General features: G+C 44.1%; 103 non-coding genes across 103 annotated transcripts; all 103 read left to right on the plus strand.

Moving 5' to 3' along the window:
* The first annotated feature begins 19,656 nt into the window (after positions 1 to 19,656).
* trnag-gcc (transfer RNA glycine (anticodon GCC)) lies at positions 19,657 to 19,727 on the plus strand. Its single transcript has one exon. It is a non-coding gene; the product is annotated as a tRNA-Gly (tRNA).
* Positions 19,728 to 20,446: 719 nt separating this feature from the next.
* Positions 20,447 to 20,517, plus strand: trnag-gcc (transfer RNA glycine (anticodon GCC)). The gene has a single exon. It is a non-coding gene; the product is annotated as a tRNA-Gly (tRNA).
* Positions 20,518 to 21,236: 719 nt separating this feature from the next.
* trnag-gcc (transfer RNA glycine (anticodon GCC)) lies at positions 21,237 to 21,307 on the plus strand. Its single transcript has one exon. It is a non-coding gene; the product is annotated as a tRNA-Gly (tRNA).
* A 724-nt stretch (positions 21,308 to 22,031) lies between these two features.
* Positions 22,032 to 22,102, plus strand: trnag-gcc (transfer RNA glycine (anticodon GCC)). Its single transcript has one exon. It is a non-coding gene; the product is annotated as a tRNA-Gly (tRNA).
* Positions 22,103 to 22,821: 719 nt separating this feature from the next.
* trnag-acc (transfer RNA glycine (anticodon ACC)) lies at positions 22,822 to 22,892 on the plus strand. Its single transcript has one exon. It is a non-coding gene; the product is annotated as a tRNA-Gly (tRNA).
* A 2,309-nt stretch (positions 22,893 to 25,201) lies between these two features.
* trnag-gcc (transfer RNA glycine (anticodon GCC)) lies at positions 25,202 to 25,272 on the plus strand. The gene has a single exon. It is a non-coding gene; the product is annotated as a tRNA-Gly (tRNA).
* Positions 25,273 to 25,991: 719 nt separating this feature from the next.
* On the plus strand, positions 25,992 to 26,062 carry trnag-gcc (transfer RNA glycine (anticodon GCC)). The gene has a single exon. It is a non-coding gene; the product is annotated as a tRNA-Gly (tRNA).
* A 1,514-nt stretch (positions 26,063 to 27,576) lies between these two features.
* trnag-gcc (transfer RNA glycine (anticodon GCC)) lies at positions 27,577 to 27,647 on the plus strand. The gene has a single exon. It is a non-coding gene; the product is annotated as a tRNA-Gly (tRNA).
* A 719-nt stretch (positions 27,648 to 28,366) lies between these two features.
* Positions 28,367 to 28,437, plus strand: trnag-gcc (transfer RNA glycine (anticodon GCC)). Its single transcript has one exon. It is a non-coding gene; the product is annotated as a tRNA-Gly (tRNA).
* A 719-nt stretch (positions 28,438 to 29,156) lies between these two features.
* trnag-gcc (transfer RNA glycine (anticodon GCC)) lies at positions 29,157 to 29,227 on the plus strand. Its single transcript has one exon. It is a non-coding gene; the product is annotated as a tRNA-Gly (tRNA).
* A 1,323-nt stretch (positions 29,228 to 30,550) lies between these two features.
* On the plus strand, positions 30,551 to 30,621 carry trnag-gcc (transfer RNA glycine (anticodon GCC)). The gene has a single exon. It is a non-coding gene; the product is annotated as a tRNA-Gly (tRNA).
* Positions 30,622 to 32,135: 1,514 nt separating this feature from the next.
* On the plus strand, positions 32,136 to 32,206 carry trnag-gcc (transfer RNA glycine (anticodon GCC)). The gene has a single exon. It is a non-coding gene; the product is annotated as a tRNA-Gly (tRNA).
* A 719-nt stretch (positions 32,207 to 32,925) lies between these two features.
* On the plus strand, positions 32,926 to 32,996 carry trnag-gcc (transfer RNA glycine (anticodon GCC)). Its single transcript has one exon. It is a non-coding gene; the product is annotated as a tRNA-Gly (tRNA).
* Positions 32,997 to 33,720: 724 nt separating this feature from the next.
* On the plus strand, positions 33,721 to 33,791 carry trnag-gcc (transfer RNA glycine (anticodon GCC)). The gene has a single exon. It is a non-coding gene; the product is annotated as a tRNA-Gly (tRNA).
* A 719-nt stretch (positions 33,792 to 34,510) lies between these two features.
* On the plus strand, positions 34,511 to 34,581 carry trnag-gcc (transfer RNA glycine (anticodon GCC)). Its single transcript has one exon. It is a non-coding gene; the product is annotated as a tRNA-Gly (tRNA).
* A 719-nt stretch (positions 34,582 to 35,300) lies between these two features.
* trnag-gcc (transfer RNA glycine (anticodon GCC)) lies at positions 35,301 to 35,371 on the plus strand. The gene has a single exon. It is a non-coding gene; the product is annotated as a tRNA-Gly (tRNA).
* Positions 35,372 to 36,090: 719 nt separating this feature from the next.
* trnag-gcc (transfer RNA glycine (anticodon GCC)) lies at positions 36,091 to 36,161 on the plus strand. The gene has a single exon. It is a non-coding gene; the product is annotated as a tRNA-Gly (tRNA).
* A 2,309-nt stretch (positions 36,162 to 38,470) lies between these two features.
* trnag-gcc (transfer RNA glycine (anticodon GCC)) lies at positions 38,471 to 38,541 on the plus strand. Its single transcript has one exon. It is a non-coding gene; the product is annotated as a tRNA-Gly (tRNA).
* A 719-nt stretch (positions 38,542 to 39,260) lies between these two features.
* trnag-gcc (transfer RNA glycine (anticodon GCC)) lies at positions 39,261 to 39,331 on the plus strand. The gene has a single exon. It is a non-coding gene; the product is annotated as a tRNA-Gly (tRNA).
* Positions 39,332 to 40,050: 719 nt separating this feature from the next.
* On the plus strand, positions 40,051 to 40,121 carry trnag-gcc (transfer RNA glycine (anticodon GCC)). Its single transcript has one exon. It is a non-coding gene; the product is annotated as a tRNA-Gly (tRNA).
* A 719-nt stretch (positions 40,122 to 40,840) lies between these two features.
* On the plus strand, positions 40,841 to 40,911 carry trnag-gcc (transfer RNA glycine (anticodon GCC)). The gene has a single exon. It is a non-coding gene; the product is annotated as a tRNA-Gly (tRNA).
* A 719-nt stretch (positions 40,912 to 41,630) lies between these two features.
* On the plus strand, positions 41,631 to 41,701 carry trnag-gcc (transfer RNA glycine (anticodon GCC)). The gene has a single exon. It is a non-coding gene; the product is annotated as a tRNA-Gly (tRNA).
* Positions 41,702 to 43,215: 1,514 nt separating this feature from the next.
* On the plus strand, positions 43,216 to 43,286 carry trnag-gcc (transfer RNA glycine (anticodon GCC)). Its single transcript has one exon. It is a non-coding gene; the product is annotated as a tRNA-Gly (tRNA).
* Positions 43,287 to 44,010: 724 nt separating this feature from the next.
* On the plus strand, positions 44,011 to 44,081 carry trnag-gcc (transfer RNA glycine (anticodon GCC)). Its single transcript has one exon. It is a non-coding gene; the product is annotated as a tRNA-Gly (tRNA).
* A 724-nt stretch (positions 44,082 to 44,805) lies between these two features.
* Positions 44,806 to 44,876, plus strand: trnag-gcc (transfer RNA glycine (anticodon GCC)). Its single transcript has one exon. It is a non-coding gene; the product is annotated as a tRNA-Gly (tRNA).
* Positions 44,877 to 46,390: 1,514 nt separating this feature from the next.
* trnag-gcc (transfer RNA glycine (anticodon GCC)) lies at positions 46,391 to 46,461 on the plus strand. The gene has a single exon. It is a non-coding gene; the product is annotated as a tRNA-Gly (tRNA).
* A 1,519-nt stretch (positions 46,462 to 47,980) lies between these two features.
* trnag-gcc (transfer RNA glycine (anticodon GCC)) lies at positions 47,981 to 48,051 on the plus strand. Its single transcript has one exon. It is a non-coding gene; the product is annotated as a tRNA-Gly (tRNA).
* Positions 48,052 to 49,570: 1,519 nt separating this feature from the next.
* trnag-gcc (transfer RNA glycine (anticodon GCC)) lies at positions 49,571 to 49,641 on the plus strand. The gene has a single exon. It is a non-coding gene; the product is annotated as a tRNA-Gly (tRNA).
* Positions 49,642 to 50,365: 724 nt separating this feature from the next.
* Positions 50,366 to 50,436, plus strand: trnag-gcc (transfer RNA glycine (anticodon GCC)). Its single transcript has one exon. It is a non-coding gene; the product is annotated as a tRNA-Gly (tRNA).
* A 3,111-nt stretch (positions 50,437 to 53,547) lies between these two features.
* Positions 53,548 to 53,618, plus strand: trnag-gcc (transfer RNA glycine (anticodon GCC)). The gene has a single exon. It is a non-coding gene; the product is annotated as a tRNA-Gly (tRNA).
* A 1,521-nt stretch (positions 53,619 to 55,139) lies between these two features.
* On the plus strand, positions 55,140 to 55,210 carry trnag-gcc (transfer RNA glycine (anticodon GCC)). The gene has a single exon. It is a non-coding gene; the product is annotated as a tRNA-Gly (tRNA).
* Positions 55,211 to 56,731: 1,521 nt separating this feature from the next.
* Positions 56,732 to 56,802, plus strand: trnag-gcc (transfer RNA glycine (anticodon GCC)). The gene has a single exon. It is a non-coding gene; the product is annotated as a tRNA-Gly (tRNA).
* A 1,521-nt stretch (positions 56,803 to 58,323) lies between these two features.
* trnag-gcc (transfer RNA glycine (anticodon GCC)) lies at positions 58,324 to 58,394 on the plus strand. Its single transcript has one exon. It is a non-coding gene; the product is annotated as a tRNA-Gly (tRNA).
* A 724-nt stretch (positions 58,395 to 59,118) lies between these two features.
* Positions 59,119 to 59,189, plus strand: trnag-gcc (transfer RNA glycine (anticodon GCC)). The gene has a single exon. It is a non-coding gene; the product is annotated as a tRNA-Gly (tRNA).
* Positions 59,190 to 59,915: 726 nt separating this feature from the next.
* Positions 59,916 to 59,986, plus strand: trnag-gcc (transfer RNA glycine (anticodon GCC)). The gene has a single exon. It is a non-coding gene; the product is annotated as a tRNA-Gly (tRNA).
* Positions 59,987 to 60,710: 724 nt separating this feature from the next.
* Positions 60,711 to 60,781, plus strand: trnag-gcc (transfer RNA glycine (anticodon GCC)). Its single transcript has one exon. It is a non-coding gene; the product is annotated as a tRNA-Gly (tRNA).
* A 724-nt stretch (positions 60,782 to 61,505) lies between these two features.
* Positions 61,506 to 61,576, plus strand: trnag-gcc (transfer RNA glycine (anticodon GCC)). Its single transcript has one exon. It is a non-coding gene; the product is annotated as a tRNA-Gly (tRNA).
* A 711-nt stretch (positions 61,577 to 62,287) lies between these two features.
* Positions 62,288 to 62,358, plus strand: trnag-gcc (transfer RNA glycine (anticodon GCC)). Its single transcript has one exon. It is a non-coding gene; the product is annotated as a tRNA-Gly (tRNA).
* Positions 62,359 to 63,082: 724 nt separating this feature from the next.
* trnag-gcc (transfer RNA glycine (anticodon GCC)) lies at positions 63,083 to 63,153 on the plus strand. Its single transcript has one exon. It is a non-coding gene; the product is annotated as a tRNA-Gly (tRNA).
* A 712-nt stretch (positions 63,154 to 63,865) lies between these two features.
* On the plus strand, positions 63,866 to 63,936 carry trnag-gcc (transfer RNA glycine (anticodon GCC)). Its single transcript has one exon. It is a non-coding gene; the product is annotated as a tRNA-Gly (tRNA).
* Positions 63,937 to 64,660: 724 nt separating this feature from the next.
* trnag-gcc (transfer RNA glycine (anticodon GCC)) lies at positions 64,661 to 64,731 on the plus strand. Its single transcript has one exon. It is a non-coding gene; the product is annotated as a tRNA-Gly (tRNA).
* Positions 64,732 to 65,442: 711 nt separating this feature from the next.
* On the plus strand, positions 65,443 to 65,513 carry trnag-gcc (transfer RNA glycine (anticodon GCC)). The gene has a single exon. It is a non-coding gene; the product is annotated as a tRNA-Gly (tRNA).
* A 724-nt stretch (positions 65,514 to 66,237) lies between these two features.
* On the plus strand, positions 66,238 to 66,308 carry trnag-gcc (transfer RNA glycine (anticodon GCC)). The gene has a single exon. It is a non-coding gene; the product is annotated as a tRNA-Gly (tRNA).
* A 712-nt stretch (positions 66,309 to 67,020) lies between these two features.
* On the plus strand, positions 67,021 to 67,091 carry trnag-gcc (transfer RNA glycine (anticodon GCC)). Its single transcript has one exon. It is a non-coding gene; the product is annotated as a tRNA-Gly (tRNA).
* Positions 67,092 to 67,815: 724 nt separating this feature from the next.
* Positions 67,816 to 67,886, plus strand: trnag-gcc (transfer RNA glycine (anticodon GCC)). Its single transcript has one exon. It is a non-coding gene; the product is annotated as a tRNA-Gly (tRNA).
* A 711-nt stretch (positions 67,887 to 68,597) lies between these two features.
* trnag-gcc (transfer RNA glycine (anticodon GCC)) lies at positions 68,598 to 68,668 on the plus strand. Its single transcript has one exon. It is a non-coding gene; the product is annotated as a tRNA-Gly (tRNA).
* A 711-nt stretch (positions 68,669 to 69,379) lies between these two features.
* trnag-gcc (transfer RNA glycine (anticodon GCC)) lies at positions 69,380 to 69,450 on the plus strand. The gene has a single exon. It is a non-coding gene; the product is annotated as a tRNA-Gly (tRNA).
* Positions 69,451 to 70,225: 775 nt separating this feature from the next.
* Positions 70,226 to 70,297, plus strand: trnad-guc (transfer RNA aspartic acid (anticodon GUC)). The gene has a single exon. It is a non-coding gene; the product is annotated as a tRNA-Asp (tRNA).
* A 120-nt stretch (positions 70,298 to 70,417) lies between these two features.
* Positions 70,418 to 70,488, plus strand: trnag-gcc (transfer RNA glycine (anticodon GCC)). Its single transcript has one exon. It is a non-coding gene; the product is annotated as a tRNA-Gly (tRNA).
* Positions 70,489 to 71,205: 717 nt separating this feature from the next.
* trnag-gcc (transfer RNA glycine (anticodon GCC)) lies at positions 71,206 to 71,276 on the plus strand. Its single transcript has one exon. It is a non-coding gene; the product is annotated as a tRNA-Gly (tRNA).
* Positions 71,277 to 72,000: 724 nt separating this feature from the next.
* trnag-gcc (transfer RNA glycine (anticodon GCC)) lies at positions 72,001 to 72,071 on the plus strand. Its single transcript has one exon. It is a non-coding gene; the product is annotated as a tRNA-Gly (tRNA).
* Positions 72,072 to 72,795: 724 nt separating this feature from the next.
* On the plus strand, positions 72,796 to 72,866 carry trnag-gcc (transfer RNA glycine (anticodon GCC)). Its single transcript has one exon. It is a non-coding gene; the product is annotated as a tRNA-Gly (tRNA).
* A 1,519-nt stretch (positions 72,867 to 74,385) lies between these two features.
* trnag-gcc (transfer RNA glycine (anticodon GCC)) lies at positions 74,386 to 74,456 on the plus strand. The gene has a single exon. It is a non-coding gene; the product is annotated as a tRNA-Gly (tRNA).
* Positions 74,457 to 75,167: 711 nt separating this feature from the next.
* Positions 75,168 to 75,238, plus strand: trnag-gcc (transfer RNA glycine (anticodon GCC)). The gene has a single exon. It is a non-coding gene; the product is annotated as a tRNA-Gly (tRNA).
* A 724-nt stretch (positions 75,239 to 75,962) lies between these two features.
* On the plus strand, positions 75,963 to 76,033 carry trnag-gcc (transfer RNA glycine (anticodon GCC)). Its single transcript has one exon. It is a non-coding gene; the product is annotated as a tRNA-Gly (tRNA).
* A 724-nt stretch (positions 76,034 to 76,757) lies between these two features.
* On the plus strand, positions 76,758 to 76,828 carry trnag-gcc (transfer RNA glycine (anticodon GCC)). The gene has a single exon. It is a non-coding gene; the product is annotated as a tRNA-Gly (tRNA).
* A 980-nt stretch (positions 76,829 to 77,808) lies between these two features.
* On the plus strand, positions 77,809 to 77,879 carry trnag-gcc (transfer RNA glycine (anticodon GCC)). Its single transcript has one exon. It is a non-coding gene; the product is annotated as a tRNA-Gly (tRNA).
* A 724-nt stretch (positions 77,880 to 78,603) lies between these two features.
* trnag-gcc (transfer RNA glycine (anticodon GCC)) lies at positions 78,604 to 78,674 on the plus strand. The gene has a single exon. It is a non-coding gene; the product is annotated as a tRNA-Gly (tRNA).
* Positions 78,675 to 79,398: 724 nt separating this feature from the next.
* trnag-gcc (transfer RNA glycine (anticodon GCC)) lies at positions 79,399 to 79,469 on the plus strand. The gene has a single exon. It is a non-coding gene; the product is annotated as a tRNA-Gly (tRNA).
* A 724-nt stretch (positions 79,470 to 80,193) lies between these two features.
* Positions 80,194 to 80,264, plus strand: trnag-gcc (transfer RNA glycine (anticodon GCC)). The gene has a single exon. It is a non-coding gene; the product is annotated as a tRNA-Gly (tRNA).
* Positions 80,265 to 80,988: 724 nt separating this feature from the next.
* trnag-gcc (transfer RNA glycine (anticodon GCC)) lies at positions 80,989 to 81,059 on the plus strand. Its single transcript has one exon. It is a non-coding gene; the product is annotated as a tRNA-Gly (tRNA).
* A 724-nt stretch (positions 81,060 to 81,783) lies between these two features.
* trnag-gcc (transfer RNA glycine (anticodon GCC)) lies at positions 81,784 to 81,854 on the plus strand. The gene has a single exon. It is a non-coding gene; the product is annotated as a tRNA-Gly (tRNA).
* A 724-nt stretch (positions 81,855 to 82,578) lies between these two features.
* Positions 82,579 to 82,649, plus strand: trnag-gcc (transfer RNA glycine (anticodon GCC)). Its single transcript has one exon. It is a non-coding gene; the product is annotated as a tRNA-Gly (tRNA).
* A 724-nt stretch (positions 82,650 to 83,373) lies between these two features.
* Positions 83,374 to 83,444, plus strand: trnag-gcc (transfer RNA glycine (anticodon GCC)). Its single transcript has one exon. It is a non-coding gene; the product is annotated as a tRNA-Gly (tRNA).
* Positions 83,445 to 84,168: 724 nt separating this feature from the next.
* On the plus strand, positions 84,169 to 84,239 carry trnag-gcc (transfer RNA glycine (anticodon GCC)). Its single transcript has one exon. It is a non-coding gene; the product is annotated as a tRNA-Gly (tRNA).
* A 724-nt stretch (positions 84,240 to 84,963) lies between these two features.
* Positions 84,964 to 85,034, plus strand: trnag-gcc (transfer RNA glycine (anticodon GCC)). The gene has a single exon. It is a non-coding gene; the product is annotated as a tRNA-Gly (tRNA).
* Positions 85,035 to 85,758: 724 nt separating this feature from the next.
* On the plus strand, positions 85,759 to 85,829 carry trnag-gcc (transfer RNA glycine (anticodon GCC)). Its single transcript has one exon. It is a non-coding gene; the product is annotated as a tRNA-Gly (tRNA).
* Positions 85,830 to 86,553: 724 nt separating this feature from the next.
* Positions 86,554 to 86,624, plus strand: trnag-gcc (transfer RNA glycine (anticodon GCC)). Its single transcript has one exon. It is a non-coding gene; the product is annotated as a tRNA-Gly (tRNA).
* A 724-nt stretch (positions 86,625 to 87,348) lies between these two features.
* Positions 87,349 to 87,419, plus strand: trnag-gcc (transfer RNA glycine (anticodon GCC)). Its single transcript has one exon. It is a non-coding gene; the product is annotated as a tRNA-Gly (tRNA).
* A 724-nt stretch (positions 87,420 to 88,143) lies between these two features.
* On the plus strand, positions 88,144 to 88,214 carry trnag-gcc (transfer RNA glycine (anticodon GCC)). The gene has a single exon. It is a non-coding gene; the product is annotated as a tRNA-Gly (tRNA).
* A 724-nt stretch (positions 88,215 to 88,938) lies between these two features.
* Positions 88,939 to 89,009, plus strand: trnag-gcc (transfer RNA glycine (anticodon GCC)). Its single transcript has one exon. It is a non-coding gene; the product is annotated as a tRNA-Gly (tRNA).
* A 724-nt stretch (positions 89,010 to 89,733) lies between these two features.
* On the plus strand, positions 89,734 to 89,804 carry trnag-gcc (transfer RNA glycine (anticodon GCC)). The gene has a single exon. It is a non-coding gene; the product is annotated as a tRNA-Gly (tRNA).
* A 724-nt stretch (positions 89,805 to 90,528) lies between these two features.
* Positions 90,529 to 90,599, plus strand: trnag-gcc (transfer RNA glycine (anticodon GCC)). The gene has a single exon. It is a non-coding gene; the product is annotated as a tRNA-Gly (tRNA).
* Positions 90,600 to 91,323: 724 nt separating this feature from the next.
* On the plus strand, positions 91,324 to 91,394 carry trnag-gcc (transfer RNA glycine (anticodon GCC)). The gene has a single exon. It is a non-coding gene; the product is annotated as a tRNA-Gly (tRNA).
* A 724-nt stretch (positions 91,395 to 92,118) lies between these two features.
* Positions 92,119 to 92,189, plus strand: trnag-gcc (transfer RNA glycine (anticodon GCC)). Its single transcript has one exon. It is a non-coding gene; the product is annotated as a tRNA-Gly (tRNA).
* Positions 92,190 to 92,913: 724 nt separating this feature from the next.
* On the plus strand, positions 92,914 to 92,984 carry trnag-gcc (transfer RNA glycine (anticodon GCC)). The gene has a single exon. It is a non-coding gene; the product is annotated as a tRNA-Gly (tRNA).
* Positions 92,985 to 93,708: 724 nt separating this feature from the next.
* On the plus strand, positions 93,709 to 93,779 carry trnag-gcc (transfer RNA glycine (anticodon GCC)). The gene has a single exon. It is a non-coding gene; the product is annotated as a tRNA-Gly (tRNA).
* A 724-nt stretch (positions 93,780 to 94,503) lies between these two features.
* On the plus strand, positions 94,504 to 94,574 carry trnag-gcc (transfer RNA glycine (anticodon GCC)). The gene has a single exon. It is a non-coding gene; the product is annotated as a tRNA-Gly (tRNA).
* Positions 94,575 to 95,298: 724 nt separating this feature from the next.
* On the plus strand, positions 95,299 to 95,369 carry trnag-gcc (transfer RNA glycine (anticodon GCC)). The gene has a single exon. It is a non-coding gene; the product is annotated as a tRNA-Gly (tRNA).
* A 724-nt stretch (positions 95,370 to 96,093) lies between these two features.
* Positions 96,094 to 96,164, plus strand: trnag-gcc (transfer RNA glycine (anticodon GCC)). Its single transcript has one exon. It is a non-coding gene; the product is annotated as a tRNA-Gly (tRNA).
* A 724-nt stretch (positions 96,165 to 96,888) lies between these two features.
* trnag-gcc (transfer RNA glycine (anticodon GCC)) lies at positions 96,889 to 96,959 on the plus strand. Its single transcript has one exon. It is a non-coding gene; the product is annotated as a tRNA-Gly (tRNA).
* Positions 96,960 to 97,683: 724 nt separating this feature from the next.
* On the plus strand, positions 97,684 to 97,754 carry trnag-gcc (transfer RNA glycine (anticodon GCC)). Its single transcript has one exon. It is a non-coding gene; the product is annotated as a tRNA-Gly (tRNA).
* A 724-nt stretch (positions 97,755 to 98,478) lies between these two features.
* Positions 98,479 to 98,549, plus strand: trnag-gcc (transfer RNA glycine (anticodon GCC)). Its single transcript has one exon. It is a non-coding gene; the product is annotated as a tRNA-Gly (tRNA).
* Positions 98,550 to 99,273: 724 nt separating this feature from the next.
* Positions 99,274 to 99,344, plus strand: trnag-gcc (transfer RNA glycine (anticodon GCC)). The gene has a single exon. It is a non-coding gene; the product is annotated as a tRNA-Gly (tRNA).
* A 724-nt stretch (positions 99,345 to 100,068) lies between these two features.
* On the plus strand, positions 100,069 to 100,139 carry trnag-gcc (transfer RNA glycine (anticodon GCC)). The gene has a single exon. It is a non-coding gene; the product is annotated as a tRNA-Gly (tRNA).
* Positions 100,140 to 100,863: 724 nt separating this feature from the next.
* On the plus strand, positions 100,864 to 100,934 carry trnag-gcc (transfer RNA glycine (anticodon GCC)). The gene has a single exon. It is a non-coding gene; the product is annotated as a tRNA-Gly (tRNA).
* A 724-nt stretch (positions 100,935 to 101,658) lies between these two features.
* trnag-gcc (transfer RNA glycine (anticodon GCC)) lies at positions 101,659 to 101,729 on the plus strand. Its single transcript has one exon. It is a non-coding gene; the product is annotated as a tRNA-Gly (tRNA).
* A 724-nt stretch (positions 101,730 to 102,453) lies between these two features.
* trnag-gcc (transfer RNA glycine (anticodon GCC)) lies at positions 102,454 to 102,524 on the plus strand. Its single transcript has one exon. It is a non-coding gene; the product is annotated as a tRNA-Gly (tRNA).
* Positions 102,525 to 103,248: 724 nt separating this feature from the next.
* On the plus strand, positions 103,249 to 103,319 carry trnag-gcc (transfer RNA glycine (anticodon GCC)). The gene has a single exon. It is a non-coding gene; the product is annotated as a tRNA-Gly (tRNA).
* A 724-nt stretch (positions 103,320 to 104,043) lies between these two features.
* trnag-gcc (transfer RNA glycine (anticodon GCC)) lies at positions 104,044 to 104,114 on the plus strand. Its single transcript has one exon. It is a non-coding gene; the product is annotated as a tRNA-Gly (tRNA).
* A 726-nt stretch (positions 104,115 to 104,840) lies between these two features.
* On the plus strand, positions 104,841 to 104,911 carry trnag-gcc (transfer RNA glycine (anticodon GCC)). Its single transcript has one exon. It is a non-coding gene; the product is annotated as a tRNA-Gly (tRNA).
* Positions 104,912 to 105,635: 724 nt separating this feature from the next.
* trnag-gcc (transfer RNA glycine (anticodon GCC)) lies at positions 105,636 to 105,706 on the plus strand. Its single transcript has one exon. It is a non-coding gene; the product is annotated as a tRNA-Gly (tRNA).
* Positions 105,707 to 107,149: 1,443 nt separating this feature from the next.
* On the plus strand, positions 107,150 to 107,220 carry trnag-gcc (transfer RNA glycine (anticodon GCC)). The gene has a single exon. It is a non-coding gene; the product is annotated as a tRNA-Gly (tRNA).
* A 711-nt stretch (positions 107,221 to 107,931) lies between these two features.
* On the plus strand, positions 107,932 to 108,002 carry trnag-gcc (transfer RNA glycine (anticodon GCC)). The gene has a single exon. It is a non-coding gene; the product is annotated as a tRNA-Gly (tRNA).
* Positions 108,003 to 108,726: 724 nt separating this feature from the next.
* trnag-gcc (transfer RNA glycine (anticodon GCC)) lies at positions 108,727 to 108,797 on the plus strand. The gene has a single exon. It is a non-coding gene; the product is annotated as a tRNA-Gly (tRNA).
* A 1,519-nt stretch (positions 108,798 to 110,316) lies between these two features.
* On the plus strand, positions 110,317 to 110,387 carry trnag-gcc (transfer RNA glycine (anticodon GCC)). The gene has a single exon. It is a non-coding gene; the product is annotated as a tRNA-Gly (tRNA).
* A 1,519-nt stretch (positions 110,388 to 111,906) lies between these two features.
* trnag-gcc (transfer RNA glycine (anticodon GCC)) lies at positions 111,907 to 111,977 on the plus strand. The gene has a single exon. It is a non-coding gene; the product is annotated as a tRNA-Gly (tRNA).
* Positions 111,978 to 112,701: 724 nt separating this feature from the next.
* trnag-gcc (transfer RNA glycine (anticodon GCC)) lies at positions 112,702 to 112,772 on the plus strand. Its single transcript has one exon. It is a non-coding gene; the product is annotated as a tRNA-Gly (tRNA).
* Positions 112,773 to 113,496: 724 nt separating this feature from the next.
* Positions 113,497 to 113,567, plus strand: trnag-gcc (transfer RNA glycine (anticodon GCC)). The gene has a single exon. It is a non-coding gene; the product is annotated as a tRNA-Gly (tRNA).
* A 2,314-nt stretch (positions 113,568 to 115,881) lies between these two features.
* trnag-gcc (transfer RNA glycine (anticodon GCC)) lies at positions 115,882 to 115,952 on the plus strand. The gene has a single exon. It is a non-coding gene; the product is annotated as a tRNA-Gly (tRNA).
* A 724-nt stretch (positions 115,953 to 116,676) lies between these two features.
* trnag-gcc (transfer RNA glycine (anticodon GCC)) lies at positions 116,677 to 116,747 on the plus strand. The gene has a single exon. It is a non-coding gene; the product is annotated as a tRNA-Gly (tRNA).
* Positions 116,748 to 117,471: 724 nt separating this feature from the next.
* trnag-gcc (transfer RNA glycine (anticodon GCC)) lies at positions 117,472 to 117,542 on the plus strand. Its single transcript has one exon. It is a non-coding gene; the product is annotated as a tRNA-Gly (tRNA).
* A 3,110-nt stretch (positions 117,543 to 120,652) lies between these two features.
* trnag-gcc (transfer RNA glycine (anticodon GCC)) lies at positions 120,653 to 120,723 on the plus strand. Its single transcript has one exon. It is a non-coding gene; the product is annotated as a tRNA-Gly (tRNA).
* Positions 120,724 to 121,896: the final 1,173 nt, after the last annotated feature.

Raw genomic sequence — 121,896 nt, forward strand, 5'->3', positions numbered from 1 at the left:
ACATATTCTTGGAAAAAAAGCTTTATGATACAATTTCCTGCCTTTGAGGTTAACTCAGCCTTCCAAGGCATTGGTTGTTCAGTGGTAGAATTCTCGCCTGCCACGCGGGAGGCCCGGGTTCGATTCCCGGCCAATGCAGGAAGTTTTGAACATGTCATTTCGACAAGTATGCAAACCCCTGAGGAGGAAATCTGTGTTAGATTGCCAGGCAAACAGAAATCTCTTGGTCGAATTCTCAACTGACTCTTGAAAAATAAGACTTTGACCATTTACTCATTCTCAGTAGACTTTGGTGAATCCAATGCAGATTTCCAGTGTGTGAGGTGATTAACTTTTTGCAAGGCTTTAGTTGTTAAATGGGAAAGAGTAACCAACTTGTCAGTGACAACTGTCTTGAGTTTGGCATTTGTGACAATGTCCTGGGATTACCCACAAACGCCTCACCTGCAAACTAGTATTGTGTGGCTTGTGAGCGGTATAGAGCAAAATCGATTACATGTACGTGTTTGTGAGAGTCTCAGCTTTCCATAGCTGGGTCATAGTAGTTCCTAGCTCCAACCATTCAGTCTCTACAGATATTTTTGTTAGAAGGGTTTAAGCCCAACATTCCAAATTTAGGGTTAGTACCAATGCTCCACGTTTTTTCACAGTTTCAACCCACCTGCTCCTCGTTAGTATAGTGGTGAGTATCCCCGCCTGTCACGCGGGAGACTGGGGTTCAATTCCCCGACGGGGAGAAAGTACTGCTCTTTTTTTAGGGTGAATAATGTTGCTGAGCCCACAAAGTGGAACATATTCTTGGAAAAAAAGCTTTATGATACAATTTCCTGCCTTTGAGGTTAACTCAGCCTTCCAAGGCATTGGTTGTTCAGTGGTAGAATTCTCGCCTGCCACACGGGAGGCCCGGGTTCGATTCCCGGCCAATGCAGGAAGTTTTGAACATGTCATTTCGACAAGTATGCAAACCCCTGAGGAGGAAATCTGTGTTAGATTGCCAGGCAAACAGAAATCTCTGGTCTTGGTCGAATTCTCAACTGACTCTTGAAAAATAAGACTTTGAACATTTACTCATTCTCAGTAGACTTTGGTGAATCCATTGCAGATTTCCAGTGTGTGAGGTGATTAACTTTTTGCAAGGCTTTAGTTGTTAAATGGGAAAGAGTAACCAACTTGTCAGTGACAACTGTCTTGAGTTTGGCATTTGTGACAATGTCCTGGGATTACCCACAAACGCCTCACCTGCAAACTAGTATTGTGTGGCTTGTGAGCGGTATAGAGCAAAATCGATTACATGTACGTGTTTGTGAGAGTCTCAGCTTTCCATAGCTGGGTCATAGTAGTTCCTAGCTCCAACCATTCAGTCTCTACAGATATTTTTGTTAGAAGGGTTTAAGCCCAACATTCCAAATTTAGGGTTAGTACCAATGCTCCACGTTTTTTCAAAGTTCCAACCCACCTGCTCCTCGTTAGTATAGTGGTGAGTATCCCCGCCTGTCACGCGGGAGACCGGGGTTCAATTCCCCGACGGGGAGAAAGTACTGCTCTTTTTTTAGGGTGAACAATGTTGTTGAGCCCACAAAGTGGAACATATTCTTGGAAAAAAAGCTTTATGATACAATTTCCTGCCTTTGAGGTTAACTCAGCCTTCCAAGGCATTGGTTGTTCAGTGGTAGAATTCTCGCCTGCCACGCGGGAGGCCCGGGTTCGATTCCCGGCCAATGCAGGAAGTTTTGAACATGTCATTTCGACAAGTATGCAAACCCCTGAGGAGGAAATCTGTGTTAGATTGCCAGGCAAACAGAAATCTCTTGGTCAAATTCTCAACTGACTCTTGAAAAATAAGACTTTGAACATTTACTCATTCTCAGTAGACTTTGGTGAATCCATTGCCGATTTCCAGTGTGTGAGGTGATTAACTTTTTGCAAGGCTTTAGTTGTTAAATGGGAAAGAGTAACCAACTTGTCAGTGACAACTGTCTTGAGTTTGGCATTTGTGACAATGTCCTGGGATTACCCACAAACGCCTCACCTGCAAACTAGTATTGTGTGGCTTGTGAGCGGTATAGAGCAAAATCGATTACATGTACGTGTTTGTGAGAGTCTCAGCTTTCCATAGCGGGGTCATAGTAGTTCCTAGCTCCAACCATTCAGTCTCTACAGATATTTTTGTTAGAAGGGTTTAAGCCCAACAGTCCAAATTTAGGGTTAGTACCAATGCTCCACGTTTTTTCAAAGTTTCAACCCACCTGCTCCTCGTTAGTATAGTGGTGAGTATCCCCGCCTGTCACGCGGGAGACTGGGGTTCAATTCCCCGACGGGGAGAAAGTACTGCTCTTTTTTTAGGGTGAACAATGTTGTTGAGCCCACAAAGTGGAACATATTCTTGGAAAAAAAGCTTTATGATACAATTTCCTGCCTTTGAGGTTAACTCAGCCTTCCAAGGCATTGGTTGTTCAGTGGTAGAATTCTCGCCTGCCACACAGGAGGCCCGGGTTCGATTCCCGGCCAATGCAGGAAGTTTTGAACATGTCATTTCGACAAGTATGCAAACCCCTGAGGAGGAAATCTGTGTTAGATTGCCAGGCAAACAGAAATCTCTTGGTCGAATTCTCAACTGACTCTTGAAAAATAAGACTTTGAACATTTACTCATTCTCAGTAGACTTTGGTGAATCCATTGCAGATTTCCAGTGTGTGAGGTGATTAACTTTTTGCAAGGCTTTAGTTGTTAAATGGGAAAGAGTAACCAACTTGTCAGTGACAACTGTTTTGAGTTTGGCATTTGTGACAATGTCCTGGGATTACCCACAAACGCCTCACCTGCAAACTAGTATTGTGTGGCTTGTGAGCGGTATAGAGTAAAATCGATTACATGTACGTGTTTGTGAGAGTCTCAGCTTTCCATAGCGGGGTCATAGTAGTTCCTAGCTCCAACCATTCAGTCTCTACAGATATTTTTGTTAGAAGGGTTTAAGCCCAACAGTCCAAATTTAGGGTTAGTACCAATGCTCCACGTTTTTTCAAAGGCCCAACCCACCTTCTCCTCGTTAGTATAGTGGTGAGTATCCCCGCCTGTCACGCGGGAGACCGGGGTTCAATTCCCCGACGGGGAGAAAGTACAGCTCTTTTTTTAGGGTGAATAATGTTGCTGAGCCCACAAAGTGGAACATATTCTTGGAAAAAAAGCTTTATGATACAATTTCCTGCCTTTGAGGTTAACTCAGCCTTCCAAGGCATTGGTTGTTCAGTGGTAGAATTCTCGCCTGCCACACGGGAGGCCCGGGTTCGATTCCCGGCCAATGCAGGAAGTTTTGAACATGTCATTTCGACAAGTATGCAAACCCCTGAGGAGGAAATCTGTGTTAGATTGCCAGGCAAACAGAAATCTCTTGGTCGAATTCTCAACTGACTCTTGAAAAATAAGACTTTGAACATTTACTCATTCTCAGTAGACTTTGGTGAATCCATTGCAGATTTCCAGTGTGTGAGGTGATTAACTTTTTGCAAGGCTTTAGTTGTTAAATGGGAAAGAGTAACCAACTTGTCAGTGACAACTGTCTTGAGTTTGGCATTTGTGACAATGTCCTGGGATTACCCACAAACGCCTCACCTGCAAACTAGTATTGTGTGGCTTGTGAGCGGTATAGAGTAAAATCGATTACATGTACGTGTTTGTGAGAGTCTCAGCTTTCCATAGCTGGGTCATAGTAGTTCCTAGCTCCAACCATTCAGTCTCTACAGATATTTTTGTTAGAAGGGTTTAAGCCCAACAGTCCAAATTTAGGGTTAGTACCAATGCTCCACGTTTTTTCAAAGGCCCAACCCACCTTCTCCTCGTTAGTATAGTGGTGAGTATCCCCGCCTGTCACGCGGGAGACCGGGGTTCAATTCCCCGACGGGGAGAAAGTACAGCTCTTTTTTTAGGGTGAATAATGTTGCTGAGCCCACAAAGTGGAACATATTCTTGGAAAAAAAGCTTTATGATACAATTTCCTGCCTTTGAGGTTAACTCAGCCTTCCAAGGCATTGGTTGTTCAGTGGTAGAATTCTCGCCTGCCACACGGGAGGCCCGGGTTCGATTCCCGGCCAATGCAGGAAGTTTTGAACATGTCATTTCGACAAGTATGCAAACCCCTGAGGAGGAAATCTGTGTTAGATTGCCAGGCAAACAGAAATCTCTTGGTCGAATTCTCAACTGACTCTTGAAAAATAAGACTTTGAACATTTACTCATTCTCAGTAGACTTTGGTGAATCCATTGCAGATTTCCAGTGTGTGAGGTGATTAACTTTTTGCAAGGCTTTAGTTGTTAAATGGGAAAGAGTAACCAACTTGTCAGTGACAACTGTCTTGAGTTTGGCATTTGTGACAATGTCCTGGGATTACCCACAAACGCCTCACCTGCAAACTAGTATTGTGTGGCTTGTGAGCGGTATAGAGTAAAATCGATTACATGTACGTGTTTGTGAGAGTCTCAGCTTTCCATAGCTGGGTCATAGTAGTTCCTAGCTCCAACCATTCAGTCTCTACAGATATTTTTGTTAGAAGGGTTTAAGCCCAACATTCCAAATTTAGGGTTAGTACCAATGCTCCACGTTTTTTCAAAGTTTCAACCCACCTGCTCCTCGTTAGTATAGTGGTGAGTATCCCCGCCTGTCACGCGGGAGACTGGGGTTCAATTCCCCGACGGGGAGAAAGTACTGCTCTTTTTTTAGGGTGAACAATGTTGTTGAGCCCACAAAGTGGAACATATTCTTGGAAAAAAAGCTTTATGATACAATTTCCTGCCTTTGAGGTTAACTCAGCCTTCCAAGGCATTGGTTGTTCAGTGGTAGAATTCTCGCCTGCCACACGGGAGGCCCGGGTTCGATTCCCGGCCAATGCAGGAAGTTTTGAACATGTCATTTCGACAAGTATGCAAACCCCTGAGGAGGAAATCTGTGTTAGATTGCCAGGCAAACAGAAATCTCTTGGTCGAATTCTCAACTGACTCTTGAAAAATAAGACTTTGAACATTTACTCATTCTCAGTAGACTTTGGTGAATCCATTGCAGATTTCCAGTGTGTGAGGTGATTAACTTTTTGCAAGGCTTTAGTTGTTAAATGGGAAAGAGTAACCAACTTGTCAGTGACAACTGTCTTGAGTTTGGCATTTGTGACAATGTCCTGGGATTACCCACAAACGCCTCACCTGCAAACTAGTATTGTGTGGCTTGTGAGCGGTATAGAGTAAAATCGATTACATGTACGTGTTTGTGAGAGTCTCAGCTTTCCATAGCTGGGTCATAGTAGTTCCTAGCTCCAACCATTCAGTCTCTACAGATATTTTTGTTAGAAGGGTTTAAGCCCAACAGTCCAAATTTAGGGTTAGTACCAATGCTCCACGTTTTTTCAAAGGCCCAACCCACCTTCTCCTCGTTAGTATAGTGGTGAGTATCCCCGCCTGTCACGCGGGAGACCGGGGTTCAATTCCCCGACGGGGAGAAAGTACAGCTCTTTTTTTAGGGTGAATAATGTTGCTGAGCCCACAAAGTGGAACATATTCTTGGAAAAAAAGCTTTATGATACAATTTCCTGCCTTTGAGGTTAACTCAGCCTTCCAAGGCATTGGTTGTTCAGTGGTAGAATTCTCGCCTGCCACACGGGAGGCCCGGGTTCGATTCCCGGCCAATGCAGGAAGTTTTGAACATGTCATTTCGACAAGTATGCAAACCCCTGAGGAGGAAATCTGTGTTAGATTGCCAGGCAAACAGAAATCTCTTGGTCGAATTCTCAACTGACTCTTGAAAAATAAGACTTTGAACATTTACTCATTCTCAGTAGACTTTGGTGAATCCATTGCAGATTTCCAGTGTGTGAGGTGATTAACTTTTTGCAAGGCTTTAGTTGTTAAATGGGAAAGAGTAACCAACTTGTCAGTGACAACTGTCTTGAGTTTGGCATTTGTGACAATGTCCTGGGATTACCCACAAACGCCTCACCTGCAAACTAGTATTGTGTGGCTTGTGAGCGGTATAGAGTAAAATCGATTACATGTACGTGTTTGTGAGAGTCTCAGCTTTCCATAGCTGGGTCATAGTAGTTCCTAGCTCCAACCATTCAGTCTCTACAGATATTTTTGTTAGAAGGGTTTAAGCCCAACATTCCAAATTTAGGGTTAGTACCAATGCTCCACGTTTTTTCAAAGTTTCAACCCACCTGCTCCTCGTTAGTATAGTGGTGAGTATCCCCGCCTGTCACGCGGGAGACTGGGGTTCAATTCCCCGACGGGGAGAAAGTACTGCTCTTTTTTTAGGGTGAACAATGTTGTTGAGCCCACAAAGTGGAACATATTCTTGGAAAAAAAGCTTTATGATACAATTTCCTGCCTTTGAGGTTAACTCAGCCTTCCAAGGCATTGGTTGTTCAGTGGTAGAATTCTCGCCTGCCACACGGGAGGCCCGGGTTCGATTCCCGGCCAATGCAGGAAGTTTTGAACATGTCATTTCGACAAGTATGCAAACCCCTGAGGAGGAAATCTGTGTTAGATTGCCAGGCAAACAGAAATCTCTTGGTCGAATTCTCAACTGACTCTTGAAAAATAAGACTTTGAACATTTACTCATTCTCAGTAGACTTTGGTGAATCCATTGCAGATTTCCAGTGTGTGAGGTGATTAACTTTTTGCAAGGCTTTAGTTGTTAAATGGGAAAGAGTAACCAACTTGTCAGTGACAACTGTCTTGAGTTTGGCATTTGTGACAATGTCCTGGGATTACCCACAAACGCCTCACCTGCAAACTAGTATTGTGTGGCTTGTGAGCGGTATAGAGTAAAATCGATTACATGTACGTGTTTGTGAGAGTCTCAGCTTTCCATAGCTGGGTCATAGTAGTTCCTAGCTCCAACCATTCAGTCTCTACAGATATTTTTGTTAGAAGGGTTTAAGCCCAACAGTCCAAATTTAGGGTTAGTACCAATGCTCCACGTTTTTTCAAAGGCCCAACCCACCTTCTCCTCGTTAGTATAGTGGTGAGTATCCCCGCCTGTCACGCGGGAGACCGGGGTTCAATTCCCCGACGGGGAGAAAGTACAGCTCTTTTTTTAGGGTGAATAATGTTGCTGAGCCCACAAAGTGGAACATATTCTTGGAAAAAAAGCTTTATGATACAATTTCCTGCCTTTGAGGTTAACTCAGCCTTCCAAGGCATTGGTTGTTCAGTGGTAGAATTCTCGCCTGCCACACGGGAGGCCCGGGTTCGATTCCCGGCCAATGCAGGAAGTTTTGAACATGTCATTTCGACAAGTATGCAAACCCCTGAGGAGGAAATCTGTGTTAGATTGCCAGGCAAACAGAAATCTCTTGGTCGAATTCTCAACTGACTCTTGAAAAATAAGACTTTGAACATTTACTCATTCTCAGTAGACTTTGGTGAATCCATTGCAGATTTCCAGTGTGTGAGGTGATTAACTTTTTGCAAGGCTTTAGTTGTTAAATGGGAAAGAGTAACCAACTTGTCAGTGACAACTGTCTTGAGTTTGGCATTTGTGACAATGTCCTGGGATTACCCACAAACGCCTCACCTGCAAACTAGTATTGTGTGGCTTGTGAGCGGTATAGAGTAAAATCGATTACATGTACGTGTTTGTGAGAGTCTCAGCTTTCCATAGCTGGGTCATAGTAGTTCCTAGCTCCAACCATTCAGTCTCTACAGATATTTTTGTTAGAAGGGTTTAAGCCCAACATTCCAAATTTAGGGTTAGTACCAATGCTCCACGTTTTTTCAAAGTTTCAACCCACCTGCTCCTCGTTAGTATAGTGGTGAGTATCCCCGCCTGTCACGCGGGAGACTGGGGTTCAATTCCCCGACGGGGAGAAAGTACTGCTCTTTTTTTAGGGTGAACAATGTTGTTGAGCCCACAAAGTGGAACATATTCTTGGAAAAAAAGCTTTATGATACAATTTCCTGCCTTTGAGGTTAACTCAGCCTTCCAAGGCATTGGTTGTTCAGTGGTAGAATTCTCGCCTGCCACGCGGGAGGCCCGGGTTCGATTCCCGGCCAATGCAGGAAGTTTTGAACATGTCATTTCGACAAGTATGCAAACCCCTGAGGAGGAAATCTGTGTTAGATTGCCAGGCAAACAGAAATCTCTTGGTCGAATTCTCAACTGACTCTTGAAAAATAAGACTTTGAACATTTACTCATTCTCAGTAGACTTTGGTGAATCCATTGCAGATTTCCAGTGTGTGAGGTGATTAACTTTTTGCAAGGCTTTAGTTGTTAAATGGGAAAGAGTAACCAACTTGTCAGTGACAACTGTCTTGAGTTTGGCATTTGTGACAATGTCCTGGGATTACCCACAAACGCCTCACCTGCAAACTAGTATTGTGTGGCTTGTGAGCGGTATAGAGCAAAATCGATTACATGTACGTGTTTGTGAGAGTCTCAGCTTTCCATAGCTGGGTCATAGTAGTTCCTAGCTCCAACCATTCAGTCTCTACAGATATTTTTGTTAGAAGGGTTTAAGCCCAACATTCCAAATTTAGGGTTAGTACCAATGCTCCACGTTTTTTCAAAGTTCCAACCCACCTGCTCCTCGTTAGTATAGTGGTGAGTATCCCCGCCTGTCACGCGGGAGACCGGGGTTCAATTCCCCGACGGGGAGAAAGTACTGCTCTTTTTTTAGGGTGAATAATGTTGCTGAGCCCACAAAGTGGAACATATTCTTGGAAAAAAAGCTTTATGATACAATTTCCTGCCTTTGAGGTTAACTCAGCCTTCCAAGGCATTGGTTGTTCAGTGGTAGAATTCTCGCCTGCCACGCGGGAGGCCCGGGTTCGATTCCCGGCCAATGCAGGAAGTTTTGAACATGTCATTTCGACAAGTATGCAAACCCCTGAGGAGGAAATCTGTGTTAGATTGCCAGGCAAACAGAAATCTCTTGGTCGAATTCTCAACTGACTCTTGAAAAATAAGACTTTGAACATTTACTCATTCTCAGTAGACTTTGGTGAATCCATTGCAGATTTCCAGTGTGTGAGGTGATTAACTTTTTGCAAGGCTTTAGTTGTTAAATGGGAAAGAGTAACCAACTTGTCAGTGACAACTGTCTTGAGTTTGGCATTTGTGACAATGTCCTGGGATTACCCACAAACGCCTCACCTGCAAACTAGTATTGTGTGGCTTGTGAGCGGTATAGAGCAAAATCGATTACATGTACGTGTTTGTGAGAGTCTCAGCTTTCCATAGCGGGGTCATAGTAGTTCCTAGCTCCAACCATTCAGTCTCTACAGATATTTTTGTTAGAAGGGTTTAAGCCCAACATTCCAAATTTAGGGTTAGTACCAATGCTCCACGTTTTTTCAAAGTTTCAACCCACCTGCTCCTCGTTAGTATAGTGGTGAGTATCCCCGCCTGTCACGCGGGAGACTGGGGTTCAATTCCCCGACGGGGAGAAAGTACTGCTCTTTTTTTAGGGTGAACAATGTTGTTGAGCCCACAAAGTGGAACATATTCTTGGAAAAAAAGCTTTATGATACAATTTCCTGCCTTTGAGGTTAACTCAGCCTTCCAAGGCATTGGTTGTTCAGTGGTAGAATTCTCGCCTGCCACGCGGGAGGCCCGGGTTCGATTCCCGGCCAATGCAGGAAGTTTTGAACATGTCATTTCGACAAGTATGCAAACCCCTGAGGAGGAAATCTGTGTTAGATTGCCAGGCAAACAGAAATCTCTGGTCTTGGTCGAATTCTCAACTGACTCTTGAAAAATAAGACTTTGAACATTTACTCATTCTCAGTAGACTTTGGTGAATCCATTGCAGATTTCCAGTGTGTGAGGTGATTAACTTTTTGCAAGGCTTTAGTTGTTAAATGGGAAAGAGTAACCAACTTGTCAGTGACAACTGTCTTGAGTTTGGCATTTGTGACAATGTCCTGGGATTACCCACAAACGCCTCACCTGCAAACTAGTATTGTGTGGCTTGTGAGCGGTATAGAGCAAAATCGATTACATGTACGTGTTTGTGAGAGTCTCAGCTTTCCATAGCTGGGTCATAGTAGTTCCTAGCTCCAACCATTCAGTCTCTACAGATATTTTTGTTAGAAGGGTTTAAGCCCAACATTCCAAATTTAGGGTTAGTACCAATGCTCCACGTTTTTTCAAAGTTCCAACCCACCTGCTCCTCGTTAGTATAGTGGTGAGTCACGCGGGAGACCGGGGTTCAATTCCCCGACGGGGAGAAAGTACTGCTCTTTTTTTAGGGTGAACAATGTTGTTGAGCCCACAAAGTGGAACATATTCTTGGAAAAAAAGCTTTATGATACAATTTCCTGCCTTTGAGGTTAACTCAGCCTTCCAAGGCATTGGTTGTTCAGTGGTAGAATTCTCGCCTGCCACGCGGGAGGCCCGGGTTCGATTCCCGGCCAATGCAGGAAGTTTTGAACATGTCATTTCGACAAGTATGCAAACCCCTGAGGAGGAAATCTGTGTTAGATTGCCAGGCAAACAGAAATCTCTGGTCTTGGTCGAATTCTCAACTGACTCTTGAAAAATAAGACTTTGAACATTTACTCATTCTCAGTAGACTTTGGTGAATCCATTGCAGATTTCCAGTGTGTGAGGTGATTAACTTTTTGCAAGGCTTTAGTTGTTAAATGGGAAAGAGTAACCAACTTGTCAGTGACAACTGTCTTGAGTTTGGCATTTGTGACAATGTCCTGGGATTACCCACAAACGCCTCACCTGCAAACTAGTATTGTGTGGCTTGTGAGCGGTATAGAGCAAAATCGATTACATGTACGTGTTTGTGAGAGTCTCAGCTTTCCATAGCGGGGTCATAGTAGTTCCTAGCTCCAACCATTCAGTCTCTACAGATATTTTTGTTAGAAGGGTTTAAGCCCAACAGTCCAAATTTAGGGTTAGTACCAATGCTCCACGTTTTTTCAAAGGCCCAACCCACCTGCTCCTCGTTAGTATAGTGGTGAGTATCCCCGCCTGTCACGCGGGAGACCGGGGTTCAATTCCCCGACGGGGAGAAAGTACAGCTCTTTTTTTTAGGGTGAATAATGTTGCTGAGCCCACAAAGTGGAACATATTCTTGGAAAAAAAGCTTTATGATACAATTTCCTGCCTTTGAGGTTAACTCAGCCTTCCAAGGCATTGGTTGTTCAGTGGTAGAATTCTCGCCTGCCACACGGGAGGCCCGGGTTCGATTCCCGGCCAATGCAGGAAGTTTTGAACATGTCATTTCGACAAGTATGCAAACCCCTGAGGAGGAAATCTGTGTTAGATTGCCAGGCAAACAGAAATCTCTGGTCTTGGTCGAATTCTCAACTGACTCTTGAAAAATAAGACTTTGAACATTTACTCATTCTCAGTAGACTTTGGTGAATCCATTGCAGATTTCCAGTGTGTGAGGTGATTAACTTTTTGCAAGGCTTTAGTTGTTAAATGGGAAAGAGTAACCAACTTGTCAGTGACAACTGTCTTGAGTTTGGCATTTGTGACAATGTCCTGGGATTACCCACAAACGCCTCACCTGCAAACTAGTATTGTGTGGCTTGTGAGCGGTATAGAGCAAAATCGATTTCATGTACGTGTTTGTGAGAGTCTCAGCTTTCCATAGCGGGGTCATAGTAGTTCCTAGCTCCAACCATTCAGTCTCTACAGATATTTTTGTTAGAAGGGTTTAAGCCCAACAGTCCAAATTTAGGGTTAGTACCAATGCTCCACATTTTTTCAAAGGCCCAACCCACCTGCTCCTCGTTAGTATAGTGGTGAGTATCCCCGCCTGTCACGCGGGAGACCGGGGTTCAATTCCCCGACGGGGAGAAAGTACAGCTCTTTTTTTAGGGTGAATAATGTTGCTGAGCCCACAAAGTGGAACATATTCTTGGAAAAAAAGCTTTATGATACAATTTCCTGCCTTTGAGGTTAACTCAGCCTTCCAAGGCATTGGTTGTTCAGTGGTAGAATTCTCGCCTGCCACACGGGAGGCCCGGGTTCGATTCCCGGCCAATGCAGGAAGTTTTGAACATGTCATTTTGACAAGTATGCAAACCCCTGAGGAGGAAATCTGTGTTAGATTGCCAGGCAAACAGAAATCTCTGGTCTTGGTCGAATTCTCAACTGACTCTTGAAAAATAAGACTTTGAACATTTACTCATTCTCAGTAGACTTTGGTGAATCCATTGCAGATTTCCAGTGTGTGAGGTGATTAACTTTTTGCAAGGCTTTAGTTGTTAAATGGGAAAGAGTAACCAACTTGTCAGTGACAACTGTCTTGAGTTTGGCATTTGTGACAATGTCCTGGGATTACCCACAAACGCCTCACCTGCAAACTAGTATTGTGTGGCTTGTGAGCGGTATAGAGCAAAATCGATTACATGTACGTGTTTGTGAGAGTCTCAGCTTTCCATAGCTGGGTCATAGTAGTTCCTAGCTCCAACCATTCAGTCTCTACAGATATTTTTGTTAGAAGGGTTTAAGCCCAACATTCCAAATTTAGGGTTAGTACCAATGCTCCACGTTTTTTCAAAGTTCCAACCCACCTGCTCCTCGTTAGTATAGTGGTGAGTATCCCCGCCTGTCACGCGGGAGACCGGGGTTCAATTCCCCGACGGGGAGAAAGTACTGCTCTTTTTTTAGGGTGAACAATGTTGTTGAGCCCACAAAGTGGAACATATTCTTGGAAAAAAAGCTTTATGATACAATTTCCTGCCTTTGAGGTTAACTCAGCCTTCCAAGGCATTGGTTGTTCAGTGGTAGAATTCTCGCCTGCCACGCGGGAGGCCCGGGTTCGATTCCCGGCCAATGCAGGAAGTTTTGAACATGTCATTTCGACAAGTATGCAAACCCCTGAGGAGGAAATCTGTGTTAGATTGCCAGGCAAACAGAAATCTCTTGGTCGAATTCTCAACTGACTCTTGAAAAATAAGACTTTGACCATTTACTCATTCTCAGTAGACTTTGGTGAATCCAATGCAGATTTCCAGTGTGTGAGGTGATTAACTTTTTGCAAGGCTTTAGTTGTTAAATGGGAAAGAGTAACCAACTTGTCAGTGACAACTGTCTTGAGTTTGGCATTTGTGACAATGTCCTGGGATTACCCACAAACGCCTCACCTGCAAACTAGTATTGTGTGGCTTGTGAGCGGTATAGAGCAAAGTCGATTACATGTACGTGTTTGTGAGAGTCTCAGCTTTCCATAGCTGGGTCATAGTAGTTCCTAGCTCCAACCATTCAGTCTCTACAGATATTTTTGTTAGAAGGGTTTAAGCCCAACATTCCAAATTTAGGGTTAGTACCAATGCTCCACGTTTTTTCAAAGTTCCAACCCACCTGCTCCTCGTTAGTATAGTGGTGAGTATCCCCGCCTGTCACGCGGGAGACCGGGGTTCAATTCCCCGACGGGGAGAAAGTACTGCTCTTTTTTTAGGGTGAATAATGTTGCTGAGCCCACAAAGTGGAACATATTCTTGGAAAAAAAGCTTTATGATACAATTTCCTGCCTTTGAGGTTAACTCAGCCTTCCAAGGCATTGGTTGTTCAGTGGTAGAATTCTCGCCTGCCACGCGGGAGGCCCGGGTTCGATTCCCGGCCAATGCAGGAAGTTTTGAACATGTCATTTCGACAAGTATGCAAACCCCTGAGGAGGAAATCTGTGTTAGATTGCCAGGCAAACAGAAATCTCTTGGTCGAATTCTCAACTGACTCTTGAAAAATAAGACTTTGAACATTTACTCATTCTCAGTAGACTTTGGTGAATCCATTGCAGATTTCCAGTGTGTGAGGTGATTAACTTTTTGCAAGGCTTTAGTTGTTAAATGGGAAAGAGTAACCAACTTGTCAGTGACAACTGTCTTGAGTTTGGCATTTGTGACAATGTCCTGGGATTACCCACAAACGCCTCACCTGCAAACTAGTATTGTGTGGCTTGTGAGCGGTATAGAGCAAAATCGATTACATGTACGTGTTTGTGAGAGTCTCAGCTTTCCATAGCTGGGTCATAGTAGTTCCTAGCTCCAACCATTCAGTCTCTACAGATATTTTTGTTAGAAGGGTTTAAGCCCAACATTCCAAATTTAGGGTTAGTACCAATGCTCCACGTTTTTTTCAAAGTTCCAACCCACCTGCTCCTCGTTAGTATAGTGGTGAGTATCCCCGCCTGTCACGCGGGAGACCGGGGTTCAATTCCCCGACGGGGAGAAAGTACTGCTCTTTTTTTAGGGTGAACAATGTTGTTGAGCCCACAAAGTGGAACATATTCTTGGAAAAAAAGCTTTATGATACAATTTCCTGCCTTTGAGGTTAACTCAGCCTTCCAAGGCATTGGTTGTTCAGTGGTAGAATTCTCGCCTGCCACGCGGGAGGCCCGGGTTCGATTCCCGGCCAATGCAGGAAGTTTTGAACATGTCATTTCGACAAGTATGCAAACCCCTGAGGAGGAAATCTGTGTTAGATTGCCAGGCAAACAGAAATCTCTTGGTCGAATTCTCAACTGACTCTTGAAAAATAAGACTTTGAACATTTACTCATTCTCAGTAGACTTTGGTGAATCCATTGCAGATTTCCAGTGTGTGAGGTGATTAACTTTTTGCAAGGCTTTAGTTGTTAAATGGGAAAGAGTAACCAACTTGTCAGTGACAACTGTCTTGAGTTTGGCATTTGTGACAATGTCCTGGGATTACCCACAAACGCCTCACCTGCAAACTAGTATTGTGTGGCTTGTGAGCGGTATAGAGCAAAATCGATTACATGTACGTGTTTGTGAGAGTCTCAGCTTTCCATAGCTGGGTCATAGTAGTTCCTAGCTCCAACCATTCAGTCTCTACAGATATTTTTGTTAGAAGGGTTTAAGCCCAACATTCCAAATTTAGGGTTAGTACCAATGCTCCACGTTTTTTCAAAGGCCCAACCCACCTGCTCCTCGTTAGTATAGTGGTGAGTATCCCCGCCTGTCACGCGGGAGACCGGGGTTCAATTCCCCGACGGGGAGAAAGTACAGCTCTTTTTTTAGGGTGAATAATGTTGCTGAGCCCACAAAGTGGAACATATTCTTGGAAAAAAAGCTTTATGATACAATTTCCTGCCTTTGAGGTTAACTCAGCCTTCCAAGGCATTGGTTGTTCAGTGGTAGAATTCTCGCCTGCCACGCGGGAGGCCCGGGTTCGATTCCCGGCCAATGCAGGAAGTTTTGAACATGTCATTTCGACAAGTATGCAAACCCCTGAGGAGGAAATCTGTGTTAGATTGCCAGGCAAACAGAAATCTCTGGTCTTGGTCGAATTCTCAACTGACTCTTGAAAAATAAGACTTTGAACATTTACTCATTCTCAGTAGACTTTGGTGAATCCATTGCAGATTTCCAGTGTGTGAGGTGATTAACTTTTTGCAAGGCTTTAGTTGTTAAATGGGAAAGAGTAACCAACTTGTCAGTGACAACTGTCTTGAGTTTGGCATTTGTGACAATGTCCTGGGATTACCCACAAACGCCTCACCTGCAAACTAGTATTGTGTGGCTTGTGAGCGGTATAGAACAAAATCGATTACATGTACGTGTTTGTGAGAGTCTCAGCTTTCCATAGCTGGGTCATAGTAGTTCCTAGCTCCAACCATTCAGTCTCTACAGATATTTTTGTTAGAAGGGTTTAAGCCCAACATTCCAAATTTAGGGTTAGTACCAATGCTCCACGTTTTTTCAAAGTTCCAACCCACCTGCTCCTCGTTAGTATAGTGGTGAGTATCCCCGCCTGTCACGCGGGAGACCGGGGTTCAATTCCCCGACGGGGAGAAAGTACTGCTCTTTTTTTAGGGTGAACAATGTTGTTGAGCCCACAAAGTGGAACATATTCTTGGAAAAAAAGCTTTATGATACAATTTCCTGCCTTTGAGGTTAACTCAGCCTTCCAAGGCATTGGTTGTTCAGTGGTAGAATTCTCGCCTGCCACGCGGGAGGCCCGGGTTCGATTCCCGGCCAATGCAGGAAGTTTTGAACATGTCATTTCGACAAGTATGCAAACCCCTGAGGAGGAAATCTGTGTTAGATTGCCAGGCAAACAGAAATCTCTTGGTCGAATTCTCAACTGACTCTTGAAAAATAAGACTTTGAACATTTACTCATTCTCAGTAGACTTTGGTGAATCCATTGCAGATTTCCAGTGTGTGAGGTGATTAACTTTTTGCAAGGCTTTAGTTGTTAAATGGGAAAGAGTAACCAACTTGTCAGTGACAACTGTCTTGAGTTTGGCATTTGTGACAATGTCCTGGGATTACCCACAAACGCCTCACCTGCAAACTAGTATTGTGTGGCTTGTGAGCGGTATAGAGCAAAATCGATTACATGTACGTGTTTGTGAGAGTCTCAGCTTTCCATAGCTGGGTCATAGTAGTTCCTAGCTCCAACCATTCAGTCTCTACAGATATTTTTGTTAGAAGGGTTTAAGCCCAACATTCCAAATTTAGGGTTAGTACCAATGCTCCACGTTTTTTCAAAGGCCCAACCCACCTGCTCCTCGTTAGTATAGTGGTGAGTATCCCCGCCTGTCACGCGGGAGACCGGGGTTCAATTCCCCGACGGGGAGAAAGTACAGCTCTTTTTTTAGGGTGAATAATGTTGCTGAGCCCACAAAGTGGAACATATTCTTGGAAAAAAAGCTTTATGATACAATTTCCTGCCTTTGAGGTTAACTCAGCCTTCCAAGGCATTGGTTGTTCAGTGGTAGAATTCTCGCCTGCCACGCGGGAGGCCCGGGTTCGATTCCCGGCCAATGCAGGAAGTTTTGAACATGTCATTTCGACAAGTATGCAAACCCCTGAGGAGGAAATCTGTGTTAGATTGCCAGGCAAACAGAAATCTCTTGGTCGAATTCTCAACTGACTCTTGAAAAATAAGACTTTGAACATTTACTCATTCTCAGTAGACTTTGGTGAATCCATTGCAGATTTCCAGTGTGTGAGGTGATTAACTTTTTGCAAGGCTTTAGTTGTTAAATGGGAAAGAGTAACCAACTTGTCAGTGACAACTGTCTTGAGTTTGGCATTTGTGACAATGTCCTGGGATTACCCACAAACGCCTCACCTGCAAACTAGTATTGTGTGGCTTGTGAGCGGTATAGAGCAAAATCGATTACATGTACGTGTTTGTGAGAGTCTCAGCTTTCCATAGCTGGGTCATAGTAGTTCCTAGCTCCAACCATTCAGTCTCTACAGATATTTTTGTTAGAAGGGTTTAAGCCCAACATTCCAAATTTAGGGTTAGTACCAATGCTCCACGTTTTTTCAAAGTTTCAACCCACCTGCTCCTCGTTAGTATAGTGGTGAGTATCCCCGCCTGTCACGCGGGAGACTGGGGTTCAATTCCCCGACGGGGAGAAAGTACTGCTCTTTTTTTAGGATGAACAATGTTGTTGAGCCCACAAAGTGGAACATATTCTTGGAAAAAAAGCTTTATGATACAATTTCCTGCCTTTGAGGTTAACTCAGCCTTCCAAGGCATTGGTTGTTCAGTGGTAGAATTCTCGCCTGCCACGCGGGAGGCCCGGGTTCGATTCCCGGCCAATGCAGGAAGTTTTGAACATGTCATTTCGACAAGTATGCAAACCCCTGAGGAGGAAATCTGTGTTAGATTGCCAGGCAAACAGAAATCTCTGGTCTTGGTCGAATTCTCAACTGACTCTTGAAAAATAAGACTTTGAACATTTACTCATTCTCAGTAGACTTTGGTGAATCCATTGCAGATTTCCAGTGTGTGAGGTGATTAACTTTTTGCAAGGCTTTAGTTGTTAAATGGGAAAGAGTAACCAACTTGTCAGTGACAACTGTCTTGAGTTTGGCATTTGTGACAATGTCCTGGGATTACCCACAAACGCCTCACCTGCAAACTAGTATTGTGTGGCTTGTGAGCGGTATAGAGCAAAATCGATTACATGTACGTGTTTGTGAGAGTCTCAGCTTTCCATAGCTGGGTCATAGTAGTTCCTAGCTCCAACCATTCAGTCTCTACAGATATTTTTGTTAGAAGGGTTTAAGCCCAACATTCCAAATTTAGGGTTAGTACCAATGCTCCACGTTTTTTCAAAGGCCCAACCCACCTGCTCCTCGTTAGTATAGTGGTGAGTATCCCCGCCTGTCACGCGGGAGACCGGGGTTCAATTCCCCGACGGGGAGAAAGTACAGCTCTTTTTTTAGGGTGAATAATGTTGCTGAGCCCACAAAGTGGAACATATTCTTGGAAAAAAAGCTTTATGATACAATTTCCTGCCTTTGAGGTTAACTCAGCCTTCCAAGGCATTGGTTGTTCAGTGGTAGAATTCTCGCCTGCCACGCGGGAGGCCCGGGTTCGATTCCCGGCCAATGCAGGAAGTTTTGAACATGTCATTTCGACAAGTATGCAAACCCCTGAGGAGGAAATCTGTGTTAGATTGCCAGGCAAACAGAAATCTCTTGGTCGAATTCTCAACTGACTCTTGAAAAATAAGACTTTGAACATTTACTCATTCTCAGTAGACTTTGGTGAATCCATTGCAGATTTCCAGTGTGTGAGGTGATTAACTTTTTGCAAGGCTTTAGTTGTTAAATGGGAAAGAGTAACCAACTTGTCAGTGACAACTGTCTTGAGTTTGGCATTTGTGACAATGTCCTGGGATTACCCACAAACGCCTCACCTGCAAACTAGTATTGTGTGGCTTGTGAGCGGTATAGAGCAAAATCGATTACATGTACGTGTTTGTGAGAGTCTCAGCTTTCCATAGCTGGGTCATAGTAGTTCCTAGCTCCAACCATTCAGTCTCTACAGATATTTTTGTTAGAAGGGTTTAAGCCCAACATTCCAAATTTAGGGTTAGTACCAATGCTCCACGTTTTTTCAAAGTTTCAACCCACCTGCTCCTCGTTAGTATAGTGGTGAGTATCCCCGCCTGCCACACGGGAGGCCCGGGTTCGATTCCCGGCCAATGCAGGAAGTTTTGAACATGTCATTTCGACAAGTATGCAAACCCCTGAGGAGGAAATCTGTGTTAGATTGCCAGGCAAACAGAAATCTCTGGTCTTGGTCGAATTCTCAACTGACTCTTGAAAAATAAGACTTTGAACATTTACTCATTCTCAGTAGACTTTGGTGAATCCATTGCAGATTTCCAGTGTGTGAGGTGATTAACTTTTTGCAAGGCTTTAGTTGTTAAATGGGAAAGAGTAACCAACTTGTCAGTGACAACTGTCTTGAGTTTGGCATTTGTGACAATGTCCTGGGATTACCCACAAACGCCTCACCTGCAAACTAGTATTGTGTGGCTTGTGAGCGGTATAGAGCAAAATCGATTACATGTACGTGTTTGTGAGAGTCTCAGCTTTCCATAGCTGGGTCATAGTAGTTCCTAGCTCCAACCATTCAGTCTCTACAGATATTTTTGTTAGAAGGGTTTAAGCCCAACATTCCAAATTTAGGGTTAGTACCAATGCTCCACGTTTTTTCAAAGTTCCAACCCACCTGCTCCTCGTTAGTATAGTGGTGAGTATCCCCGCCTGTCACGCGGGAGACCGGGGTTCAATTCCCCGACGGGGAGAAAGTACTGCTCTTTTTTTAGGGTGAACAATGTTGTTGAGCCCACAAAGTGGAACATATTCTTGGAAAAAAAGCTTTATGATACAATTTCCTGCCTTTGAGGTTAACTCAGCCTTCCAAGGCATTGGTTGTTCAGTGGTAGAATTCTCGCCTGCCACGCGGGAGGCCCGGGTTCGATTCCCGGCCAATGCAGGAAGTTTTGAACATGTCATTTCGACAAGTATGCAAACCCCTGAGGAGGAAATCTGTGTTAGATTGCCAGGCAAACAGAAATCTCTTGGTCGAATTCTCAACTGACTCTTGAAAAATAAGACTTTGAACATTTACTCATTCTCAGTAGACTTTGGTGAATCCATTGCAGATTTCCAGTGTGTGAGGTGATTAACTTTTTGCAAGGCTTTAGTTGTTAAATGGGAAAGAGTAACCAACTTGTCAGTGACAACTGTCTTGAGTTTGGCATTTGTGACAATGTCCTGGGATTACCCACAAACGCCTCACCTGCAAACTAGTATTGTGTGGCTTGTGAGCGGTATAGAGCAAAATCGATTACATGTACGTGTTTGTGAGAGTCTCAGCTTTCCATAGCTGGGTCATAGTAGTTCCTAGCTCCAACCATTCAGTCTCTACAGATATTTTTGTTAGAAGGGTTTAAGCCCAACATTCCAAATTTAGGGTTAGTACCAATGCTCCACGTTTTTTCAAAGGCCCAACCCACCTGCTCCTCGTTAGTATAGTGGTGAGTATCCCCGCCTGTCACGCGGGAGACCGGGGTTCAATTCCCCGACGGGGAGAAAGTACTGCTCTTTTTTTAGGGTGAACAATGTTGTTGAGCCCACAAAGTGGAACATATTCTTGGAAAAAAAGCTTTATGATACAATTTCCTGCCTTTGAGGTTAACTCAGCCTTCCAAGGCATTGGTTGTTCAGTGGTAGAATTCTCGCCTGCCACGCGGGAGGCCCGGGTTCGATTCCCGGCCAATGCAGGAAGTTTTGAACATGTCATTTCGACAAGTATGCAAACCCCTGAGGAGGAAATCTGTGTTAGATTGCCAGGCAAACAGAAATCTCTTGGTCGAATTCTCAACTGACTCTTGAAAAATAAGACTTTGAACATTTACTCATTCTCAGTAGACTTTGGTGAATCCATTGCAGATTTCCAGTGTGTGAGGTGATTAACTTTTTGCAAGGCTTTAGTTGTTAAATGGGAAAGAGTAACCAACTTGTCAGTGACAACTGTCTTGAGTTTGGCATTTGTGACAATGTCCTGGGATTACCCACAAACGCCTCACCTGCAAACTAGTATTGTGTGGCTTGTGAGCGGTATAGAGCAAAATCGATTACATGTACGTGTTTGTGAGAGTCTCAGCTTTCCATAGCTGGGTCATAGTAGTTCCTAGCTCCAACCATTCAGTCTCTACAGATATTTTTGTTAGAAGGGTTTAAGCCCAACATTCCAAATTTAGGGTTAGTACCAATGCTCCACGTTTTTTCAAAGTTTCAACCCACCTGCTCCTCGTTAGTATAGTGGTGAGTATCCCCGCCTGTCACGCGGGAGACTGGGGTTCAATTCCCCGACGGGGAGAAAGTACTGCTCTTTTTTTAGGATGAACAATGTTGTTGAGCCCACAAAGTGGAACATATTCTTGGAAAAAAAGCTTTATGATACAATTTCCTGCCTTTGAGGTTAACTCAGCCTTCCAAGGCATTGGTTGTTCAGTGGTAGAATTCTCGCCTGCCACGCGGGAGGCCCGGGTTCGATTCCCGGCCAATGCAGGAAGTTTTGAACATGTCATTTCGACAAGTATGCAAACCCCTGAGGAGGAAATCTGTGTTAGATTGCCAGGCAAACAGAAATCTCTGGTCTTGGTCGAATTCTCAACTGACTCTTGAAAAATAAGACTTTGAACATTTACTCATTCTCAGTAGACTTTGGTGAATCCATTGCAGATTTCCAGTGTGTGAGGTGATTAACTTTTTGCAAGGCTTTAGTTGTTAAATGGGAAAGAGTAACCAACTTGTCAGTGACAACTGTCTTGAGTTTGGCATTTGTGACAATGTCCTGGGATTACCCACAAACGCCTCACCTGCAAACTAGTATTGTGTGGCTTGTGAGCGGTATAGAGCAAAATCGATTACATGTACGTGTTTGTGAGAGTCTCAGCTTTCCATAGCTGGGTCATAGTAGTTCCTAGCTCCAACCATTCAGTCTCTACAGATATTTTTGTTAGAAGGGTTTAAGCCCAACATTCCAAATTTAGGGTTAGTACCAATGCTCCACGTTTTTTCAAAGTTCCAACCCACCTGCTCCTTGTTAGTATAGTGGTGAGTATCCCCGCCTGTCACGCGGGAGACCGGGGTTCAATTCCCCGACGGGGAGAAAGTACTGCTCTTTTTTTAGGGTGAACAATGTTGTTGAGCCCACAAAGTGGAACATATTCTTGGAAAAAAAGCTTTATGATACAATTTCCTGCCTTTGAGGTTAACTCAGCCTTCCAAGGCATTGGTTGTTCAGTGGTAGAATACTCGCCTGCCACGCGGGAGGCCCGGGTTCGATTCCCGGCCAATGCAGGAAGTTTTGAACATGTCATTTCGACAAGTATGCAAACCCCTGAGGAGGAAATCTGTGTTAGATTGCCAGGCAAACAGAAATCTCTTGGTCGAATTCTCAACTGACTCTTGAAAAATAAGACTTTGAACATTTACTCATTCTCAGTAGACTTTGGTGAATCCATTGCAGATTTCCAGTGTGTGAGGTGATTAACTTTTTGCAAGGCTTTAGTTGTTAAATGGGAAAGAGTAACCAACTTGTCAGTGACAACTGTCTTGAGTTTGGCATTTGTGACAATGTCCTGGGATTACCCACAAACGCCTCACCTGCAAACTAGTATTGTGTGGCTTGTGAGCGGTATAGAGCAAAATCGATTACATGTACGTGTTTGTGAGAGTCTCAGCTTTCCATAGCTGGGTCATAGTAGTTCCTAGCTCCAACCATTCAGTCTCTACAGATATTTTTGTTAGAAGGGTTTAAGCCCAACATTCCAAATTTAGGGTTAGTACCAATGCTCCACGTTTTTTCAAAGTTCCAACCCACCTGCTCCTTGTTAGTATAGTGGTGAGTATCCCCGCCTGTCACGCGGGAGACCGGGGTTCAATTCCCCGACGGGGAGAAAGTACTGCTCTTTTTTTAGGGTGAACAATGTTGTTGAGCCCACAAAGTGGAACATATTCTTGGAAAAAAAGCTTTATGATACAATTTCCTGCCTTTGAGGTTAACTCAGCCTTCCAAGGCATTGGTTGTTCAGTGGTAGAATTCTCGCCTACCACGCGGGAGGCCCGGGTTCGATTCCCGGCCAATGCAGGAAGTTTTGAACATGTCATTTCGACAAGTATGCAAACCCCTGAGGAGGAAATCTGTGTTAGATTGCCAGGCAAACAGAAATCTCTTGGTCGAATTCTCAACTGACTCTTGAAAAATAAGACTTTGAACATTTACTCATTCTCAGTAGACTTTGGTGAATCCATTGCAGATTTCCAGTGTGTGAGGTGATTAACTTTTTGCAAGGCTTTAGTTGTTAAATGGGAAAGAGTAACCAACTTGTCAGTGACAACTGTCTTGAGTTTGGCATTTGTGACAATGTCCTGGGATTACCCACAAACGCCTCACCTGCAAACTAGTATTGTGTGGCTTGTGAGCGGTATAGAGCAAAATCGATTACATGTACGTGTTTGTGAGAGTCTCAGCTTTCCATAGCTGGGTCATAGTAGTTCCTAGCTCCAACCATTCAGTCTCTACAGATATTTTTGTTAGAAGGGTTTAAGCCCAACATTCCAAATTTAGGGTTAGTACCAATGCTCCACGTTTTTTCAAAGGCCCAACCCACCTGCTCCTCGTTAGTATAGTGGTGAGTATCCCCGCCTGTCACGCGGGAGACCGGGGTTCAATTCCCCGACGGGGAGAAAGTACAGCTCTTTTTTTAGGGTGAATAATGTTGCTGAGCCCACAAAGTGGAACATATTCTTGGAAAAAAAGCTTTATGATACAATTTCCTGCCTTTGAGGTTAACTCAGCCTTCCAAGGCATTGGTTGTTCAGTGGTAGAATTCTCGCCTGCCACACGGGAGGCCCGGGTTCGATTCCCGGCCAATGCAGGAAGTTTTGAACATGTCATTTCGACAAGTATGCAAACCCCTGAGGAGGAAATCTGTGTTAGATTGCCAGGCAAACAGAAATCTCTGGTCTTGGTCGAATTCTCAACTGACTCTTGAAAAATAAGACTTTGAACATTTACTCATTCTCAGTAGACTTTGGTGAATCCATTGCAGATTTCCAGTGTGTGAGGTGATTAACTTTTTGCAAGGCTTTAGTTGTTAAATGGGAAAGAGTAACCAACTTGTCAGTGACAACTGTCTTGAGTTTGGCATTTGTGACAATGTCCTGGGATTACCCACAAACGCCTCACCTGCAAACTAGTATTGTGTGGCTTGTGAGCGGTATAGAGCAAAATCGATTACATGTACGTGTTTGTGAGAGTCTCAGCTTTCCATAGCTGGGTCATAGTAGTTCCTAGCTCCAACCATTCAGTCTCTACAGATATTTTTGTTAGAAGGGTTTAAGCCCAACATTCCAAATTTAGGGTTAGTACCAATGCTCCACGTTTTTTCAAAGGCCCAACCCACCTGCTCCTCGTTAGTATAGTGGTGAGTATCCCCGCCTGTCACGCGGGAGACCGGGGTTCAATTCCCCGACGGGGAGAAAGTACAGCTCTTTTTTTAGGGTGAATAATGTTGCTGAGCCCACAAAGTGGAACATATTCTTGGAAAAAAAGCTTTATGATACAATTTCCTGCCTTTGAGGTTAACTCAGCCTTCCAAGGCATTGGTTGTTCAGTGGTAGAATTCTCGCCTGCCACACGGGAGGCCCGGGTTCGATTCCCGGCCAATGCAGGAAGTTTTGAACATGTCATTTCGACAAGTATGCAAACCCCTGAGGAGGAAATCTGTGTTAGATTGCCAGGCAAACAGAAATCTCTGGTCTTGGTCGAATTCTCAACTGACTCTTGAAAAATAAGACTTTGAACATTTACTCATTCTCAGTAGACTTTGGTGAATCCATTGCAGATTTCCAGTGTGTGAGGTGATTAACTTTTTGCAAGGCTTTAGTTGTTAAATGGGAAAGAGTAACCAACTTGTCAGTGACAACTGTCTTGAGTTTGGCATTTGTGACAATGTCCTGGGATTACCCACAAACGCCTCACCTGCAAACTAGTATTGTGTGGCTTGTGAGCGGTATAGAGCAAAATCGATTACATGTACGTGTTTGTGAGAGTCTCAGCTTTCCATAGCTGGGTCATAGTAGTTCCTAGCTCCAACCATTCAGTCTCTACAGATATTTTTGTTAGAAGGGTTTAAGCCCAACATTCCAAATTTAGGGTTAGTACCAATGCTCCACGTTTTTTCAAAGTTCCAACCCACCTGCTCCTTGTTAGTATAGTGGTGAGTATCCCCGCCTGTCACGCGGGAGACCGGGGTTCAATTCCCCGACGGGGAGAAAGTACTGCTCTTTTTTTAGGGTGAACAATGTTGTTGAGCCCACAAAGTGGAACATATTCTTGGAAAAAAAGCTTTATGATACAATTTCCTGCCTTTGAGGTTAACTCAGCCTTCCAAGGCATTGGTTGTTCAGTGGTAGAATTCTCGCCTGCCACGCGGGAGGCCCGGGTTCGATTCCCGGCCAATGCAGGAAGTTTTGAACATGTCATTTCGACAAGTATGCAAACCCCTGAGGAGGAAATCTGTGTTAGATTGCCAGGCAAACAGAAATCTCTTGGTCGAATTCTCAACTGACTCTTGAAAAATAAGACTTTGAACATTTACTCATTCTCAGTAGACTTTGGTGAATCCATTGCAGATTTCCAGTGTGTGAGGTGATTAACTTTTTGCAAGGCTTTAGTTGTTAAATGGGAAAGAGTAACCAACTTGTCAGTGACAACTGTCTTGAGTTTGGCATTTGTGACAATGTCCTGGGATTACCCACAAACGCCTCACCTGCAAACTAGTATTGTGTGGCTTGTGAGCGGTATAGAGCAAAATCGATTACATGTACGTGTTTGTGAGAGTCTCAGCTTTCCATAGCTGGGTCATAGTAGTTCCTAGCTCCAACCATTCAGTCTCTACAGATATTTTTGTTAGAAGGGTTTAAGCCCAACATTCCAAATTTAGGGTTAGTACCAATGCTCCACGTTTTTTCAAAGTTTCAACCCACCTGCTCCTCGTTAGTATAGTGGTGAGTATCCCCGCCTGTCACGCGGGAGACTGGGGTTCAATTCCCCGACGGGGAGAAAGTACTGCTCTTTTTTTAGGGTGAACAATGTTGTTGAGCCCACAAAGTGGAACATATTCTTGGAAAAAAAGCTTTATGATACAATTTCCTGCCTTTGAGGTTAACTCAGCCTTCCAAGGCATTGGTTGTTCAGTGGTAGAATTCTCGCCTGCCACGCGGGAGGCCCGGGTTCGATTCCCGGCCAATGCAGGAAGTTTTGAACATGTCATTTCGACAAGTATGCAAACCCCTGAGGAGGAAATCTGTGTTAGATTGCCAGGCAAACAGAAATCTCTTGGTCGAATTCTCAACTGACTCTTGAAAAATAAGACTTTGAACATTTACTCATTCTCAGTAGACTTTGGTGAATCCATTGCAGATTTCCAGTGTGTGAGGTGATTAACTTTTTGCAAGGCTTTAGTTGTTAAATGGGAAAGAGTAACCAACTTGTCAGTGACAACTGTCTTGAGTTTGGCATTTGTGACAATGTCCTGGGATTACCCACAAACGCCTCACCTGCAAACTAGTATTGTGTGGCTTGTGAGCGGTATAGAGCAAAATCGATTACATGTACGTGTTTGTGAGAGTCTCAGCTTTCCATAGCTGGGTCATAGTAGTTCCTAGCTCCAACCATTCAGTCTCTACAGATATTTTTGTTAGAAGGGTTTAAGCCCAACATTCCAAATTTAGGGTTAGTACCAATGCTCCACGTTTTTTCAAAGGCCCAACCCACCTGCTCCTCGTTAGTATAGTGGTGAGTATCCCCGCCTGTCACGCGGGAGACCGGGGTTCAATTCCCCGACGGGGAGAAAGTACAGCTCTTTTTTTAGGGTGAATAATGTTGCTGAGCCCACAAAGTGGAACATATTCTTGGAAAAAAAGCTTTATGATACAATTTCCTGCCTTTGAGGTTAACTCAGCCTTCCAAGGCATTGGTTGTTCAGTGGTAGAATTCTCGCCTGCCACACGGGAGGCCCGGGTTCGATTCCCGGCCAATGCAGGAAGTTTTGAACATGTCATTTCGACAAGTATGCAAACCCCTGAGGAGGAAATCTGTGTTAGATTGCCAGGCAAACAGAAATCTCTGGTCTTGGTCGAATTCTCAACTGACTCTTGAAAAATAAGACTTTGAACATTTACTCATTCTCAGTAGACTTTGGTGAATCCATTGCAGATTTCCAGTGTGTGAGGTGATTAACTTTTTGCAAGGCTTTAGTTGTTAAATGGGAAAGAGTAACCAACTTGTCAGTGACAACTGTCTTGAGTTTGGCATTTGTGACAATGTCCTGGGATTACCCACAAACGCCTCACCTGCAAACTAGTATTGTGTGGCTTGTGAGCGGTATAGAGCAAAATCGATTACATGTACGTGTTTGTGAGAGTCTCAGCTTTCCATAGCGGGGTCATAGTAGTTCCTAGCTCCAACCATTCAGTCTCTACAGATATTTTTGTTAGAAGGGTTTAAGCCCAACATTCCAAATTTAGGGTTAGTACCAATGCTCCACGTTTTTTCAAAGTTCCAACCCACCTGCTCCTCGTTAGTATAGTGGTGAGTATCCCCGCCTGTCACGCGGGAGACCGGGGTTCAATTCCCCGACGGGGAGAAAGTACTGCTCTTTTTTTAGGGTGAACAATGTTGTTGAGCCCACAAAGTGGAACATATTCTTGGAAAAAAAGCTTTATGATACAATTTCCTGCCTTTGAGGTTAACTCAGCCTTCCAAGGCATTGGTTGTTCAGTGGTAGAATTCTCGCCTGCCACGCGGGAGGCCCGGGTTCGATTCCCGGCCAATGCAGGAAGTTTTGAACATGTCATTTCGACAAGTATGCAAACCCCTGAGGAGGAAATCTGTGTTAGATTGCCAGGCAAACAGAAATCTCTTGGTCGAATTCTCAACTGACTCTTGAAAAATAAGACTTTGAACATTTACTCATTCTCAGTAGACTTTGGTGAATCCATTGCAGATTTCCAGTGTGTGAGGTGATTAACTTTTTGCAAGGCTTTAGTTGTTAAATGGGAAAGAGTAACCAACTTGTCAGTGACAACTGTCTTGAGTTTGGCATTTGTGACAATGTCCTGGGATTACCCACAAACGCCTCACCTGCAAACTAGTATTGTGTGGCTTGTGAGCGGTATAGAGCAAAATCGATTACATGTACGTGTTTGTGAGAGTCTCAGCTTTCCATAGCTGGGTCATAGTAGTTCCTAGCTCCAACCATTCAGTCTCTACAGATATTTTTGTTAGAAGGGTTTAAGCCCAACATTCCAAATTTAGGGTTAGTACCAATGCTCCACGTTTTTTCAAAGTTTCAACCCACCTGCTCCTCGTTAGTATAGTGGTGAGTATCCCCGCCTGTCACGCGGGAGACTGGGGTTCAATTCCCCGACGGGGAGAAAGTACTGCTCTTTTTTTAGGGTGAACAATGTTGTTGAGCCCACAAAGTGGAACATATTCTTGGAAAAAAAGCTTTATGATACAATTTCCTGCCTTTGAGGTTAACTCAGCCTTCCAAGGCATTGGTTGTTCAGTGGTAGAATTCTCGCCTGCCACGCGGGAGGCCCGGGTTCGATTCCCGGCCAATGCAGGAAGTTTTGAACATGTCATTTCGACAAGTATGCAAACCCCTGAGGAGGAAATCTGTGTTAGATTGCCAGGCAAACAGAAATCTCTTGGTCGAATTCTCAACTGACTCTTGAAAAATAAGACTTTGAACATTTACTCATTCTCAGTAGACTTTGGTGAATCCATTGCAGATTTCCAGTGTGTGAGGTGATTAACTTTTTGCAAGGCTTTAGTTGTTAAATGGGAAAGAGTAACCAACTTGTCAGTGACAACTGTCTTGAGTTTGGCATTTGTGACAATGTCCTGGGATTACCCACAAACGCCTCACCTGCAAACTAGTATTGTGTGGCTTGTGAGCGGTATAGAGCAAAATCGATTACATGTACGTGTTTGTGAGAGTCTCAGCTTTCCATAGCTGGGTCATAGTAGTTCCTAGCTCCAACCATTCAGTCTCTACAGATATTTTTGTTAGAAGGGTTTAAGCCCAACATTCCAAATTTAGGGTTAGTACCAATGCTCCACGTTTTTTCAAAGTTTCAACCCACCTGCTCCTCGTTAGTATAGTGGTGAGTATCCCCGCCTGTCACGCGGGAGACTGGGGTTCAATTCCCCGACGGGGAGAAAGTACTGCTCTTTTTTTAGGGTGAACAATGTTGTTGAGCCCACAAAGTGGAACATATTCTTGGAAAAAAAGCTTTATGATACAATTTCCTGCCTTTGAGGTTAACTCAGCCTTCCAAGGCATTGGTTGTTCAGTGGTAGAATTCTCGCCTGCCACGCGGGAGGCCCGGGTTCGATTCCCGGCCAATGCAGGAAGTTTTGAACATGTCATTTCGACAAGTATGCAAACCCCTGAGGAGGAAATCTGTGTTAGATTGCCAGGCAAACAGAAATCTCTTGGTCGAATTCTCAACTGACTCTTGAAAAATAAGACTTTGAACATTTACTCATTCTCAGTAGACTTTGGTGAATCCATTGCAGATTTCCAGTGTGTGAGGTGATTAACTTTTTGCAAGGCTTTAGTTGTTAAATGGGAAAGAGTAACCAACTTGTCAGTGACAACTGTCTTGAGTTTGGCATTTGTGACAATGTCCTGGGATTACCCACAAACGCCTCACCTGCAAACTAGTATTGTGTGGCTTGTGAGCGGTATAGAGCAAAATCGATTACATGTACGTGTTTGTGAGAGTCTCAGCTTTCCATAGCTGGGTCATAGTAGTTCCTAGCTCCAACCATTCAGTCTCTACAGATATTTTTGTTAGAAGGGTTTAAGCCCAACATTCCAAATTTAGGGTTAGTACCAATGCTCCACGTTTTTTCAAAGTTTCAACCCACCTGCTCCTCGTTAGTATAGTGGTGAGTATCCCCGCCTGCCACACGGGAGGCCCGGGTTCGATTCCCGGCCAATGCAGGAAGTTTTGAACATGTCATTTCGACAAGTATGCAAACCCCTGAGGAGGAAATCTGTGTTAGATTGCCAGGCAAACAGAAATCTCTGGTCTTGGTCGAATTCTCAACTGACTCTTGAAAAATAAGACTTTGAACATTTACTCATTCTCAGTAGACTTTGGTGAATCCATTGCAGATTTCCAGTGTGTGAGGTGATTAACTTTTTGCAAGGCTTTAGTTGTTAAATGGGAAAGAGTAACCAACTTGTCAGTGACAACTGTCTTGAGTTTGGCATTTGTGACAATGTCCTGGGATTACCCACAAACGCCTCACCTGCAAACTAGTATTGTGTGGCTTGTGAGCGGTATAGAGCAAAATCGATTACATGTACGTGTTTGTGAGAGTCTCAGCTTTCCATAGCTGGGTCATAGTAGTTCCTAGCTCCAACCATTCAGTCTCTACAGATATTTTTGTTAGAAGGGTTTAAGCCCAACATTCCAAATTTAGGGTTAGTACCAATGCTCCACGTTTTTTCAAAGTTCCAACCCACCTGCTCCTCGTTAGTATAGTGGTGAGTATCCCCGCCTGTCACGCGGGAGACCGGGGTTCAATTCCCCGACGGGGAGAAAGTACTGCTCTTTTTTTAGGGTGAACAATGTTGTTGAGCCCACAAAGTGGAACATATTCTTGGAAAAAAAGCTTTATGATACAATTTCCTGCCTTTGAGGTTAACTCAGCCTTCCAAGGCATTGGTTGTTCAGTGGTAGAATTCTCGCCTGCCACGCGGGAGGCCCGGGTTCGATTCCCGGCCAATGCAGGAAGTTTTGAACATGTCATTTCGACAAGTATGCAAACCCCTGAGGAGGAAATCTGTGTTAGATTGCCAGGCAAACAGAAATCTCTTGGTCGAATTCTCAACTGACTCTTGAAAAATAAGACTTTGAACATTTACTCATTCTCAGTAGACTTTGGTGAATCCATTGCAGATTTCCAGTGTGTGAGGTGATTAACTTTTTGCAAGGCTTTAGTTGTTAAATGGGAAAGAGTAACCAACTTGTCAGTGACAACTGTCTTGAGTTTGGCATTTGTGACAATGTCCTGGGATTACCCACAAACGCCTCACCTGCAAACTAGTATTGTGTGGCTTGTGAGCGGTATAGAGCAAAATCGATTACATGTACGTGTTTGTGAGAGTCTCAGCTTTCCATAGCTGGGTCATAGTAGTTCCTAGCTCCAACCATTCAGTCTCTACAGATATTTTTGTTAGAAGGGTTTAAGCCCAACATTCCAAATTTAGGGTTAGTACCAATGCTCCACGTTTTTTCAAAGGCCCAACCCACCTGCTCCTCGTTAGTATAGTGGTGAGTATCCCCGCCTGTCACGCGGGAGACCGGGGTTCAATTCCCCGACGGGGAGAAAGTACAGCTCTTTTTTTAGGGTGAATAATGTTGCTGAGCCCACAAAGTGGAACATATTCTTGGAAAAAAAGCTTTATGATACAATTTCCTGCCTTTGAGGTTAACTCAGCCTTCCAAGGCATTGGTTGTTCAGTGGTAGAATTCTCGCCTGCCACACGGGAGGCCCGGGTTCGATTCCCGGCCAATGCAGGAAGTTTTGAACATGTCATTTCGACAAGTATGCAAACCCCTGAGGAGGAAATCTGTGTTAGATTGCCAGGCAAACAGAAATCTCTGGTCTTGGTCGAATTCTCAACTGACTCTTGAAAAATAAGACTTTGAACATTTACTCATTCTCAGTAGACTTTGGTGAATCCATTGCAGATTTCCAGTGTGTGAGGTGATTAACTTTTTGCAAGGCTTTAGTTGTTAAATGGGAAAGAGTAACCAACTTGTCAGTGACAACTGTCTTGAGTTTGGCATTTGTGACAATGTCCTGGGATTACCCACAAACGCCTCACCTGCAAACTAGTATTGTGTGGCTTGTGAGCGGTATAGAGCAAAATCGATTACATGTACGTGTTTGTGAGAGTCTCAGCTTTCCATAGCTGGGTCATAGTAGTTCCTAGCTCCAACCATTCAGTCTCTACAGATATTTTTGTTAGAAGGGTTTAAGCCCAACATTCCAAATTTAGGGTTAGTACCAATGCTCCACGTTTTTTCAAAGGCCCAACCCACCTGCTCCTCGTTAGTATAGTGGTGAGTATCCCCGCCTGTCACGCGGGAGACCGGGGTTCAATTCCCCGACGGGGAGAAAGTACTGCTCTTTTTTTAGGGTGAACAATGTTGTTGAGCCCACAAAGTGGAACATATTCTTGGAAAAAAAGCTTTATGATACAATTTCCTGCCTTTGAGGTTAACTCAGCCTTCCAAGGCATTGGTTGTTCAGTGGTAGAATTCTCGCCTGCCACGCGGGAGGCCCGGGTTCGATTCCCGGCCAATGCAGGAAGTTTTGAACATGTCATTTCGACAAGTATGCAAACCCCTGAGGAGGAAATCTGTGTTAGATTGCCAGGCAAACAGAAATCTCTTGGTCGAATTCTCAACTGACTCTTGAAAAATAAGACTTTGAACATTTACTCATTCTCAGTAGACTTTGGTGAATCCATTGCAGATTTCCAGTGTGTGAGGTGATTAACTTTTTGCAAGGCTTTAGTTGTTAAATGGGAAAGAGTAACCAACTTGTCAGTGACAACTGTCTTGAGTTTGGCATTTGTGACAATGTCCTGGGATTACCCACAAACGCCTCACCTGCAAACTAGTATTGTGTGGCTTGTGAGCGGTATAGAGCAAAATCGATTACATGTACGTGTTTGTGAGAGTCTCAGCTTTCCATAGCTGGGTCATAGTAGTTCCTAGCTCCAACCATTCAGTCTCTACAGATATTTTTGTTAGAAGGGTTTAAGCCCAACATTCCAAATTTAGGGTTAGTACCAATGCTCCACGTTTTTTCAAAGTTTCAACCCACCTGCTCCTCGTTAGTATAGTGGTGAGTATCCCCGCCTGTCACGCGGGAGACTGGGGTTCAATTCCCCGACGGGGAGAAAGTACTGCTCTTTTTTTAGGATGAACAATGTTGTTGAGCCCACAAAGTGGAACATATTCTTGGAAAAAAAGCTTTATGATACAATTTCCTGCCTTTGAGGTTAACTCAGCCTTCCAAGGCATTGGTTGTTCAGTGGTAGAATTCTCGCCTGCCACGCGGGAGGCCCGGGTTCGATTCCCGGCCAATGCAGGAAGTTTTGAACATGTCATTTCGACAAGTATGCAAACCCCTGAGGAGGAAATCTGTGTTAGATTGCCAGGCAAACAGAAATCTCTGGTCTTGGTCGAATTCTCAACTGACTCTTGAAAAATAAGACTTTGAACATTTACTCATTCTCAGTAGACTTTGGTGAATCCATTGCAGATTTCCAGTGTGTGAGGTGATTAACTTTTTGCAAGGCTTTAGTTGTTAAATGGGAAAGAGTAACCAACTTGTCAGTGACAACTGTCTTGAGTTTGGCATTTGTGACAATGTCCTGGGATTACCCACAAACGCCTCACCTGCAAACTAGTATTGTGTGGCTTGTGAGCGGTATAGAGCAAAATCGATTACATGTACGTGTTTGTGAGAGTCTCAGCTTTCCATAGCTGGGTCATAGTAGTTCCTAGCTCCAACCATTCAGTCTCTACAGATATTTTTGTTAGAAGGGTTTAAGCCCAACATTCCAAATTTAGGGTTAGTACCAATGCTCCACGTTTTTTCAAAGTTCCAACCCACCTGCTCCTTGTTAGTATAGTGGTGAGTATCCCCGCCTGTCACGCGGGAGACCGGGGTTCAATTCCCCGACGGGGAGAAAGTACTGCTCTTTTTTTAGGGTGAACAATGTTGTTGAGCCCACAAAGTGGAACATATTCTTGGAAAAAAAGCTTTATGATACAATTTCCTGCCTTTGAGGTTAACTCAGCCTTCCAAGGCATTGGTTGTTCAGTGGTAGAATTCTCGCCTGCCACGCGGGAGGCCCGGGTTCGATTCCCGGCCAATGCAGGAAGTTTTGAACATGTCATTTCGACAAGTATGCAAACCCCTGAGGAGGAAATCTGTGTTAGATTGCCAGGCAAACAGAAATCTCTTGGTCGAATTCTCAACTGACTCTTGAAAAATAAGACTTTGAACATTTACTCATTCTCAGTAGACTTTGGTGAATCCATTGCAGATTTCCAGTGTGTGAGGTGATTAACTTTTTGCAAGGCTTTAGTTGTTAAATGGGAAAGAGTAACCAACTTGTCAGTGACAACTGTCTTGAGTTTGGCATTTGTGACAATGTCCTGGGATTACCCACAAACGCCTCACCTGCAAACTAGTATTGTGTGGCTTGTGAGCGGTATAGAGCAAAATCGATTACATGTACGTGTTTGTGAGAGTCTCAGCTTTCCATAGCTGGGTCATAGTAGTTCCTAGCTCCAACCATTCAGTCTCTACAGATATTTTTGTTAGAAGGGTTTAAGCCCAACATTCCAAATTTAGGGTTAGTACCAATGCTCCACGTTTTTTCAAAGTTCCAACCCACCTGCTCCTTGTTAGTATAGTGGTGAGTATCCCCGCCTGTCACGCGGGAGACCGGGGTTCAATTCCCCGACGGGGAGAAAGTACTGCTCTTTTTTTAGGGTGAACAATGTTGTTGAGCCCACAAAGTGGAACATATTCTTGGAAAAAAAGCTTTATGATACAATTTCCTGCCTTTGAGGTTAACTCAGCCTTCCAAGGCATTGGTTGTTCAGTGGTAGAATTCTCGCCTGCCACGCGGGAGGCCCGGGTTCGATTCCCGGCCAATGCAGGAAGTTTTGAACATGTCATTTCGACAAGTATGCAAACCCCTGAGGAGGAAATCTGTGTTAGATTGCCAGGCAAACAGAAATCTCTTGGTCGAATTCTCAACTGACTCTTGAAAAATAAGACTTTGAACATTTACTCATTCTCAGTAGACTTTGGTGAATCCATTGCAGATTTCCAGTGTGTGAGGTGATTAACTTTTTGCAAGGCTTTAGTTGTTAAATGGGAAAGAGTAACCAACTTGTCAGTGACAACTGTCTTGAGTTTGGCATTTGTGACAATGTCCTGGGATTACCCACAAACGCCTCACCTGCAAACTAGTATTGTGTGGCTTGTGAGCGGTATAGAGCAAAATCGATTACATGTACGTGTTTGTGAGAGTCTCAGCTTTCCATAGCTGGGTCATAGTAGTTCCTAGCTCCAACCATTCAGTCTCTACAGATATTTTTGTTAGAAGGGTTTAAGCCCAACATTCCAAATTTAGGGTTAGTACCAATGCTCCACGTTTTTTCAAAGTTCCAACCCACCTGCTCCTTGTTAGTATAGTGGTGAGTATCCCCGCCTGTCACGCGGGAGACCGGGGTTCAATTCCCCGACGGGGAGAAAGTACTGCTCTTTTTTTAGGGTGAACAATGTTGTTGAGCCCACAAAGTGGAACATATTCTTGGAAAAAAAGCTTTATGATACAATTTCCTGCCTTTGAGGTTAACTCAGCCTTCCAAGGCATTGGTTGTTCAGTGGTAGAATTCTCGCCTGCCACGCGGGAGGCCCGGGTTCGATTCCCGGCCAATGCAGGAAGTTTTGAACATGTCATTTCGACAAGTATGCAAACCCCTGAGGAGGAAATCTGTGTTAGATTGCCAGGCAAACAGAAATCTCTTGGTCGAATTCTCAACTGACTCTTGAAAAATAAGACTTTGAACATTTACTCATTCTCAGTAGACTTTGGTGAATCCATTGCAGATTTCCAGTGTGTGAGGTGATTAACTTTTTGCAAGGCTTTAGTTGTTAAATGGGAAAGAGTAACCAACTTGTCAGTGACAACTGTCTTGAGTTTGGCATTTGTGACAATGTCCTGGGATTACCCACAAACGCCTCACCTGCAAACTAGTATTGTGTGGCTTGTGAGCGGTATAGAGCAAAATCGATTACATGTACGTGTTTGTGAGAGTCTCAGCTTTCCATAGCTGGGTCATAGTAGTTCCTAGCTCCAACCATTCAGTCTCTACAGATATTTTTGTTAGAAGGGTTTAAGCCCAACATTCCAAATTTAGGGTTAGTACCAATGCTCCACGTTTTTTCAAAGTTCCAACCCACCTGCTCCTTGTTAGTATAGTGGTGAGTATCCCCGCCTGTCACGCGGGAGACCGGGGTTCAATTCCCCGACGGGGAGAAAGTACTGCTCTTTTTTTAGGGTGAACAATGTTGTTGAGCCCACAAAGTGGAACATATTCTTGGAAAAAAAGCTTTATGATACAATTTCCTGCCTTTGAGGTTAACTCAGCCTTCCAAGGCATTGGTTGTTCAGTGGTAGAATTCTCGCCTGCCACGCGGGAGGCCCGGGTTCGATTCCCGGCCAATGCAGGAAGTTTTGAACATGTCATTTCGACAAGTATGCAAACCCCTGAGGAGGAAATCTGTGTTAGATTGCCAGGCAAACAGAAATCTCTTGGTCGAATTCTCAACTGACTCTTGAAAAATAAGACTTTGAACATTTACTCATTCTCAGTAGACTTTGGTGAATCCATTGCAGATTTCCAGTGTGTGAGGTGATTAACTTTTTGCAAGGCTTTAGTTGTTAAATGGGAAAGAGTAACCAACTTGTCAGTGACAACTGTCTTGAGTTTGGCATTTGTGACAATGTCCTGGGATTACCCACAAACGCCTCACCTGCAAACTAGTATTGTGTGGCTTGTGAGCGGTATAGAGCAAAATCGATTACATGTACGTGTTTGTGAGAGTCTCAGCTTTCCATAGCTGGGTCATAGTAGTTCCTAGCTCCAACCATTCAGTCTCTACAGATATTTTTGTTAGAAGGGTTTAAGCCCAACATTCCAAATTTAGGGTTAGTACCAATGCTCCACGTTTTTTCAAAGGCCCAACCCACCTGCTCCTCGTTAGTATAGTGGTGAGTATCCCCGCCTGTCACGCGGGAGACCGGGGTTCAATTCCCCGACGGGGAGAAAGTACAGCTCTTTTTTTAGGGTGAATAATGTTGCTGAGCCCACAAAGTGGAACATATTCTTGGAAAAAAAGCTTTATGATACAATTTCCTGCCTTTGAGGTTAACTCAGCCTTCCAAGGCATTGGTTGTTCAGTGGTAGAATTCTCGCCTGCCACACGGGAGGCCCGGGTTCGATTCCCGGCCAATGCAGGAAGTTTTGAACATGTCATTTCGACAAGTATGCAAACCCCTGAGGAGGAAATCTGTGTTAGATTGCCAGGCAAACAGAAATCTCTGGTCTTGGTCGAATTCTCAACTGACTCTTGAAAAATAAGACTTTGAACATTTACTCATTCTCAGTAGACTTTGGTGAATCCATTGCAGATTTCCAGTGTGTGAGGTGATTAACTTTTTGCAAGGCTTTAGTTGTTAAATGGGAAAGAGTAACCAACTTGTCAGTGACAACTGTCTTGAGTTTGGCATTTGTGACAATGTCCTGGGATTACCCACAAACGCCTCACCTGCAAACTAGTATTGTGTGGCTTGTGAGCGGTATAGAGCAAAATCGATTACATGTACGTGTTTGTGAGAGTCTCAGCTTTCCATAGCTGGGTCATAGTAGTTCCTAGCTCCAACCATTCAGTCTCTACAGATATTTTTGTTAGAAGGGTTTAAGCCCAACATTCCAAATTTAGGGTTAGTACCAATGCTCCACGTTTTTTCAAAGGCCCAACCCACCTGCTCCTCGTTAGTATAGTGGTGAGTATCCCCGCCTGTCACGCGGGAGACCGGGGTTCAATTCCCCGACGGGGAGAAAGTACAGCTCTTTTTTTAGGGTGAATAATGTTGCTGAGCCCACAAAGTGGAACATATTCTTGGAAAAAAAGCTTTATGATACAATTTCCTGCCTTTGAGGTTAACTCAGCCTTCCAAGGCATTGGTTGTTCAGTGGTAGAATTCTCGCCTGCCACACGGGAGGCCCGGGTTCGATTCCCGGCCAATGCAGGAAGTTTTGAACATGTCATTTCGACAAGTATGCAAACCCCTGAGGAGGAAATCTGTGTTAGATTGCCAGGCAAACAGAAATCTCTGGTCTTGGTCGAATTCTCAACTGACTCTTGAAAAATAAGACTTTGAACATTTACTCATTCTCAGTAGACTTTGGTGAATCCATTGCAGATTTCCAGTGTGTGAGGTGATTAACTTTTTGCAAGGCTTTAGTTGTTAAATGGGAAAGAGTAACCAACTTGTCAGTGACAACTGTCTTGAGTTTGGCATTTGTGACAATGTCCTGGGATTACCCACAAACGCCTCACCTGCAAACTAGTATTGTGTGGCTTGTGAGCGGTATAGAGCAAAATCGATTACATGTACGTGTTTGTGAGAGTCTCAGCTTTCCATAGCTGGGTCATAGTAGTTCCTAGCTCCAACCATTCAGTCTCTACAGATATTTTTGTTAGAAGGGTTTAAGCCCAACATTCCAAATTTAGGGTTAGTACCAATGCTCCACGTTTTTTCAAAGTTCCAACCCACCTGCTCCTTGTTAGTATAGTGGTGAGTATCCCCGCCTGTCACGCGGGAGACCGGGGTTCAATTCCCCGACGGGGAGAAAGTACTGCTCTTTTTTTAGGGTGAACAATGTTGTTGAGCCCACAAAGTGGAACATATTCTTGGAAAAAAAGCTTTATGATACAATTTCCTGCCTTTGAGGTTAACTCAGCCTTCCAAGGCATTGGTTGTTCAGTGGTAGAATTCTCGCCTGCCACGCGGGAGGCCCGGGTTCGATTCCCGGCCAATGCAGGAAGTTTTGAACATGTCATTTCGACAAGTATGCAAACCCCTGAGGAGGAAATCTGTGTTAGATTGCCAGGCAAACAGAAATCTCTTGGTCGAATTCTCAACTGACTCTTGAAAAATAAGACTTTGAACATTTACTCATTCTCAGTAGACTTTGGTGAATCCATTGCAGATTTCCAGTGTGTGAGGTGATTAACTTTTTGCAAGGCTTTAGTTGTTAAATGGGAAAGAGTAACCAACTTGTCAGTGACAACTGTCTTGAGTTTGGCATTTGTGACAATGTCCTGGGATTACCCACAAACGCCTCACCTGCAAACTAGTATTGTGTGGCTTGTGAGCGGTATAGAGCAAAATCGATTACATGTACGTGTTTGTGAGAGTCTCAGCTTTCCATAGCTGGGTCATAGTAGTTCCTAGCTCCAACCATTCAGTCTCTACAGATATTTTTGTTAGAAGGGTTTAAGCCCAACATTCCAAATTTAGGGTTAGTACCAATGCTCCACGTTTTTTCAAAGTTTCAACCCACCTGCTCCTCGTTAGTATAGTGGTGAGTATCCCCGCCTGTCACGCGGGAGACTGGGGTTCAATTCCCCGACGGGGAGAAAGTACTGCTCTTTTTTTAGGGTGAACAATGTTGTTGAGCCCACAAAGTGGAACATATTCTTGGAAAAAAAGCTTTATGATACAATTTCCTGCCTTTGAGGTTAACTCAGCCTTCCAAGGCATTGGTTGTTCAGTGGTAGAATTCTCGCCTGCCACGCGGGAGGCCCGGGTTCGATTCCCGGCCAATGCAGGAAGTTTTGAACATGTCATTTCGACAAGTATGCAAACCCCTGAGGAGGAAATCTGTGTTAGATTGCCAGGCAAACAGAAATCTCTTGGTCGAATTCTCAACTGACTCTTGAAAAATAAGACTTTGAACATTTACTCATTCTCAGTAGACTTTGGTGAATCCATTGCAGATTTCCAGTGTGTGAGGTGATTAACTTTTTGCAAGGCTTTAGTTGTTAAATGGGAAAGAGTAACCAACTTGTCAGTGACAACTGTCTTGAGTTTGGCATTTGTGACAATGTCCTGGGATTACCCACAAACGCCTCACCTGCAAACTAGTATTGTGTGGCTTGTGAGCGGTATAGAGCAAAATCGATTACATGTACGTGTTTGTGAGAGTCTCAGCTTTCCATAGCGGGGTCATAGTAGTTCCTAGCTCCAACCATTCAGTCTCTACAGATATTTTTGTTAGAAGGGTTTAAGCCCAACATTCCAAATTTAGGGTTAGTACCAATGCTCCACGTTTTTTCAAAGTTCCAACCCACCTGCTCCTCGTTAGTATAGTGGTGAGTATCCCCGCCTGTCACGCGGGAGACCGGGGTTCAATTCCCCGACGGGGAGAAAGTACTGCTCTTTTTTTAGGGTGAACAATGTTGTTGAGCCCACAAAGTGGAACATATTCTTGGAAAAAAAGCTTTATGATACAATTTCCTGCCTTTGAGGTTAACTCAGCCTTCCAAGGCATTGGTTGTTCAGTGGTAGAATTCTCGCCTGCCACGCGGGAGGCCCGGGTTCGATTCCCGGCCAATGCAGGAAGTTTTGAACATGTCATTTCGACAAGTATGCAAACCCCTGAGGAGGAAATCTGTGTTAGATTGCCAGGCAAACAGAAATCTCTTGGTCGAATTCTCAACTGACTCTTGAAAAATAAGACTTTGAACATTTACTCATTCTCAGTAGACTTTGGTGAATCCATTGCAGATTTCCAGTGTGTGAGGTGATTAACTTTTTGCAAGGCTTTAGTTGTTAAATGGGAAAGAGTAACCAACTTGTCAGTGACAACTGTCTTGAGTTTGGCATTTGTGACAATGTCCTGGGATTACCCACAAACGCCTCACCTGCAAACTAGTATTGTGTGGCTTGTGAGCGGTATAGAGCAAAATCGATTACATGTACGTGTTTGTGAGAGTCTCAGCTTTCCATAGCGGGGTCATAGTAGTTCCTAGCTCCAACCATTCAGTCTCTACAGATATTTTTGTTAGAAGGGTTTAAGCCCAACATTCCAAATTTAGGGTTAGTACCAATGCTCCACGTTTTTTCAAAGTTCCAACCCACCTGCTCCTCGTTAGTATAGTGGTGAGTATCCCCGCCTGTCACGCGGGAGACCGGGGTTCAATTCCCCGACGGGGAGAAAGTACTGCTCTTTTTTTAGGGTGAACAATGTTGTTGAGCCCACAAAGTGGAACATATTCTTGGAAAAAAAGCTTTATGATACAATTTCCTGCCTTTGAGGTTAACTCAGCCTTCCAAGGCATTGGTTGTTCAGTGGTAGAATTCTCGCCTGCCACGCGGGAGGCCCGGGTTCGATTCCCGGCCAATGCAGGAAGTTTTGAACATGTCATTTCGACAAGTATGCAAACCCCTGAGGAGGAAATCTGTGTTAGATTGCCAGGCAAACAGAAATCTCTTGGTCGAATTCTCAACTGACTCTTGAAAAATAAGACTTTGAACATTTACTCATTCTCAGTAGACTTTGGTGAATCCATTGCAGATTTCCAGTGTGTGAGGTGATTAACTTTTTGCAAGGCTTTAGTTGTTAAATGGGAAAGAGTAACCAACTTGTCAGTGACAACTGTCTTGAGTTTGGCATTTGTGACAATGTCCTGGGATTACCCACAAACGCCTCACCTGCAAACTAGTATTGTGTGGCTTGTGAGCGGTATAGAGCAAAATCGATTACATGTACGTGTTTGTGAGAGTCTCAGCTTTCCATAGCTGGGTCATAGTAGTTCCTAGCTCCAACCATTCAGTCTCTACAGATATTTTTGTTAGAAGGGTTTAAGCCCAACATTCCAAATTTAGGGTTAGTACCAATGCTCCACGTTTTTTCAAAGTTTCAACCCACCTGCTCCTCGTTAGTATAGTGGTGAGTATCCCCGCCTGTCACGCGGGAGACTGGGGTTCAATTCCCCGACGGGGAGAAAGTACTGCTCTTTTTTTAGGGTGAACAATGTTGTTGAGCCCACAAAGTGGAACATATTCTTGGAAAAAAAGCTTTATGATACAATTTCCTGCCTTTGAGGTTAACTCAGCCTTCCAAGGCATTGGTTGTTCAGTGGTAGAATTCTCGCCTGCCACGCGGGAGGCCCGGGTTCGATTCCCGGCCAATGCAGGAAGTTTTGAACATGTCATTTCGACAAGTATGCAAACCCCTGAGGAGGAAATCTGTGTTAGATTGCCAGGCAAACAGAAATCTCTTGGTCGAATTCTCAACTGACTCTTGAAAAATAAGACTTTGAACATTTACTCATTCTCAGTAGACTTTGGTGAATCCATTGCAGATTTCCAGTGTGTGAGGTGATTAACTTTTTGCAAGGCTTTAGTTGTTAAATGGGAAAGAGTAACCAACTTGTCAGTGACAACTGTCTTGAGTTTGGCATTTGTGACAATGTCCTGGGATTACCCACAAACGCCTCACCTGCAAACTAGTATTGTGTGGCTTGTGAGCGGTATAGAGCAAAATCGATTACATGTACGTGTTTGTGAGAGTCTCAGCTTTCCATAGCGGGGTCATAGTAGTTCCTAGCTCCAACCATTCAGTCTCTACAGATATTTTTGTTAGAAGGGTTTAAGCCCAACATTCCAAATTTAGGGTTAGTACCAATGCTCCACGTTTTTTCAAAGTTCCAACCCACCTGCTCCTCGTTAGTATAGTGGTGAGTATCCCCGCCTGTCACGCGGGAGACCGGGGTTCAATTCCCCGACGGGGAGAAAGTACTGCTCTTTTTTTAGGGTGAACAATGTTGCTGAGCCCACAAAGTGGAACATATTCTTGGAAAAAAAGCTTTATGATACAATTTCCTGCCTTTGAGGTTAACTCAGCCTTCCAAGGCATTGGTTGTTCAGTGGTAGAATTCTCGCCTGCCACGCGGGAGGCCAGGGTTCGATTCCCGGCCAATGCAGGAAGTTTTGAACATGTCATTTCGACAAGTATGCAAACCCCTGAGGAGGAAATCTGTGTTAGATTGCCAGGCAAACAGAAATCTCTGGTCTTGGTCGAATTCTCAACTGACTCTTGAAAAATAAGACTTTGAACATTTACTCATTCTCAGTAGACTTTGGTGAATCCATTGCAGATTTCCAGTGTGTGAGGTGATTAACTTTTTGCAAGGCTTTAGTTGTTAAATGGGAAAGAGTAACCAACTTGTCAGTGACAACTGTCTTGAGTTTGGCATTTGTGACAATGTCCTGGGATTACCCACAAACGCCTCACCTGCAAACTAGTATTGTGTGGCTTGTGAGCGGTATAGAGCAAAATCGATTACATGTACGTGTTTGTGAGAGTCTCAGCTTTCCATAGCGGGGTCATAGTAGTTCCTAGCTCCAACCATTCAGTCTCTACAGATATTTTTGTTAGAAGGGTTTAAGCCCAACATTCCAAATTTAGGGTTAGTACCAATGCTCCACGTTTTTTCAAAGTTCCAACCCACCTGCTCCTCGTTAGTATAGTGGTGAGTATCCCCGCCTGTCACGCGGGAGACCGGGGTTCAATTCCCCGACGGGGAGAAAGTACTGCTCTTTTTTTAGGGTGAACAATGTTGCTGAGCCCACAAAGTGGAACATATTCTTGGAAAAAAAGCTTTATGATACAATTTCCTGCCTTTGAGGTTAACTCAGCCTTCCAAGGCATTGGTTGTTCAGTGGTAGAATTCTCGCCTGCCACGCGGGAGGCCCGGGTTCGATTCCCGGCCAATGCAGGAAGTTTTGAACATGTCATTTCGACAAGTATGCAAACCCCTGAGGAGGAAATCTGTGTTAGATTGCCAGGCAAACAGAAATCTCTGGTCTTGGTCGAATTCTCAACTGACTCTTGAAAAATAAGACTTTGAACATTTACTCATTCTCAGTAGACTTTGGTGAATCCATTGCAGATTTCCAGTGTGTGAGGTGATTAACTTTTTGCAAGGCTTTAGTTGTTAAATGGGAAAGAGTAACCAACTTGTCAGTGACAACTGTCTTGAGTTTGGCATTTGTGACAATGTCCTGGGATTACCCACAAACGCCTCACCTGCAAACTAGTATTGTGTGGCTTGTGAGCGGTATAGAGCAAAATCGATTACATGTACGTGTTTGTGAGAGTCTCAGCTTTCCATAGCGGGGTCATAGTAGTTCCTAGCTCCAACCATTCAGTCTCTACAGATATTTTTGTTAGAAGGGTTTAAGCCCAACATTCCAAATTTAGGGTTAGTACCAATGCTCCACGTTTTTTCAAAGTTCCAACCCACCTGCTCCTCGTTAGTATAGTGGTGAGTATCCCCGCCTGTCACGCGGGAGACCGGGGTTCAATTCCCCGACGGGGAGAAAGTACTGCTCTTTTTTTAGGGTGAACAATGTTGCTGAGCCCACAAAGTGGAACATATTCTTGGAAAAAAAGCTTTATGATACAATTTCCTGCCTTTGAGGTTAACTCAGCCTTCCAAGGCATTGGTTGTTCAGTGGTAGAATTCTCGCCTGCCACGCGGGAGGCCCGGGTTCGATTCCCGGCCAATGCAGGAAGTTTTGAACATGTCATTTCGACAAGTATGCAAACCCCTGAGGAGGAAATCTGTGTTAGATTGCCAGGCAAACAGAAATCTCTGGTCTTGGTCGAATTCTCAACTGACTCTTGAAAAATAAGACTTTGAACATTTACTCATTCTCAGTAGACTTTGGTGAATCCATTGCAGATTTCCAGTGTGTGAGGTGATTAACTTTTTGCAAGGCTTTAGTTGTTAAATGGGAAAGAGTAACCAACTTGTCAGTGACAACTGTCTTGAGTTTGGCATTTGTGACAATGTCCTGGGATTACCCACAAACGCCTCACCTGCAAACTAGTATTGTGTGGCTTGTGAGCGGTATAGAGCAAAATCGATTACATGTACGTGTTTGTGAGAGTCTCAGCTTTCCATAGCTGGGTCATAGTAGTTCCTAGCTCCAACCATTCAGTCTCTACAGATATTTTTGTTAGAAGGGTTTAAGCCCAACATTCCAAATTTAGGGTTAGTACCAATGCTCCACGTTTTTTCAAAGGCCCAACCCACCTGCTCCTCGTTAGTATAGTGGTGAGTATCCCCGCCTGTCACGCGGGAGACCGGGGTTCAATTCCCCGACGGGGAGAAAGTACAGCTCTTTTTTTAGGGTGAATAATGTTGCTGAGCCCACAAAGTGGAACATATTCTTGGAAAAAAAGCTTTATGATACAATTTCCTGCCTTTGAGGTTAACTCAGCCTTCCAAGGCATTGGTTGTTCAGTGGTAGAATTCTCGCCTGCCACGCGGGAGGCCCGGGTTCGATTCCCGGCCAATGCAGGAAGTTTTGAACATGTCATTTCGACAAGTATGCAAACCCCTGAGGAGGAAATCTGTGTTAGATTGCCAGGCAAACAGAAATCTCTTGGTCGAATTCTCAACTGACTCTTGAAAAATAAGACTTTGAACATTTACTCATTCTCAGTAGACTTTGGTGAATCCATTGCAGATTTCCAGTGTGTGAGGTGATTAACTTTTTGCAAGGCTTTAGTTGTTAAATGGGAAAGAGTAACCAACTTGTCAGTGACAACTGTCTTGAGTTTGGCATTTGTGACAATGTCCTGGGATTACCCACAAACGCCTCACCTGCAAACTAGTATTGTGTGGCTTGTGAGCGGTATAGAGCAAAATCGATTACATGTACGTGTTTGTGAGAGTCTCAGCTTTCCATAGCTGGGTCATAGTAGTTCCTAGCTCCAACCATTCAGTCTCTACAGATATTTTTGTTAGAAGGGTTTAAGCCCAACATTCCAAATTTAGGGTTAGTACCAATGCTCCACGTTTTTTCAAAGGCCCAACCCACCTGCTCCTCGTTAGTATAGTGGTGAGTATCCCCGCCTGTCACGCGGGAGACCGGGGTTCAATTCCCCGACGGGGAGAAAGTACAGCTCTTTTTTTAGGGTGAATAATGTTGCTGAGCCCACAAAGTGGAACATATTCTTGGAAAAAAAGCTTTATGATACAATTTCCTGCCTTTGAGGTTAACTCAGCCTTCCAAGGCATTGGTTGTTCAGTGGTAGAATTCTCGCCTGCCACACGGGAGGCCCGGGTTCGATTCCCGGCCAATGCAGGAAGTTTTGAACATGTCATTTCGACAAGTATGCAAACCCCTGAGGAGGAAATCTGTGTTAGATTGCCAGGCAAACAGAAATCTCTGGTCTTGGTCGAATTCTCAACTGACTCTTGAAAAATAAGACTTTGAACATTTACTCATTCTCAGTAGACTTTGGTGAATCCATTGCAGATTTCCAGTGTGTGAGGTGATTAACTTTTTGCAAGGCTTTAGTTGTTAAATGGGAAAGAGTAACCAACTTGTCAGTGACAACTGTCTTGAGTTTGGCATTTGTGACAATGTCCTGGGATTACCCACAAACGCCTCACCTGCAAACTAGTATTGTGTGGCTTGTGAGCGGTATAGAGCAAAATCGATTACATGTACGTGTTTGTGAGAGTCTCAGCTTTCCATAGCGGGGTCATAGTAGTTCCTAGCTCCAACCATTCAGTCTCTACAGATATTTTTGTTAGAAGGGTTTAAGCCCAACATTCCAAATTTAGGGTTAGTACCAATGCTCCACGTTTTTTCAAAGTTCCAACCCACCTGCTCCTCGTTAGTATAGTGGTGAGTATCCCCGCCTGTCACGCGGGAGACCGGGGTTCAATTCCCCGACGGGGAGAAAGTACTGCTCTTTTTTTAGGGTGAACAATGTTGTTGAGCCCACAAAGTGGAACATATTCTTGGAAAAAAAGCTTTATGATACAATTTCCTGCCTTTGAGGTTAACTCAGCCTTCCAAGGCATTGGTTGTTCAGTGGTAGAATTCTCGCCTGCCACGCGGGAGGCCCGGGTTCGATTCCCGGCCAATGCAGGAAGTTTTGAACATGTCATTTCGACAAGTATGCAAACCCCTGAGGAGGAAATCTGTGTTAGATTGCCAGGCAAACAGAAATCTCTGGTCTTGGTCGAATTCTCAACTGACTCTTGAAAAATAAGACTTTGAACATTTACTCATTCTCAGTAGACTTTGGTGAATCCATTGCAGATTTCCAGTGTGTGAGGTGATTAACTTTTTGCAAGGCTTTAGTTGTTAAATGGGAAAGAGTAACCAACTTGTCAGTGACAACTGTCTTGAGTTTGGCATTTGTGACAATGTCCTGGGATTACCCACAAACGCCTCACCTGCAAACTAGTATTGTGTGGCTTGTGAGCGGTATAGAGCAAAATCGATTACATGTACGTGTTTGTGAGAGTCTCAGCTTTCCATAGCGGGGTCATAGTAGTTCCTAGCTCCAACCATTCAGTCTCTACAGATATTTTTGTTAGAAGGGTTTAAGCCCAACATTCCAAATTTAGGGTTAGTACCAATGCTCCACGTTTTTTCAAAGTTCCAACCCACCTGCTCCTCGTTAGTATAGTGGTGAGTATCCCCGCCTGTCACGCGGGAGACCGGGGTTCAATTCCCCGACGGGGAGAAAGTACTGCTCTTTTTTTAGGGTGAACAATGTTGCTGAGCCCACAAAGTGGAACATATTCTTGGAAAAAAAGCTTTATGATACAATTTCCTGCCTTTGAGGTTAACTCAGCCTTCCAAGGCATTGGTTGTTCAGTGGTAGAATTCTCGCCTGCAACGCGGGAGGCCAGGGTTCGATTCCCGGCCAATGCAGGAAGTTTTGAACATGTCATTTCGACAAGTATGCAAACCCCTGAGGAGGAAATCTGTGTTAGATTGCCAGGCAAACAGAAATCTCTGGTCTTGGTCGAATTCTCAACTGACTCTTGAAAAATAAGACTTTGAACATTTACTCATTCTCAGTAGACTTTGGTGAATCCATTGCAGATTTCCAGTGTGTGAGGTGATTAACTTTTTGCAAGGCTTTAGTTGTTAAATGGGAAAGAGTAACCAACTTGTCAGTGACAACTGTCTTGAGTTTGGCATTTGTGACAATGTCCTGGGATTACCCACAAACGCCTCACCTGCAAACTAGTATTGTGTGGCTTGTGAGCGGTATAGAGCAAAATCGATTACATGTACGTGTTTGTGAGAGTCTCAGCTTTCCATAGCGGGGTCATAGTAGTTCCTAGCTCCAACCATTCAGTCTCTACAGATATTTTTGTTAGAAGGGTTTAAGCCCAACATTCCAAATTTAGGGTTAGTACCAATGCTCCACGTTTTTTCAAAGTTCCAACCCACCTGCTCCTCGTTAGTATAGTGGTGAGTATCCCCGCCTGTCACGCGGGAGACCGGGGTTCAATTCCCCGACGGGGAGAAAGTACTGCTCTTTTTTTAGGGTGAACAATGTTGCTGAGCCCACAAAGTGGAACATATTCTTGGAAAAAAAGCTTTATGATACAATTTCCTGCCTTTGAGGTTAACTCAGCCTTCCAAGGCATTGGTTGTTCAGTGGTAGAATTCTCGCCTGCCACGCGGGAGGCCCGGGTTCGATTCCCGGCCAATGCAGGAAGTTTTGAACATGTCATTTCGACAAGTATGCAAACCCCTGAGGAGGAAATCTGTGTTAGATTGCCAGGCAAACAGAAATCTCTGGTCTTGGTCGAATTCTCAACTGACTCTTGAAAAATAAGACTTTGAACATTTACTCATTCTCAGTAGACTTTGGTGAATCCATTGCAGATTTCCAGTGTGTGAGGTGATTAACTTTTTGCAAGGCTTTAGTTGTTAAATGGGAAAGAGTAACCAACTTGTCAGTGACAACTGTCTTGAGTTTGGCATTTGTGACAATGTCCTGGGATTACCCACAAACGCCTCACCTGCAAACTAGTATTGTGTGGCTTGTGAGCGGTATAGAGCAAAATCGATTACATGTACGTGTTTGTGAGAGTCTCAGCTTTCCATAGCGGGGTCATAGTAGTTCCTAGCTCCAACCATTCAGTCTCTACAGATATTTTTGTTAGAAGGGTTTAAGCCCAACATTCCAAATTTAGGGTTAGTACCAATGCTCCACGTTTTTTCAAAGTTCCAACCCACCTGCTCCTCGTTAGTATAGTGGTGAGTATCCCCGCCTGTCACGCGGGAGACCGGGGTTCAATTCCCCGACGGGGAGAAAGTACTGCTCTTTTTTTAGGGTGAACAATGTTGCTGAGCCCACAAAGTGGAACATATTCTTGGAAAAAAAGCTTTATGATACAATTTCCTGCCTTTGAGGTTAACTCAGCCTTCCAAGGCATTGGTTGTTCAGTGGTAGAATTCTCGCCTGCAACGCGGGAGGCCAGGGTTCGATTCCCGGCCAATGCAGGAAGTTTTGAACATGTCATTTCGACAAGTATGCAAACCCCTGAGGAGGAAATCTGTGTTAGATTGCCAGGCAAACAGAAATCTCTGGTCTTGGTCGAATTCTCAACTGACTCTTGAAAAATAAGACTTTGAACATTTACTCATTCTCAGTAGACTTTGGTGAATCCATTGCAGATTTCCAGTGTGTGAGGTGATTAACTTTTTGCAAGGCTTTAGTTGTTAAATGGGAAAGAGTAACCAACTTGTCAGTGACAACTGTCTTGAGTTTGGCATTTGTGACAATGTCCTGGGATTACCCACAAACGCCTCACCTGCAAACTAGTATTGTGTGGCTTGTGAGCGGTATAGAGCAAAATCGATTACATGTACGTGTTTGTGAGAGTCTCAGCTTTCCATAGCGGGGTCATAGTAGTTCCTAGCTCCAACCATTCAGTCTCTACAGATATTTTTGTTAGAAGGGTTTAAGCCCAACATTCCAAATTTAGGGTTAGTACCAATGCTCCACGTTTTTTCAAAGTTCCAACCCACCTGCTCCTCGTTAGTATAGTGGTGAGTATCCCCGCCTGTCACGCGGGAGACCGGGGTTCAATTCCCCGACGGGGAGAAAGTACTGCTCTTTTTTTAGGGTGAACAATGTTGCTGAGCCCACAAAGTGGAACATATTCTTGGAAAAAAAGCTTTATGATACAATTTCCTGCCTTTGAGGTTAACTCAGCCTTCCAAGGCATTGGTTGTTCAGTGGTAGAATTCTCGCCTGCCACGCGGGAGGCCCGGGTTCGATTCCCGGCCAATGCAGGAAGTTTTGAACATGTCATTTCGACAAGTATGCAAACCCCTGAGGAGGAAATCTGTGTTAGATTGCCAGGCAAACAGAAATCTCTGGTCTTGGTCGAATTCTCAACTGACTCTTGAAAAATAAGACTTTGAACATTTACTCATTCTCAGTAGACTTTGGTGAATCCATTGCAGATTTCCAGTGTGTGAGGTGATTAACTTTTTGCAAGGCTTTAGTTGTTAAATGGGAAAGAGTAACCAACTTGTCAGTGACAACTGTCTTGAGTTTGGCATTTGTGACAATGTCCTGGGATTACCCACAAACGCCTCACCTGCAAACTAGTATTGTGTGGCTTGTGAGCGGTATAGAGCAAAATCGATTACATGTACGTGTTTGTGAGAGTCTCAGCTTTCCATAGCGGGGTCATAGTAGTTCCTAGCTCCAACCATTCAGTCTCTACAGATATTTTTGTTAGAAGGGTTTAAGCCCAACATTCCAAATTTAGGGTTAGTACCAATGCTCCACGTTTTTTCAAAGTTCCAACCCACCTGCTCCTCGTTAGTATAGTGGTGAGTATCCCCGCCTGTCACGCGGGAGACCGGGGTTCAATTCCCCGACGGGGAGAAAGTACTGCTCTTTTTTTAGGGTGAACAATGTTGCTGAGCCCACAAAGTGGAACATATTCTTGGAAAAAAAGCTTTATGATACAATTTCCTGCCTTTGAGGTTAACTCAGCCTTCCAAGGCATTGGTTGTTCAGTGGTAGAATTCTCGCCTGCCACGCGGGAGGCCCGGGTTCGATTCCCGGCCAATGCAGGAAGTTTTGAACATGTCATTTCGACAAGTATGCAAACCCCTGAGGAGGAAATCTGTGTTAGATTGCCAGGCAAACAGAAATCTCTGGTCTTGGTCGAATTCTCAACTGACTCTTGAAAAATAAGACTTTGAACATTTACTCATTCTCAGTAGACTTTGGTGAATCCATTGCAGATTTCCAGTGTGTGAGGTGATTAACTTTTTGCAAGGCTTTAGTTGTTAAATGGGAAAGAGTAACCAACTTGTCAGTGACAACTGTCTTGAGTTTGGCATTTGTGACAATGTCCTGGGATTACCCACAAACGCCTCACCTGCAAACTAGTATTGTGTGGCTTGTGAGCGGTATAGAGCAAAATCGATTACATGTACGTGTTTGTGAGAGTCTCAGCTTTCCATAGCGGGGTCATAGTAGTTCCTAGCTCCAACCATTCAGTCTCTACAGATATTTTTGTTAGAAGGGTTTAAGCCCAACATTCCAAATTTAGGGTTAGTACCAATGCTCCACGTTTTTTCAAAGTTCCAACCCACCTGCTCCTCGTTAGTATAGTGGTGAGTATCCCCGCCTGTCACGCGGGAGACCGGGGTTCAATTCCCCGACGGGGAGAAAGTACTGCTCTTTTTTTAGGGTGAACAATGTTGCTGAGCCCACAAAGTGGAACATATTCTTGGAAAAAAAGCTTTATGATACAATTTCCTGCCTTTGAGGTTAACTCAGCCTTCCAAGGCATTGGTTGTTCAGTGGTAGAATTCTCGCCTGCAACGCGGGAGGCCAGGGTTCGATTCCCGGCCAATGCAGGAAGTTTTGAACATGTCATTTCGACAAGTATGCAAACCCCTGAGGAGGAAATCTGTGTTAGATTGCCAGGCAAACAGAAATCTCTGGTCTTGGTCGAATTCTCAACTGACTCTTGAAAAATAAGACTTTGAACATTTACTCATTCTCAGTAGACTTTGGTGAATCCATTGCAGATTTCCAGTGTGTGAGGTGATTAACTTTTTGCAAGGCTTTAGTTGTTAAATGGGAAAGAGTAACCAACTTGTCAGTGACAACTGTCTTGAGTTTGGCATTTGTGACAATGTCCTGGGATTACCCACAAACGCCTCACCTGCAAACTAGTATTGTGTGGCTTGTGAGCGGTATAGAGCAAAATCGATTACATGTACGTGTTTGTGAGAGTCTCAGCTTTCCATAGCGGGGTCATAGTAGTTCCTAGCTCCAACCATTCAGTCTCTACAGATATTTTTGTTAGAAGGGTTTAAGCCCAACATTCCAAATTTAGGGTTAGTACCAATGCTCCACGTTTTTTCAAAGTTCCAACCCACCTGCTCCTCGTTAGTATAGTGGTGAGTATCCCCGCCTGTCACGCGGGAGACCGGGGTTCAATTCCCCGACGGGGAGAAAGTACTGCTCTTTTTTTAGGGTGAACAATGTTGCTGAGCCCACAAAGTGGAACATATTCTTGGAAAAAAAGCTTTATGATACAATTTCCTGCCTTTGAGGTTAACTCAGCCTTCCAAGGCATTGGTTGTTCAGTGGTAGAATTCTCGCCTGCAACGCGGGAGGCCAGGGTTCGATTCCCGGCCAATGCAGGAAGTTTTGAACATGTCATTTCGACAAGTATGCAAACCCCTGAGGAGGAAATCTGTGTTAGATTGCCAGGCAAACAGAAATCTCTGGTCTTGGTCGAATTCTCAACTGACTCTTGAAAAATAAGACTTTGAACATTTACTCATTCTCAGTAGACTTTGGTGAATCCATTGCAGATTTCCAGTGTGTGAGGTGATTAACTTTTTGCAAGGCTTTAGTTGTTAAATGGGAAAGAGTAACCAACTTGTCAGTGACAACTGTCTTGAGTTTGGCATTTGTGACAATGTCCTGGGATTACCCACAAACGCCTCACCTGCAAACTAGTATTGTGTGGCTTGTGAGCGGTATAGAGCAAAATCGATTACATGTACGTGTTTGTGAGAGTCTCAGCTTTCCATAGCGGGGTCATAGTAGTTCCTAGCTCCAACCATTCAGTCTCTACAGATATTTTTGTTAGAAGGGTTTAAGCCCAACATTCCAAATTTAGGGTTAGTACCAATGCTCCACGTTTTTTCAAAGTTCCAACCCACCTGCTCCTCGTTAGTATAGTGGTGAGTATCCCCGCCTGTCACGCGGGAGACCGGGGTTCAATTCCCCGACGGGGAGAAAGTACTGCTCTTTTTTTAGGGTGAACAATGTTGCTGAGCCCACAAAGTGGAACATATTCTTGGAAAAAAAGCTTTATGATACAATTTCCTGCCTTTGAGGTTAACTCAGCCTTCCAAGGCATTGGTTGTTCAGTGGTAGAATTCTCGCCTGCCACGCGGGAGGCCAGGGTTCGATTCCCGGCCAATGCAGGAAGTTTTGAACATGTCATTTCGACAAGTATGCAAACCCCTGAGGAGGAAATCTGTGTTAGATTGCCAGGCAAACAGAAATCTCTGGTCTTGGTCGAATTCTCAACTGACTCTTGAAAAATAAGACTTTGAACATTTACTCATTCTCAGTAGACTTTGGTGAATCCATTGCAGATTTCCAGTGTGTGAGGTGATTAACTTTTTGCAAGGCTTTAGTTGTTAAATGGGAAAGAGTAACCAACTTGTCAGTGACAACTGTCTTGAGTTTGGCATTTGTGACAATGTCCTGGGATTACCCACAAACGCCTCACCTGCAAACTAGTATTGTGTGGCTTGTGAGCGGTATAGAGCAAAATCGATTACATGTACGTGTTTGTGAGAGTCTCAGCTTTCCATAGCTGGGTCATAGTAGTTCCTAGCTCCAACCATTCAGTCTCTACAGATATTTTTGTTAGAAGGGTTTAAGCCCAACATTCCAAATTTAGGGTTAGTACCAATGCTCCACGTTTTTTCAAAGTTCCAACCCACCTGCTCCTCGTTAGTATAGTGGTGAGTATCCCCGCCTGTCACGCGGGAGACCGGGGTTCAATTCCCCGACGGGGAGAAAGTACTGCTCTTTTTTTAGGGTGAACAATGTTGCTGAGCCCACAAAGTGGAACATATTCTTGGAAAAAAAGAGCTTTATGATACAATTTCCTGCCTTTGAGGTTAACTCAGCCTTCCAAGGCATTGGTTGTTCAGTGGTAGAATTCTCGCCTGCCACGCGGGAGGCCCGGGTTCGATTCCCGGCCAATGCAGGAAGTTTTGAACATGTCATTTCGACAAGTATGCAAACCCCTGAGGAGGAAATCTGTGTTAGATTGCCAGGCAAACAGAAATCTCTGGTCTTGGTCGAATTCTCAACTGACTCTTGAAAAATAAGACTTTGAACATTTACTCATTCTCAGTAGACTTTGGTGAATCCATTGCAGATTTCCAGTGTGTGAGGTGATTAACTTTTTGCAAGGCTTTAGTTGTTAAATGGGAAAGAGTAACCAACTTGTCAGTGACAACTGTCTTGAGTTTGGCATTTGTGACAATGTCCTGGGATTACCCACAAACGCCTCACCTGCAAACTAGTATTGTGTGGCTTGTGAGCGGTATAGAGCAAAATCGATTACATGTACGTGTTTGTGAGAGTCTCAGCTTTCCATAGCGGGGTCATAGTAGTTCCTAGCTCCAACCATTCAGTCTCTACAGATATTTTTGTTAGAAGGGTTTAAGCCCAACATTCCAAATTTAGGGTTAGTACCAATGCTCCACGTTTTTTCAAAGTTCCAACCCACCTGCTCCTCGTTAGTATAGTGGTGAGTATCCCCGCCTGTCACGCGGGAGACCGGGGTTCAATTCCCCGACGGGGAGAAAGTACTGCTCTTTTTTTAGGGTGAACAATGTTGCTGAGCCCACAAAGTGGAACATATTCTTGGAAAAAAAGCTTTATGATACAATTTCCTGCCTTTGAGGTTAACTCAGCCTTCCAAGGCATTGGTTGTTCAGTGGTAGAATTCTCGCCTGCCACGCGGGAGGCCAGGGTTCGATTCCCGGCCAATGCAGGAAGTTTTGAACATGTCATTTCGACAAGTATGCAAACCCCTGAGGAGGAAATCTGTGTTAGATTGCCAGGCAAACAGAAATCTCTGGTCTTGGTCGAATTCTCAACTGACTCTTGAAAAATAAGACTTTGAACATTTACTCATTCTCAGTAGACTTTGGTGAATCCATTGCAGATTTCCAGTGTGTGAGGTGATTAACTTTTTGCAAGGCTTTAGTTGTTAAATGGGAAAGAGTAACCAACTTGTCAGTGACAACTGTCTTGAGTTTGGCATTTGTGACAATGTCCTGGGATTACCCACAAACGCCTCACCTGCAAACTAGTATTGTGTGGCTTGTGAGCGGTATAGAGCAAAATCGATTACATGTACGTGTTTGTGAGAGTCTCAGCTTTCCATAGCTGGGTCATAGTAGTTCCTAGCTCCAACCATTCAGTCTCTACAGATATTTTTGTTAGAAGGGTTTAAGCCCAACATTCCAAATTTAGGGTTAGTACCAATGCTCCACGTTTTTTCAAAGTTCCAACCCACCTGCTCCTCGTTAGTATAGTGGTGAGTATCCCCGCCTGTCACGCGGGAGACCGGGGTTCAATTCCCCGACGGGGAGAAAGTACTGCTCTTTTTTTAGGGTGAACAATGTTGCTGAGCCCACAAAGTGGAACATATTCTTGGAAAAAAAGAGCTTTATGATACAATTTCCTGCCTTTGAGGTTAACTCAGCCTTCCAAGGCATTGGTTGTTCAGTGGTAGAATTCTCGCCTGCCACGCGGGAGGCCCGGGTTCGATTCCCGGCCAATGCAGGAAGTTTTGAACATGTCATTTCGACAAGTATGCAAACCCCTGAGGAGGAAATCTGTGTTAGATTGCCAGGCAAACAGAAATCTCTGGTCTTGGTCGAATTCTCAACTGACTCTTGAAAAATAAGACTTTGAACATTTACTCATTCTCAGTAGACTTTGGTGAATCCATTGCAGATTTCCAGTGTGTGAGGTGATTAACTTTTTGCAAGGCTTTAGTTGTTAAATGGGAAAGAGTAACCAACTTGTCAGTGACAACTGTCTTGAGTTTGGCATTTGTGACAATGTCCTGGGATTACCCACAAACGCCTCACCTGCAAACTAGTATTGTGTGGCTTGTGAGCGGTATAGAGCAAAATCGATTACATGTACGTGTTTGTGAGAGTCTCAGCTTTCCATAGCGGGGTCATAGTAGTTCCTAGCTCCAACCATTCAGTCTCTACAGATATTTTTGTTAGAAGGGTTTAAGCCCAACATTCCAAATTTAGGGTTAGTACCAATGCTCCACGTTTTTTCAAAGTTCCAACCCACCTGCTCCTCGTTAGTATAGTGGTGAGTATCCCCGCCTGTCACGCGGGAGACCGGGGTTCAATTCCCCGACGGGGAGAAAGTACTGCTCTTTTTTTAGGGTGAACAATGTTGCTGAGCCCACAAAGTGGAACATATTCTTGGAAAAAAAGCTTTATGATACAATTTCCTGCCTTTGAGGTTAACTCAGCCTTCCAAGGCATTGGTTGTTCAGTGGTAGAATTCTCGCCTGCCACGCGGGAGGCCAGGGTTCGATTCCCGGCCAATGCAGGAAGTTTTGAACATGTCATTTCGACAAGTATGCAAACCCCTGAGGAGGAAATCTGTGTTAGATTGCCAGGCAAACAGAAATCTCTGGTCTTGGTCGAATTCTCAACTGACTCTTGAAAAATAAGACTTTGAACATTTACTCATTCTCAGTAGACTTTGGTGAATCCATTGCAGATTTCCAGTGTGTGAGGTGATTAACTTTTTGCAAGGCTTTAGTTGTTAAATGGGAAAGAGTAACCAACTTGTCAGTGACAACTGTCTTGAGTTTGGCATTTGTGACAATGTCCTGGGATTACCCACAAACGCCTCACCTGCAAACTAGTATTGTGTGGCTTGTGAGCGGTATAGAGCAAAATCGATTACATGTACGTGTTTGTGAGAGTCTCAGCTTTCCATAGCTGGGTCATAGTAGTTCCTAGCTCCAACCATTCAGTCTCTACAGATATTTTTGTTAGAAGGGTTTAAGCCCAACATTCCAAATTTAGGGTTAGTACCAATGCTCCACGTTTTTTCAAAGTTCCAACCCACCTGCTCCTCGTTAGTATAGTGGTGAGTATCCCCGCCTGTCACGCGGGAGACCGGGGTTCAATTCCCCGACGGGGAGAAAGTACTGCTCTTTTTTTAGGGTGAACAATGTTGCTGAGCCCACAAAGTGGAACATATTCTTGGAAAAAAAGAGCTTTATGATACAATTTCCTGCCTTTGAGGTTAACTCAGCCTTCCAAGGCATTGGTTGTTCAGTGGTAGAATTCTCGCCTGCCACGCGGGAGGCCCGGGTTCGATTCCCGGCCAATGCAGGAAGTTTTGAACATGTCATTTCGACAAGTATGCAAACCCCTGAGGAGGAAATCTGTGTTAGATTGCCAGGCAAACAGAAATCTCTGGTCTTGGTCGAATTCTCAACTGACTCTTGAAAAATAAGACTTTGAACATTTACTCATTCTCAGTAGACTTTGGTGAATCCATTGCAGATTTCCAGTGTGTGAGGTGATTAACTTTTTGCAAGGCTTTAGTTGTTAAATGGGAAAGAGTAACCAACTTGTCAGTGACAACTGTCTTGAGTTTGGCATTTGTGACAATGTCCTGGGATTACCCACAAACGCCTCACCTGCAAACTAGTATTGTGTGGCTTGTGAGCGGTATAGAGCAAAATCGATTACATGTACGTGTTTGTGAGAGTCTCAGCTTTCCATAGCGGGGTCATAGTAGTTCCTAGCTCCAACCATTCAGTCTCTACAGATATTTTTGTTAGAAGGGTTTAAGCCCAACATTCCAAATTTAGGGTTAGTACCAATGCTCCACGTTTTTTCAAAGTTCCAACCCACCTGCTCCTCGTTAGTATAGTGGTGAGTATCCCCGCCTGTCACGCGGGAGACCGGGGTTCAATTCCCCGACGGGGAGAAAGTACTGCTCTTTTTTTAGGGTGAACAATGTTGCTGAGCCCACAAAGTGGAACATATTCTTGGAAAAAAAGCTTTATGATACAATTTCCTGCCTTTGAGGTTAACTCAGCCTTCCAAGGCATTGGTTGTTCAGTGGTAGAATTCTCGCCTGCCACGCGGGAGGCCAGGGTTCGATTCCCGGCCAATGCAGGAAGTTTTGAACATGTCATTTCGACAAGTATGCAAACCCCTGAGGAGGAAATCTGTGTTAGATTGCCAGGCAAACAGAAATCTCTGGTCTTGGTCGAATTCTCAACTGACTCTTGAAAAATAAGACTTTGAACATTTACTCATTCTCAGTAGACTTTGGTGAATCCATTGCAGATTTCCAGTGTGTGAGGTGATTAACTTTTTGCAAGGCTTTAGTTGTTAAATGGGAAAGAGTAACCAACTTGTCAGTGACAACTGTCTTGAGTTTGGCATTTGTGACAATGTCCTGGGATTACCCACAAACGCCTCACCTGCAAACTAGTATTGTGTGGCTTGTGAGCGGTATAGAGCAAAATCGATTACATGTACGTGTTTGTGAGAGTCTCAGCTTTCCATAGCTGGGTCATAGTAGTTCCTAGCTCCAACCATTCAGTCTCTACAGATATTTTTGTTAGAAGGGTTTAAGCCCAACATTCCAAATTTAGGGTTAGTACCAATGCTCCACGTTTTTTCAAAGTTCCAACCCACCTGCTCCTCGTTAGTATAGTGGTGAGTATCCCCGCCTGTCACGCGGGAGACCGGGGTTCAATTCCCCGACGGGGAGAAAGTACTGCTCTTTTTTTAGGGTGAACAATGTTGCTGAGCCCACAAAGTGGAACATATTCTTGGAAAAAAAGAGCTTTATGATACAATTTCCTGCCTTTGAGGTTAACTCAGCCTTCCAAGGCATTGGTTGTTCAGTGGTAGAATTCTCGCCTGCCACGCGGGAGGCCCGGGTTCGATTCCCGGCCAATGCAGGAAGTTTTGAACATGTCATTTCGACAAGTATGCAAACCCCTGAGGAGGAAATCTGTGTTAGATTGCCAGGCAAACAGAAATCTCTGGTCTTGGTCGAATTCTCAACTGACTCTTGAAAAATAAGACTTTGAACATTTACTCATTCTCAGTAGACTTTGGTGAATCCATTGCAGATTTCCAGTGTGTGAGGTGATTAACTTTTTGCAAGGCTTTAGTTGTTAAATGGGAAAGAGTAACCAACTTGTCAGTGACAACTGTCTTGAGTTTGGCATTTGTGACAATGTCCTGGGATTACCCACAAACGCCTCACCTGCAAACTAGTATTGTGTGGCTTGTGAGCGGTATAGAGCAAAATCGATTACATGTACGTGTTTGTGAGAGTCTCAGCTTTCCATAGCTGGGTCATAGTAGTTCCTAGCTCCAACCATTCAGTCTCTACAGATATTTTTGTTAGAAGGGTTTAAGCCCAACATTCCAAATTTAGGGTTAGTACCAATGCTCCACGTTTTTTCAAAGTTCCAACCCACCTGCTCCTCGTTAGTATAGTGGTGAGTATCCCCGCCTGTCACGCGGGAGACCGGGGTTCAATTCCCCGACGGGGAGAAAGTACTGCTCTTTTTTTAGGGTGAACAATGTTGCTGAGCCCACAAAGTGGAACATATTCTTGGAAAAAAAGCTTTATGATACAATTTCCTGCCTTTGAGGTTAACTCAGCCTTCCAAGGCATTGGTTGTTCAGTGGTAGAATTCTCGCCTGCCACGCGGGAGGCCCGGGTTCGATTCCCGGCCAATGCAGGAAGTTTTGAACATGTCATTTCGACAAGTATGCAAACCCCTGAGGAGGAAATCTGTGTTAGATTGCCAGGCAAACAGAAATCTCTGGTCTTGGTCGAATTCTCAACTGACTCTTGAAAAATAAGACTTTGAACATTTACTCATTCTCAGTAGACTTTGGTGAATCCATTGCAGATTTCCAGTGTGTGAGGTGATTAACTTTTTGCAAGGCTTTAGTTGTTAAATGGGAAAGAGTAACCAACTTGTCAGTGACAACTGTCTTGAGTTTGGCATTTGTGACAATGTCCTGGGATTACCCACAAACGCCTCACCTGCAAACTAGTATTGTGTGGCTTGTGAGCGGTATAGAGCAAAATCGATTACATGTACGTGTTTGTGAGAGTCTCAGCTTTCCATAGCTGGGTCATAGTAGTTCCTAGCTCCAACCATTCAGTCTCTACAGATATTTTTGTTAGAAGGGTTTAAGCCCAACATTCCAAATTTAGGGTTAGTACCAATGCTCCACGTTTTTTCAAAGTTCCAACCCACCTGCTCCTCGTTAGTATAGTGGTGAGTATCCCCGCCTGTCACGCGGGAGACCGGGGTTCAATTCCCCGACGGGGAGAAAGTACTGCTCTTTTTTTAGGGTGAACAATGTTGCTGAGCCCACAAAGTGGAACATATTCTTGGAAAAAAAGAGCTTTATGATACAATTTCCTGCCTTTGAGGTTAACTCAGCCTTCCAAGGCATTGGTTGTTCAGTGGTAGAATTCTCGCCTGCCACGCGGGAGGCCCGGGTTCGATTCCCGGCCAATGCAGGAAGTTTTGAACATGTCATTTCGACAAGTATGCAAACCCCTGAGGAGGAAATCTGTGTTAGATTGCCAGGCAAACAGAAATCTCTGGTCTTGGTCGAATTCTCAACTGACTCTTGAAAAATAAGACTTTGAACATTTACTCATTCTCAGTAGACTTTGGTGAATCCATTGCAGATTTCCAGTGTGTGAGGTGATTAACTTTTTGCAAGGCTTTAGTTGTTAAATGGGAAAGAGTAACCAACTTGTCAGTGACAACTGTCTTGAGTTTGGCATTTGTGACAATGTCCTGGGATTACCCACAAACGCCTCACCTGCAAACTAGTATTGTGTGGCTTGTGAGCGGTATAGAGCAAAATCGATTACATGTACGTGTTTGTGAGAGTCTCAGCTTTCCATAGCTGGGTCATAGTAGTTCCTAGCTCCAACCATTCAGTCTCTACAGATATTTTTGTTAGAAGGGTTTAAGCCCAACATTCCAAATTTAGGGTTAGTACCAATGCTCCACGTTTTTTCAAAGTTCCAACCCACCTGCTCCTCGTTAGTATAGTGGTGAGTATCCCCGCCTGTCACGCGGGAGACCGGGGTTCAATTCCCCGACGGGGAGAAAGTACTGCTCTTTTTTTAGGGTGAACAATGTTGCTGAGCCCACAAAGTGGAACATATTCTTGGAAAAAAAGCTTTATGATACAATTTCCTGCCTTTGAGGTTAACTCAGCCTTCCAAGGCATTGGTTGTTCAGTGGTAGAATTCTCGCCTGCCACGCGGGAGGCCCGGGTTCGATTCCCGGCCAATGCAGGAAGTTTTGAACATGTCATTTCGACAAGTATGCAAACCCCTGAGGAGGAAATCTGTGTTAGATTGCCAGGCAAACAGAAATCTCTGGTCTTGGTCGAATTCTCAACTGACTCTTGAAAAATAAGACTTTGAACATTTACTCATTCTCAGTAGACTTTGGTGAATCCATTGCAGATTTCCAGTGTGTGAGGTGATTAACTTTTTGCAAGGCTTTAGTTGTTAAATGGGAAAGAGTAACCAACTTGTCAGTGACAACTGTCTTGAGTTTGGCATTTGTGACAATGTCCTGGGATTACCCACAAACGCCTCACCTGCAAACTAGTATTGTGTGGCTTGTGAGCGGTATAGAGCAAAATCGATTACATGTACGTGTTTGTGAGAGTCTCAGCTTTCCATAGCTGGGTCATAGTAGTTCCTAGCTCCAACCATTCAGTCTCTACAGATATTTTTGTTAGAAGGGTTTAAGCCCAACATTCCAAATTTAGGGTTAGTACCAATGCTCCACGTTTTTTCAAAGTTCCAACCCACCTGCTCCTCGTTAGTATAGTGGTGAGTATCCCCGCCTGTCACGCTGGAGACCGGGGTTCAATTCCCCGATGGGGAGAAAGTACTGCTCTTTTTTTAGGGTGAACAATGTTGTTGAGCCCACAAAGTGGAACATATTCTTGGAAAAAAAGCTTTATGATACAATTTCCTGCCTTTGAGGTTAACTCAGCCTTCCAAGGCATTGGTTGTTCAGTGGTAGAATTCTCGCCTGCCACGCGGGAGGCCCGGGTTCGATTCCCGGCCAATGCAGGAAGTTTTGAACATGTCATTTCGACAAGTATGCAAACCCCTGAGGAGGAAATCTGTGTTAGATTGCCAGGCAAACAGAAATCTCTGGTCTTGGTCGAATTCTCAACTGACTCTTGAAAAATAAGACTTTGAACATTTACTCATTCTCAGTAGACTTTGGTGAATCCAGTGTGTGAGGTGATTAACTTTTTGCAAGGCTTTAGTTGTTAAATGGGAAAGAGTAACCAACTTGTCAGTGACAACTGTCTTGAGTTTGGCATTTGTGACAATGTCCTGGGATTACCCACAAACGCCTCACCTGCAAACTAGTATTGTGTGGCTTGTGAGCGGTATAGAGCAAAATCGATTACATGTACGTGTTTGTGAGAGTCTCAGCTTTCCATAGCTGGGTCATAGTAGTTCCTAGCTCCAACCATTCAGTCTCTACAGATATTTTTGTTAGAAGGGTTTAAGCCCAACATTCCAAATTTAGGGTTAGTACCAATGCTCCACGTTTTTTCAAAGTTCCAACCCACCTGCTCCTCGTTAGTATAGTGGTGAGTATCCCCGCCTGTCACGCGGGAGACCGGGGTTCAATTCCCCGACGGGGAGAAAGTACTGCTCTTTTTTTAGGGTGAACAATGTTGTTGAGCCCACAAAGTGGAACATATTCTTGGAAAAAAAGCTTTATGATACAATTTCCTGCCTTTGAGGTTAACTCAGCCTTCCAAGGCATTGGTTGTTCAGTGGTAGAATTCTCGCCTGCCACGCGGGAGGCCCGGGTTCGATTCCCGGCCAATGCAGGAAGTTTTGAACATGTCATTTCGACAAGTATGCAAACCCCTGAGGAGGAAATCTGTGTTAGATTGCCAGGCAAACAGAAATCTCTGGTCTTGGTCGAATTCTCAACTGACTCTTGAAAAATAAGACTTTGAACATTTACTCATTCTCAGTAGACTTTGGTGAATCCATTGCAGATTTCCAGTGTGTGAGGTGATTAACTTTTTGCAAGGCTTTAGTTGTTAAATGGGAAAGAGTAACCAACTTGTCAGTGACAACTGTCTTGAGTTTGGCATTTGTGACAATGTCCTGGGATTACCCACAAACGCCTCACCTGCAAACTAGTATTGTGTGGCTTGTGAGCGGTATAGAGCAAAATCGATTACATGTACGTGTTTGTGAGAGTCTCAGCTTTCCATAGCTGGGTCATAGTAGTTCCTAGCTCCAACCATTCAGTCTCTACAGATATTTTTGTTAGAAGGGTTTAAGCCCAACATTCCAAATTTAGGGTTAGTACCAATGCTCCACGTTTTTTCAAAGTTCCAACCCACCTGCTCCTCGTTAGTATAGTGGTGAGTATCCCCGCCTGTCACGCGGGAGACCGGGGTTCAATTCCCCGACGGGGAGAAAGTACTGCTCTTTTTTTAGGGTGAACAATGTTGCTGAGCCCACAAAGTGGAACATATTTTTGGAAAAAAAGCTTTATGATACAATTTCCTGCCTTTGAGGTTAACTCAGCCTTCCAAGGCATTGGTTGTTCAGTGGTAGAATTCTCGCCTGCCACGCGGGAGGCCCGGGTTCGATTCCCGGCCAATGCAGGAAGTTTTGAACATGTCATTTCGACAAGTATGCAAACCCCTGAGGAGGAAATCTGTGTTAGATTGCCAGGCAAACAGAAATCTCTGGTCTTGGTCGAATTCTCAACTGACTCTTGAAAAATAAGACTTTGAACATTTACTCATTCTCAGTAGACTTTGGTGAATCCAGTGTGTGAGGTGATTAACTTTTTGCAAGGCTTTAGTTGTTAAATGGGAAAGAGTAACCAACTTGTCAGTGACAACTGTCTTGAGTTTGGCATTTGTGACAATGTCCTGGGATTACCCACAAACGCCTCACCTGCAAACTAGTATTGTGTGGCTTGTGAGCGGTATAGAGCAAAATCGATTACATGTACGTGTTTGTGAGAGTCTCAGCTTTCCATAGCTGGGTCATAGTAGTTCCTAGCTCCAACCATTCAGTCTCTACAGATATTTTTGTTAGAAGGGTTTAAGCCCAACATTCCAAATTTAGGGTTAGTACCAATGCTCCACGTTTTTTCAAAGTTCCAACCCACCTGCTCCTCGTTAGTATAGTGGTGAGTATCCCCGCCTGTCACGCGGGAGACCGGGGTTCAATTCCCCGACGGGGAGAAAGTACTGCTCTTTTTTTTAGGGTGAACAATGTTGTTGAGCCCACAAAGTGGAACATATTCTTGGAAAAAAAGCTTTATGATACAATTTCCTGCCTTTGAGGTTAACTCAGCCTTCCAAGGCATTGGTTGTTCAGTGGTAGAATTCTCGCCTGCCACGCGGGAGGCCCGGGTTCGATTCCCGGCCAATGCAGGAAGTTTTGAACATGTCATTTCGACAAGTATGCAAACCCCTGAGGAGGAAATCTGTGTTAGATTGCCAGGCAAACAGAAATCTCTGGTCTTGGTCGAATTCTCAACTGACTCTTGAAAAATAAGACTTTGAACATTTACTCATTCTCAGTAGACTTTGGTGAATCCATTGCAGATTTCCAGTGTGTGAGGTGATTAACTTTTTGCAAGGCTTTAGTTGTTAAATGGGAAAGAGTAACCAACTTGTCAGTGACAACTGTCTTGAGTTTGGCATTTGTGACAATGTCCTGGGATTACCCACAAACGCCTCACCTGCAAACTAGTATTGTGTGGCTTGTGAGCGGTATAGAGCAAAATCGATTACATGTACGTGTTTGTGAGAGTCTCAGCTTTCCATAGCTGGGTCATAGTAGTTCCTAGCTCCAACCATTCAGTCTCTACAGATATTTTTGTTAGAAGGGTTTAAGCCCAACATTCCAAATTTAGGGTTAGTACCAATGCTCCACGTTTTTTCAAAGTTCCAACCCACCTGCTCCTCGTTAGTATAGTGGTGAGTATCCCCGCCTGTCACGCTGGAGACCGGGGTTCAATTCCCCGATGGGGAGAAAGTACTGCTCTTTTTTTAGGGTGAACAATGTTGTTGAGCCCACAAAGTGGAACATATTCTTGGAAAAAAAGCTTTATGATACAATTTCCTGCCTTTGAGGTTAACTCAGCCTTCCAAGGCATTGGTTGTTCAGTGGTAGAATTCTCGCCTGCCACGCGGGAGGCCCGGGTTCGATTCCCGGCCAATGCAGGAAGTTTTGAACATGTCATTTCGACAAGTATGCAAACCCCTGAGGAGGAAATCTGTGTTAGATTGCCAGGCAAACAGAAATCTCTGGTCTTGGTCGAATTCTCAACTGACTCTTGAAAAATAAGACTTTGAACATTTACTCATTCTCAGTAGACTTTGGTGAATCCAGTGTGTGAGGTGATTAACTTTTTGCAAGGCTTTAGTTGTTAAATGGGAAAGAGTAACCAACTTGTCAGTGACAACTGTCTTGAGTTTGGCATTTGTGACAATGTCCTGGGATTACCCACAAACGCCTCACCTGCAAACTAGTATTGTGTGGCTTGTGAGCGGTATAGAGCAAAATCGATTACATGTACGTGTTTGTGAGAGTCTCAGCTTTCCATAGCTGGGTCATAGTAGTTCCTAGCTCCAACCATTCAGTCTCTACAGATATTTTTGTTAGAAGGGTTTAAGCCCAACATTCCAAATTTAGGGTTAGTACCAATGCTCCACGTTTTTTCAAAGTTCCAACCCACCTGCTCCTCGTTAGTATAGTGGTGAGTATCCCCGCCTGTCACGCGGGAGACCGGGGTTCAATTCCCCGACGGGGAGAAAGTACTGCTCTTTTTTTAGGGTGAACAATGTTGTTGAGCCCACAAAGTGGAACATATTCTTGGAAAAAAAGCTTTATGATACAATTTCCTGCCTTTGAGGTTAACTCAGCCTTCCAAGGCATTGGTTGTTCAGTGGTAGAATTCTCGCCTGCCACGCGGGAGGCCCGGGTTCGATTCCCGGCCAATGCAGGAAGTTTTGAACATGTCATTTCGACAAGTATGCAAACCCCTGAGGAGGAAATCTGTGTTAGATTGCCAGGCAAACAGAAATCTCTGGTCTTGGTCGAATTCTCAACTGACTCTTGAAAAATAAGACTTTGAACATTTACTCATTCTCAGTAGACTTTGGTGAATCCATTGCAGATTTCCAGTGTGTGAGGTGATTAACTTTTTGCAAGGCTTTAGTTGTTAAATGGGAAAGAGTAACCAACTTGTCAGTGACAACTGTCTTGAGTTTGGCATTTGTGACAATGTCCTGGGATTACCCACAAACGCCTCACCTGCAAACTAGTATTGTGTGGCTTGTGAGCGGTATAGAGCAAAATCGATTACATGTACGTGTTTGTGAGAGTCTCAGCTTTCCATAGCTGGGTCATAGTAGTTCCTAGCTCCAACCATTCAGTCTCTACAGATATTTTTGTTAGAAGGGTTTAAGCCCAACATTCCAAATTTAGGGTTAGTACCAATGCTCCACGTTTTTTCAAAGTTCCAACCCACCTGCTCCTCGTTAGTATAGTGGTGAGTATCCCCGCCTGTCACGCGGGAGACCGGGGTTCAATTCCCCGACGGGGAGAAAGTACTGCTCTTTTTTTAGGGTGAACAATGTTGCTGAGCCCACAAAGTGGAACATATTTTTGGAAAAAAAGCTTTATGATACAATTTCCTGCCTTTGAGGTTAACTCAGCCTTCCAAGGCATTGGTTGTTCAGTGGTAGAATTCTCGCCTGCCACGCGGGAGGCCCGGGTTCGATTCCCGGCCAATGCAGGAAGTTTTGAACATGTCATTTCGACAAGTATGCAAACCCCTGAGGAGGAAATCTGTGTTAGATTGCCAGGCAAACAGAAATCTCTGGTCTTGGTCGAATTCTCAACTGACTCTTGAAAAATAAGACTTTGAACATTTACTCATTCTCAGTAGACTTTGGTGAATCCAGTGTGTGAGGTGATTAACTTTTTGCAAGGCTTTAGTTGTTAAATGGGAAAGAGTAACCAACTTGTCAGTGACAACTGTCTTGAGTTTGGCATTTGTGACAATGTCCTGGGATTACCCACAAACGCCTCACCTGCAAACTAGTATTGTGTGGCTTGTGAGCGGTATAGAGCAAAATCGATTACATGTACGTGTTTGTGAGAGTCTCAGCTTTCCATAGCTGGGTCATAGTAGTTCCTAGCTCCAACCATTCAGTCTCTACAGATATTTTTGTTAGAAGGGTTTAAGCCCAACATTCCAAATTTAGGGTTAGTACCAATGCTCCACGTTTTTTCAAAGTTCCAACCCACCTGCTCCTCGTTAGTATAGTGGTGAGTATCCCCGCCTGTCACGCGGGAGACCGGGGTTCAATTCCCCGACGGGGAGAAAGTACTGCTCTTTTTTTTAGGGTGAACAATGTTGTTGAGCCCACAAAGTGGAACATATTCTTGGAAAAAAAGCTTTATGATACAATTTCCTGCCTTTGAGGTTAACTCAGCCTTCCAAGGCATTGGTTGTTCAGTGGTAGAATTCTCGCCTGCCACGCGGGAGGCCCGGGTTCGATTCCCGGCCAATGCAGGAAGTTTTGAACATGTCATTTCGACAAGTATGCAAACCCCTGAGGAGGAAATCTGTGTTAGATTGCCAGGCAAACAGAAATCTCTGGTCTTGGTCGAATTCTCAACTGACTCTTGAAAAATAAGACTTTGAACATTTACTCATTCTCAGTAGACTTTGGTGAATCCATTGCAGATTTCCAGTGTGTGAGGTGATTAACTTTTTGCAAGGCTTTAGTTGTTAAATGGGAAAGAGTAACCAACTTGTCAGTGACAACTGTCTTGAGTTTGGCATTTGTGACAATGTCCTGGGATTACCCACAAACGCCTCACCTGCAAACTAGTATTGTGTGGCTTGTGAGCGGTATAGAGCAAAATCGATTACATGTACGTGTTTGTGAGAGTCTCAGCTTTCCATAGCGGGGTCATAGTAGTTCCTAGCTCCAACCATTCAGTCTCTACAGATATTTTTGTTAGAAGGGTTTAAGCCCAACATTCCAAATTTAGGGTTAGTACCAATGCTCCACGTTTTTTCAAAGTTCCAACCCACCTGCTCCTCGTTAGTATAGTGGTGAGTATCCCCGCATGTCACGCGGGAGACCGGGGTTCAATTCCCCGACGGGGAGAAAGTACTGCTCTTTTTTTAGGGTGAACAATGTTGCTGAGCCCACAAAGTGGAACATATTTTTGGAAAAAAAGCTTTATGATACAATTTCCTGCCTTTGAGGTTAACTCAGCCTTCCAAGGCATTGGTTGTTCAGTGGTAGAATTCTCGCCTGCCACGCGGGAGGCCCGGGTTCGATTCCCGGCCAATGCAGGAAGTTTTGAACATGTCATTTCGACAAGTATGCAAACCCCTGAGGAGGAAATCTGTGTTAGATTGCCAGGCAAACAGAAATCTCTGGTCTTGGTCGAATTCTCAACTGACTCTTGAAAAATAAGACTTTGAACATTTACTCATTCTCAGTAGACTTTGGTGAATCCAGTGTGTGAGGTGATTAACTTTTTGCAAGGCTTTAGTTGTTAAATGGGAAAGAGTAACCAACTTGTCAGTGACAACTGTCTTGAGTTTGGCATTTGTGACAATGTCCTGGGATTACCCACAAACGCCTCACCTGCAAACTAGTATTGTGTGGCTTGTGAGCGGTATAGAGCAAAATCGATTACATGTACGTGTTTGTGAGAGTCTCAGCTTTCCATAGCGGGGTCATAGTAGTTCCTAGCTCCAACCATTCAGTCTCTACAGATATTTTTGTTAGAAGGGTTTAAGCCCAACATTCCAAATTTAGGGTTAGTACCAATGCTCCACGTTTTTTCAAAGTTCCAACCCACCTGCTCCTCGTTAGTATAGTGGTGAGTATCCCCGCATGTCACGCGGGAGACCGGGGTTCAATTCCCCGACGGGGAGAAAGTACTGCTCTTTTTTTAGGGTGAACAATGTTGCTGAGCCCACAAAGTGGAACATATTTTTGGAAAAAAAGCTTTATGATACAATTTCCTGCCTTTGAGGTTAACTCAGCCTTCCAAGGCATTGGTTGTTCAGTGGTAGAATTCTCGCCTGCCACGCGGGAGGCCCGGGTTCGATTCCCGGCCAATGCAGGAAGTTTTGAACATGTCATTTCGACAAGTATGCAAACCCCTGAGGAGGAAATCTGTGTTAGATTGCCAGGCAAACAGAAATCTCTGGTCTTGGTCGAATTCTCAACTGACTCTTGAAAAATAAGACTTTGAACATTTACTCATTCTCAGTAGACTTTGGTGAATCCAGTGTGTGAGGTGATTAACTTTTTGCAAGGCTTTAGTTGTTAAATGGGAAAGAGTAACCAACTTGTCAGTGACAACTGTCTTGAGTTTGGCATTTGTGACAATGTCCTGGGATTACCCACAAACGCCTCACCTGCAAACTAGTATTGTGTGGCTTGTGAGCGGTATAGAGCAAAATCGATTACATGTACGTGTTTGTGAGAGTCTCAGCTTTCCATAGCTGGGTCATAGTAGTTCCTAGCTCCAACCATTCAGTCTCTACAGATATTTTTGTTAGAAGGGTTTAAGCCCAACATTCCAAATTTAGGGTTAGTACCAATGCTCCACGTTTTTTCAAAGTTCCAACCCACCTGCTCCTCGTTAGTATAGTGGTGAGTATCCCCGCCTGTCACGCGGGAGACCGGGGTTCAATTCCCCGACGGGGAGAAAGTACTGCTCTTTTTTTAGGGTGAACAATGTTGTTGAGCCCACAAAGTGGAACATATTCTTGGAAAAAAAGCTTTATGATACAATTTCCTGCCTTTGAGGTTAACTCAGCCTTCCAAGGCATTGGTTGTTCAGTGGTAGAATTCTCGCCTGCCACGCGGGAGGCCCGGGTTCGATTCCCGGCCAATGCAGGAAGTTTTGAACATGTCATTTCGACAAGTATGCAAACCCCTGAGGAGGAAATCTGTGTTAGATTGCCAGGCAAACAGAAATCTCTGGTCTTGGTCGAATTCTCAACTGACTCTTGAAAAATAAGACTTTGAACATTTACTCATTCTCAGTAGACTTTGGTGAATCCAGTGTGTGAGGTGATTAACTTTTTGCAAGGCTTTAGTTGTTAAATGGGAAAGAGTAACCAACTTGTCAGTGACAACTGTCTTGAGTTTGGCATTTGTGACAATGTCCTGGGATTACCCACAAACGCCTCACCTGCAAACTAAGCTGCAAAAACCAAGCTATGAGGTCGAAAGAATTGTCCGTAGAGCTCCGAAACAGTATTGTGTCGAGGCACAGATCTGGGGAAGGGTACCAAAAACTGTCTGCAGTATTGAAGGTCCCCAAGAAGTGTCCTCCATCATTCTTAAATGGAAGAAGTTTGGAACCACCAAGACTCTTCCTAGAGCTGGCAGCCCGGCCAAACTGAGCAATCAGGGGAGAAGGGCCTTGGTCAGGGAGTTGATCAAGAACCCGATGGTCACTCTGGCCGAGCTCCAGAGTTCCTCTGTGGAGATGGGAGAACCTTCCAGAAAGACAACCACCTCTGCAGCACTCCACCAATCAGGCTTATACCTAGCTCCAACCATTCAGTCTCTACAGATATTTTTGTTAGAAGGGTTTAAGCCCAACATTCCAAATTTAGGGTTAGTACCAATGCTCCACGTTTTTTCAAAGTTCCAACCCACCTGCTCCTCGTTAGTATAGTGGTGAGTATCCCCGCCTGTCAAGCGGGAGACCGGGGTTCAATTCCCCGACGGGGAGAAAGTACTGCTCTTTTTTTAGGGTGAACAATGTTGTTGAGCCCACAAAGTGGAACATATTCTTGGAAAAAAAGCTTTATGATACAATTTCCTGCCTTTGAGGTTAACTCAGCCTTCCAAGGCATTGGTTGTTCAGTGGTAGAATTCTCGCCTGCCACGCGGGAGGCCCGGGTTCGATTCCCGGCCAATGCAGGAAGTTTTGAACATGTCATTTCGACAAGTATGCAAACCCCTGAGGAGGAAATCTGTGTTAGATTGCCAGGCAAACAGAAATCTCTGGTCTTGGTCGAATTCTCAACTGACTCTTGAAAAATAAGACTTTGAACATTTACTCATTCTCAGTAGACTTTGGTGAATCCATTGCAGATTTCCAGTGTGTGAGGTGATTAACTTTTTGCAAGGCTTTAGTTGTTAAATGGGAAAGAGTAACCAACTTGTCAGTGACAACTGTCTTGAGTTTGGCATTTGTGACAATGTCCTGGGATTACCCACAAACGCCTCACCTGCAAACTAGTATTGTGTGGCTTGTGAGCGGTATAGAGCAAAATCGATTACATGTACGTGTTTGTGAGAGTCTCAGCTTTCCATAGCTGGGTCATAGTAGTTCCTAGCTCCAACCATTCAGTCTCTACAGATATTTTTGTTAGAAGGGTTTAAGCCCAACATTCCAAATTTAGGGTTAGTACCAATGCTCCACGTTTTTTCAAAGTTCCAACCCACCTGCTCCTCGTTAGTATAGTGGTGAGTATTGTCACGCGGGAGACCGGGGTTCAATTCCCCGACGGGGAGAAAGTACTGCTCTTTTTTTAGGGTGAACAATGTTGCTGAGCCCACAAAGTGGAACATATTCTTGGAAAAAAAGCTTTATGATACAATTTCCTGCCTTTGAGGTTAACTCAGCCTTCCAAGGCATTGGTTGTTCAGTGGTAGAATTCTCGCCTGCCACGCGGGAGGCCCGGGTTCGATTCCCGGCCAATGCAGGAAGTTTTGAACATGTCATTTCGACAAGTATGCAAACCCCTGAGGAGGAAATCTGTGTTAGATTGCCAGGCAAACAGAAATCTCTGGTCTTGGTCGAATTCTCAACTGACTCTTGAAAAATAAGACTTTGAACATTTACTCATTCTCAGTAGACTTTGGTGAATCCATTGCAGATTTCCAGTGTGTGAGGTGATTAACTTTTTGCAAGGCTTTAGTTGTTAAATGGGAAAGAGTAACCAACTTGTCAGTGACAACTGTCTTGAGTTTGGCATTTGTGACAATGTCCTGGGATTACCCACAAACGCCTCACCTGCAAACTAGTATTGTGTGGCTTGTGAGCGGTATAGAGCAAAATCGATTACATGTACGTGTTTGTGAGAGTCTCAGCTTTCCATAGCTGGGTCATAGTAGTTCCTAGCTCCAACCATTCAGTCTCTACAGATATTTTTGTTAGAAGGGTTTAAGCCCAACATTCCAAATTTAGGGTTAGTACCAATGCTCCACGTTTTTTCAAAGTTCCAACCCACCTGCTCCTCGTTAGTATAGTGGTGAGTATCCCCGCCTGTCACGCGGGAGACCGGGGTTCAATTCCCCGACGGGGAGAAAGTACTGCTCTTTTTTTAGGGTGAACAATGTTGCTGAGCCCACAAAGTGGAACATATTCTTGGAAAAAAAGCTTTATGATACAATTTCCTGCCTTTGAGGTTAACTCAGCCTTCCAAGGCATTGGTTGTTCAGTGGTAGAATTCTCGCCTGCCACGCGGGAGGCCCGGGTTCGATTCCCGGCCAATGCAGGAAGTTTTGAACATGTCATTTCGACAAGTATGCAAACCCCTGAGGAGGAAATCTGTGTTAGATTGCCAGGCAAACAGAAATCTCTGGTCTTGGTCGAATTCTCAACTGACTCTTGAAAAATAAGACTTTGAACATTTACTCATTCTCAGTAGACTTTGGTGAATCCATTGCAGATTTCCAGTGTGTGAGGTGATTAACTTTTTGCAAGGCTTTAGTTGTTAAATGGGAAAGAGTAACCAACTTGTCAGTGACAACTGTCTTGAGTTTGGCATTTGTGACAATGTCCTGGGATTACCCACAAACGCCTCACCTGCAAACTAGTATTGTGTGGCTTGTGAGCGGTATAGAGCAAAATCGATTACATGTACGTGTTTGTGAGAGTCTCAGCTTTCCATAGCTGGGTCATAGTAGTTCCTAGCTCCAACCATTCAGTCTCTACAGATATTTTTGTTAGAAGGGTTTAAGCCCAACATTCCAAATTTAGGGTTAGTACCAATGCTCCACGTTTTTTCAAAGTTCCAACCCACCTGCTCCTCGTTAGTATAGTGGTGAGTATCCCCGCCTGTCACGCGGGAGACCGGGGTTCAATTCCCCGACGGGGAGAAAGTACTGCTCTTTTTTTAGGGTGAACAATGTTGCTGAGCCCACAAAGTGGAACATATTCTTGGAAAAAAAGCTTTATGATACAATTTCCTGCCTTTGAGGTTAACTCAGCCTTCCAAGGCATTGGTTGTTCAGTGGTAGAATTCTCGCCTGCCACGCGGGAGGCCCGGGTTCGATTCCCGGCCAATGCAGGAAGTTTTGAACATGTCATTTCGACAAGTATGCAAACCCCTGAGGAGGAAATCTGTGTTAGATTGCCAGGCAAACAGAAATCTCTGGTCTTGGTCGAATTCTCAACTGACTCTTGAAAAATAAGACTTTGAACATTTACTCATTCTCAGTAGACTTTGGTGAATCCATTGCAGATTTCCAGTGTGTGAGGTGATTAACTTTTTGCAAGGCTTTAGTTGTTAAATGGGAAAGAGTAACCAACTTGTCAGTGACAACTGTCTTGAGTTTGGCATTTGTGACAATGTCCTGGGATTACCCACAAACGCCTCACCTGCAAACTAGTATTGTGTGGCTTGTGAGCGGTATAGAGCAAAATCGATTACATGTACGTGTTTGTGAGAGTCTCAGCTTTCCATAGCTGGGTCATAGTAGTTCCTAGCTCCAACCATTCAGTCTCTACAGATATTTTTGTTAGAAGGGTTTAAGCCCAACATTCCAAATTTAGGGTTAGTACCAATGCTCCACGTTTTTTCAAAGTTCCAACCCACCTGCTCCTCGTTAGTATAGTGGTGAGTATCCCCGCCTGTCACGCGGGAGACCGGGGTTCAATTCCCCGACGGGGAGAAAGTACTGCTCTTTTTTTAGGGTGAACAATGTTGTTGAGCCCACAAAGTGGAACATATTCTTGGAAAAAAAGCTTTATGATACAATTTCCTGCCTTTGAGGTTAACTCAGCCTTCCAAGGCATTGGTTGTTCAGTGGTAGAATTCTCGCCTGCCAGGCGGGAGGCCCGGGTTCGATTCCCGGCCAATGCAGGAAGTTTTGAACATGTCATTTCGACAAGTATGCAAACCCCTGAGGAGGAAATCTGTGTTAGATTGCCAGGCAAACAGAAATCTCTGGTCTTGGTCGAATTCTCAACTGACTCTTGAAAAATAAGACTTTGAACATTTAGTCATTCTCAGTAGACTTTGGTGAATCCATTGCAGATTTCCAGTGTGTGAGGTGATTAACTTTTTGCAAGGCTTTAGTTGTTAAATGGGAAAGAGTAACCAACTTGTCAGTGACAACTGTCTTGAGTTTGGCATTTGTGACAATGTCCTGGGATTACCCACAAACGCCTCACCTGCAAACTAGTATTGTGTGGCTTGTGAGCGGTATAGAGCAAAATCGATTACATGTACGTGTTTGTGAGAGTCTCAGCTTTCCATAGCTGGGTCATAGTAGTTCCTAGCTCCAACCATTCAGTCTCTACAGATATTTTTGTTAGAAGGGTTTAAGCCCAACATTCCAAATTTAGGGTTAGTACCAATGCTCCACGTTTTTTCAAAGTTCCAACCCACCTGCTCCTCGTTAGTATAGTGGTGAGTATCCCCGCCTGTCACGCGGGAGACCGGGGTTCAATTCCCCGACGGGGAGAAAGTACTGCTCTTTTTTTAGGGTGAACAATGTTGCTGAGCCCACAAAGTGGAACATATTTTTGGAAAAAAAGCTTTATGATACAATTTCCTGCCTTTGAGGTTAACTCAGCCTTCCAAGGCATTGGTTGTTCAGTGGTAGAATTCTCGCCTGCCACGCGGGAGGCCCGGGTTCGATTCCCGGCCAATGCAGGAAGTTTTGAACATGTCATTTCGACAAGTATGCAAACCCCTGAGGAGGAAATCTGTGTTAGATTGCCAGGCAAACAGAAATCTCTGGTCTTGGTCGAATTCTCAACTGACTCTTGAAAAATAAGACTTTGAACATTTACTCATTCTCAGTAGACTTTGGTGAATCCAGTGTGTGAGGTGATTAACTTTTTGCAAGGCTTTAGTTGTTAAATGGGAAAGAGTAACCAACTTGTCAGTGACAACTGTCTTGAGTTTGGCATTTGTGACAATGTCCTGGGATTACCCACAAACGCCTCACCTGCAAACTAGTATTGTGTGGCTTGTGAGCGGTATAGAGCAAAATCGATTACATGTACGTGTTTGTGAGAGTCTCAGCTTTCCATAGCTGGGTCATAGTAGTTCCTAGCTCCAACCATTCAGTCTCTACAGATATTTTTGTTAGAAGGGTTTAAGCCCAACATTCCAAATTTAGGGTTAGTACCAATGCTCCACGTTTTTTCAAAGTTCCAACCCACCTGCTCCTCGTTAGTATAGTGGTGAGTATCCCCGCCTGTCACGCGGGAGACCGGGGTTCAATTCCCCGACGGGGAGAAAGTACTGCTCTTTTTTTAGGGTGAACAATGTTGCTGAGCCCACAAAGTGGAACATATTCTTGGAAAAAAAGCTTTATGATACAATTTCCTGCCTTTGAGGTTAACTCAGCCTTCCAAGGCATTGGTTGTTCAGTGGTAGAATTCTCGCCTGCCACGCGGGAGGCCCGGGTTCGATTCCCGGCCAATGCAGGAAGTTTTGAACATGTCATTTCGACAAGTATGCAAACCCCTGAGGAGGAAATCTGTGTTAGATTGCCAGGCAAACAGAAATCTCTGGTCTTGGTCGAATTCTCAACTGACTCTTGAAAAATAAGACTTTGAACATTTACTCATTCTCAGTAGACTTTGGTGAATCCATTGCAGATTTCCAGTGTGTGAGGTGATTAACTTTTTGCAAGGCTTTAGTTGTTAAATGGGAAAGAGTAACCAACTTGTCAGTGACAACTGTCTTGAGTTTGGCATTTGTGACAATGTCCTGGGATTACCCACAAACGCCTCACCTGCAAACTAGTATTGTGTGGCTTGTGAGCGGTATAGAGCAAAATCGATTACATGTACGTGTTTGTGAGAGTCTCAGCTTTCCATAGCTGGGTCATAGTAGTTCCTAGCTCCAACCATTCAGTCTCTACAGATATTTTTGTTAGAAGGGTTTAAGCCCAACATTCCAAATTTAGGGTTAGTACCAATGCTCCACGTTTTTTCAAAGTTCCAACCCACCTGCTCCTCGTTAGTATAGTGGTGAGTATCCCCGCCTGTCACGCGGGAGACCGGGGTTCAATTCCCCGACGGGGAGAAAGTACTGCTCTTTTTTTAGGGTGAACAATGTTGCTGAGCCCACAAAGTGGAACATATTCTTGGAAAAAAAGCTTTATGATACAATTTCCTGCCTTTGAGGTTAACTCAGCCTTCCAAGGCATTGGTTGTTCAGTGGTAGAATTCTCGCCTGCCACGCGGGAGGCCCGGGTTCGATTCCCGGCCAATGCAGGAAGTTTTGAACATGTCATTTCGACAAGTATGCAAACCCCTGAGGAGGAAATCTGTGTTAGATTGCCAGGCAAACAGAAATCTCTGGTCTTGGTCGAATTCTCAACTGACTCTTGAAAAATAAGACTTTGAACATTTACTCATTCTCAGTAGACTTTGGTGAATCCATTGCAGATTTCCAGTGTGTGAGGTGATTAACTTTTTGCAAGGCTTTAGTTGTTAAATGGGAAAGAGTAACCAACTTGTCAGTGACAACTGTCTTGAGTTTGGCATTTGTGACAATGTCCTGGGATTACCCACAAACGCCTCACCTGCAAACTAGTATTGTGTGGCTTGTGAGCGGTATAGAGCAAAATCGATTACATGTACGTGTTTGTGAGAGTCTCAGCTTTCCATAGCTGGGTCATAGTAGTTCCTAGCTCCAACCATTCAGTCTCTACAGATATTTTTGTTAGAAGGGTTTAAGCCCAACATTCCAAATTTAGGGTTAGTACCAATGCTCCACGTTTTTTCAAAGTTCCAACCCACCTGCTCCTCGTTAGTATAGTGGTGAGTATCCCCGCCTGTCACGCGGGAGACCGGGGTTCAATTCCCCGACGGGGAGAAAGTACTGCTCTTTTTTTAGGGTGAACAATGTTGCTGAGCCCACAAAGTGGAACATATTCTTGGAAAAAAAGCTTTATGATACAATTTCCTGCCTTTGAGGTTAACTCAGCCTTCCAAGGCATTGGTTGTTCAGTGGTAGAATTCTCGCCTGCCACGCGGGAGGCCCGGGTTCGATTCCCGGCCAATGCAGGAAGTTTTGAACATGTCATTTCGACAAGTATGCAAACCCCTGAGGAGGAAATCTGTGTTAGATTGCCAGGCAAACAGAAATCTCTGGTCTTGGTCGAATTCTCAACTGACTCTTGAAAAATAAGACTTTGAACATTTACTCATTCTCAGTAGACTTTGGTGAATCCATTGCAGATTTCCAGTGTGTGAGGTGATTAACTTTTTGCAAGGCTTTAGTTGTTAAATGGGAAAGAGTAACCAACTTGTCAGTGACAACTGTCTTGAGTTTGGCATTTGTGACAATGTCCTGGGATTACCCACAAACGCCTCACCTGCAAACTAAGCTGCAAAAACCAAGCTATGAGGTCGAAAGAATTGTCCGTAGAGCTCCGAAACAGTATTGTGTCGAGGCACAGATCTGGGGAAGGGTACCAAAAACTGTCTGCAGTATTGAAGGTCCCCAAGAAGTGTCCTCCATCATTCTTAAATGGAAGAAGTTTGGAACCACCAAGACTCTTCCTAGAGCTGGCAGCCCGGCCAAACTGAGCAATCAGGGGAGAAGGGCCTTGGTCAGGGAGTTGATCAAGAACCCGATGGTCACTCTGGCCGAGCTCCAGAGTTCCTCTGTGGAGATGGGAGAACCTTCCAGAAAGACAACCACCTCTGCAGCACTCCACCAATCAGGCTTATACCTAGCTCCAACCATTCAGTCTCTACAGATATTTTTGTTAGAAGGGTTTAAGCCCAACATTCCAAATTTAGGGTTAGTACCAATGCTCCACGTTTTTTCAAAGTTCCAACCCACCTGCTCCTCGTTAGTATAGTGGTGAGTATCCCCGCCTGTCACGCGGGAGACCGGGGTTCAATTCCCCGACGGGGAGAAAGTACTGCTCTTTTTTTAGGGTGAACAATGTTGCTGAGCCCACAAAGTGGAACATATTCTTGGAAAAAAAGCTTTATGATACAATTTCCTGCCTTTGAGGTTAACTCAGCCTTCCAAGGCATTGGTTGTTCAGTGGTAGAATTCTCGCCTGCCACGCGGGAGGCCCGGGTTCGATTCCCGGCCAATGCAGGAAGTTTTGAACATGTCATTTCGACAAGTATGCAAACCCCTGAGGAGGAAATCTGTGTTAGATTGCCAGGCAAACAGAAATCTCTGGTCTTGGTCGAATTCTCAACTGACTCTTGAAAAATAAGACTTTGAACATTTACTCATTCTCAGTAGACTTTGGTGAATCCATTGCAGATTTCCAGTGTGTGAGGTGATTAACTTTTTGCAAGGCTTTAGTTGTTAAATGGGAAAGAGTAACCAACTTGTCAGTGACAACTGTCTTGAGTTTGGCATTTGTGACAATGTCCTGGGATTACCCACAAACGCCTCACCTGCAAACTAGTATTGTGTGGCTTGTGAGCGGTATAGAGCAAAATCGATTACATGTACGTGTTTGTGAGAGTCTCAGCTTTCCATAGCTGGGTCATAGTAGTTCCTAGCTCCAACCATTCAGTCTCTACAGATATTTTTGTTAGAAGGGTTTAAGCCCAACATTCCAAATTTAGGGTTAGTACCAATGCTCCACGTTTTTTCAAAGTTCCAACCCACCTGCTCCTCGTTAGTATAGTGGTGAGTATCCCCGCCTGTCACGCGGGAGACCGGGGTTCAATTCCCCGACGGGGAGAAAGTACTGCTCTTTTTTTAGGGTGAACAATGTTGCTGAGCCCACAAAGTGGAACATATTCTTGGAAAAAAAGCTTTATGATACAATTTCCTGCCTTTGAGGTTAACTCAGCCTTCCAAGGCATTGGTTGTTCAGTGGTAGAATTCTCGCCTGCCACGCGGGAGGCCCGGGTTCGATTCCCGGCCAATGCAGGAAGTTTTGAACATGTCATTTCGACAAGTATGCAAACCCCTGAGGAGGAAATCTGTGTTAGATTGCCAGGCAAACAGAAATCTCTGGTCTTGGTCGAATTCTCAACTGACTCTTGAAAAATAAGACTTTGAACATTTACTCATTCTCAGTAGACTTTGGTGAATCCATTGCAGATTTCCAGTGTGTGAGGTGATTAACTTTTTGCAAGGCTTTAGTTGTTAAATGGGAAAGAGTAACCAACTTGTCAGTGACAACTGTCTTGAGTTTGGCATTTGTGACAATGTCCTGGGATTACCCACAAACGCCTCACCTGCAAACTAGTATTGTGTGGCTTGTGAGCGGTATAGAGCAAAATCGATTACATGTACGTGTTTGTGAGAGTCTCAGCTTTCCATAGCTGGGTCATAGTAGTTCCTAGCTCCAACCATTCAGTCTCTACAGATATTTTTGTTAGAAGGGTTTAAGCCCAACATTCCAAATTTAGGGTTAGTACCAATGCTCCACGTTTTTTCAAAGTTCCAACCCACCTGCTCCTCGTTAGTATAGTGGTGAGTATCCCCGCCTGTCACGCGGGAGACCGGGGTTCAATTCCCCGACGGGGAGAAAGTACTGCTCTTTTTTTAGGGTGAACAATGTTGCTGAGCCCACAAAGTGGAACATATTCTTGGAAAAAAAGCTTTATGATACAATTTCCTGCCTTTGAGGTTAACTCAGCCTTCCAAGGCATTGGTTGTTCAGTGGTAGAATTCTCGCCTGCCACGCGGGAGGCCCGGGTTCGATTCCCGGCCAATGCAGGAAGTTTTGAACATGTCATTTCGACAAGTATGCAAACCCCTGAGGAGGAAATCTGTGTTAGATTGCCAGGCAAACAGAAATCTCTGGTCTTGGTCGAATTCTCAACTGACTCTTGAAAAATAAGACTTTGAACATTTACTCATTCTCAGTAGACTTTGGTGAATCCATTGCAGATTTCCAGTGTGTGAGGTGATTAACTTTTTGCAAGGCTTTAGTTGTTAAATGGGAAAGAGTAACCAACTTGTCAGTGACAACTGTCTTGAGTTTGGCATTTGTGACAATGTCCTGGGATTACCCACAAACGCCTCACCTGCAAACTAGTATTGTGTGGCTTGTGAGCGGTATAGAGCAAAATCGATTACATGTACGTGTTTGTGAGAGTCTCAGCTTTCCATAGCTGGGTCATAGTAGTTCCTAGCTCCAACCATTCAGTCTCTACAGATATTTTTGTTAGAAGGGTTTAAGCCCAACATTCCAAATTTAGGGTTAGTACCAATGCTCCACGTTTTTTCAAAGTTCCAACCCACCTGCTCCTCGTTAGTATAGTGGTGAGTATCCCCGCCTGTCACGCGGGAGACCGGGGTTCAATTCCCCGACGGGGAGAAAGTACTGCTCTTTTTTTAGGGTGAACAATGTTGCTGAGCCCACAAAGTGGAACATATTCTTGGAAAAAAAGCTTTATGATACAATTTCCTGCCTTTGAGGTTAACTCAGCCTTCCAAGGCATTGGTTGTTCAGTGGTAGAATTCTCGCCTGCCACGCGGGAGGCCCGGGTTCGATTCCCGGCCAATGCAGGAAGTTTTGAACATGTCATTTCGACAAGTATGCAAACCCCTGAGGAGGAAATCTGTGTTAGATTGCCAGGCAAACAGAAATCTCTGGTCTTGGTCGAATTCTCAACTGACTCTTGAAAAATAAGACTTTGAACATTTACTCATTCTCAGTAGACTTTGGTGAATCCATTGCAGATTTCCAGTGTGTGAGGTGATTAACTTTTTGCAAGGCTTTAGTTGTTAAATGGGAAAGAGTAACCAACTTGTCAGTGACAACTGTCTTGAGTTTGGCATTTGTGACAATGTCCTGGGATTACCCACAAACGCCTCACCTGCAAACTAGTATTGTGTGGCTTGTGAGCGGTATAGAGCAAAATCGATTACATGTACGTGTTTGTGAGAGTCTCAGCTTTCCATAGCTGGGTCATAGTAGTTCCTAGCTCCAACCATTCAGTCTCTACAGATATTTTTGTTAGAAGGGTTTAAGCCCAACATTCCAAATTTAGGGTTAGTACCAATGCTCCACGTTTTTTCAAAGTTCCAACCCACCTGCTCCTCGTTAGTATAGTGGTGAGTATCCCCGCCTGTCACGCGGGAGACCGGGGTTCAATTCCCCGACGGGGAGAAAGTACTGCTCTTTTTTTAGGGTGAACAATGTTGCTGAGCCCACAAAGTGGAACATATTCTTGGAAAAAAAGCTTTATGATACAATTTCCTGCCTTTGAGGTTAACTCAGCCTTCCAAGGCATTGGTTGTTCAGTGGTAGAATTCTCGCCTGCCACGCGGGAGGCCCGGGTTCGATTCCCGGCCAATGCAGGAAGTTTTGAACATGTCATTTCGACAAGTATGCAAACCCCTGAGGAGGAAATCTGTGTTAGATTGCCAGGCAAACAGAAATCTCTGGTCTTGGTCGAATTCTCAACTGACTCTTGAAAAATAAGACTTTGAACATTTACTCATTCTCAGTAGACTTTGGTGAATCCATTGCAGATTTCCAGTGTGTGAGGTGATTAACTTTTTGCAAGGCTTTAGTTGTTAAATGGGAAAGAGTAACCAACTTGTCAGTGACAACTGTCTTGAGTTTGGCATTTGTGACAATGTCCTGGGATTACCCACAAACGCCTCACCTGCAAACTAGTATTGTGTGGCTTGTGAGCGGTATAGAGCAAAATCGATTACATGTACGTGTTTGTGAGAGTCTCAGCTTTCCATAGCTGGGTCATAGTAGTTCCTAGCTCCAACCATTCAGTCTCTACAGATATTTTTGTTAGAAGGGTTTAAGCCCAACATTCCAAATTTAGGGTTAGTACCAATGCTCCACGTTTTTTCAAAGTTCCAACCCACCTGCTCCTCGTTAGTATAGTGGTGAGTATCCCCGCCTGTCACGCGGGAGACCGGGGTTCAATTCCCCGACGGGGAGAAAGTACTGCTCTTTTTTTAGGGTGAACAATGTTGCTGAGCCCACAAAGTGGAACATATTCTTGGAAAAAAAGCTTTATGATACAATTTCCTGCCTTTGAGGTTAACTCAGCCTTCCAAGGCATTGGTTGTTCAGTGGTAGAATTCTCGCCTGCCACGCGGGAGGCCCGGGTTCGATTCCCGGCCAATGCAGGAAGTTTTGAACATGTCATTTCGACAAGTATGCAAACCCCTGAGGAGGAAATCTGTGTTAGATTGCCAGGCAAACAGAAATCTCTGGTCTTGGTCGAATTCTCAACTGACTCTTGAAAAATAAGACTTTGAACATTTACTCATTCTCAGTAGACTTTGGTGAATCCATTGCAGATTTCCAGTGTGTGAGGTGATTAACTTTTTGCAAGGCTTTAGTTGTTAAATGGGAAAGAGTAACCAACTTGTCAGTGACAACTGTCTTGAGTTTGGCATTTGTGACAATGTCCTGGGATTACCCACAAACGCCTCACCTGCAAACTAGTATTGTGTGGCTTGTGAGCGGTATAGAGCAAAATCGATTACATGTACGTGTTTGTGAGAGTCTCAGCTTTCCATAGCTGGGTCATAGTAGTTCCTAGCTCCAACCATTCAGTCTCTACAGATATTTTTGTTAGAAGGGTTTAAGCCCAACATTCCAAATTTAGGGTTAGTACCAATGCTCCACGTTTTTTCAAAGTTCCAACCCACCTGCTCCTCGTTAGTATAGTGGTGAGTATCCCCGCCTGTCACGCGGGAGACCGGGGTTCAATTCCCCGACGGGGAGAAAGTACTGCTCTTTTTTTAGGGTGAACAATGTTGCTGAGCCCACAAAGTGGAACATATTCTTGGAAAAAAAGCTTTATGATACAATTTCCTGCCTTTGAGGTTAACTCAGCCTTCCAAGGCATTGGTTGTTCAGTGGTAGAATTCTCGCCTGCCACGCGGGAGGCCCGGGTTCGATTCCCGGCCAATGCAGGAAGTTTTGAACATGTCATTTCGACAAGTATGCAAACCCCTGAGGAGGAAATCTGTGTTAGATTGCCAGGCAAACAGAAATCTCTGGTCTTGGTCGAATTCTCAACTGACTCTTGAAAAATAAGACTTTGAACATTTACTCATTCTCAGTAGACTTTGGTGAATCCATTGCAGATTTCCAGTGTGTGAGGTGATTAACTTTTTGCAAGGCTTTAGTTGTTAAATGGGAAAGAGTAACCAACTTGTCAGTGACAACTGTCTTGAGTTTGGCATTTGTGACAATGTCCTGGGATTACCCACAAACGCCTCACCTGCAAACTAGTATTGTGTGGCTTGTGAGCGGTATAGAGCAAAATCGATTACATGTACGTGTTTGTGAGAGTCTCAGCTTTCCATAGCTGGGTCATAGTAGTTCCTAGCTCCAACCATTCAGTCTCTACAGATATTTTTGTTAGAAGGGTTTAAGCCCAACATTCCAAATTTAGGGTTAGTACCAATGCTCCACGTTTTTTCAAAGTTCCAACCCACCTGCTCCTCGTTAGTATAGTGGTGAGTATCCCCGCCTGTCACGCGGGAGACCGGGGTTCAATTCCCCGACGGGGAGAAAGTACTGCTCTTTTTTTAGGGTGAACAATGTTGCTGAGCCCACAAAGTGGAACATATTCTTGGAAAAAAAGCTTTATGATACAATTTCCTGCCTTTGAGGTTAACTCAGCCTTCCAAGGCATTGGTTGTTCAGTGGTAGAATTCTCGCCTGCCACGCGGGAGGCCCGGGTTCGATTCCCGGCCAATGCAGGAAGTTTTGAACATGTCATTTCGACAAGTATGCAAACCCCTGAGGAGGAAATCTGTGTTAGATTGCCAGGCAAACAGAAATCTCTGGTCTTGGTCGAATTCTCAACTGACTCTTGAAAAATAAGACTTTGAACATTTACTCATTCTCAGTAGACTTTGGTGAATCCATTGCAGATTTCCAGTGTGTGAGGTGATTAACTTTTTGCAAGGCTTTAGTTGTTAAATGGGAAAGAGTAACCAACTTGTCAGTGACAACTGTCTTGAGTTTGGCATTTGTGACAATGTCCTGGGATTACCCACAAACGCCTCACCTGCAAACTAGTATTGTGTGGCTTGTGAGCGGTATAGAGCAAAATCGATTACATGTACGTGTTTGTGAGAGTCTCAGCTTTCCATAGCTGGGTCATAGTAGTTCCTAGCTCCAACCATTCAGTCTCTACAGATATTTTTGTTAGAAGGGTTTAAGCCCAACATTCCAAATTTAGGGTTAGTACCAATGCTCCACGTTTTTTCAAAGTTCCAACCCACCTGCTCCTCGTTAGTATAGTGGTGAGTATCCCCGCCTGTCACGCGGGAGACCGGGGTTCAATTCCCCGACGGGGAGAAAGTACTGCTCTTTTTTTAGGGTGAACAATGTTGTTGAGCCCACAAAGTGGAACATATTCTTGGAAAAAAAGCTTTATGATACAATTTCCTGCCTTTGAGGTTAACTCAGCCTTCCAAGGCATTGGTTGTTCAGTGGTAGAATTCTCGCCTGCCACGCGGGAGGCCCGGGTTCGATTCCCGGCCAATGCAGGAAGTTTTGAACATGTCATTTCGACAAGTATGCAAACCCCTGAGGAGGAAATCTGTGTTAGATTGCCAGGCAAACAGAAATCTCTGGTCTTGGTCGAATTCTCAACTGACTCTTGAAAAATAAGACTTTGAACATTTACTCATTCTCAGTAGACTTTGGTGAATCCATTGCAGATTTCCAGTGTGTGAGGTGATTAACTTTTTGCAAGGCTTTAGTTGTTAAATGGGAAAGAGTAACCAACTTGTCAGTGACAACTGTCTTGAGTTTGGCATTTGTGACAATGTCCTGGGATTACCCACAAACGCCTCACCTGCAAACTAGTATTGTGTGGCTTGTGAGCGGTATAGAGCAAAATCGATTACATGTACGTGTTTGTGAGAGTCTCAGCTTTCCATAGCTGGGTCATAGTAGTTCCTAGCTCCAACCATTCAGTCTCTACAGATATTTTTGTTAGAAGGGTTTAAGCCCAACATTCCAAATTTAGGGTTAGTACCAATGCTCCACGTTTTTTCAAAGTTCCAACCCACCTGCTCCTCGTTAGTATAGTGGTGAGTATCCCCGCCTGTCACGCGGGAGACCGGGGTTCAATTCCCCGACGGGGAGAAAGTACTGCTCTTTTTTTAGGGTGAACAATGTTGCTGAGCCCACAAAGTGGAACATATTCTTGGAAAAAAAGCTTTATGATACAATTTCCTGCCTTTGAGGTTAACTCAGCCTTCCAAGGCATTGGTTGTTCAGTGGTAGAATTCTCGCCTGCCACGCGGGAGGCCCGGGTTCGATTCCCGGCCAATGCAGGAAGTTTTGAACATGTCATTTCGACAAGTATGCAAACCCCTGAGGAGGAAATCTGTGTTAGATTGCCAGGCAAACAGAAATCTCTGGTCTTGGTCGAATTCTCAACTGACTCTTGAAAAATAAGACTTTGAACATTTACTCATTCTCAGTAGACTTTGGTGAATCCATTGCAGATTTCCAGTGTGTGAGGTGATTAACTTTTTGCAAGGCTTTAGTTGTTAAATGGGAAAGAGTAACCAACTTGTCAGTGACAACTGTCTTGAGTTTGGCATTTGTGACAATGTCCTGGGATTACCCACAAACGCCTCACCTGCAAACTAGTATTGTGTGGCTTGTGAGCGGTATAGAGCAAAATCGATTACATGTACGTGTTTGTGAGAGTCTCAGCTTTCCATAGCTGGGTCATAGTAGTTCCTAGCTCCAACCATTCAGTCTCTACAGATATTTTTGTTAGAAGGGTTTAAGCCCAACATTCCAAATTTAGGGTTAGTACCAATGCTCCACGTTTTTTCAAAGTTCCAACCCACCTGCTCCTCGTTAGTATAGTGGTGAGTATCCCCGCCTGTCACGCGGGAGACCGGGGTTCAATTCCCCGACGGGGAGAAAGTACTGCTCTTTTTTTAGGGTGAACAATGTTGCTGAGCCCACAAAGTGGAACATATTCTTGGAAAAAAAGCTTTATGATACAATTTCCTGCCTTTGAGGTTAACTCAGCCTTCCAAGGCATTGGTTGTTCAGTGGTAGAATTCTCGCCTGCCACGCGGGAGGCCCGGGTTCGATTCCCGGCCAATGCAGGAAGTTTTGAACATGTCATTTCGACAAGTATGCAAACCCCTGAGGAGGAAATCTGTGTTAGATTGCCAGGCAAACAGAAATCTCTGGTCTTGGTCGAATTCTCAACTGACTCTTGAAAAATAAGACTTTGAACATTTACTCATTCTCAGTAGACTTTGGTGAATCCATTGCAGATTTCCAGTGTGTGAGGTGATTAACTTTTTGCAAGGCTTTAGTTGTTAAATGGGAAAGAGTAACCAACTTGTCAGTGACAACTGTCTTGAGTTTGGCATTTGTGACAATGTCCTGGGATTACCCACAAACGCCTCACCTGCAAACTAGTATTGTGTGGCTTGTGAGCGGTATAGAGCAAAATCGATTACATGTACGTGTTTGTGAGAGTCTCAGCTTTCCATAGCTGGGTCATAGTAGTTCCTAGCTCCAACCATTCAGTCTCTACAGATATTTTTGTTAGAAGGGTTTAAGCCCAACATTCCAAATTTAGGGTTAGTACCAATGCTCCACGTTTTTTCAAAGTTCCAACCCACCTGCTCCTCGTTAGTATAGTGGTGAGTATCCCCGCCTGTCACGCGGGAGACCGGGGTTCAATTCCCCGACGGGGAGAAAGTACTGCTCTTTTTTTAGGGTGAACAATGTTGCTGAGCCCACAAAGTGGAACATATTCTTGGAAAAAAAGCTTTATGATACAATTTCCTGCCTTTGAGGTTAACTCAGCCTTCCAAGGCATTGGTTGTTCAGTGGTAGAATTCTCGCCTGCCACGCGGGAGGCCCGGGTTCGATTCCCGGCCAATGCAGGAAGTTTTGAACATGTCATTTCGACAAGTATGCAAACCCCTGAGGAGGAAATCTGTGTTAGATTGCCAGGCAAACAGAAATCTCTGGTCTTGGTCGAATTCTCAACTGACTCTTGAAAAATAAGACTTTGAACATTTACTCATTCTCAGTAGACTTTGGTGAATCCATTGCAGATTTCCAGTGTGTGAGGTGATTAACTTTTTGCAAGGCTTTAGTTGTTAAATGGGAAAGAGTAACCAACTTGTCAGTGACAACTGTCTTGAGTTTGGCATTTGTGACAATGTCCTGGGATTACCCACAAACGCCTCACCTGCAAACTAGTATTGTGTGGCTTGTGAGCGGTATAGAGCAAAATCGATTACATGTACGTGTTTGTGAGAGTCTCAGCTTTCCATAGCTGGGTCATAGTAGTTCCTAGCTCCAACCATTCAGTCTCTACAGATATTTTTGTTAGAAGGGTTTAAGCCCAACATTCCAAATTTAGGGTTAGTACCAATGCTCCACGTTTTTTCAAAGTTCCAACCCACCTGCTCCTCGTTAGTATAGTGGTGAGTATCCCCGCCTGTCACGCGGGAGACCGGGGTTCAATTCCCCGACGGGGAGAAAGTACTGCTCTTTTTTTAGGGTGAACAATGTTGCTGAGCCCACAAAGTGGAACATATTCTTGGAAAAAAAGCTTTATGATACAATTTCCTGCCTTTGAGGTTAACTCAGCCTTCCAAGGCATTGGTTGTTCAGTGGTAGAATTCTCGCCTGCCACGCGGGAGGCCCGGGTTCGATTCCCGGCCAATGCAGGAAGTTTTGAACATGTCATTTCGACAAGTATGCAAACCCCTGAGGAGGAAATCTGTGTTAGATTGCCAGGCAAACAGAAATCTCTGGTCTTGGTCGAATTCTCAACTGACTCTTGAAAAATAAGACTTTGAACATTTACTCATTCTCAGTAGACTTTGGTGAATCCATTGCAGATTTCCAGTGTGTGAGGTGATTAACTTTTTGCAAGGCTTTAGTTGTTAAATGGGAAAGAGTAACCAACTTGTCAGTGACAACTGTCTTGAGTTTGGCATTTGTGACAATGTCCTGGGATTACCCACAAACGCCTCACCTGCAAACTAGTATTGTGTGGCTTGTGAGCGGTATAGAGCAAAATCGATTACATGTACGTGTTTGTGAGAGTCTCAGCTTTCCATAGCTGGGTCATAGTAGTTCCTAGCTCCAACCATTCAGTCTCTACAGATATTTTTGTTAGAAGGGTTTAAGCCCAACATTCCAAATTTAGGGTTAGTACCAATGCTCCACGTTTTTTCAAAGTTCCAACCCACCTGCTCCTCGTTAGTATAGTGGTGAGTATCCCCGCCTGTCACGCGGGAGACCGGGGTTCAATTCCCCGACGGGGAGAAAGTACTGCTCTTTTTTTAGGGTGAACAATGTTGTTGAGCCCACAAAGTGGAACATATTCTTGGAAAAAAAGCTTTATGATACAATTTCCTGCCTTTGAGGTTAACTCAGCCTTCCAAGGCATTGGTTGTTCAGTGGTAGAATTCTCGCCTGCCACGCGGGAGGCCCGGGTTCGATTCCCGGCCAATGCAGGAAGTTTTGAACATGTCATTTCGACAAGTATGCAAACCCCTGAGGAGGAAATCTGTGTTAGATTGCCAGGCAAACAGAAATCTCTGGTCTTGGTCGAATTCTCAACTGACTCTTGAAAAATAAGACTTTGAACATTTACTCATTCTCAGTAGACTTTGGTGAATCCATTGCAGATTTCCAGTGTGTGAGGTGATTAACTTTTTGCAAGGCTTTAGTTGTTAAATGGGAAAGAGTAACCAACTTGTCAGTGACAACTGTCTTGAGTTTGGCATTTGTGACAATGTCCTGGGATTACCCACAAACGCCTCACCTGCAAACTAGTATTGTGTGGCTTGTGAGCGGTATAGAGCAAAATCGATTACATGTACGTGTTTGTGAGAGTCTCAGCTTTCCATAGCTGGGTCATAGTAGTTCCTAGCTCCAACCATTCAGTCTCTACAGATATTTTTGTTAGAAGGGTTTAAGCCCAACATTCCAAATTTAGGGTTAGTACCAATGCTCCACGTTTTTTCAAAGTTCCAACCCACCTGCTCCTCGTTAGTATAGTGGTGAGTATCCCCGCCTGTCACGCGGGAGACCGGGGTTCAATTCCCCGACGGGGAGAAAGTACTGCTCTTTTTTTAGGGTGAACAATGTTGCTGAGCCCACAAAGTGGAACATATTCTTGGAAAAAAAGCTTTATGATACAATTTCCTGCCTTTGAGGTTAACTCAGCCTTCCAAGGCATTGGTTGTTCAGTGGTAGAATTCTCGCCTGCCACGCGGGAGGCCCGGGTTCGATTCCCGGCCAATGCAGGAAGTTTTGAACATGTCATTTCGACAAGTATGCAAACCCCTGAGGAGGAAATCTGTGTTAGATTGCCAGGCAAACAGAAATCTCTGGTCTTGGTCGAATTCTCAACTGACTCTTGAAAAATAAGACTTTGAACATTTACTCATTCTCAGTAGACTTTGGTGAATCCATTGCAGATTTCCAGTGTGTGAGGTGATTAACTTTTTGCAAGGCTTTAGTTGTTAAATGGGAAAGAGTAACCAACTTGTCAGTGACAACTGTCTTGAGTTTGGCATTTGTGACAATGTCCTGGGATTACCCACAAACGCCTCACCTGCAAACTAGTATTGTGTGGCTTGTGAGCGGTATAGAGCAAAATCGATTACATGTACGTGTTTGTGAGAGTCTCAGCTTTCCATAGCTGGGTCATAGTAGTTCCTAGCTCCAACCATTCAGTCTCTACAGATATTTTTGTTAGAAGGGTTTAAGCCCAACATTCCAAATTTAGGGTTAGTACCAATGCTCCACGTTTTTTCAAAGTTCCAACCCACCTGCTCCTCGTTAGTATAGTGGTGAGTATCCCCGCCTGTCACGCGGGAGACCGGGGTTCAATTCCCCGACGGGGAGAAAGTACTGCTCTTTTTTTAGGGTGAACAATGTTGCTGAGCCCACAAAGTGGAACATATTCTTGGAAAAAAAGCTTTATGATACAATTTCCTGCCTTTGAGGTTAACTCAGCCTTCCAAGGCATTGGTTGTTCAGTGGTAGAATTCTCGCCTGCCACGCGGGAGGCCCGGGTTCGATTCCCGGCCAATGCAGGAAGTTTTGAACATGTCATTTCGACAAGTATGCAAACCCCTGAGGAGGAAATCTGTGTTAGATTGCCAGGCAAACAGAAATCTCTGGTCTTGGTCGAATTCTCAACTGACTCTTGAAAAATAAGACTTTGAACATTTACTCATTCTCAGTAGACTTTGGTGAATCCATTGCAGATTTCCAGTGTGTGAGGTGATTAACTTTTTGCAAGGCTTTAGTTGTTAAATGGGAAAGAGTAACCAACTTGTCAGTGACAACTGTCTTGAGTTTGGCATTTGTGACAATGTCCTGGGATTACCCACAAACGCCTCACCTGCAAACTAGTATTGTGTGGCTTGTGAGCGGTATAGAGCAAAATCGATTACATGTACGTGTTTGTGAGAGTCTCAGCTTTCCATAGCTGGGTCATAGTAGTTCCTAGCTCCAACCATTCAGTCTCTACAGATATTTTTGTTAGAAGGGTTTAAGCCCAACATTCCAAATTTAGGGTTAGTACCAATGCTCCACGTTTTTTCAAAGTTCCAACCCACCTGCTCCTCGTTAGTATAGTGGTGAGTATCCCCGCCTGTCACGCGGGAGACCGGGGTTCAATTCCCCGACGGGGAGAAAGTACTGCTCTTTTTTTAGGGTGAACAATGTTGCTGAGCCCACAAAGTGGAACATATTCTTGGAAAAAAAGCTTTATGATACAATTTCCTGCCTTTGAGGTTAACTCAGCCTTCCAAGGCATTGGTTGTTCAGTGGTAGAATTCTCGCCTGCCACGCGGGAGGCCCGGGTTCGATTCCCGGCCAATGCAGGAAGTTTTGAACATGTCATTTCGACAAGTATGCAAACCCCTGAGGAGGAAATCTGTGTTAGATTGCCAGGCAAACAGAAATCTCTGGTCTTGGTCGAATTCTCAACTGACTCTTGAAAAATAAGACTTTGAACATTTACTCATTCTCAGTAGACTTTGGTGAATCCATTGCAGATTTCCAGTGTGTGAGGTGATTAACTTTTTGCAAGGCTTTAGTTGTTAAATGGGAAAGAGTAACCAACTTGTCAGTGACAACTGTCTTGAGTTTGGCATTTGTGACAATGTCCTGGGATTACCCACAAACGCCTCACCTGCAAACTAGTATTGTGTGGCTTGTGAGCGGTATAGAGCAAAATCGATTACATGTACGTGTTTGTGAGAGTCTCAGCTTTCCATAGCTGGGTCATAGTAGTTCCTAGCTCCAACCATTCAGTCTCTACAGATATTTTTGTTAGAAGGGTTTAAGCCCAACATTCCAAATTTAGGGTTAGTACCAATGCTCCACGTTTTTTCAAAGTTCCAACCCACCTGCTCCTCGTTAGTATAGTGGTGAGTATCCCCGTGTGTAGCGTTGGAGACCGGGGTTCAATTCCCCGACGGGGAGAAAGTACTGCTCTTTTTTTAGGGTGAACAATGTTGTTGAGCCCACAAAGTGGAACATATTCTTGGAAAAAAAGCTTTATGATACAATTTCCTGCCTTTGAGGTTAACTCAGCCTTCCAAGGCATTGGTTGTTCAGTGGTAGAATTCTCGCCTGCCACGCGGGAGGCCCGGGTTCGATTCCCGGCCAATGCAGGAAGTTTTGAACATGTCATTTCGACAAGTATGCAAACCCCTGAGGAGGAAATCTGTGTTAGATTGCCAGGCAAACAGAAATCTCTGGTCTTGGTCGAATTCTCAACTGACTCTTGAAAAATAAGACTTTGAACATTTACTCATTCTCAGTAGACTTTGGTGAATCCATTGCAGATTTCCAGTGTGTGAGGTGATTAACTTTTTGCAAGGCTTTAGTTGTTAAATGGGAAAGAGTAACCAACTTGTCAGTGACAACTGTCTTGAGTTTGGCATTTGTGACAATGTCCTGGGATTACCCACAAACGCCTCACCTGCAAACTAGTATTGTGTGGCTTGTGAGCGGTATAGAGCAAAATCGATTACATGTACGTGTTTGTGAGAGTCTCAGCTTTCCATAGCTGGGTCATAGTAGTTCCTAGCTCCAACCATTCAGTCTCTACAGATATTTTTGTTAGAAGGGTTTAAGCCCAACATTCCAAATTTAGGGTTAGTACCAATGCTCCACGTTTTTTCAAAGTTCCAACCCACCTGCTCCTCGTTAGTATAGTGGTGAGTATCCCCGCCTGTCACGCGGGAGACCGGGGTTCAATTCCCCGACGGGGAGAAAGTACTGCTCTTTTTTTAGGGTGAACAATGTTGCTGAGCCCACAAAGTGGAACATATTCTTGGAAAAAAAGCTTTATGATACAATTTCCTGCCTTTGAGGTTAACTCAGCCTTCCAAGGCATTGGTTGTTCAGTGGTAGAATTCTCGCCTGCCACGCGGGAGGCCCGGGTTCGATTCCCGGCCAATGCAGGAAGTTTTGAACATGTCATTTCGACAAGTATGCAAACCCCTGAGGAGGAAATCTGTGTTAGATTGCCAGGCAAACAGAAATCTCTGGTCTTGGTCGAATTCTCAACTGACTCTTGAAAAATAAGACTTTGAACATTTACTCATTCTCAGTAGACTTTGGTGAATCCATTGCAGATTTCCAGTGTGTGAGGTGATTAACTTTTTGCAAGGCTTTAGTTGTTAAATGGGAAAGAGTAACCAACTTGTCAGTGACAACTGTCTTGAGTTTGGCATTTGTGACAATGTCCTGGGATTACCCACAAACGCCTCACCTGCAAACTAGTATTGTGTGGCTTGTGAGCGGTATAGAGCAAAATCGATTACATGTACGTGTTTGTGAGAGTCTCAGCTTTCCATAGCTGGGTCATAGTAGTTCCTAGCTCCAACCATTCAGTCTCTACAGATATTTTTGTTAGAAGGGTTTAAGCCCAACATTCCAAATTTAGGGTTAGTACCAATGCTCCACGTTTTTTCAAAGTTCCAACCCACCTGCTCCTCGTTAGTATAGTGGTGAGTATCCCCGCCTGTCACGCGGGAGACCGGGGTTCAATTCCCCGACGGGGAGAAAGTACTGCTCTTTTTTTAGGGTGAACAATGTTGCTGAGCCCACAAAGTGGAACATATTCTTGGAAAAAAAGCTTTATGATACAATTTCCTGCCTTTGAGGTTAACTCAGCCTTCCAAGGCATTGGTTGTTCAGTGGTAGAATTCTCGCCTGCCACGCGGGAGGCCCGGGTTCGATTCCCGGCCAATGCAGGAAGTTTTGAACATGTCATTTCGACAAGTATGCAAACCCCTGAGGAGGAAATCTGTGTTAGATTGCCAGGCAAACAGAAATCTCTGGTCTTGGTCGAATTCTCAACTGACTCTTGAAAAATAAGACTTTGAACATTTACTCATTCTCAGTAGACTTTGGTGAATCCATTGCAGATTTCCAGTGTGTGAGGTGATTAACTTTTTGCAAGGCTTTAGTTGTTAAATGGGAAAGAGTAACCAACTTGTCAGTGACAACTGTCTTGAGTTTGGCATTTGTGACAATGTCCTGGGATTACCCACAAACGCCTCACCTGCAAACTAGTATTGTGTGGCTTGTGAGCGGTATAGAGCAAAATCGATTACATGTACGTGTTTGTGAGAGTCTCAGCTTTCCATAGCTGGGTCATAGTAGTTCCTAGCTCCAACCATTCAGTCTCTACAGATATTTTTGTTAGAAGGGTTTAAGCCCAACATTCCAAATTTAGGGTTAGTACCAATGCTCCACGTTTTTTCAAAGTTCCAACCCACCTGCTCCTCGTTAGTATAGTGGTGAGTATCCCCGCCTGTCACGCGGGAGACCGGGGTTCAATTCCCCGACGGGGAGAAAGTACTGCTCTTTTTTTAGGGTGAACAATGTTGCTGAGCCCACAAAGTGGAACATATTCTTGGAAAAAAAGCTTTATGATACAATTTCCTGCCTTTGAGGTTAACTCAGCCTTCCAAGGCATTGGTTGTTCAGTGGTAGAATTCTCGCCTGCCACGCGGGAGGCCCGGGTTCGATTCCCGGCCAATGCAGGAAGTTTTGAACATGTCATTTCGACAAGTATGCAAACCCCTGAGGAGGAAATCTGTGTTAGATTGCCAGGCAAACAGAAATCTCTGGTCTTGGTCGAATTCTCAACTGACTCTTGAAAAATAAGACTTTGAACATTTACTCATTCTCAGTAGACTTTGGTGAATCCATTGCAGATTTCCAGTGTGTGAGGTGATTAACTTTTTGCAAGGCTTTAGTTGTTAAATGGGAAAGAGTAACCAACTTGTCAGTGACAACTGTCTTGAGTTTGGCATTTGTGACAATGTCCTGGGATTACCCACAAACGCCTCACCTGCAAACTAGTATTGTGTGGCTTGTGAGCGGTATAGAGCAAAATCGATTACATGTACGTGTTTGTGAGAGTCTCAGCTTTCCATAGCTGGGTCATAGTAGTTCCTAGCTCCAACCATTCAGTCTCTACAGATATTTTTGTTAGAAGGGTTTAAGCCCAACATTCCAAATTTAGGGTTAGTACCAATGCTCCACGTTTTTTCAAAGTTCCAACCCACCTGCTCCTCGTTAGTATAGTGGTGAGTATCCCCGCCTGTCACGCTGGAGACCGGGGTTCAATTCCCCGATGGGGAGAAAGTACTGCTCTTTTTTTAGGGTGAACAATGTTGTTGAGCCCACAAAGTGGAACATATTCTTGGAAAAAAAGCTTTATGATACAATTTCCTGCCTTTGAGGTTAACTCAGCCTTCCAAGGCATTGGTTGTTCAGTGGTAGAATTCTCGCCTGCCACGCGGGAGGCCCGGGTTCGATTCCCGGCCAATGCAGGAAGTTTTGAACATGTCATTTCGACAAGTATGCAAACCCCTGAGGAGGAAATCTGTGTTAGATTGCCAGGCAAACAGAAATCTCTGGTCTTGGTCGAATTCTCAACTGACTCTTGAAAAATAAGACTTTGAACATTTACTCATTCTCAGTAGACTTTGGTGAATCCATTGCAGATTTCCAGTGTGTGAGGTGATTAACTTTTTGCAAGGCTTTAGTTGTTAAATGGGAAAGAGTAACCAACTTGTCAGTGACAACTGTCTTGAGTTTGGCATTTGTGACAATGTCCTGGGATTACCCACAAACGCCTCACCTGCAAACTAGTATTGTGTGGCTTGTGAGCGGTATAGAGCAAAATCGATTACATGTACGTGTTTGTGAGAGTCTCAGCTTTCCATAGCTGGGTCATAGTAGTTCCTAGCTCCAACCATTCAGTCTCTACAGATATTTTTGTTAGAAGGGTTTAAGCCCAACATTCCAAATTTAGGGTTAGTACCAATGCTCCACGTTTTTTCAAAGTTCCAACCCACCTGCTCCTCGTTAGTATAGTGGTGAGTATCCCCGCCTGTCACGCTGGAGACCGGGGTTCAATTCCCCGATGGGGAGAAAGTACTGCTCTTTTTTTAGGGTGAACAATGTTGTTGAGCCCACAAAGTGGAACATATTCTTGGAAAAAAAGCTTTATGATACAATTTCCTGCCTTTGAGGTTAACTCAGCCTTCCAAGGCATTGGTTGTTCAGTGGTAGAATTCTCGCCTGCCACGCGGGAGGCCCGGGTTCGATTCCCGGCCAATGCAGGAAGTTTTGAACATGTCATTTCGACAAGTATGCAAACCCCTGAGGAGGAAATCTGTGTTAGATTGCCAGGCAAACAGAAATCTCTGGTCTTGGTCGAATTCTCAACTGACTCTTGAAAAATAAGACTTTGAACATTTACTCATTCTCAGTAGACTTTGGTGAATCCATTGCAGATTTCCAGTGTGTGAGGTGATTAACTTTTTGCAAGGCTTTAGTTGTTAAATGGGAAAGAGTAACCAACTTGTCAGTGACAACTGTCTTGAGTTTGGCATTTGTGACAATGTCCTGGGATTACCCACAAACGCCTCACCTGCAAACTAGTATTGTGTGGCTTGTGAGCGGTATAGAGCAAAATCGATTACATGTACGTGTTTGTGAGAGTCTCAGCTTTCCATAGCTGGGTCATAGTAGTTCCTAGCTCCAACCATTCAGTCTCTACAGATATTTTTGTTAGAAGGGTTTAAGCCCAACATTCCAAATTTAGGGTTAGTACCAATGCTCCACGTTTTTTCAAAGTTCCAACCCACCTGCTCCTCGTTAGTATAGTGGTGAGTATCCCCGCCTGTCACGCGGGAGACCGGGGTTCAATTCCCCGACGGGGAGAAAGTACTGCTCTTTTTTTAGGGTGAACAATGTTGCTGAGCCCACAAAGTGGAACATATTCTTGGAAAAAAAGCTTTATGATACAATTTCCTGCCTTTGAGGTTAACTCAGCCTTCCAAGGCATTGGTTGTTCAGTGGTAGAATTCTCGCCTGCCACGCGGGAGGCCCGGGTTCGATTCCCGGCCAATGCAGGAAGTTTTGAACATGTCATTTCGACAAGTATGCAAACCCCTGAGGAGGAAATCTGTGTTAGATTGCCAGGCAAACAGAAATCTCTGGTCTTGGTCGAATTCTCAACTGACTCTTGAAAAATAAGACTTTGAACATTTACTCATTCTCAGTAGACTTTGGTGAATCCATTGCAGATTTCCAGTGTGTGAGGTGATTAACTTTTTGCAAGGCTTTAGTTGTTAAATGGGAAAGAGTAACCAACTTGTCAGTGACAACTGTCTTGAGTTTGGCATTTGTGACAATGTCCTGGGATTACCCACAAACGCCTCACCTGCAAACTAGTATTGTGTGGCTTGTGAGCGGTATAGAGCAAAATCGATTACATGTACGTGTTTGTGAGAGTCTCAGCTTTCCATAGCTGGGTCATAGTAGTTCCTAGCTCCAACCATTCAGTCTCTACAGATATTTTTGTTAGAAGGGTTTAAGCCCAACATTCCAAATTTAGGGTTAGTACCAATGCTCCACGTTTTTTCAAAGTTCCAACCCACCTGCTCCTCGTTAGTATAGTGGTGAGTATCCCCGCCTGTCACGCGGGAGACCGGGGTTCAATTCCCCGACGGGGAGAAAGTACTGCTCTTTTTTTAGGGTGAACAATGTTGCTGAGCCCACAAAGTGGAACATATTCTTGGAAAAAAAGCTTTATGATACAATTTCCTGCCTTTGAGGTTAACTCAGCCTTCCAAGGCATTGGTTGTTCAGTGGTAGAATTCTCGCCTGCCACGCGGGAGGCCCGGGTTCGATTCCCGGCCAATGCAGGAAGTTTTGAACATGTCATTTCGACAAGTATGCAAACCCCTGAGGAGGAAATCTGTGTTAGATTGCCAGGCAAACAGAAATCTCTGGTCTTGGTCGAATTCTCAACTGACTCTTGAAAAATAAGACTTTGAACATTTACTCATTCTCAGTAGACTTTGGTGAATCCATTGCAGATTTCCAGTGTGTGAGGTGATTAACTTTTTGCAAGGCTTTAGTTGTTAAATGGGAAAGAGTAACCAACTTGTCAGTGACAACTGTCTTGAGTTTGGCATTTGTGACAATGTCCTGGGATTACCCACAAACGCCTCACCTGCAAACTAGTATTGTGTGGCTTGTGAGCGGTATAGAGCAAAATCGATTACATGTACGTGTTTGTGAGAGTCTCAGCTTTCCATAGCTGGGTCATAGTAGTTCCTAGCTCCAACCATTCAGTCTCTACAGATATTTTTGTTAGAAGGGTTTAAGCCCAACATTCCAAATTTAGGGTTAGTACCAATGCTCCACGTTTTTTCAAAGTTCCAACCCACCTGCTCCTCGTTAGTATAGTGGTGAGTATCCCCGCCTGTCACGCTGGAGACCGGGGTTCAATTCCCCGATGGGGAGAAAGTACTGCTCTTTTTTTAGGGTGAACAATGTTGTTGAGCCCACAAAGTGGAACATATTCTTGGAAAAAAAGCTTTATGATACAATTTCCTGCCTTTGAGGTTAACTCAGCCTTCCAAGGCATTGGTTGTTCAGTGGTAGAATTCTCGCCTGCCACGCGGGAGGCCCGGGTTCGATTCCCGGCCAATGCAGGAAGTTTTGAACATGTCATTTCGACAAGTATGCAAACCCCTGAGGAGGAAATCTGTGTTAGATTGCCAGGCAAACAGAAATCTCTGGTCTTGGTCGAATTCTCAACTGACTCTTGAAAAATAAGACTTTGAACATTTACTCATTCTCAGTAGACTTTGGTGAATCCATTGCAGATTTCCAGTGTGTGAGGTGATTAACTTTTTGCAAGGCTTTAGTTGTTAAATGGGAAAGAGTAACCAACTTGTCAGTGACAACTGTCTTGAGTTTGGCATTTGTGACAATGTCCTGGGATTACCCACAAACGCCTCACCTGCAAACTAGTATTGTGTGGCTTGTGAGCGGTATAGAGCAAAATCGATTACATGTACGTGTTTGTGAGAGTCTCAGCTTTCCATAGCTGGGTCATAGTAGTTCCTAGCTCCAACCATTCAGTCTCTACAGATATTTTTGTTAGAAGGGTTTAAGCCCAACATTCCAAATTTAGGGTTAGTACCAATGCTCCACGTTTTTTCAAAGTTCCAACCCACCTGCTCCTCGTTAGTATAGTGGTGAGTATCCCCGCCTGTCACGCTGGAGACCGGGGTTCAATTCCCCGATGGGGAGAAAGTACTGCTCTTTTTTTAGGGTGAACAATGTTGTTGAGCCCACAAAGTGGAACATATTCTTGGAAAAAAAGCTTTATGATACAATTTCCTGCCTTTGAGGTTAACTCAGCCTTCCAAGGCATTGGTTGTTCAGTGGTAGAATTCTCGCCTGCCACGCGGGAGGCCCGGGTTCGATTCCCGGCCAATGCAGGAAGTTTTGAACATGTCATTTCGACAAGTATGCAAACCCCTGAGGAGGAAATCTGTGTTAGATTGCCAGGCAAACAGAAATCTCTGGTCTTGGTCGAATTCTCAACTGACTCTTGAAAAATAAGACTTTGAACATTTACTCATTCTCAGTAGACTTTGGTGAATCCATTGCAGATTTCCAGTGTGTGAGGTGATTAACTTTTTGCAAGGCTTTAGTTGTTAAATGGGAAAGAGTAACCAACTTGTCAGTGACAACTGTCTTGAGTTTGGCATTTGTGACAATGTCCTGGGATTACCCACAAACGCCTCACCTGCAAACTAGTATTGTGTGGCTTGTGAGCGGTATAGAGCAAAATCGATTACATGTACGTGTTTGTGAGAGTCTCAGCTTTCCATAGCTGGGTCATAGTAGTTCCTAGCTCCAACCATTCAGTCTCTACAGATATTTTTGTTAGAAGGGTTTAAGCCCAACATTCCAAATTTAGGGTTAGTACCAATGCTCCACGTTTTTTCAAAGTTCCAACCCACCTGCTCCTCGTTAGTATAGTGGTGAGTATCCCCGCCTGTCACGCTGGAGACCGGGGTTCAATTCCCCGATGGGGAGAAAGTACTGCTCTTTTTTTAGGGTGAACAATGTTGTTGAGCCCACAAAGTGGAACATATTCTTGGAAAAAAAGCTTTATGATACAATTTCCTGCCTTTGAGGTTAACTCAGCCTTCCAAGGCATTGGTTGTTCAGTGGTAGAATTCTCGCCTGCCACGCGGGAGGCCCGGGTTCGATTCCCGGCCAATGCAGGAAGTTTTGAACATGTCATTTCGACAAGTATGCAAACCCCTGAGGAGGAAATCTGTGTTAGATTGCCAGGCAAACAGAAATCTCTGGTCTTGGTCGAATTCTCAACTGACTCTTGAAAAATAAGACTTTGAACATTTACTCATTCTCAGTAGACTTTGGTGAATCCATTGCAGATTTCCAGTGTGTGAGGTGATTAACTTTTTGCAAGGCTTTAGTTGTTAAATGGGAAAGAGTAACCAACTTGTCAGTGACAACTGTCTTGAGTTTGGCATTTGTGACAATGTCCTGGGATTACCCACAAACGCCTCACCTGCAAACTAGTATTGTGTGGCTTGTGAGCGGTATAGAGCAAAATCGATTACATGTACGTGTTTGTGAGAGTCTCAGCTTTCCATAGCTGGGTCATAGTAGTTCCTAGCTCCAACCATTCAGTCTCTACAGATATTTTTGTTAGAAGGGTTTAAGCCCAACATTCCAAATTTAGGGTTAGTACCAATGCTCCACGTTTTTTCAAAGTTCCAACCCACCTGCTCCTCGTTAGTATAGTGGTGAGTATCCCCGCCTGTCACGCTGGAGACCGGGGTTCAATTCCCCGATGGGGAGAAAGTACTGCTCTTTTTTTAGGGTGAACAATGTTGTTGAGCCCACAAAGTGGAACATATTCTTGGAAAAAAAGCTTTATGATACAATTTCCTGCCTTTGAGGTTAACTCAGCCTTCCAAGGCATTGGTTGTTCAGTGGTAGAATTCTCGCCTGCCACGCGGGAGGCCCGGGTTCGATTCCCGGCCAATGCAGGAAGTTTTGAACATGTCATTTCGACAAGTATGCAAACCCCTGAGGAGGAAATCTGTGTTAGATTGCCAGGCAAACAGAAATCTCTGGTCTTGGTCGAATTCTCAACTGACTCTTGAAAAATAAGACTTTGAACATTTACTCATTCTCAGTAGACTTTGGTGAATCCATTGCAGATTTCCAGTGTGTGAGGTGATTAACTTTTTGCAAGGCTTTAGTTGTTAAATGGGAAAGAGTAACCAACTTGTCAGTGACAACTGTCTTGAGTTTGGCATTTGTGACAATGTCCTGGGATTACCCACAAACGCCTCACCTGCAAACTAGTATTGTGTGGCTTGTGAGCGGTATAGAGCAAAATCGATTACATGTACGTGTTTGTGAGAGTCTCAGCTTTCCATAGCTGGGTCATAGTAGTTCCTAGCTCCAACCATTCAGTCTCTACAGATATTTTTGTTAGAAGGGTTTAAGCCCAACATTCCAAATTTAGGGTTAGTACCAATGCTCCACGTTTTTTCAAAGTTCCAACCCACCTGCTCCTCGTTAGTATAGTGGTGAGTATCCCCGCCTGTCACGCTGGAGACCGGGGTTCAATTCCCCGATGGGGAGAAAGTACTGCTCTTTTTTTAGGGTGAACAATGTTGTTGAGCCCACAAAGTGGAACATATTCTTGGAAAAAAAGCTTTATGATACAATTTCCTGCCTTTGAGGTTAACTCAGCCTTCCAAGGCATTGGTTGTTCAGTGGTAGAATTCTCGCCTGCCACGCGGGAGGCCCGGGTTCGATTCCCGGCCAATGCAGGAAGTTTTGAACATGTCATTTCGACAAGTATGCAAACCCCTGAGGAGGAAATCTGTGTTAGATTGCCAGGCAAACAGAAATCTCTGGTCTTGGTCGAATTCTCAACTGACTCTTGAAAAATAAGACTTTGAACATTTACTCATTCTCAGTAGACTTTGGTGAATCCATTGCAGATTTCCAGTGTGTGAGGTGATTAACTTTTTGCAAGGCTTTAGTTGTTAAATGGGAAAGAGTAACCAACTTGTCAGTGACAACTGTCTTGAGTTTGGCATTTGTGACAATGTCCTGGGATTACCCACAAACGCCTCACCTGCAAACTAGTATTGTGTGGCTTGTGAGCGGTATAGAGCAAAATCGATTACATGTACGTGTTTGTGAGAGTCTCAGCTTTCCATAGCTGGGTCATAGTAGTTCCTAGCTCCAACCATTCAGTCTCTACAGATATTTTTGTTAGAAGGGTTTAAGCCCAACATTCCAAATTTAGGGTTAGTACCAATGCTCCACGTTTTTTCAAAGTTCCAACCCACCTGCTCCTCGTTAGTATAGTGGTGAGTATCCCCGCCTGTCACGCTGGAGACCGGGGTTCAATTCCCCGATGGGGAGAAAGTACTGCTCTTTTTTTAGGGTGAACAATGTTGTTGAGCCCACAAAGTGGAACATATTCTTGGAAAAAAAGCTTTATGATACAATTTCCTGCCTTTGAGGTTAACTCAGCCTTCCAAGGCATTGGTTGTTCAGTGGTAGAATTCTCGCCTGCCACGCGGGAGGCCCGGGTTCGATTCCCGGCCAATGCAGGAAGTTTTGAACATGTCATTTCGACAAGTATGCAAACCCCTGAGGAGGAAATCTGTGTTAGATTGCCAGGCAAACAGAAATCTCTGGTCTTGGTCGAATTCTCAACTGACTCTTGAAAAATAAGACTTTGAACATTTACTCATTCTCAGTAGACTTTGGTGAATCCATTGCAGATTTCCAGTGTGTGAGGTGATTAACTTTTTGCAAGGCTTTAGTTGTTAAATGGGAAAGAGTAACCAACTTGTCAGTGACAACTGTCTTGAGTTTGGCATTTGTGACAATGTCCTGGGATTACCCACAAACGCCTCACCTGCAAACTAGTATTGTGTGGCTTGTGAGCGGTATAGAGCAAAATCGATTACATGTACGTGTTTGTGAGAGTCTCAGCTTTCCATAGCTGGGTCATAGTAGTTCCTAGCTCCAACCATTCAGTCTCTACAGATATTTTTGTTAGAACGGTTTAAGCCCAACATTCCAAATTTAGGGTTAGTACCAATGCTCCACGTTTTTTCAAAGTTCCAACCCACCTGCTCCTCGTTAGTATAGTGGTGAGTATCCCCGCCTGTCACGCGGGAGACCGGGGTTCAATTCCCCGACGGGGAGAAAGTACTGCTCTTTTTTTAGGGTGAACAATGTTGCTGAGCCCACAAAGTGGAACATATTCTTGGAAAAAAAGCTTTATGATACAATTTCCTGCCTTTGAGGTTAACTCAGCCTTCCAAGGCATTGGTTGTTCAGTGGTAGAATTCTCGCCTGCCACGCGGGAGGCCCGGGTTCGATTCCCGGCCAATGCAGGAAGTTTTGAACATGTCATTTCGACAAGTATGCAAACCCCTGAGGAGGAAATCTGTGTTAGATTGCCAGGCAAACAGAAATCTCTGGTCTTGGTCGAATTCTCAACTGACTCTTGAAAAATAAGACTTTGAACATTTACTCATTCTCAGTAGACTTTGGTGAATCCATTGCAGATTTCCAGTGTGTGAGGTGATTAACTATTTGCAAGGCTTTAGTTGTTAAATGGGAAAGAGTAACCAACTTGTCAGTGACAACTGTCTTGAGTTTGGCATTTGTGACAATGTCCTGGGATTACCCACAAACGCCTCACCTGCAAACTAGTATTGTGTGGCTTGTGAGCGGTATAGAGCAAAATCGATTACATGTACGTGTTTGTGAGAGTCTCAGCTTTCCATAGCTGGGTCATAGTAGTTCCTAGCTCCAACCATTCAGTCTCTACAGATATTTTTGTTAGAAGGGTTTAAGCCCAACATTCCAAATTTAGGGTTAGTACCAATGCTCCACGTTTTTTCAAAGTTCCAACCCACCTGCTCCTCGTTAGTATAGTGGTGAGTATCCCCGCCTGTCACGCGGGAGACCGGGGTTCAATTCCCCGACGGGGAGAAAGTACTGCTCTTTTTTTAGGGTGAACAATGTTGCTGAGCCCACAAAGTGGAACATATTCTTGGAAAAAAAGCTTTATGATACAATTTCCTGCCTTTGAGGTTAACTCAGCCTTCCAAGGCATTGGTTGTTCAGTGGTAGAATTCTCGCCTGCCACGCGGGAGGCCCGGGTTCGATTCCCGGCCAATGCAGGAAGTTTTGAACATGTCATTTCGACAAGTATGCAAACCCCTGAGGAGGAAATCTGTGTTAGATTGCCAGGCAAACAGAAATCTCTGGTCTTGGTCGAATTCTCAACTGACTCTTGAAAAATAAGACTTTGAACATTTACTCATTCTCAGTAGACTTTGGTGAATCCATTGCAGATTTCCAGTGTGTGAGGTGATTAACTTTTTGCAAGGCTTTAGTTGTTAAATGGGAAAGAGTAACCAACTTGTCAGTGACAACTGTCTTGAGTTTGGCATTTGTGACAATGTCCTGGGATTACCCACAAACGCCTCACCTGCAAACTAGTATTGTGTGGCTTGTGAGCGGTATAGAGCAAAATCGATTACATGTACGTGTTTGTGAGAGTCTCAGCTTTCCATAGCTGGGTCATAGTAGTTCCTAGCTCCAACCATTCAGTCTCTACAGATATTTTTGTTAGAAGGGTTTAAGCCCAACATTCCAAATTTAGGGTTAGTACCAATGCTCCACGTTTTTTCAAAGTTCCAACCCACCTGCTCCTCGTTAGTATAGTGGTGAGTATCCCCGCCTGTCACGCGGGAGACCGGGGTTCAATTCCCCGACGGGGAGAAAGTACTGCTCTTTTTTTAGGGTGAACAATGTTGCTGAGCCCACAAAGTGGAACATATTCTTGGAAAAAAAGCTTTATGATACAATTTCCTGCCTTTGAGGTTAACTCAGCCTTCCAAGGCATTGGTTGTTCAGTGGTAGAATTCTCGCCTGCCACGCGGGAGGCCCGGGTTCGATTCCCGGCCAATGCAGGAAGTTTTGAACATGTCATTTCGACAAGTATGCAAACCCCTGAGGAGGAAATCTGTGTTAGATTGCCAGGCAAACAGAAATCTCTGGTCTTGGTCGAATTCTCAACTGACTCTTGAAAAATAAGACTTTGAACATTTACTCATTCTCAGTAGACTTTGGTGAATCCATTGCAGATTTCCAGTGTGTGAGGTGATTAACTATTTGCAAGGCTTTAGTTGTTAAATGGGAAAGAGTAACCAACTTGTCAGTGACAACTGTCTTGAGTTTGGCATTTGTGACAATGTCCTGGGATTACCCACAAACGCCTCACCTGCAAACTAGTATTGTGTGGCTTGTGAGCGGTATAGAGCAAAATCGATTACATGTACGTGTTTGTGAGAGTCTCAGCTTTCCATAGCTGGGTCATAGTAGTTCCTAGCTCCAACCATTCAGTCTCTACAGATATTTTTGTTAGAAGGGTTTAAGCCCAACATTCCAAATTTAGGGTTAGTACCAATGCTCCACGTTTTTTCAAAGTTCCAACCCACCTGCTCCTCGTTAGTATAGTGGTGAGTATCCCCGCCTGTCACGCGGGAGACCGGGGTTCAATTCCCCGACGGGGAGAAAGTACTGCTCTTTTTTTAGGGTGAACAATGTTGCTGAGCCCACAAAGTGGAACATATTCTTGGAAAAAAAGAGCTTTATGATACAATTTCCTGCCTTTGAGGTTAACTCAGCCTTCCAAGGCATTGGTTGTTCAGTGGTAGAATTCTCGCCTGCCACGCGGGAGGCCCGGGTTCGATTCCCGGCCAATGCAGGAAGTTTTGAACATGTCATTTCGACAAGTATGCAAACCCCTGAGGAGGAAATCTGTGTTAGATTGCCAGGCAAACAGAAATCTCTGGTCTTGGTCGAATTCTCAACTGACTCTTGAAAAATAAGACTTTGAACATTTACTCATTCTCAGTAGACTTTGGTGAATCCATTGCAGATTTCCAGTGTGTGAGGTGATTAACTTTTTGCAAGGCTTTAGTTGTTAAATGGGAAAGAGTAACCAACTTGTCAGTGACAACTGTCTTGAGTTTGGCATTTGTGACAATGTCCTGGGATTACCCACAAACGCCTCACCTGCAAACTAGTATTGTGTGGCTTGTGAGCGGTATAGAGCAAAATCGATTACATGTACGTGTTTGTGAGAGTCTCAGCTTTCCATAGCTGGGTCATAGTAGTTCCTAGCTCCAACCATTCAGTCTCTACAGATATTTTTGTTAGAAGGGTTTAAGCCCAACATTCCAAATTTAGGGTTAGTACCAATGCTCCACGTTTTTTCAAAGTTCCAACCCACCTGCTCCTCGTTAGTATAGTGGTGAGTATCCCCGCCTGTCACGCTGGAGACCGGGGTTCAATTCCCCGACGGGGAGAAAGTACTGCTCTTTTTTTAGGGTGAACAATGTTGTTGAGCCCACAAAGTGGAACATATTCTTGGAAAAAAAGCTTTATGATACAATTTCCTGCCTTTGAGGTTAACTCAGCCTTCCAAGGCATTGGTTGTTCAGTGGTAGAATTCTCGCCTGCCACGCGGGAGGCCCGGGTTCGATTCCCGGCCAATGCAGGAAGTTTTGAACATGTCATTTCGACAAGTATGCAAACCCCTGAGGAGGAAATCTGTGTTAGATTGCCAGGCAAACAGAAATCTCTGGTCTTGGTCGAATTCTCAACTGACTCTTGAAAAATAAGACTTTGAACATTTACTCATTCTCAGTAGACTTTGGTGAATCCATTGCAGATTTCCAGTGTGTGAGGTGATTAACTTTTTGCAAGGCTTTAGTTGTTAAATGGGAAAGAGTAACCAACTTGTCAGTGACAACTGTCTTGAGTTTGGCATTTGTGACAATGTCCTGGGATTACCCACAAACGCCTCACCTGCAAACTAGTATTGTGTGGCTTGTGAGCGGTATAGAGCAAAATCGATTACATGTACGTGTTTGTGAGAGTCTCAGCTTTCCATAGCTGGGTCATAGTAGTTCCTAGCTCCAACCATTCAGTCTCTACAGATATTTTTGTTAGAAGGGTTTAAGCCCAACATTCCAAATTTAGGGTTAGTACCAATGCTCCACGTTTTTTCAAAATTCCAACCCACCTGCTCCTCGTTAGTATAGTGGTGAGTATCCCCGCCTGTCACGCGGGAGACCGGGGTTCAATTCCCCGACGGGGAGAAAGTACTGCTCTTTTTTTAGGGTGAACAATGTTGCTGAGCCCACAAAGTGGAACATATTCTTGGAAAAAAAGCTTTATGATACAATTTCCTGCCTTTGAGGTTAACTCAGCCTTCCAAGTTTTGAACATGTCATTTCGACAAGTATGCAAACCCCTGAGGAGGAAATCTGTGTTAGATTGCCAGGCAAACAGAAATCTCTGGTCTTGGTCGAATTCTCAACTGACTCTTGAAAAATAAGACTTTGAACATTTACTCATTCTCAGTAGACTTTGGTGAATCCATTGCAGATTTCCAGTGTGTGAGGTGATTAACTTTTTGCAAGGCTTTAGCTGTTAAATGGGAAAGAGTAACCAACTTGTCAGTGACAACTGTCTTGAGTTTGGCATTTGTGACAATGTCCTGGGATTACCCACAAACGCCTCACCTGCAAACTAGTATTGTGTGGCTTGTGAGCGGTATAGAGCAAAATCGATTACATGTACGTGTTTGTGAGAGTCTCAGCTTTCCATAGCTGGGTCATAGTAGTTCCTAGCTCCAACCATTCAGTCTCTACAGATATTTTTGTTAGAAGGGTTTAAGCCCAACATTCCAAATTTAGGGTTAGTACCAATGCTCCACGTTTTTTCAAAGTTCCAACCCACCTGCTCCTCGTTAGTATAGTGGTGAGTATCCCCGCCTGTCACGCGGGAGACCGGGGTTCAATTCCCCGACGGGGAGAAAGTACTGCTCTTTTTTTAGGGTGAACAATGTTGCTGAGCCCACAAAGTGGAACATATTTTTGGAAAAAAAGCTTTATGATACAATTTCCTGCCTTTGAGGTTAACTCAGCCTTCCAAGGCATTGGTTGTTCAGTGGTAGAATTCTCGCCTGCCACGCGGGAGGCCCGGGTTCGATTCCCGGCCAATGCAGGAAGTTTTGAACATGTCATTTCGACAAGTATGCAAACCCCTGAGGAGGAAATCTGTGTTAGATTGCCAGGCAAACAGAAATCTCTGGTCTTGGTCGAATTCTCAACTGACTCTTGAAAAATAAGACTTTGAACATTTACTCATTCTCAGTAGACTTTGGTGAATCCAGTGTGTGAGGTGATTAACTTTTTGCAAGGCTTTAGTTGTTAAATGGGAAAGAGTAACCAACTTGTCAGTGACAACTGTCTTGAGTTTGGCATTTGTGACAATGTCCTGGGATTACCCACAAACGCCTCACCTGCAAACTAGTATTGTGTGGCTTGTGAGCGGTATAGAGCAAAATCGATTACATGTACGTGTTTGTGAGAGTCTCAGCTTTCCATAGCTGGGTCATAGTAGTTCCTAGCTCCAACCATTCAGTCTCTACAGATATTTTTGTTAGAAGGGTTTAAGCCCAACATTCCAAATTTAGGGTTAGTACCAATGCTCCACGTTTTTTCAAAGTTCCAACCCACCTGCTCCTCGTTAGTATAGTGGTGAGTATCCCCGCCTGTCACGCGGGAGACCGGGGTTCAATTCCCCGACGGGGAGAAAGTACTGCTCTTTTTTTAGGGTGAACAATGTTGTTGAGCCCACAAAGTGGAACATATTCTTGGAAAAAAAGCTTTATGATACAATTTCCTGCCTTTGAGGTTAACTCAGCCTTCCAAGGCATTGGTTGTTCAGTGGTAGAATTCTCGCCTGCCACGCGGGAGGCCCGGGTTCGATTCCCGGCCAATGCAGGAAGTTTTGAACATGTCATTTCGACAAGTATGCAAACCCCTGAGGAGGAAATCTGTGTTAGATTGCCAGGCAAACAGAAATCTCTGGTCTTGGTCGAATTCTCAACTGACTCTTGAAAAATAAGACTTTGAACATTTACTCATTCTCAGTAGACTTTGGTGAATCCATTGCAGATTTCCAGTGTGTGAGGTGATTAACTTTTTGCAAGGCTTTAGTTGTTAAATGGGAAAGAGTAACCAACTTGTCAGTGACAACTGTCTTGAGTTTGGCATTTGTGACAATGTCCTGGGATTACCCACAAACGCCTCACCTGCAAACTAGTATTGTGTGGCTTGTGAGCGGTATAGAGCAAAATCGATTACATGTACGTGTTTGTGAGAGTCTCAGCTTTCCATAGCTGGGTCATAGTAGTTCCTAGCTCCAACCATTCAGTCTCTACAGATATTTTTGTTAGAAGGGTTTAAGCCCAACATTCCAAATTTAGGGTTAGTACCAATGCTCCACATTTTTTCAAAGTTCCAACCCACCTGCTCCTCGTTAGTATAGTGGTGAGTATCCCCGCCTGTCACGCTGGAGACCGGGGTTCAATTCCCCGACGGGGAGAAAGTACTGCTCTTTTTTTAGGGTGAACAATGTTGTTGAGCCCACAAAGTGGAACATATTCTTGGAAAAAAAGCTTTATGATACAATTTCCTGCCTTTGAGGTTAACTCAGCCTTCCAAGGCATTGGTTGTTCAGTGGTAGAATTCTCGCCTGCCACGCGGGAGGCCCGGGTTCGATTCCCGGCCAATGCAGGAAGTTTTGAACATGTCATTTCGACAAGTATGCAAACCCCTGAGGAGGAAATCTGTGTTAGATTGCCAGGCAAACAGAAATCTCTGGTCTTGGTCGAATTCTCAACTGACTCTTGAAAAATAAGACTTTGAACATTTACTCATTCTCAGTAGACTTTGGTGAATCCATTGCAGATTTCCAGTGTGTGAGGTGATTAACTTTTTGCAAGGCTTTAGTTGTTAAATGGGAAAGAGTAACCAACTTGTCAGTGACAACTGTCTTGAGTTTGGCATTTGTGACAATGTCCTGGGATTACCCACAAACGCCTCACCTGCAAACTAGTATTGTGTGGCTTGTGAGCGGTATAGAGCAAAATCGATTACATGTACGTGTTTGTGAGAGTCTCAGCTTTCCATAGCTGGGTCATAGTAGTTCCTAGCTCCAACCATTCAGTCTCTACAGATATTTTTGTTAGAAGGGTTTAAGCCCAACATTCCAAATTTAGGGTTAGTACCAATGCTCCACGTTTTTTCAAAGTTTCAACCCACCTGCTCCTCGTTAGTATAGTGGTGAGTATCCCCGCCTGTCACGCGGGAGACCGGGGTTCAATTCCCCGACGGGGAGAAAGTACTGCTCTTTTTTTAGGGTGAACAATGTTGCTGAGCCCACAAAGTGGAACATATTTTTGGAAAAAAAGCTTTATGATACAATTTCCTGCCTTTGAGGTTAACTCAGCCTTCCAAGGCATTGGTTGTTCAGTGGTAGAATTCTCGCCTGCCATGCGGGAGGCCCGGGTTCGATTCCCGGCCAATGCAGGAAGTTTTGAACATGTCATTTCGACAAGTATGCAAACCCCTGAGGAGGAAATCTGTGTTAGATTGCCAGGCAAACAGAAATCTCTGGTCTTGGTCGAATTCTCAACTGACTCTTGAAAAATAAGACTTTGAACATTTACTCATTCTCAGTAGACTTTGGTGAATCCATTGCAGATTTCCAGTGTGTGAGGTGATTAACTTTTTGCAAGGCTTTAGTTGTTAAATGGGAAAGAGTAACCAACTTGTCAGTGACAACTGTCTTGAGTTTGGCATTTGTGACAATGTCCTGGGATTACCCACAAACGCCTCACCTGCAAACTAGTATTGTGTGGCTTGTGAGCGGTATAGAGCAAAATCGATTACATGTACGTGTTTGTGAGAGTCTCAGCTTTCCATAGCTGGGTCATAGTAGTTCCTAGCTCCAACCATTCAGTCTCTACAGATATTTTTGTTAGAAGGGTTTAAGCCCAACATTCCAAATTTAGGGTTAGTACCAATGCTCCACATTTTTTCAAAGTTCCAACCCACCTGCTCCTCGTTAGTATAGTGGTGAGTATCCCCGCCTGTCACGCTGGAGACCGGGGTTCAATTCCCCGACGGGGAGAAAGTACTGCTCTTTTTTTAGGGTGAACAATGTTGTTGAGCCCACAAAGTGGAACATATTCTTGGAAAAAAAGCTTTATGATACAATTTCCTGCCTTTGAGGTTAACTCAGCCTTCCAAGGCATTGGTTGTTCAGTGGTAGAATTCTCGCCTGCCACGCGGGAGGCCCGGGTTCGATTCCCGGCCAATGCAGGAAGTTTTGAACATGTCATTTCGACAAGTATGCAAACCCCTGAGGAGGAAATCTGTGTTAGATTGCCAGGCAAACAGAAATCTCTGGTCTTGGTCGAATTCTCAACTGACTCTTGAAAAATAAGACTTTGAACATTTACTCATTCTCAGTAGACTTTGGTGAATCCATTGCAGATTTCCAGTGTGTGAGGTGATTAACTTTTTGCAAGGCTTTAGTTGTTAAATGGGAAAGAGTAACCAACTTGTCAGTGACAACTGTCTTGAGTTTGGCATTTGTGACAATGTCCTGGGATTACCCACAAACGCCTCACCTGCAAACTAGTATTGTGTGGCTTGTGAGCGGTATAGAGCAAAATCGATTACATGTACGTGTTTGTGAGAGTCTCAGCTTTCCATAGCTGGGTCATAGTAGTTCCTAGCTCCAACCATTCAGTCTCTACAGATATTTTTGTTAGAAGGGTTTAAGCCCAACATTCCAAATTTAGGGTTAGTACCAATGCTCCACGTTTTTTCAAAGTTTCAACCCACCTGCTCCTCGTTAGTATAGTGGTGAGTATCCCCGCCTGTCACGCGGGAGACCGGGGTTCAATTCCCCGACGGGGAGAAAGTACTGCTCTTTTTTTAGGGTGAACAATGTTGCTGAGCCCACAAAGTGGAACATATTTTTGGAAAAAAAGCTTTATGATACAATTTCCTGCCTTTGAGGTTAACTCAGCCTTCCAAGGCATTGGTTGTTCAGTGGTAGAATTCTCGCCTGCCATGCGGGAGGCCCGGGTTCGATTCCCGGCCAATGCAGGAAGTTTTGAACATGTCATTTCGACAAGTATGCAAACCCCTGAGGAGGAAATCTGTGTTAGATTGCCAGGCAAACAGAAATCTCTGGTCTTGGTCGAATTCTCAACTGACTCTTGAAAAATAAGACTTTGAACATTTACTCATTCTCAGTAGACTTTGGTGAATCCATTGCAGATTTCCAGTGTGTGAGGTGATTAACTTTTTGCAAGGCTTTAGTTGTTAAATGGGAAAGAGTAACCAACTTGTCAGTGACAACTGTCTTGAGTTTGGCATTTGTGACAATGTCCTGGGATTACCCACAAACGCCTCACCTGCAAACTAGTATTGTGTGGCTTGTGAGCGGTATAGAGCAAAATCGATTACATGTACGTGTTTGTGAGAGTCTCAGCTTTCCATAGCTGGGTCATAGTAGTTCCTAGCTCCAACCATTCAGTCTCTACAGATATTTTTGTTAGAAGGGTTTAAGCCCAACATTCCAAATTTAGGGTTAGTACCAATGCTCCACGTTTTTTCAAAGTTCCAACCCACCTGCTCCTCGTTAGTATAGTGGTGAGTATCCCCGCCTGTCACGCTGGAGACCGGGGTTCAATTCCCCGACTTGGAGAAAGTACTGCTCTTTTTTTAGGGTGAACAATGTTGTTGAGCCCACAAAGTGGAACATATTCTTGGAAAAAAAGCTTTATGATACAATTTCCTGCCTTTGAGGTTAACTCAGCCTTCCAAGGCATTGGTTGTTCAGTGGTAGAATTCTCGCCTGCCACGCGGGAGGCCCGGGTTCGATTCCCGGCCAATGCAGGAAGTTTTGAACATGTCATTTCGACAAGTATGCAAACCCCTGAGGAGGAAATCTGTGTTAGATTGCCAGGCAAACAGAAATCTCTGGTCTTGGTCGAATTCTCAACTGACTCTTGAAAAATAAGACTTTGAACATTTACTCATTCTCAGTAGACTTTGGTGAATCCATTGCAGATTTCCAGTGTGTGAGGTGATTAACTTTTTGCAAGGCTTTAGTTGTTAAATGGGAAAGAGTAACCAACTTGTCAGTGACAACTGTCTTGAGTTTGGCATTTGTGACAATGTCCTGGGATTACCCACAAACGCCTCACCTGCAAACTAGTATTGTGTGGCTTGTGAGCGGTATAGAGCAAAATCGATTACATGTACGTGTTTGTGAGAGTCTCAGCTTTCCATAGCTGGGTCATAGTAGTTCCTAGCTCCAACCATTCAGTCTCTACAGATATTTTTGTTAGAAGGGTTTAAGCCCAACATTCCAAATTTAGGGTTAGTACCAATGCTCCACGTTTTTTCAAAGTTCCAACCCACCTGCTCCTCGTTAGTATAGTGGTGAGTATCCCCGCCTGTCACGCTGGAGACCGGGGTTCAATTCCCCGACGGGGAGAAAGTACTGCTCTTTTTTTAGGGTGAACAATGTTGTTGAGCCCACAAAGTGGAACATATTCTTGGAAAAAAAGCTTTATGATACAATTTCCTGCCTTTGAGGTTAACTCAGCCTTCCAAGGCATTGGTTGTTCAGTGGTAGAATTCTCGCCTGCCACGCGGGAGGCCCGGGTTCGATTCCCGGCCAATGCAGGAAGTTTTGAACATGTCATTTCGACAAGTATGCAAACCCCTGAGGAGGAAATCTGTGTTAGATTGCCAGGCAAACAGAAATCTCTGGTCTTGGTCGAATTCTCAACTGACTCTTGAAAAATAAGACTTTGAACATTTACTCATTCTCAGTAGACTTTGGTGAATCCATTGCAGATTTCCAGTGTGTGAGGTGATTAACTTTTTGCAAGGCTTTAGTTGTTAAATGGGAAAGAGTAACCAACTTGTCAGTGACAACTGTCTTGAGTTTGGCATTTGTGACAATGTCCTGGGATTACCCACAAACGCCTCACCTGCAAACTAGTATTGTGTGGCTTGTGAGCGGTATAGAGCAAAATCGATTACATGTACGTGTTTGTGAGAGTCTCAGCTTTCCATAGCTGGGTCATAGTAGTTCCTAGCTCCAACCATTCAGTCTCTACAGATATTTTTGTTAGAAGGGTTTAAGCCCAACATTCCAAATTTAGGGTTAGTACCAATGCTCCACGTTTTTTCAAAGTTCCAACCCACCTGCTCCTCGTTAGTATAGTGGTGAGTATCCCCGCCTGTCACGCGGGAGACCGGGGTTCAATTCCCCGACGGGGAGAAAGTACTGCTCTTTTTTTAGGGTGAACAATGTTGCTGAGCCCACAAAGTGGAACATATTTTTGGAAAAAAAGCTTTATGATACAATTTCCTGCCTTTGAGGTTAACTCAGCCTTCCAAGGCATTGGTTGTTCAGTGGTAGAATTCTCGCCTGCCACGCGGGAGGCCCGGGTTCGATTCCCGGCCAATGCAGGAAGTTTTGAACATGTCATTTCGACAAGTATGCAAACCCCTGAGGAGGAAATCTGTGTTAGATTGCCAGGCAAACAGAAATCTCTGGTCTTGGTCGAATTCTCAACTGACTCTTGAAAAATAAGACTTTGAACATTTACTCATTCTCAGTAGACTTTGGTGAATCCATTGCAGATTTCCAGTGTGTGAGGTGATTAACTTTTTGCAAGGCTTTAGTTGTTAAATGGGAAAGAGTAACCAACTTGTCAGTGACAACTGTCTTGAGTTTGGCATTTGTGACAATGTCCTGGGATTACCCACAAACGCCTCACCTGCAAACTAGTATTGTGTGGCTTGTGAGCGGTATAGAGCAAAATCGATTACATGTACGTGTTTGTGAGAGTCTCAGCTTTCCATAGCTGGGTCATAGTAGTTCCTAGCTCCAACCATTCAGTCTCTACAGATATTTTTGTTAGAAGGGTTTAAGCCCAACATTCCAAATTTAGGGTTAGTACCAATGCTCCACGTTTTTTCAAAGTTTCAACCCACCTGCTCCTCGTTAGTATAGTGGTGAGTATCCCCGCCTGTCACGCGGGAGACCGGGGTTCAATTCCCCGACGGGGAGAAAGTACTGCTCTTTTTTTAGGGTGAACAATGTTGCTGAGCCCACAAAGTGGAACATATTTTTGGAAAAAAAGCTTTATGATACAATTTCCTGCCTTTGAGGTTAACTCAGCCTTCCAAGGCATTGGTTGTTCAGTGGTAGAATTCTCGCCTGCCATGCGGGAGGCCCGGGTTCGATTCCCGGCCAATGCAGGAAGTTTTGAACATGTCATTTCGACAAGTATGCAAACCCCTGAGGAGGAAATCTGTGTTAGATTGCCAGGCAAACAGAAATCTCTGGTCTTGGTCGAATTCTCAACTGACTCTTGAAAAATAAGACTTTGAACATTTACTCATTCTCAGTAGACTTTGGTGAATCCATTGCAGATTTCCAGTGTGTGAGGTGATTAACTTTTTGCAAGGCTTTAGTTGTTAAATGGGAAAGAGTAACCAACTTGTCAGTGACAACTGTCTTGAGTTTGGCATTTGTGACAATGTCCTGGGATTACCCACAAACGCCTCACCTGCAAACTAGTATTGTGTGGCTTGTGAGCGGTATAGAGCAAAATCGATTACATGTACGTGTTTGTGAGAGTCTCAGCTTTCCATAGCTGGGTCATAGTAGTTCCTAGCTCCAACCATTCAGTCTCTACAGATATTTTTGTTAGAAGGGTTTAAGCCCAACATTCCAAATTTAGGGTTAGTACCAATGCTCCACGTTTTTTCAAAGTTCCAACCCACCTGCTCCTCGTTAGTATAGTGGTGAGTATCCCCGCCTGTCACGCGGGAGACCGGGGTTCAATTCCCCGACGGGGAGAAAGTACTGCTCTTTTTTTAGGGTGAACAATGTTGCTGAGCCCACAAAGTGGAACATATTTTTGGAAAAAAAGCTTTATGATACAATTTCCTGCCTTTGAGGTTAACTCAGCCTTCCAAGGCATTGGTTGTTCAGTGGTAGAATTCTCACCTGCCACGCGGGAGGCCCGGGTTCGATTCCCGGCCAATGCAGGAAGTTTTGAACATGTCATTTCGACAAGTATGCAAACCCCTGAGGAGGAAATCTGTGTTAGATTGCCAGGCAAACAGAAATCTCTGGTCTTGGTCGAATTCTCAACTGACTCTTGAAAAATAAGACTTTGAACATTTACTCATTCTCAGTAGACTTTGGTGAATCCATTGCAGATTTCCAGTGTGTGAGGTGATTAACTTTTTGCAAGGCTTTAGTTGTTAAATGGGAAAGAGTAACCAACTTGTCAGTGACAACTGTCTTGAGTTTGGCATTTGTGACAATGTCCTGGGATTACCCACAAACGCCTCACCTGCAAACTAGTATTGTGTGGCTTGTGAGCGGTATAGAGCAAAATCGATTACATGTACGTGTTTGTGAGAGTCTCAGCTTTCCATAGCTGGGTCATAGTAGTTCCTAGCTCCAACCATTCAGTCTCTACAGATATTTTTGTTAGAAGGGTTTAAGCCCAACATTCCAAATTTAGGGTTAGTACCAATGCTCCACGTTTTTTCAAAGTTTCAACCCACCTGCTCCTCGTTAGTATAGTGGTGAGTATCCCCGCCTGTCACGCTGGAGACCGGGGTTCAATTCCCCGACGGGGAGAAAGTACTGCTCTTTTTTTAGGGTGAACAATGTTGTTGAGCCCACAAAGTGGAACATATTCTTGGAAAAAAAGCTTTATGATACAATTTCCTGCCTTTGAGGTTAACTCAGCCTTCCAAGGCATTGGTTGTTCAGTGGTAGAATTCTCGCCTGCCACGCGGGAGGCCCGGGTTCGATTCCCGGCCAATGCAGGAAGTTTTGAACATGTCATTTCGACAAGTATGCAAACCCCTGAGGAGGAAATCTGTGTTAGATTGCCAGGCAAACAGAAATCTCTGGTCTTGGTCGAATTCTCAACTGACTCTTGAAAAATAAGACTTTGAACATTTACTCATTCTCAGTAGACTTTGGTGAATCCATTGCAGATTTCCAGTGTGTGAGGTGATTAACTTTTTGCAAGGCTTTAGTTGTTAAATGGGAAAGAGTAACCAACTTGTCAGTGACAACTGTCTTGAGTTTGGCATTTGTGACAATGTCCTGGGATTACCCACAAACGCCTCACCTGCAAACTAGTATTGTGTGGCTTGTGAGCGGTATAGAGCAAAATCGATTACATGTACGTGTTTGTGAGAGTCTCAGCTTTCCATAGCTGGGTCATAGTAGTTCCTAGCTCCAACCATTCAGTCTCTACAGATATTTTTGTTAGAAGGGTTTAAGCCCAACATTCCAAATTTAGGGTTAGTACCAATGCTCCACGTTTTTTCAAAGTTTCAACCCACCTGCTCCTCGTTAGTATAGTGGTGAGTATCCCCGCCTGTCACGCTGGAGACCGGGGTTCAATTCCCCGACGGGGAGAAAGTACTGCTCTTTTTTTAGGGTGAACAATGTTGTTGAGCCCACAAAGTGGAACATATTCTTGGAAAAAAAGCTTTATGATACAATTTCCTGCCTTTGAGGTTAACTCAGCCTTCCAAGGCATTGGTTGTTCAGTGGTAGAATTCTCGCCTGCCACGCGGGAGGCCCGGGTTCGATTCCCGGCCAATGCAGGAAGTTTTGAACATGTCATTTCGACAAGTATGCAAACCCCTGAGGAGGAAATCTGTGTTAGATTGCCAGGCAAACAGAAATCTCTGGTCTTGGTCGAATTCTCAACTGACTCTTGAAAAATAAGACTTTGAACATTTACTCATTCTCAGTAGACTTTGGTGAATCCATTGCAGATTTCCAGTGTGTGAGGTGATTAACTTTTTGCAAGGCTTTAGTTGTTAAATGGGAAAGAGTAACCAACTTGTCAGTGACAACTGTCTTGAGTTTGGCATTTGTGACAATGTCCTGGGATTACCCACAAACGCCTCACCTGCAAACTAGTATTGTGTGGCTTGTGAGCGGTATAGAGCAAAATCGATTACATGTACGTGTTTGTGAGAGTCTCAGCTTTCCATAGCTGGGTCATAGTAGTTCCTAGCTCCAACCATTCAGTCTCTACAGATATTTTTGTTAGAAGGGTTTAAGCCCAACATTCCAAATTTAGGGTTAGTACCAATGCTCCACGTTTTTTCAAAGTTCCAACCCACCTGCTCCTCGTTAGTATAGTGGTGAGTATCCCCGCCTGTCACGCGGGAGACCGGGGTTCAATTCCCCGACGGGGAGAAAGTACTGCTCTTTTTTTAGGGTGAACAATGTTGCTGAGCCCACAAAGTGGAACATATTTTTGGAAAAAAAGCTTTATGATACAATTTCCTGCCTTTGAGGTTAACTCAGCCTTCCAAGGCATTGGTTGTTCAGTGGTAGAATTCTCGCCTGCCACGCGGGAGGCCCGGGTTCGATTCCCGGCCAATGCAGGAAGTTTTGAACATGTCATTTCGACAAGTATGCAAACCCCTGAGGAGGAAATCTGTGTTAGATTGCCAGGCAAACAGAAATCTCTGGTCTTGGTCGAATTCTCAACTGACTCTTGAAAAATAAGACTTTGAACATTTACTCATTCTCAGTAGACTTTGGTGAATCCATTGCAGATTTCCAGTGTGTGAGGTGATTAACTTTTTGCAAGGCTTTAGTTGTTAAATGGGAAAGAGTAACCAACTTGTCAGTGACAACTGTCTTGAGTTTGGCATTTGTGACAATGTCCTGGGATTACCCACAAACGCCTCACCTGCAAACTAGTATTGTGTGGCTTGTGAGCGGTATAGAGCAAAATCGATTACATGTACGTGTTTGTGAGAGTCTCAGCTTTCCATAGCTGGGTCATAGTAGTTCCTAGCTCCAACCATTCAGTCTCTACAGATATTTTTGTTAGAAGGGTTTAAGCCCAACATTCCAAATTTAGGGTTAGTACCAATGCTCCACGTTTTTTCAAAGTTTCAACCCACCTGCTCCTCGTTAGTATAGTGGTGAGTATCCCCGCCTGTCACGCGGGAGACCGGGGTTCAATTCCCCGACGGGGAGAAAGTACTGCTCTTCTTTTTAGGGTGAACAATGTTGCTGAGCCCACAAAGTGGAACATATTTTTGGAAAAAAAGCTTTATGATACAATTTCCTGCCTTTGAGGTTAACTCAGCCTTCCAAGGCATTGGTTGTTCAGTGGTAGAATTCTCGCCTGCCATGCGGGAGGCCCGGGTTCGATTCCCGGCCAATGCAGGAAGTTTTGAACATGTCATTTCGACAAGTATGCAAACCCCTGAGGAGGAAATCTGTGTTAGATTGCCAGGCAAACAGAAATCTCTGGTCTTGGTCGAATTCTCAACTGACTCTTGAAAAATAAGACTTTGAACATTTACTCATTCTCAGTAGACTTTGGTGAATCCATTGCAGATTTCCAGTGTGTGAGGTGATTAACTTTTTGCAAGGCTTTAGTTGTTAAATGGGAAAGAGTAACCAACTTGTCAGTGACAACTGTCTTGAGTTTGGCATTTGTGACAATGTCCTGGGATTACCCACAAACGCCTCACCTGCAAACTAGTATTGTGTGGCTTGTGAGCGGTATAGAGCAAAATCGATTACATGTACGTGTTTGTGAGAGTCTCAGCTTTCCATAGCTGGGTCATAGTAGTTCCTAGCTCCAACCATTCAGTCTCTACAGATATTTTTGTTAGAAGGGTTTAAGCCCAACATTCCAAATTTAGGGTTAGTACCAATGCTCCACGTTTTTTCAAAGTTTCAACCCACCTGCTCCTCGTTAGTATAGTGGTGAGTATCCCCGCCTGTCACGCGGGAGACCGGGGTTCAATTCCCCGACGGGGAGAAAGTACTGCTCTTTTTTTAGGGTGAACAATGTTGCTGAGCCCACAAAGTGGAACATATTTTTGGAAAAAAAGCTTTATGATACAATTTCCTGCCTTTGAGGTTAACTCAGCCTTCCAAGGCATTGGTTGTTCAGTGGTAGAATTCTCGCCTGCCATGCGGGAGGCCCGGGTTCGATTCCCGGCCAATGCAGGAAGTTTTGAACATGTCATTTCGACAAGTATGCAAACCCCTGAGGAGGAAATCTGTGTTAGATTGCCAGGCAAACAGAAATCTCTGGTCTTGGTCGAATTCTCAACTGACTCTTGAAAAATAAGACTTTGAACATTTACTCATTCTCAGTAGACTTTGGTGAATCCATTGCAGATTTCCAGTGTGTGAGGTGATTAACTTTTTGCAAGGCTTTAGTTGTTAAATGGGAAAGAGTAACCAACTTGTCAGTGACAACTGTCTTGAGTTTGGCATTTGTGACAATGTCCTGGGATTACCCACAAACGCCTCACCTGCAAACTAGTATTGTGTGGCTTGTGAGCGGTATAGAGCAAAATCGATTACATGTACGTGTTTGTGAGAGTCTCAGCTTTCCATAGCTGGGTCATAGTAGTTCCTAGCTCCAACCATTCAGTCTCTACAGATATTTTTGTTAGAAGGGTTTAAGCCCAACATTCCAAATTTAGGGTTAGTACCAATGCTCCACTTTTTTTCAAAGTTTCAACCCACCTGCTCCTAGTTAGTATAGTGGTGAGTATCCCCGCCTGTCACGCGGGAGACCGGGGTTCAATTCCCCGACGGGGAGAAAGTACTGCTCTTTTTTTAGGGTGAACAATGTTGCTGAGCCCACAAAGTGGAACATATTTTTGGAAAAAAAGCTTTATGATACAATTTCCTGCCTTTGAGGTTAACTCAGCCTTCCAAGGCATTGGTTGTTCAGTGGTAGAATTCTCGCCTGCCATGCGGGAGGCCCGGGTTCGATTCCCGGCCAATGCAGGAAGTTTTGAACATGTCATTTCGACAAGTATGCAAACCCCTGAGGAGGAAATCTGTGTTAGATTGCCAGGCAAACAGAAATCTCTGGTCTTGGTCGAATTCTCAACTGACTCTTGAAAAATAAGACTTTGAACATTTACTCATTCTCAGTAGACTTTGGTGAATCCATTGCAGATTTCCAGTGTGTGAGGTGATTAACTTTTTGCAAGGCTTTAGTTGTTAAATGGGAAAGAGTAACCAACTTGTCAGTGACAACTGTCTTGAGTTTGGCATTTGTGACAATGTCCTGGGATTACCCACAAACGCCTCACCTGCAAACTAGTATTGTGTGGCTTGTGAGCGGTATAGAGCAAAATCGATTACATGTACGTGTTTGTGAGAGTCTCAGCTTTCCATAGCTGGGTCATAGTAGTTCCTAGCTCCAACCATTCAGTCTCTACAGATATTTTTGTTAGAAGGGTTTAAGCCCAACATTCCAAATTTAGGGTTAGTACCAATGCTCCACGTTTTTTCAAAGTTCCAACCCACCTGCTCCTCGTTAGTATAGTGGTGAGTATCCCCGCCTGTCACGCGGGAGACCGGGGTTCAATTCCCCGACGGGGAGAAAGTACTGCTCTTTTTTTAGGGTGAACAATGTTGCTGAGCCCACAAAGTGGAACATATTTTTGGAAAAAAAGCTTTATGATACAATTTCCTGCCTTTGAGGTTAACTCAGCCTTCCAAGGCATTGGTTGTTCAGTGGTAGAATTCTCGCCTGCCACGCGGGAGGCCCGGGTTCGATTCCCGGCCAATGCAGGAAGTTTTGAACATGTCATTTCGACAAGTATGCAAACCCCTGAGGAGGAAATCTGTGTTAGATTGCCAGGCAAACAGAAATCTCTGGTCTTGGTCGAATTCTCAACTGACTCTTGAAAAATAAGACTTTGAACATTTACTCATTCTCAGTAGACTTTGGTGAATCCATTGCAGATTTCCAGTGTGTGAGGTGATTAACTTTTTGCAAGGCTTTAGTTGTTAAATGGGAAAGAGTAACCAACTTGTCAGTGACAACTGTCTTGAGTTTGGCATTTGTGACAATGTCCTGGGATTACCCACAAACGCCTCACCTGCAAACTAGTATTGTGTGGCTTGTGAGCGGTATAGAGCAAAATCGATTACATGTACGTGTTTGTGAGAGTCTCAGCTTTCCATAGCTGGGTCATAGTAGTTCCTAGCTCCAACCATTCAGTCTCTACAGATATTTTTGTTAGAAGGGTTTAAGCCCAACATTCCAAATTTAGGGTTAGTACCAATGCTCCACGTTTTTTCAAAGTTTCAACCCACCTGCTCCTCGTTAGTATAGTGGTGAGTATCCCCGCCTGTCACGCGGGAGACCGGGGTTCAATTCCCCGACGGGGAGAAAGTACTGCTCTTCTTTTTAGGGTGAACAATGTTGCTGAGCCCACAAAGTGGAACATATTTTTGGAAAAAAAGCTTTATGATACAATTTCCTGCCTTTGAGGTTAACTCAGCCTTCCAAGGCATTGGTTGTTCAGTGGTAGAATTCTCGCCTGCCATGCGGGAGGCCCGGGTTCGATTCCCGGCCAATGCAGGAAGTTTTGAACATGTCATTTCGACAAGTATGCAAACCCCTGAGGAGGAAATCTGTGTTAGATTGCCAGGCAAACAGAAATCTCTGGTCTTGGTCGAATTCTCAACTGACTCTTGAAAAATAAGACTTTGAACATTTACTCATTCTCAGTAGACTTTGGTGAATCCATTGCAGATTTCCAGTGTGTGAGGTGATTAACTTTTTGCAAGGCTTTAGTTGTTAAATGGGAAAGAGTAACCAACTTGTCAGTGACAACTGTCTTGAGTTTGGCATTTGTGACAATGTCCTGGGATTACCCACAAACGCCTCACCTGCAAACTAGTATTGTGTGGCTTGTGAGCGGTATAGAGCAAAATCGATTACATGTACGTGTTTGT

The sequence above is a fragment of the Oncorhynchus mykiss genome, chromosome 5, assembly GCF_057628025.1.
Source record: "Oncorhynchus mykiss isolate SJ-2025 chromosome 5, ASM5762802v1, whole genome shotgun sequence".
In the NCBI taxonomy this organism is placed as follows: domain Eukaryota; kingdom Metazoa; phylum Chordata; class Actinopteri; order Salmoniformes; family Salmonidae; genus Oncorhynchus; species Oncorhynchus mykiss.